Below are 144,179 nucleotides of genomic sequence, written 5' to 3' on the forward strand. Positions count from 1 at the left end.
AACCTACAGCACAATACAAGCCTTTCGGCCCACAACACTGTGCCCACATGTCCCATATTTCCACCTCCACCACCGGCACCGGCAGCCCATTCCACACACTCACCACTCTCTGCATTAAAAAACTTACCCCTGACATCTCCTCTGTACCTACTCCCAATCACCTTAAAACTAAGCCCTCTAGTGCTAGCCATTTCAGCCCTGGGAAAAAGCCTCTGACTATCCACACAATCAATGCCTCTCATCATCTTCCACACCTCTATCAGGTCACCTCTCGTCCTCTGTCACTCCAAGGAGAAAAGGCCGAGTTCACTCAATCTATTCTCATAAGGCATGCTCCCCGATCCAGGCAACATCCTTGTAAATCTCCTCTGCACCCTTTCTATGGTTTCCACGTCCTTCCTGAAGTGAGGTGACCAGAACTGAGCACAGTAATCCAAGTGGGGTCTGATCAGGGTCCTATATAGCTGCAAAATTACCTCTCGCTCCTAAACTCAATCCCACGATTGATGAAGGCCAATACACTGTACACCTTCTTCACCACAGAGTCAATCTGTGTAGCAGCTTTGAGTGTCCTATGGACTTGGACCCCAAGATCCCTCTGATCCTCCACCCTGCCAACAGTCTTGCCATTAGTGTTATATTCTGCCATCATATTTGACCTGCCAAAATGAACCACCTCACACTTATCTGGGTTGAACTCCATCTTCCACTTCTCAGCCCAGTTTGGCATTCTATCAATGTCCCGCTGTAACCTCCGACAGCCCTCCACACTATCCACAACACCCCCAACCTTTGTGTCATCAGCAAACTTACTAACCCATCCCTCCACTTCCTCATCCAGGTCATTTATAAAAATCACAAGAACAATAAACAGTGCTGGTCACTAGAAATGAGGGGTGGTCTGTCGACCATGCTGTGGTAAACTATGTGTATACCTGTCCCTCTGCTGACTGCTCCTGTGGCTCCTCCCACAGACCCCTGTATAGAGGCGATTGGAGGCACTGCTCCTCCCTCAGTCTCCAAGACGTTGTGGTCACTTTTGCAGCTAATAATAGCCTATCGTTTGCCTCCCATCTCCGAGAGTTATTGATGGTGCATCACACGCTCACCCCGGAGCGTCACATGAATCTACGAGTCTCTTAGATAGGCACATGAGTATAATAAAATTGGAGGGTTATGGGCTGTCTCAGAAGGAAGGGTTAGGTTAGCTTTATGTAAGTTGGCACATTGTGGGCCAAAGGACCCATAATGCTCTATTATTGTTCGATGTTCTGCTCTGTGTACTTTGTAGTGACAGTTGTGGCCACTAGAGGATGCTATTACATTCATGAAAGCTGTTTGGTTTGAAGCAGCAGTTACTCAGCAATTCTTCAAAACATTCTCTACAAGAAACCAAAAGTTGTAATTATACAACAATTGATGTCATAAATTTGGATGATATCACCTAAGTATTGAAGCAGGAGTACAAAATACTAATTTGGGGAAACAATCAGAAAGTCAGCTAAAATTAATCCATTTTACATTTAATGCAAATGTAAGGTTTTCAACTTCCCACAAATAAAAATAATTATATTATTGGAGATACCAAAAGCTGTAATCTGGTAGAATACTACAATATCAATATCCATATAGTTACTGTTGTTGTCATAGGAAAATAAGACATAGAAATACAATTAGGCCATTTGGCAAATAGAGTCTGCCATCCCAACAAGGCTGATTTATTATACTCCCCAATCCCATTCTGCTGCCTTCTTTCCATAACGTTTGATGACCTTACTAATCAAGAATCTATCAAACTCCTTACAAAAAAAAAGTTCTCCAATGTCTTATCCTCCACAGCCATACGTAGCAATGAATTCCGCAGATTCACAGCCCTTTGGCTAAAGAACTTCCTCTTCATCTCTGTACTTAAGGAACATTCTTCTATTCTGAGTCTGGGCCCTCTGGTCCGAGACTCCCCCACTACAGGGAACACCCACTCAACATCCAGTGAGTACATGCTCAGAGCCATCAAATGCCACTTATATGTTAACCCTTTCATTCCCAGGATCATTTTCATGAACCTTCTCCAATACTAGTACATTCTTTCTCAATAAGGGGCCCAAAATGAACAAGGGGCTTTCACATGAATGCTTACTTACACAATTTATGGCAGATATAATCTCTTTAGTCAGTCTACCTTTTTAAGACAATTCAAAATCTAGTATTTTTCTTATAAGTAACTGATTTAATGGAACATAGGGTAAATAGTAGGTCAGGTTTCTCAGTTTTCATAAGAATATGTATAGAAGTTGAGTATGTTTTGAACCAGGTAGGGTGACACATACCTGTTTGTGCTAGCTTGGTTGTTAATTAATATTGCCCTTTCATCTGTGATGTAATTCCCCATCCCTATGTTACAGACAAAAAATTCAAGAGGTCAAACCACAATCCAAGAACAGGTAGGAGCTGGGAGTGACTCAAATATCTGAAATATGTATGTTGCAATGTAATTTGCTTTACATCAATCCCACAGTAGACGACAATGCACAGGGAGGTTAGACACACACAATCAAATAAATTGATGACAGCTGTGGGACCTAAACGCAGTTAGTAATCTGGGATTATGTCGTCATTCCTAATAATGACAGTTAAACTATATTTTTGTGAAACGTGTCACCAGCCTACCCACCATATATACAGAAAGGTACCAAAGAAAGGCCAGCAATATCATGAAGGGCCCCACCCACCCCACTCATGTACTGCTGTCCCACTGCCATCAGGGAGGGGGCCATATAGCAACCACACCAAGACTGCCAGTTACTTTCCCCAAGCAGTAAGGCCGATCAACACCTCCGCACACTAAACCACCCCACCACCACTACTGTCATTTCCTGTCAAAGTCACCCTAGGTACAGACACTTATGTGCTTAAGTGTCCCTTTATGGACATGTAAACAACGTACTGTATAAGCTTTCTATGTATTTATATTTATTGTGTTCTTTATCTTATTGCGGGTTTATTGTGCTGCATCCAATCCAGAATAAAAACTATTTGATTCTCCTTTGACACTTGTGTCCTGGAAATGACACTGAACAATCTTGAATCTTGAAATCTTGAATGAAGTCAGGTTTTTCTTATAGAAGGAGGTCTACGATCCTGGTCTGGTCAAGGCTACGTGCAACTGCAGATCAGCATGTTTATTGCCTCCTAAATGCCATTTGAAATGGCCAACCAAGCCATTCAATTCAAAAGCATTTAGAAATGTTGGCCTTACCAGCAAAGCCCAGATTCTGATTTTTTTTTAAAAAGTAAGTAAAATGACACAGCTTGGGAGCTGGCCAGAGTTTAATTCCCAACAGCTATGATGGCTTCAAGTGCTTTGTTGTCATGAAAGCCAGAATTCAATAGAAGTAGGAAAGAAAACACTTTGAGGAGTCTGTGTGAGGACGATTTTGTTCTACTGGAAGTTAATATAAAATTTCTGTCTAGTGTATATACAGGCTTATTTCAAAAGATCTAAAACTTGCTGAAAAAGGCTCGTGGTTTCATGCCACTCATGATCTTCCGATGGGATGACTCAGTTATGGAATCCAAAAGCAGAGGAACAGGTCCTTCAGCTATCAAAAATACATGACGTTTCAGGCGCTTACCTTAAGTATTTCTGAAATGTTTATATAACATCCTGAGAAAATAATTTGCTCCTCACCTCAAATGAATAGTTTGTCACCTAGACAACTTTTTATCTCATGACCATGCCTCCTGGTTTCAACCTTCATGACCAGGGAATAATATATTACCTTATCAAACTGCCCCTCAGAATACATGGCCATTCTGCACAACTATTTTTCATTAGACAATTTCCAACCCTCCACCCCCATTCCGGGACTCAGTCTCGTTCATCTCTGCTGCAGTATCTTGCAGGAATCTCACCCACCTCTACTGCCTGTGGAACCAAGATCACACCGACTTCCATTATCAACTTCTGGAACTAGACGGCACTTATGTGTGTGTACACTCAGAGCCTGGCCCTCAAGCCATTTTTGAGTCCTTCAGTGAAGTGTGCAAGAAGATGGGCCCCAAACTGGATATTCAGAAATAAGAAATAATACAGAGGCCATTTGCAAGGAGGAGCAGAAAAATTTCAACAAACCCACCCTCAGGTTTGGCAACTGCGGTAGAGCCTGTAGATAGCACATCAGCCACCTCTGAATCCAGGAAATGGAGTTGAAGCAAGAGATCTTTGTTCCCATGCAACTGCTTAAAAAATAGTTCTCAAAGATAAGTGAATATCTCCTTTAAAGGTACAAGAATCACATTTCTTATTCGCACCCTTACTCACTTAAAGTTCATCTTTTGTAATTTCTTATTGAACTTGCATTACAAGTTTTAAAGTAATGCCTTTTTTGGTAAGTTCTAACAATGTAGCCCCTTCAGCTGCAATTGCATCACTTATACAAAAGTGTGATAAGCCCAATACTCACCTGTGAGGTAAGATCATCAACATTGTATTATATCCTGTCCCACTAAGATAAATGGAGATTTTGTGTTGTATCTTAAACATAACGTGCACTGCAGATGCCGTGGTCAAATCAAGACGTACAAACAAGCTGGATGAACTCAGCAGGTCGGGCAGCATCTGTTGAAAGGAGCAGTCAAGGAGCAGGACCCTGACGAAGGGTCTCGACCCGAAACGTTGACTGCTCATTTCAACGGATGCTGCCCGACCTGCTGAGTTCCTCCAGCTGTTTTGTACGTCTTGTGTTGTATCTTGCTGCCTTGTTGCACAGTAAAGGCCCTGGAGCCATTTCTTCACTAAGTCTTGGTAATAACGTTCACCTCTTGGAAATGCTGAAACGACATCTATTATGCTGATGAGTCAAGCTAACTCAGTATTAATTTCACCCTGCCTTAACTGGTATTCCTATCAGACTCCTCTTCCTCCTCCACCTATCACCTTCCAACTTCTTAACTCATCCCCACCTAGTTTCACCTGTCAGCTTATATCCTTCCCCTCCCCAATCTTTTCCAGTCCTGATGAAGGGTCACTGTCTGAAATGGCAACTGTTCATTCCTCTCCATAGTGCTGCCTGACCTGCTGAATTCATCCAGCATTTGACATGTCTCACTCTGGACTTCCAGAATCTCTTGTGTTTATAATACTCAACAGGAGCCGTGAATGTGATGGGTCCAATTCCCTTTTGTGCCGCTCAATGGCCATTTAACAAGCTTGTGCTAAGAAGTTATTACAATCCAAATTCCCTCCAGTTTCTCAGCCGCCTCCCAACGCTGTCTTAAGATGGGACTCTAACCTGGTTATCCTGCAGATAAAATTCATGTTGAATTATGAGAGTCCAGGGCCAAGGACTAGAGGGCCGACGGAGGCCTATCCTGGGGCTGGAGGTCAGTGTGCCAGGGAGTGGGAGGGTAAGAGGAAGAAGGGGTCTTCTTTTGCTGCTGTTTTCTTGTTTTGTTCTATTGTCGGTGGTGCTTGTGTTGTTCTGCCAAACATTATGGGCATGCTATGTTTTTTAAAGAAATACAACACAGTGATAGGCCCTTCTAGCCCATGTGACCAATTAACCTACTAATCCTGATGTCTTCTGAGTGTGGGAGAAAACCCATGAGGTCACGGGGAGAACGTACAAGGTCACGGGGAGAAAACCCATGAGGTCATGGGTAGCACTGGAATTAAACCTAGGCTGCTAGTGCTGTCTAGTGGAAAAGTTATTACATTATTACATTAACTGCTCCGCTACCGTGCTGGTCTGGAGTGGAGCACAGGAACGTGTGTGGTGACACTTGTGGGCTGCCCCCAGCGCATCCTAAGGTTGCATTGATTGTTAACAATGTTACATTTCACTGTATATTTTGATGTACATGTGATAAATGAATCAAAACACAGCACAGAAATAGGCCCTTCAGCCCATCTAGTCTGTGCCAAACAAGGTGGGTGGCGTTATGGATAATGAAGTAGGTTTTCAAAGCTTGCAGAGAGATTTAGGCCAGTTAGAAGAGTGGGCTGAACAATGGCAGATGGAGTTTAATGCTGATAAGTGTGAGGTGCTACATTTTGGTAGGAATAATCCAAATAGGACATACATGGTAAATGGTAGGGCATTGAAGAATGCAGTAGAACAGAGAGATCTAGGAATCTAGGCATAGTTCCCTGCAGATGGAATCTCATGTGGATAGGGTGGTGATTTATAGGAAAGATGTCAACAAAATAGAGAGAGTACAGAGAAAATTTACTAGAATGTTACCAGGGTTTCATCACCTAAGTTACAGGGAAAGGTTGAACAAGTTAGGTCTTTAATCTTTGGAGCGTAGAAGGTTGAGGGGGGACTTGATAGGGGTATTTAAAATTATGAGAGATAGAGTTGACGTGGATAGGCTTTTTCCATTGAGAGTAGGGGAGATTCAATCAAGAGGACATGAGTTGAGAGTTAGGGGGCAAAAGTTAAAGGGTAACACAAGTGGGAATTTCTTTACTCAGAGAGTGGTAGCTGTGTGGAACGAGTTTCCAGTAGAAATGGTAGAGGCAGGTTCGGTATTATCATTTAAAGTAAAATGGACAGGAAAGGAATGGAGGGTTATGGGCTGAGTGCGGGTCAGTGGGACTAGGTGAGAGTAAGCATTTGGTACAGATTAGAAGGGCAGAGATGGCCTGTTTCCATGCTGTAATTGTTATATTGAAACAGCCTTGTCCCATAAACCCGCGCTGGGACCACAGCTCTCCATATCCCTACCATCCATGTGCCCCTCCAAACTACTCTTAAACGTTGAAATAGAGCTGGAGTCAGAATCTGAAACTTAAAACAAATATTGTCAGATGCTTAGTGAGCAATGAACCAATCATGGAATGAACTGTGAGTGAGAAAGCAACCTGTCTGAGAACTTTAGAGGAGTTTAGAAACCAGATGGTCTGATCAAAAGTTAGGGCATGGACATCTGCATAAAACTATAGGGGCACTAGGCAGCCATCGATCCCAGAGGATCGGGTGGACTGTGTCATCTCCAGGGTGCAACCCTGGGCGGGAAGATTTGAAGAACCAGTTTTTGCCCAGGCAGCGGGTTCCCTTCTCCACACCACGGATGTTGTCTAAGAGAAGGGCAACCGCTGATACAGCTTGGCACCAGAGTCGATGAGATTCCCAGAATGAGGTTGTAAACAACATTAAACTGCTTTAGAGACCCCAGCTCCAGATTTCTTCCTTGGGGTTTACTCCCGGAGCCTTTCCCATGGGTGGGTCTGGCCACAGGGCAACGGAGGTTTAAAATCAGAGTTTTCCTTCTCTGAGGCAGGCTGCCGTCCAAGGCTGACAAGCCCCACCTGCCCGAAGCAACTGGTTTTGAGGCATCAGTGGTCCGCCTTTGCCCCTTCTCTTGTCAGTAGAAACAGTTCCGCTGGGCCTAGTATCTAAGCCACACCTGAAGGATATATAGAAAAAATGCCAAATTTATCAGCAGTCACCACAATACTTTTCTATGTCTCTATGACAATATACAAGTGTCAGGGACACAAAAATCAAGAGTCTAATTCACTGTTTAATCCGGGGGTTTCCAACTTGGGGTCCAGAGTATCCGTCCGTGCATAAAAAGGGTTGAGCACTCCTGGTTTAAGGCATCAGAAGCACTGAAACTAGTTGCTCTGAGCGCCCAGGGCATATCGGGCAAACGAAGCAGTACTCACATCGATTCAGGATGACATAAAGTTAACTCTTGTACTTCCTGATTATGGACGGTTTGTGTGATAAGGAGCATTTAATGCTGACGCTGTGTTTTCCCCTGCTTTGCAGTTGCTCCGTCCCTTCCTCTCAGGCGCTGCTTATCAATTCCCACATTGCAACAATGACCATTGTTGCGACCTTGGCACTTTTTTTTGCGCGACGAGGAAGCACTGCAGATTTTCGATTGCACTTTTGAATTTTAGCTTGCAATTCTGATTTTGCTTGTCAAATTATTATTATTTGTTCGGAGGAATTTTAGTTCCAGTGTCCTATTTGCTTACAAAATACTTGCCCAATTCTATCTATAAAACTTTTTGATCGGTACAACAATCACTGCTATTCGGTGTATTGCATGTATTTTTCCGATATCTTTCAGTAACTGATTCTACTGATATTTACGGTAAATTCAACGTGCCCATTTATCACGGTAATTACAGTAAACCCCGAACAGTTGAATCGATCCGACTTTGTTGTGAAAGTATGAATGTAGGAAACAGCCTGCAGGATAATTTCTGGGAAGCTCCGGGTTCGTGAAATCGTTCCAAATCTGCCGTTTTGTAAATCGGAGTGAATTCGGAGTGCGTTCCGAGAATGAATACCTCGGGAAAAGGAAAGACGACATTCCTGAAATCTTGCTTTTAAAAGGTTTGATTTGCAATCCCTCCTCCGGGGGAAAACATGAACGAGTGAATGTTATCAGTGGCGATCGCGAAAGAAAGGGGGGAGTGGGACCCGGAAGCAGATGTGGGTCTAAGCTTGCTTTGAGCTGTGCCTATGGGATTGGAGTCAGGAATGGAAGATGAATGTGTTAGAGATGGGGGAGACCTGCTTACGTCCAGCGAGGATGAGGACACGGCCGAGGTCGGCCGGGCCACGGAGCGCCCACCCCATGCAGTGGGAAGCCCTGATGCCGTCGCAGCCGAGCAGCAGCATGAGGAGGAGCACTCCACCCGGTTCGGGACCTGCCCTCCACCCGCTGACCGGCGCAACACTGAGGAGTGTCCCGCCGGGCTCGAGTCTCGCCCGCCGTCCGGAGACCTCCCGGACAATGAGAGCGGACCTCCGCCGGCCGCCCCGGGGTCGCAGCACGTCTACTGCACTGTCTACTGCGTGGAGAATGAGAACAGCAGGAACTCGGCGCTGGGAGGCGAAGGTGAACAGACGAGTAACCCTCCTGACTCGGGCCGATCCTCACCGACCGCCCTCAGTCGCCGGACGGACCGGGGCACCGCACATTCCCCGACACCAGAAGGATCCTCCATTTCGGAACCCTTTAACATCTCCCGGCACATCGACATTAATTCGCTGGGAAACCTTTACGTTGGAGAGTATAAACAGTTAGTTATTTTGACCTGTCGAGTTTGTCTGGATGACAAACCCATCCGACCACTTCCTTGTTGCAAGAAGGCTGTGTGCGAAGAGTGTTTGAAGAGATACCTCAGCAATCAGGTAATTTTCATCCGTCATACTTAATAGGAATATAAACTACAAGCGTTCGCTTTAGAGCAGAGAACCCCGCAGGATCTGATACTGAAATCCTGTCTACTGACTGGGGTATTACTCCACCAACAGCCCGGTGCCATGGCTGTCTCTTCTCCCAACAAACTTGTTAACACAACTAAAACTTCATCCTTTAGGTTTTGGGTGCACTTCTTACTGCAAATATGATGTAAATTCCTCCGAGCACTATCAAGGAAAATTATGGCACACGCGGTCCTTCGACCCAGCCTAAGCCCACCTTCCAACATTTGGTTGATAATCCGGCAGCTGGGGTCCAGGCATTCCTTGCCTGGTCTTCCCGCCTTGACCACCCAGCCAGGCAGCGAGTTTCACACTGCTGCCCGTCACTTGGAATGGAATCACCGCCAGTCCGACAAATAACTTAAAATTCAGGTTTAAAGGAGTTTATTGCCATACCAGGATGCAGTGAAATTCCTGGATGACGTGAACATCAAGAGTGAACACCATACATGATAATAAATACATCAATATATGGCGGGTGCCATAATTTTCAAGAAAGGAGGGAGAGAGAAAACAGGGAATTGTAGACCGGTTAGCCTGATGTCAGTGGTGGGAAAGATGCTGGAGTCAATTATAAAAGAGGAAATTACAACACATTGGGATAGCAGTAGAAGGATCAGTCCGAGTCAGCATGGATTTATGAAGGGAAAATCATGCTTGACTAATCTTCTGGAGTTTTTTTTGAGAATGTAACTATGAAAATGGACAAGGGAGAGCCAGTGGATGTAATGTACCTGGACTTCCAGAAAGCTTTTGATAAAGTCCCACATAGGAGATTAGTGGGCAAAATTAGGGCACATGGTATTGGGGGCAGAGTACTGACATGGATTGAAAATTGGCTGGCTGACAGGAAACAAAGAGTAGTGATTAACGGGTCCCTTTCAGAATGGCAGGCTGTGACCAGTGGGGTACCGCAAGATTCGGTGCTGGGACCACAGCTGTTTACAGTATACATTAATGATTCAGATGAAGGAATTAAAAGTAACATTAGCAAATTTGCTGATGACACAAAGCTGGGTGGCAGTGTGAAATGTTAGGAGGATGTTATGAGAATGCAGGGTGACTTGGACAGATGGGTGAGTGGGCAAATGTATGGCAAATGCAGTTTAATGTGGATAAATGTGAGGTTATCCACCGGTGGCAAGAACAGGAAGGCAGATTACTATCTAAATGGAGTCAAGTTAGGAAAAGGGGAAGTACAACGAGATCTAGGTGTTCTTGTACATCAGTCAATGAAAGCAAGCATGCAGGCAGTGAAGAAAGCTAATGGCATGCTGGCTTTTATAACAAGAGGAATTGAGTCTAGGAGTAAAGAGGTCCTTCTGCAGCTGTACAGGGCCCTGGTGAGACCCCACCTGGAGTATTGTGTGCAGTTTTGGTCTCCAAATTTGAGGAAGGACATTTTTGTTCTTGAGGGAGTGCAGTGTAGGTTCACAAGATTAATTCCTGGAATGGCGGGACTATCATATGTTGAAAGACTGGAGCGACTGGGCTTGTATACACTGGAATTTAGAAGGATGAGAGGGGATCTGATTGAAACATTTAAGATTATTAAGGGATTGGACACACTGGAGGCAAGAAGCATGTTCCTGCTGATGGGTGTGTCCAGAACTAGAGGCCACAGTTTAAGAATAAGGGGTAGGCCATTTAGAACAGAGATGTGGAAAAACTTTTTCACCCAGAAAGTGGTGGATATGTGGAATGCTCTGCCCCAAAAGGCAGTAGAGGCCAAGTCTCTGGATGCATTCAAGAGAGAGTTAGATAGAGCTCTTATAGATAGCGGGGTCAAGGGATATGGGGAGAGGGCAGGAACGGGGTATTGATTGTGTATGATCAGCCATGATCACAGTGAATGGCAGTGCTGGCTGGAAGGGCCGAATGGCCTACTCCTGCACCGACTGTCTATTGTCTATTGTAATATATAGAGCAAACATAAAATCTCTGTGAATATCAAACATGAATATTGATTTCTCCTTTTGTTTTAAAGAAATCCCTCCATCTTCTTCTATTCCCCAATCTGGCCTATTACCTCTTCTCACCTACTTATCACCTCCCCCCCCCCCCCCCCCGGGTCTCCTTGCCTCCTGTTCACAATACTCAAGGTGAGGCCTCACCAGTGCCTTATAAAGCCTCAACGAACATCCTTGCTTGGTTAACGAAAGAAAGCCCTTTTCACTGCCTTGTCTACCTGTTAAGATTAAGGCTTTATAAGCTAAGGCCTCTCATTACCTGAACATATCAATGCAAAAAGAGAAAGAAGTAGTGAGGTTCTGTTCAGGGATTTAATGTCCGTTCTGAGGTCTGATGGAAGAGGGGAAGAAGCCATTCCTGAATTGTTGATTGTGCTCCTGTGCCTCCTCCCTGATGGTAGCAATGGAAAGAGGGCATATCCCGGGTGATGGTGGTCCTTAGTGATGGATGCTGCCTTTTCTTGAAGCCTTGCTCCTTGTGAAGATATCCTGGCCACCTATATAAATGTAAATTGCTGTCTCTTTGCTCAGCCTGACCCTAATAACTGATGTCAAAAGCTTTCCACTCATTCCGGCAACTACATGCCACTTCATTACTTTAAAGTATATCAAATAAAAATGATGCCTCCTATGTAATTCCAAAAGTAAAATACTACAGAGACCAAGAAATTGAAGTAAAAGCAGCAAGTTCTAAAGTATTAAGACAGTAACACCTACATTTTTTGTTCTTACTTCCTATTTTGTTTACGTGCATTTGGGAGTGTTGCGAAATCATTTTGGTGCCATTGTAACTGTTGAAACCAGCAAATTGTTTTCTGTTTATCAGATTAAGATGAATTGAGGGAAGGTTGTTCAAAATACATGATTGATGAGGTCAGTCTACAACCAGTAGTGTGTTTGGTTTGACAATGGCAGTATAATTGTGGTATTCTCTGTTATATTTCTGACAGTGAATTTTACATTGCAGTAATTTAAGAGAATGTTTAATATTTTAAAATCAATGCTTTTGTGACTTTGCATAAATGAATATGTATGTTGATTAACAACACGAATGATTCTTCAGATGCTGGAAATCCAAAGCAACTCACGCAAAATGTTGGAGGAACTCCTCAGATCAGGCAGCATCTATGCTTTCACAGTCCTGAGTCCTGATGAAGGCCCAGAATGTCGACTGTTTATTCCTCTCCATAGATGCTGCCTGACCTGAGGAATGTTGACCACTCTGTTGAATTAATACAGAAATATAAGAATGAGCATGTTTTCCTGCAAAAACTGATTGCTCTAAGATTTGGAAGGAATTTATTTCAGAAGGAAGTTAAGGAATTAATTTAAGTTATTGGGTGGTAGGGTGGAGATGTGTCCCTACCAAACGAGGTGTAAGGCACTCCTTGCCTCTGCTAGTGTGCAGGTCACTCTTGGGCAAGGTGTAGCGCCTGCTTAGCCCTTTGATCAAGGCCATGTGAAGCCATGGGAGCAGGTGGTGGATGGTCATATGAGCAGCTGGTGCACATCACAAGCACTGGTTATGTGTCCACTGACCCTGGGCAGACAATCTCTGAAGAGTATCGATAATGGCTGGGGGTCACCCGTCTTGTAAAGACACTGCCCTGAAGAAGGCAATGGCAAACCACTTATGTAGAATTTGCCAAGGGCAGTCATGGTCGTGGGAAGACCACGACCACTCACGTCGTATGACATGGCACATAATGATGATGATAATGTAAATATGTATATATTAAAAATGGAGGAAAAGGTCGAGTTTTCCAACTAATAGCAAGTTAGTTCCAAACACACACATTCACAAAGGCAAATCCTAGACCACACATTACTTTAATTAAATTCTAATTAAACAATTATGTGAATTACATACTAAATCAAGAATGAAACTAGGTAACTAGGGCAGCACAGTAGTTTAGCGATTAGTACAATGCTATCCCTTGGCATTCAGTAGTATCACCATCACTGAATCCCCTACTATCAACAATTGACAGCAAATTGACAAATTGAGTTACAATTGACAGCAAATTGAACTGGTCTAGCCATATAAACACCAAGGCTACCAGAGCAGGTCAAAGGCTAGGAATCCTGCAGTGTGTAACTCACCTCCTGGCTCCCCAAAGCCTGTCCACCATCCACAAGGCTCAGGTCAGGAGTGTAATGGAATACTCACCACTCACCCGGATGAGTGCAGCTCCGTCAACACTCAACAAGCTTGACACCATCCAGTACAAGGCAGCCCACTTGATTGGTACCTGTACAAGCATCCAATCCCTCCACCATTGACAATCAGCCGTAGCAGTGTGTACTATCTACAAGATGCACTGCAACATCATACCAAGGTTCCTAAGGCAGCACCTTCCAGACCCACGACCACTGCCACCTGGAAGGACGAGAACAGCAGATTCCTGGGAGCACCACCACTTGGAAATCCCCCTCCAAGCCACTTACCATCCTGACTTGGAAACATATCACCATTCTTTCATTGTCGCTGGGTCAAAATCATGGGAATTCCCTTCCTAACAGCACTGTGGGTGTACCTGCACCTCGGGGACTGCAGCTCATCACCACCTTCTCAAGGGCAACTAGGGGTGAACAATAAATGCTGGCTTAGTTGGCAATTCCTACATCCCATAAATGAATAAAAAAGAGAAAAATTACGCTCGGCGTTGGAGTTCGAATTTTAATTCCAGCGCCACCTGTAAGGTGTTTGAACATTCTCACTATGGCTACTTGAGTTTCCTCTGGGTGCTCTGGTTTCCTTGTACAGTCCAAAGATGTTGTAAATTGCCCTGTGATTAGGCTAGGGTTGAATATAGGTGGGCTCCTGTGTGGAGCGACTCGTTGGGCTAGAAGGACCTGTTCCACAGAAATAAATAAAAATAATCATTCCCTGTGTATGTCTATTGCAGCTTTGGTTGGTCACGTCATCACAACAAGCGTGTAGTTATAATGTATTAAGATACTGGAAACTAGACACCGGTTTGTGAGTGGGTGATGTAAATTGGTAACTGGGAAAGTAAGTCAATCAGCCTATTCATAATTACAGTTTACATTTGATTTCTATAGATGATATCCTTTTTCACATTCCTCATCTTTTAGTTTTCATTTCAATTCATGATTAATTTGATTTCCAGACTAGTAGTCTTAAAGGTAAAGGTCTGAAAACATCAGCCTACATTAAACAAATGTCATTTGCTATGGATCACTGAAGTGATTATCTGATTGCAGTCTCATGGAAACGTTACAGCACCAGAGAAAGTGATTTGATCCATTAAATCCATTCATGCCAGTTCTATGCAATCACCTCCATTTCGCCTTGTGTTTCTGTGATCCTGCAAGTTTATCTTTTTCCAGATTCTCTATCCTTTTTTTTAAATCAATCTAATACTGACCCTCCATTAGCTTTTAACTTTATTAACCAGAATTCTTTAATTAACCAGAATTGTTAAATATCTTTAATAAACCCAGGTCAACTCCATTTTCTAGACTCCTTTCATCCAAAAAAATATGATCTAGTACCATTCCTTGTTGAATTAACCCTAAGATCTTGGAAGTCAAGATGTATTGTGTTTGACTGCAGACTGCTGCAACATTCATGGAGTCTGGAACTTAGACTATTTTTTTGTGTGACTGTTGGTACGGTGTTTTGCACCCTGGCCCCAGAGTAACACTTTTTTTTGCCTGTATTCATGGGTATTCATGTATGGTTGAATGACAATTAAACTTGAATTTGAACTAAATAACTTAAACCGTTTTGTGCATGCCTTTTCTCCCCAATCTATAGAGAAAATTAGATTAATATGCCAACACTTTGAGCTATCTGCATTCCCGCTTTCCCATGGCAAGCAGACTGACAAACCATTCAGATTATGCAATTTATACAGTCTAAATATAGCTAGCGTTTCCAGTATATCAGTAGATCCAGTTCTCACCTATCGCTCTACCTTCTCCCCTTAAGATTATATGTTGTCTGTAGCCTCTTACAAAAAAAAACTGCTCATATTTCCTCCTCTTGTGCCACATTGAGGCCACTCTCAGGATGGAGGAGCAATACCTTGTATTCCATCTGGGTTAGCCTCCAACTGAATAGCATTTCTTCTTTCCAGTTTAAAAAAAATCCTTCACCATCCCCTCCTCTTCTCCCTATTCTGGCCTCATACAAACCTCTTCTCACCTGCCTGTCACATCTCCCTGCTTCCCCTCCTCCTCCTCCCCTTTCTCTGTGGTCCACTCTCCTCTCTTATCAGATTCCTTCCTCTCCAGCACTTTACCTTTCCTACCCACCTGGCTTCACCTATCACCCTCTGGCCTTCCATCTTCCACTCCTCCACCCACTTTTTATTCTGGCATCTTCCCCGTCCTTCCCAATCTTGAGGAAGTGTCTCTGCCTGAAACATCGACCGTTTGTTCATTTCTGTGGATGTTGCCTGACCTGCTGAGTTCCTCCAGCATTTTGTGTATAATGGTTTAATTAATTTGCTAATTTATTTGTAACACTGGTTGTACTTTGCTGGAGTAATGATGTGTCTGATGCACGTTGTTGACCCTGAGAAGTACATAGGTAGGTAGGGATCATTGTTTATCTGGGTTTGAGGTCATGATTTCAGAGCATCTGTTTCCTTTGCCAATTAATTAGGTTAATGGTGCATTCAAACCTTGTTGTCTGCAATCAGTAAGAGGTGGCTCTTGAAGTATGGGAAGTGGTTCACATTTTCCAAGGTCTCTTATGTGCTTACAAATGCGCAGATATACAAGCATAATGCGTATAACATGACTTAATTGCTGAATCCTGAAATGGGTTATGTAAATTGAACAGTTTCCTATTTGTTCTGTAAGAAAGTGGAGGTGAGGTACAACATAATGGGGTAAGCTAAAAAGAAATGACAGGGCCATGACATGGCCTTGTTTGAAAACAGTCTTCACTGAAAATAAGTTTGTTATGGACTCATTGGTCTGGATAAATGACAAACAGCAGTGTATTTTTGTGTTTTTAGGACCTTTATCCCATCTCTTTCTGGTGCCTCTCTTCTTTATTCCCTTCCACAGGTGCTGCCTGACTTGCTGAGTTCCTCCAGATTTTGATGTGGGATACTCATAAAGCCATGTCCTTTGTCCGACCTGGATTCTTATGACCCTGCTATTAGTTATGTGCCAGTAAAAGATTTTCCGATTTATTTATGCACGCAGTGCCCATTTTATTAGGAACCTCCTGTACCTAATAAAGTGGCCGTTTGAGTGTACGTTAGTGGTCTTCTGCAGCTGTGGCCCATCCTCTTCAAAGCTTGTTCCTTAATAACTCCAATAACCACACCACTTGTAACACCTGGTTAATTAAGTTACTGCCGCCTTCCTGTCAACCTGACCCGGTATGGCGATTCCCCTTTGACTTCCTTCATTGACAGTGTGTTTTCATCCACAGAACTAGCCACTCACTGGTTGATTTAAAAAAAAAATTTCCACAACATTCTCTGTCAACTCCGGATGCTCGTGTGAATATCTCAGGGTATCAGCAGTTTCTGAGATACTCAAACCACACCGTCTGGCATCAGCAAACATTCCACATTCAGAGTCACTTGGATCACATTTCTTCCCCATTCTGATGTTTGGCCTGAAAGGCAACTGAACCTCATGGCCATGTATACGTGCTTTAATGGATTGAGTTGCTGGCGCATGATTGAATATTTGCATTAACGAACAGGTGTACCTCATCTAAAGTGGCCAGTGAGTATTAGCTGCTAAAACATTGTTGCGGATAAAATGGTGCAAACTTCACTTCATCTGTGGACCTGAAGGTTATGGCACTTTTTAACTACAGCATTTACATTTCTACAGAACAGTTCAAAGTACATTTTGTTATCAAAGTATGTTTGCAGTAAACAATCCTGAGATTCATCTTCTCCACAGACAGCCACAAAACGAAGAAAACCATGGAACCTGTTTATAGTAAAACATCAAAACACCCCCCCCCCGACACACAAAAAAACCAATGCGTAAGTGGCAACAAGAACATCAACACCACCCCCACTCACATGAAAAAAATAAAATTACACTTAACTTAAAAATAGTTTGAATATAAAATTCAGTGATATTTATATATTTGCCTCAAAACCATAACAAACTGATATATACTGCAATTTTCTAAATTTTAGGAAGCAATTGTGTCTCTCTTTTGTGTTTATCCTTTAAATATAATTGCACAAGTAATGTTCTTCATTGTTATCTTGTTATTGCTAAGAAAAACATTGCATCTTTCCATTCTACACCATATAATTTGTTACAGTGATATCAAGTACATAATGTCAGGTAACATACTGACCAGAACATGTTACCGGAAGCTATCAGTCATATTTCTCATGTCTGTCTGAATGAGCTTGCTTCTTTAGATTTTTAGGGATTGGCTCCTCTGTGTTTTGTTATTAAGTGAGTAGCCATTCCTAATATGGGAGTAATTTTCACATTAATAATAACTGCCAAAAAGCAAAGTAGAATAGCTTGCCCTTCAATAAAAATGTGCAAGGTTCTCTAATGAGGAATGATTGAACATGCTGGGAAAAATAAGCTTAATTTGACCTAACACAGTGTGCTGGGTCACATTGAGCTTCCATCTGGCAAAAGCTGAACTTCCCGGGGTGGCCAAACGTTTCAATTCTGATTCCCATTCCTGTTCCAGCATGTCGGTCCACAGCTTCCTCTTGTTCCAAGATGAGACCAGCCTCAGAGTGGAGGAGCAGCACCTTACATTGCCTGGCTAGCCTCCAACCTGATGGGTATGAATATCGATTTCTCCTTTTGGTAAAAGAAATTTCCCTCCCCCTTCCCTTCTTCCTATGTTCCCCACTCAGGCCTCTTACTTTTTCTCACCTGCCTATCACCTCCTCCTGGGTCCCCTCCTTCCCTTTCTCACATGGTCCACTCTCCTCCCCTATCAGATTATGTCTTTTCCAGACCTATATATTTCCCGCCTATATCTATCACCTTCTAGCTATCCTTCTTCCTCTCCTCCCACCTCTTTATTCTGGCGTCTTCCCCTCTTCCTTTCCAGTTCTGATGAAAGGTCTCGGTCGAAGTGTCAACTATTTCCATAGATGCTACCTGACCCACTGAGTTCCTCCAGCATTTTGGGAAATGTCGTGGTTACTTGAAATGACCCAGAGACGCAGACAATTCTTCGAGAAGTTTAAACCTTTATTTGCAAACAAAGGCTGAGGCAATCAATGAACTTGTCACCGAAAGCCCGCCGAGCTCCGGTGTACAGCATTCTTTATAGTAATTTCTTATCTCAGTTACATTTCGGTTTCATCAGCATACCCAATCAAGTTTTAATTGCATATCATTTATATACGAATTAATTAATCGCTCTTGCCTAGCCCGCGGTGCGCCACCGTTATTTTTCACCCATTCGCATTGGGACCTTATTCGTGGCCAGGATTATGCTTTCCAGACAACCTCCCTCACATTACATTCCTGCTCGCAGCATCCTGTCCGCCACCGTTATCTCGTACTAAACAAAGGCTGAGTGTAATACATGGGATACATCTCAGCTAATAGTGCTGCAAAACAAACAGGTGTTCTGTAAGTGCCATAATATGCAGCTAAGAGAGTACAAAGTATCTAGTGAAAACAACACATAACAAAATGTGTCTAGTAAAATAATACATACTAATATTCAGTACCTAGAAGTGATTACATAGTATAGTAAATAGCTAATACATAGTGATTATATTTCAGGTATATATAGTGGTTATGTCAGATATATTTCTCAATAGGTGCGTGTTACAGTGTACAAAGAAGGGAACAAGTTTGAAATAACAAAAATGGTAAGCATGTTTCAAACAAGGATCACATAGAAGGAATTTATTCAAGGTTATCCTCTTAAAAAAAAATCAAGAAACATTGATTTATTCCCAGGTTTCTAAGAATACCGAGCTCACGACCACAAGAAGTTGTATAGGAAAATGATCTCATTGTAATAGAGAAGGTCGATTGTCAGGAATAAAGAAATAGAAGGATATATCACTAGGATTGATTATGTTGCATTCATGTGAGTATAAAGGTCACTCAAGTCAGTTGCATCAAATGATTGGAAATTTTATGTAATTCACATTGATTTGCACAGAATTCAGAGACAAATCTTCATTAAAATGACATATCTAGAGCAGAGAGTTATGGTATTAGTGGTGAATTGCAATTAGATAACTTGATTGTTTTAGATTTTAACTTTATAGCCCCAAATTAGCAATTTGTTTGCTTTTACCATAATTCAGTGACTGATTCACTTGTCACATACTTGCAAATGTCTATGTCTTGCATGTGACTCCCATTTCCAAACCATCAATGCTTGGTGCTTTAAACTTAATTTGTTCTGGAAATTGAAGCTATGTTTAGATATGCATGTATTTGAAGCTGATTTCGTTAAAATCAAGTTGGTTACTCCGCTCTTCACTGTTTTGAGGTTGTGGGCCTGGGGCCTGCTCTACTGGGCTTCGTGTCTTGAGGACTCGATTTCATTCTAAATACTATTCACTTACTTTTATTTGTAAGCACGATTTTTTTCTCTCTCTGCACATTGGATGTTTGTCAGTCTTTTCTATGGGTTCTTCTGGGTTTCTTTGTTGCCTGTAAGGAGATGAATCTGAGGGTTGTATAATGTGTACATTCTTTGTACTTTGAACCACAAAAACAAAGGTCTGGGACTTGATGAGAGTGAATTATTATTTATATAATGTTACAGAATACTGCATTGAAATTAGAAATGACTTTGTTTTCTAGCATTAGTGTGCAGGGGTGGGGAAAATTATTGTCTTTTTATGTAACAGTGTAGATGGATAGATCTCTCACTTATTTGCCTCTGTTTGATTTTTTTCTTGGAAGAGGGCTATGTTTACAGCTTAGATTTCAGAACAATGATCCAGCAGTACACCATGCACTTCTAGTTGCATTCAAAATATGTGTGACCTCAAGATCTCACCAGCAAATGCCAGCTAATGTTATTAACTGATGTAATTTACTAAGTAGATTTTATAAGGTCTGTTGCAACAGAACTTTGAATTTTTAACAAGGCTGAACACTTATCAGAGCTCTTTGAGGGGGTCATAAAGTATTCCAAGATCCTTGACACTTGCTCCTAAGTTGTATTTAACATTCAATAATAAATGGTTTTAAAAGCTGAACCACTTGATAGCAGTTTGCCCTTGTCATTGCTGATTGAGTTCTACAATCTAACTCGTATTCTTCTGATATTTTTCTGCAGATGGTGTTAACTTATGTAGAGTTTTGCTCGCTGGTTTTTAATAACAGGAGATTTATCTAATCCCAGGAACTAGTTGAAAGAACAGTCAGTGAATGAAAAATATATTTTAAAGACTGCAGATGCTGTTATGAAATAAGAACAGATTTCCAGAAAGACAGTAGGTCAAGCCATATATATGGAAAGAGAAGCAGTCAGTATTATGGTTCTGTGATCCTTCATCAATTTATTATGAAAGAAGTTAGTTTTATTTAAAGAAACATGTAGACAGTTTACATATATTACATGTGGTGTAATAGCATCTTCAAGAAACGTCAAGGCAAGTGGTCCTGGGTTCGAATCTGACAGGATCCCTGCTGGGTTAAGCATTGAGCTAGCAACTCGGCCTCATATAAACAAATAGACAACATGCTAAAGAGGGTTGCCACCCAACGTGCCATATGGCACAGAAAGGAACAATGAAGACTGTCCAGCACGTTCAATTTGACTTTGAAATACGATAGATACAGCATCAAATGCTCTTTTAAGGAGTTCTGCACCGAAGATAAAATGGTAAACTATCTGTTCCTCTGCTATAGATATCAATTTGCACTTGCATGGTATGTGGTAACTTGAATTATGCATAATTGCTGCAGGATATCCCAGAGGCATGATCAGAAATCTGTGGCTGCCATGCAGAGATGGAAACATTCAGAGGGTTTTGTTACAGACAGATTTTGGGAGGTTGTAAACGAGGAGTATAATTGATAAGGAATAAGAGATGGTAGTACCTGCAGTCCAGTCAGATAAATGGAAAGGAAAAGCAACAATGTACACTAAAACTAAATTAATCCATAATCATGGCAGTAAATCTTTGTCAGTTGCAATTTGAGGAGCCTGTGGTTTTTGTGTATGTTGGAAAAATCTTATATATATAATATTTTTCTTTCATCTGTGAAAGAGCACACTTAGAAAGCACATGTTCCTATACGTACCAATCATGCTAAAGGAGAGATGGTTGAGAGCTCAAGTCAATGCTGACTCTTGTCTGGTGCACAAGTACATATATGCACTGGTGCAATAAAAATGTATTTTCAGCAGCATCACAGGAACGTAGCATCAGACAAGAAAAGCATAAATTATACATAATTTTCTTAACAAGAAAGAATACATTTAGACCAAAAAAAAGCAGAGTCCATTGTAGTGCAAAGTGGCACAGCACAATCATTTGCAACACACACAAAATGCAAATGAACTCAGCAGGCCCGGCAGCATCTATGGAAAAGAATGAACAGTCGCTGTTTCTGGCTGAGTCAGAGTGATGCAGGATCTTGGCCTGAAACATCGACTGTTTACTGTTTTCCATAAACGCTGCCTGACCTGCTGAGTTCCTCCAGCTCCTTGTGTATGTTGCTTGGATTTCCAGCATCTGCCGATTTTCACAGCATAACCACCTGTCCAATTCCAGTTTTACATCAGCAGTGCAACATAATTAAACAATTATTACTCAAAAAATCACACATTGCCTTGAAATTCTTGGGGCTACATTGAGATTTCTTAAAGCTGCTGGTTCCAGCTGTACTAACAAAAAACAGGTCTGGGTTGTTCCTAACCCGAGGTCTGTCTGCCAAATTTAAAATACTACATGTGAATTATGCATTAATTATGAATAATGCATAAATGACTGCATGTGGAATTGGCAGCACATCTCCCCATCTCTCACCAAGCAGCAAGCAGATCAATGAAATAGATTGTGAGATTGTTGTCTGTTTGTATTTGTGAATCAAGTAGCTGGGGAATGTCTGACGGGTTTAGGGTTTGTCGTACTTGGTGGAGCAGGGCCCCATGTGTGAACGTTGTCAAACACATTCATAGACAATGAGTCTAACTTAGCTTCTCACACTGCTGGTGTGCCAACAGAAGTGACACAGCAGAGATAACCAGTTGTTAGTAACTTAGTGAATCATAGGGCAAGCTGTATTTCTTAATCAAAGCTTTTAAATACTTCCCAATCAAACATGTTAGATCATCTGAGACAAAATCAGGAGATGGAAAGGGGAGGAGGGCATAATGGGTGAATTCTCTGTTAAGTCAGGTATGTTAAAAGAAGTCGAGATAGATTGTTTTTATTTCCCTCTCTCCCTTCATACAAAGGCACAAAAATTAAACATGTAAGATTACAGTATTTTAAAAATCTTATGTGATAAGGCATAGTCTAAAATTATAAGTTTGATTATTTCTGGGACAGAGAGACTACGTGACAATCATTAAGTATTACCACTTCATCATTAAAGCTATGTACGCTAATAGTAACAGAGTTTGGTGTTTTCGCAGATTACTGGTGATTAATTTGGGAGTTTAGTAACCATGAAATTTCTAAAATAAGGACACAATGGTATTTTGCAAACTTGAATGAAAAAAGGTGCAAATTGGCTGGCAGTGTGGTGAATCAAAGTAGTTTAATTCACATACATCTGACAGTATTTCAATCATTAACTATATTGGAGAGAACTAAACAGGCAGGGTTAATTTAAATTTGCCACTTGCTGATTGATAATTTAATCATTATTCAACAGTGTAGCACAATTGTACAATGATTATTCAGAAAATTAATGATTGTTTGATGTCAGGAGTCGGTCAGAATCTTTCAAGTGTGCTGTATTGCTTAATACAGTGGGAAGAAACGATGCAAACGGAGGCAGCAGTGGTTAGGCTTAGGAAGGTGGGTATGAGGGGGTGAAGTTGACCAAGCTCTCTGGATTCTACAAGTATGTGAAGAGCAAGAGGGTAATACGTAAGAGAATAGGACCAATCAAGTGTGACAATGGAAAAGTGTGTATGGAACTGGAGGAGATAGCAGAGGTAATTAATGAATACTTTGCTTCAGTATTCCCTACGGAAAAGGATCTTGGTGATTGTAGGGATGACTTGAAGTGGACTGAAAAGCTTGAGCATGTAGATATTAAGAAAGAGGATGTGCTGGTGCTTTTGGAAAGCATCAAATTGGAGAAGTCACTGGGACCGGACGAGATGTACCCAGGCTACCGTGGGAGGCAAGGGGGGAGATTGCTGAACCTCTGGCGATGATCTTTGCATCATCAATGGGGCTGGGAAAGGTTCTGGAGGATTGGAGGGTTGTGGATGTTGTTCTATTATTCAAGAAAGGGCGGAGAGATAGCCCAGAAAATTATAGACCAGTGAGTCTTAATTCAGTGGTTGTTAAGTTGATGGAGAAGATCCTGAGAGGCAGGATTTATGAACATTGGGAGAGGCATAATATGATTAGGAATAGTCAGCATGGCTGTGTGAAAGGCAGGTTATGCCTTTTGAGCCTGATTGAATTTTTTGAGGATTTGACTAAACATATTGATGAAGGAAGAGCAGTAGATGTAGTGTATATGGATTTCAGCAAGGCATTCGACCAGGTACCCCATGCAAGGCTTATTGAGAAAGTAAGGTGGCATGGGATCCAAGTAGATCCAGAATTGGCCTGCCCACAGAAGGCAAAAAGTGGTTGTAGATGGGTCATATTCTGCATGGAGGTCGGTCAGCAGTGAGGTGCCTCAGGGATCTGTTCTCGGATCCTTATCTTCGTGATTTTTATAAATGACCTGGATGAGGAAGTGGAGGGATGGGTTAGTAAGTTTGCTGATGACACAGAGGTTGGAAGTGTTGTGGTTAGTGGGGAGGGTTGTCGGAGTTTACAGCGGGATATCAATAGGATGCAAAACTGGGCTGGGAGGAGGCAGGTGGAGTTCAATCCAGATAATGTGAGGTGGTTCATTTTGGTAGGTCAAATATGATGGCAGAATATAGTACTAAGGGTAAGACTCTTGGCAGTGTGGAGGATCAGAGGGATCTTGGGGTCTGAGTCCATAGGACACTCAAAGCAGCTGCTCAGGTTGACTCTGGTTAAGAAAGCATACAGTGTATTGGCCTTCATTAATCGTGGAATTTAATTTAGGAGCCAAGAGATAATGTTGCAGCTATATAGGACCCTGGTCAGACCCCAGTTGGAGTAGCTCAGTTTAGGTTGCCTCACTACAGGAAGGATGTGGAAACCATAGAAAGGGTGCAGAGGAGATTTACAAGGATGTTGCCTGGATTGGGGAGCATGCCTTATGAGAATAGGTTGAGTGAACTCGGCCTTTTTTCCTTGGAGCAACGGAGGATGAGAGGTGACCTGATGGAGATGTTTAAGATGACGAGAGGCATTGATAGTGTGAATAGTCAGAGGCTTTTTCCCAGGGCTGGAATAGCTAGCTGGTGAGGGCACAGTCCTAAAGTACTTGGAAGTAGATACAGAGGAGATGTTGGGTAAGTTTTTACGCAGAGAGTGGTGTGTGCATGGAATGGAGTGGTGGTGGTGGTGGTGGAGGCGGATACGATAGGGTCTTTTGAGAGACTCCTGGACAGGTACATGCTCAGACAAATAGAGGGCTATGGGTAACTCTCAGTAATTTCTATGGTAAGGACACATTCGGCACAGCTTTGTGGGCTGTATTATGCTATAGGTTTCTATTTTTTTATGATTCTATTTCACCTAGGGTCCTAACCAACTGAAAATGCGAATGCCTGCATTTGTAACAAAAACTGTATGATGATGCCTGATAACATGCATGCTGTTGGAATAGTTATTGAAAGGCTGGTAGACCAGCAAGAAAGTTTCCAGTATCTTCAGGAGGAGAAAAATTGCTGAAAACCAGAGGTGACTAACTAGGGAAATTATAAAAATACAAGATCATTTACATGGACAATTACTATATTAGGAATGTGATTAAATGATCAAACTGAGAGGGGAGAAAATCAGTTCAAAAATTTGCTCTTGAAATATTCTACTGCTTAGAAGATAAGGCTGTTACAGCAAATAATATTTCTGAGCAGTAGAGTAGAAAATCATCTAATGTGATTTGATGTGAATTTTGTCTGGGAATAAAGTTGAAACTAAATTCACCTCAGTTTATAAGTAATCAGAATTCCTCTCTCCTCTGGTTTTGTGGGGAAGAGCTCTATTTATATTTACTTATTGAGATACAGCATGGAATAGGCCCTTCTTGCTCTTCAAGCTGTGCTGCCCTTTTTAAACCTAACATCATCATGACCAATGACCAATTAACCCACCAGTGATAGGTTTTTGAACTGTGGGAGGAAACCATTTGGTCATCGGGAGAACGTAAAAACTCCTTACAGTCAGCAACAGGAATTGAACCCAGGTCGCTGGTACTGTAAAGCATTGTGCTAACAACTCCATTACAGTGCTGCCCTCTCACTATCCACTCCATCCATACCCTCTATAATTTTTCGGATCTCTATCAGATTCTGCTCAGGCCACTCCACTCCTAGGAAAACAGAAGTCTATCTAATTTCACCTGTTAATTCTGCATTCTGTCTGAGGCAACATCCTAGTAAATCTCCTCCTCACTGCCTTCAGTGTAGTTTCATCCTTCGCACCATAGCCTGCATGTAGAATGTTGTTAAATGGTATCTAGGTTATGTAACTGTAGAGTGCCTCTCCCTGAGCTCCCTGCCAGTGAAATCCAGTCAGGCATGTTCTGTGATGGAATTCCCTACTGCCTTCTGTGTAATGCAGTATTGCTGAATCGGCATCTGTAATTGGTCCAGTTAAATGCAGTGATGTGAGATCTGCTGGTGGCAGAGAGCTCTGTTCAGTCTGATCCAGGCCATAATGTCAGCTTTACTAAATTTCTGAGCTGAAATCTGAATCCTGAGCAGAAAATTTCCTTTTTCCTAGAATGATACATCAGTAAAGAGGTATTTAAGAAGGTACAAGCAGGGACTGGAGGGACATTTGACCATCTGCAGACAGATTGGATTAGTTTAAACTGGCTTCAGGGTCAGCACACACATCAAAGACCTAAAGGCCTAATCTTGTGCTGTACTGTGTAAAGGAGACCTGTCAGCCCATCATGCCTCACTGTTTTACAAGGCCTTCCTAATTAGTCCTATTTCATTGTTTTTTTCCCAAAAGACCTGCTATTTACTGTGCTTCATGATTATTAAGCAAGAATACTTTTTACATTTTTTCCCCTATCTTCTTAACTTTTTTTGTCACATCGACTTCACAGCTTCCCTTAATTTAGCAAAATGACCCAAAGCGATTCACAGGAATGTCACTAAACAAAAATGGTGTCAAGCCACTTAAGGAGATTTCAGGGTATGTGATCAAAGATTGTTCAAACAGTATTTAAGGAGGAAAGTGAGCTGTGAAATAAACAGTCTTATAAAAAGAACATTAACATTTTGGCAGCTTAAGTAATGGCCTAGAAGAGTGGAATTCTGTAATTCAGCAATAACCAAGAACTCATGATTGAAGGGAAGCTGATATTTTAGGTTATACAGATAGAGGTTCAAAAAATAAGGAGGGAGGTATTTGTAAAAGATGATGAAAATTTTAAGATCAAGACATTGCTTAGCAATGTGGTGGAAGAGCGGGGCAGGTGAATTAGATCAGTGGCAACACAGTGTTAAACAAACTTGAGTTTACAAAGAGTAGAATGAAGAAGACTATTTTTGGAATGGAATATTGGGTCTAAAGGTGATAAAGATGTACACACAGTGTACCTTTATTAGGTACACCTGCTCGTTAATACAGTTATCTAATCAGCCAATCACGTGGCAGCAATTTAATGCATAAAAGCAAGCAGACATGGTCAAGAGGTTCAGTTGTTGTTCAGACCAAATATCAGAAAAGGAAAGAAAAGTGACTTTAATCGTGGAATGAGTATTGGGTGTCAGACAGGGTAGTTTGCTGATTTCCTGGGACTTCTAACCGTTTCTGGAGTTTTCAGAGAATGATGTGAAAAATAACAAACATTCAATCAATGGTGATTCTGAGGGAAAAAGAATGCCTTGTCAGAGGAGAATGGCCAGATTGGTTCCAGCTGATGGGAAGGTTGCACTAATACAAATAGCCATAGGTTACCGCAGTGGTGTGCAGAAGCTCATCTGTGAAGCACAACACATCCAACTTTGAAATAGATGGGCACAGCTGCAAAAGATCACACCTGTGATGGTCTGAATCTCAGACTCGGCTTTGGGTCAGTTGTGACACCAAGATGTCAATTAATCTGAGGCACCTTCTTGCAGATTGCCAGGGAAATGGATGGATTGTGAAGAGTTTGGATGATGAGTGACGTTAATCTCAATAGTAATTAGGTAGCCAATCACAAACAAGAGAAAACCTGCAGATGCTGGAAATCCAAGCAACACGCACACAGTTTTGCAATAATTAGTTCGATGAAGTTTTTCCTCATCCACTACTAAATGCGAAATAGAAATTAGAGAAATGCATTGATCAGTAGAGATGGTGATAGGTAAAGGCAGACATCATCAGCTTACTTATCTGGAGTCACTGGCAATTCGAGCATTTATTTCCCATCCTAATCAATGCAATCCTTCATCTGAAGGTACCCTTGCTCTATTCTTCAACAGTAGTGAAAGAGCAAGAGTATCTCAAGATGCTGTGCAATTTGGAGGGGGAATATACAGGTGATATTGTCCAGCTCCTTGATGTAGAGGTTCTGGATTTGGGACATTCTGTCAAAGTAGTCCGGGTAATTAATTGCGTTATATTTTATATGTATTACATAATGGAGCCATGCTGAGTTAACAGTGGAGAGGGTAAATGTTTACAGTATTGGTTAAGCAATCTGGGGCTAGCAGAGTTGCACTAATGCAGATAAGAGGATGTATTTCCTCATTTTCCTGACATGTTGCTTCTTTTAAGGATCTACAAGAAACCTATCCTCTGACTAATCCTTGTATTCATATTATTTAGGCAACTGGTCCAATTGTGCTTTTTATTGATACTGGCCCATGGCTTTCCACACCCACTCCCTCCTATCCCATCACCATACCCAATTCCCAGGCTGTGGGTGATGGGGATATCAGCAAAAGTAATGCTATTACATTTCAGAGTTAGTATGGATTCTCTCTTATTGAGTGTTCTTAGCTTAACAGTTGTTACCTGCTATTTATGTCCCCAAATTTGAATATTTTCTTTACTGTCCAAGGAAAGGCTGGTTCATTTACTGAGTGATTATATATGGTGTAAACATGACCTCATGATGGAAGGAAGAAATTTGAAGAGGAATTGCAGATCATTGGGACTAAGCCATTTCTCCAATGATCTCCAGCAAGGATGTGCTAGGTCTGGAAGTACTAATATTTGAAAAGTCCAATTAGCTTTCTTCAAGAAAGAAATATCCCCTTGTTGCCTGTGATCAATTGTTCCCAATTTTGTGTTGTGTTTATTGTCGTCTGCACAAGTACATGTCAGTACAGGTGCAAAGACAAATTTTCTTGCAGTAGCATCAGAGGCACTGCATCATATAAGCAGCATTCATAAGTAAAACATAAACATAAATGAAACACAATTTCTACAAGAAAACAGAGAACAAAAAGGAATCCATTTTGGTACAATGTAATCAAAGTGGTCATAATCTTGCTTAGTGATTAGGGTCATGCAGGAACCAAATAGTTGAAGGAAAGCAATTGTTCTTGAAGCGGGTGGTGTGGAACTTCAGGCTTCTGTACCTCCTGCCCACTGGTAGCTGCAGAGAGATGGCATCACCCAGATTGTAGCGATCTAGGATAATAGATGTCACCTGCTTGAGACAACGCCAGTGGTGGGCGGGGTGGGGTGTGCCTGTAACATTGGGCTAAATTCACTACTCAAAGGTTTCAAAGGTACATTTAATGTCAGAGAAATGTATACAATATACATCCTGAAATGCTTTTTCTTCACCCCAAAGAATGAACGACAGTTCAATGTTGGAACCCCAAAGTCCACCCCCCCCATCTCTCCTCCCTCCCACATGTAAGCAGCAGTAAGCACGATCCTCTCTTCCCCTCCAGCAAAAAAAACATCGACGCCCACCACCAAGCACTCAAGCGTGAGTAAAGCAAGAACAAATGCACCGACTTGCAGTACCCGCCCTTCGATCCGCCTGTCACCAGAGCCCCGAGATCCCAGGACTCCAAAGGCGATCTGCGTCCTTAGGCCGCACCTTTGGCCTGTCGGATAACGACCAGCCATGAAATCCCAAGAGCAGGTCACGCTCCCGCAAAGAACCAAAGTCAGCGTGTAACTCCAGGTCAGGGTCTTCAAAAGTACGCTGAAAGGGAAAAATAGAGATATTAAAGTTGGAAATAGAGCTGTTTCTGAAGATGCAAGCAAAAGAGTTGCCGATTAACACCATCTTAACTAAGCTCCGCCCTCCATTCCTGCGCAACCAGATTGCCGTACCAGAACATTATGTTGCCTATCTCCTGCAAAAATTGAAAATATGCCTTGAAAACATAAAAGTAGATTATTTGATATATTCAATAGTACAGTAGTAGCAATACTGGCCCTACTGTACAGAAAGTTGCTTACAGTATGGAAAAACAATAATTTATCTCTATTCCAGCCAACTGCATACAATTTAGGCATAACTGGTGGAAAAATATTATATGATATTTTATCAAATTTATTTTGGAAATTCACTTTTTCTATCTTTGTAACATAGTCTTGAATGCGTGAAGAAATAGTACATGTACACGAGAAAGGTGGTGCTTTATTTACAAGACAGATTATTGACTAAAAGCATTTGAGTCCTCAAGCTCTTCATTGCAATTTGCATTCCAAGTCATTGCAATAAAACAGACATATCACATGCCGGGCCTTTCCAACAGTATAGCTGCATGTCCACGCGCATTGGAGAATGTCCATGTACTTAGATAAACAACAATCTCAGATGTTATTTTACCCGTCAATGTCAGGGTAAGCAGAACACCTATTGTAATTACTGTACTGTTTTTTTTACATGAAGATTAATTTCTCACTCTCCTCCCAACTTTTGGTAGATTATTGAATAGGTGGGCATCATGGTAGCGCAGCAGTTAGCGGAACGCAATTACAGTGCTAGTGACCCGCGTTCAATCTCGCTGTTGTCTGTGAGGAGTTAGTATGTTCAGCCTGTGACAACATGGATTTTCTCTGGGAGCTCCCACATTCGAAATATATATATGGGTTAATAGGCTAATTAGTTACATAGGTGTAGGCTTGAGGGCCAGATGAACCTGTTACATAATGTATCTCTAAATAAAAAAAATCTAAAACCTGCAACATAGTAAGTCCACCATTGTTCCTTAATTCTAACCAAGCAGATTTTATTTGAATATCTGAGTACCCAACCCTTTCCTCTGGCAACAGCGTTTTGGATTCCTAGCTCCACTCTCTTAATAATGGAAAAGGCATGTCAACATCATGGGTGAGGCCCAATGGATATGGCCTTGTGCATTTACTACTCACCAAAGCTCTCCTGCTAGCATGGTGGGAGAGGAATGGGATTAAATTGCAGAACTGCGGCAATGAAAGCATTGGCAGGAGGAGAGGGGATTTCTTATTAGGCCTTTAGTTTTGGGGACACTGAGGCTTTAGAGAACAGTTCACAGTCAGCTGCTAGGAACTGAAGCTGAGCTGCCATCAAGAGGAGTTCAGATCTGAGTTTGGTCGTGTGGGGAGTGAGGTTGAAATAACTTTTGTAGTAGTAATTGGTGCATCAAAGTGATAGGGTGTCTGTGTTTAAGGATGAGATTTTGAATTTGACTTTGGGGTAATGTTCATACAACAGCTTGGTTACTTTGTCTCCACTAATAAATCTAAGCCGGAAAGCAACTTGAATTTAGCACCGTTTAGTCCCTTGCATATTGTTCTAGTTTAGCCCTGCATAGCAAGCTCCACAAATAGTTGTGCTAACAGCTAGATTATCTTTTAAGTCATCTATTAAAGCTGTCAAGATTTGCTTTGCTAACCATGGACCTGCTTCAATTATATTAGTTAGGTGACTCATTATTGAACTCCTTGTTTATGAAATTCACATATCATCCATTGATCTATTCACTTTTCATTTAGTCATTCCAATAACTTGCAGAGCAAAAGTTACTTGAGGTGAAGGTTGAGGGGAGTGTTAGAGCATTTTTTGCGGGTTAGTACATTTAGCAAATAACTTCAGCAACTGGCTTTAGCTACCAGTCTTGAAATATGAATATAAACTGTAGATTTATAACTGAATAATGTGTTGTTAAGAACTGTGAAGCTCAGAAAATTGGATGTCAGGACAATGCTGATTTAAATTCGTTATTTGGGTGTCTGTAGTGTTGATGTGAAGAGGGAGGTGTGAAGGTTGTGTGTGGTTCATTGTGGATGCATTATAAATATGGAATTGTCTTTTGATCTTTAGCATATAAAATTTTGTGCAGTGTTGGTACAAGTAGGCCTTTATCCTCCAAAATGATGCCTGCCTTGTCTCATTCTGTCAAATGAAGTGGTCTCTTTAAATCTCCTAGTACTTCCCTCTGTTGACTTCATTCACGCAACAACAGGGGGTATAAAGCTACTGCGAAGCATTCTGCAATTTTCTTGAGATGGAATTGGATTGAAGTAGATTTGACTATGTAGCTCCAGTACAAATGGCTGGATTTCTTAGCCTATCACATATAGTGTAAATATTTCTGTGGACTGAAATCATTTTAAAGCTGAATTAATGATGCTTGATGCACTAATATTAAAATAGTACTCTGTCTAAGTAGATAGAATTGCATCAATTAGCCTGATCAGTTGATAAAATTAAGTCGTTTTAAAAAAAAATTCTGTAAGCTTATTTCGAGATCGCAAGAATATTATTGCTTTTGGGCAATGGTTCATAATTGAGGAAATGTTCAGAAAACTAGGCTGGTTTTCTTCCTAATCTAATTTGCATGTTACATTATCCAGGGAATTTAAATTGATTCAATAAATAATGAAAATGGAATGTTTGTTAGATTTGTTTTACCACTGAGTTTGCAAAGCAAGTAAAAACTGCCAGGCTTCACACCACAGTACAATGTGTTTCTAGAGGAAGACAATGAAGGCGCATGATGAGGTGATGAGTGAACGTCAGTAAGACACAAGAACTGCTTGTGAAATTCAGGAAGGGTAAGACGAAGGACCACATACTAATCCTCATAGAAGGATCAGAAGTGGGGAGGGTGAGCTGCTTCAAGTTCCTGGGTGTTAAAATCTCTGAAGATCTAACCTGGTCCCAACATATCGATGTAGTTATAAAGAAGGCAAGACAAGGGCTATACTTTAATTAGGAGTTTGAAGAGATTTGGCATGTCAACAAATACACTCAAAAACTTCTATAGTTGTACCATGGAGAGCATTCTGACAGGCTGCATCACTGTTTGGTATGGAGGGACTTCTGCACAGGACCAAAAGAAGCTGCAGAAGGTTGTAAATCTAGTCAACTCCATCTTGGGCACTAGCCTACAAAGTACCCAGGAATCTTTAGAGAGCGTTGTCTCAGAAAGGTAGCATCCATTATTAAGGACCTCCAGCACCCAGGGCATGCCCTTTTCTCACTGTTACCATCAGGTAGGAGGTACAGAGGTGTGAAGGCACACACTCAGCAATTTAGGAACAGCTTCTTCCCCTCTTTCATCCGATTCCTAAATGGACATTGAAGCTTTGGACACTACTTCACTGTTTTTTTAAATATACAGTATTTCTGTTTTTGCATGTTTTTATAATCTATTCAATATATGTACTTGATTTACTTGTTTATGTATTATTATGTTTTATTAATAGCTAGATTATGCTATTTATGCATTGAACTGCTGCTGCCAAGTTAACACATTTCACGGCACATGCTGTGATAATAAAGCTGATCCTAATTCTGAAACTTGGTAATTATTTGGAGAGGTCCTATAGCGGATCTGTAGTTTATTTTGTATTTGGACTAAAAAAATGACAAAATTGGATTCTTGAAGAAATTGGTTCAAGAAACAATTATATTTGAAAAGTGAAATGTTGAACTGGAAGATAAATGAGCTAAATGGATAACCTAAAAGAACCAAGCAGGACAAGAGTTGACTGCAGGCTCTTAAGTGGTCAATAAAGCATACAAGCGCAAATTTGTGAGCAAATTTCTCTGAAGAGATAAAGCAGTAATTTTAGACATCAATCAATTTCTGTTCCAGGAGACAAAACCTTTTAAAAGATAAAGAAAGTGCTAAATGTTTAAAATACATAAAAGATAAAATTTTAGTTAGTGTTAAGAGAGGGTAAGGTTCTGGACTGAGTTCAAGGGGAGAACTTTGAAAGGGAGGATGGGGTAAATCCAGAGTAGCATATTGGAGGTGGTGAATGTAACTGAAAAGATTTACTAAACTAAAAGATGAGAAAATCTGGAAAAGCTGGAAATCAAAGTAATACACATAAAGTGCTGGAGGAACTTAGGCCAGCTGGTATCTATGGAAAAGAATAGACAGTTGACGTTTCAGGTGGAAACCCTTCATCAGGACTGGAAAAAGAAATGAGAAGTCCAAACTAAGCGAAACTAAACTTTGAAAAATGTGTACGGCAGTACAAACTTTCAAGTGCAGAGCTGTTGCTTGTATTGAGTGAACCAGTCTAGTGCCAAGAGATGGGGATAAGTAGGTGGGAGTGACGATTAGCCCAAGGAGTTCTGAAGAGAATGGTCCTTGTACAAGGCAGGTTGATTTTACAATATACCATATGCCTTTCCAATCAGTTATTGTGCCTTCATGTTGTATTTGCATTTCAATCCATCATCATTTCCCTTTCAATATTATTATTAATATTATATAGATTGCATGAATACAAATACAAAATTCATAGGAATACAAGTAATATGAACTACATTACATTTAAATCACAGTAATGTGATCACAGTATCCCATATTCCAAATCCATCAGGTAGGAAAAAAGATTGAGTTATGAAATGAAGTAAAATAGAATAATTGTATTTTATTAAAAAAATCTACCCCCACTACCAAAATGAGCTGATTGGTGGAAAAAAAAGAGAAAAAAAATACCTTACCATATAATATTATAATAATAATGGCTCAGATCCATACTTTAATAGCAGTTCAAAGATTATGAAAATAACTCAGAAAGGGACCCCATAGCAATAGAAAATCATACTTAGAACCAGAAATCGAACAATGAATCTTCTTTAGATCAAGGCACAACATAATTTCAGATAGCCATTGAACACGAGTGGGCGGGGCAGGCTCCTTCCACTTCCATCATCATTTCTAAATGTACAGCATGCTCCATTTTGTGTTCAGTTTCCATATTGTAATCCATCTACCCTGTTCTTGCCTGCTCACAACATTGCCTTATCCCCTTTAAGTTTCTTTGCATTTTTCTCCATTATCACTACCTCATAGTGAAGTCATGCTTTAGTATCAACATCAAGCTTGTAAATATGACAAAGGTTCCTTCAACAAAATGTCGATATCTAATGCTGGGGCCCAAGCACCCATTCCCATAGTGCCCCATGAATTTCACACTGTAAATTTGAAAAGGGTCAATTTTTTTTCCCCTCAATCTTTATTTCCTGCACAATTATCAGTTCTCAGTCTCCTTGGACCAAAACCTATGAGAAATAGAGAAAGATTCTTTTCTACGCACCACAAATTCTGTCCCTATTCTTTAAATGTTTTTCTTTTTGCATTGTAGTGCTTTAGATTTTAGTTCATAATAAGTCTTGTTGAGACATTGTAATACAGCCAGCTCAGACAGCGAAATATCTAGGAAGAAATACTGGCGAACAATATTTTTGCTGTATCAATATTGATTTAAGTTGCTCTGTAGATGAAGCCACAGAAGCAACTGCATTTAAAAATGTTTGAATTAAAATAGCCATTTCAAAGCATGAACTTCCTCCTATAAAATTTCCCTTTGCCACCCTGGTTCCCATCTATTCTTCCATGTTTCAGTACTTTGTCTAAAACCTGTGTTTCCAGTTTATTAATAATAGTGACCCTAAACCAGTAGTCAAGTTTGCAGTGGCACATTTCCACTTAAAGCAATGCTCTGTCCATCAGTTGGCTTTAACCAATTTGCTATGGAATAGATGACTTTCTTCCTGACCAACAAATTGTTGAACAGGCCATCAATGCTAACTGAGTTCTTTCTTTATTCACCTTCTGTCAAGAATAAGGATAAAAAATACTTCCATTTTATCTATTTCTTATTTTGAGATACTGTATGGTAGCCCAACAAGCCCACATAAGTTGGTGCAGTACAAAGCTAAAACTGTTTTGCACTCAAGGAAGCAAGCAACCAGCTTATAAAGGATGTAGGTGTCAAAGGTTACCTCCTAGATCTGTTGGGGACAGACGTGTTTTTCAACGTTTAGTTAATGACGCAAACAGTGCTGTTGATTGACATGTTTACAGTGCTGATAGTGTGCATGCAGAAAACTACTGCAGAGATATCTGGAATATGGCCTCTTATTCTGTTCTGCACCCAACAAATGGGCATGTGTTTGTACCCTTTTCTTTTCCAGCTCAATTATTACCTGAACATGAAGGATGCCTGCTTTGTAGTGTTGTCTTGCTAACAAAAGAAACTGTAACCATGAGTTTTTATTCCTCAGTAAATGTCAAATGACTTCTCTCCCTATCGACCAACTAACTAGAATAGGCCCTTGGCCCTTCGAGCTGCGTCACCCAGCAACCCCCAGTTTAACCCTAGCCTAATCACGGGACAACTTACAATAACCAATTAATGATTAAGGTTAATAAAGTTTCACTTCTTCCTCAGCAGATTTTGTTTTTTTTGATATTCAGCTACTCTTTTAGCTTTACAAACCAGAGATAGGTCGTTGTTTCTGATTATTGGTGAACATTTTAATGCATAAAATTTGGTTGTGATGGTGATTTCAGGGTAGTCTGGTGAAGGTAAAATGTCTGTGGAAAAAACTGAAATCTGAAATAAAATCTCAGTATGCCGGAAACACTCAGCAGGTTGAGAAATGTGAGGGGAAGAAAGAAACTGAATTATTGTTTCAGATTCCACGTCTTCTCTCACCTCAACACTGAAATGATCACTGAACACAACCCTTGGACTCACTTTCAAGGAATCTACAGCCCATATCGTCAGTTTTATTTCTTCATTTATTGATTTTCTCTCAGCCAGAACTGGTAAAACCTGAGATACGGGCATATTCATAATTGCTTGCAACTATGGGACTTATCTGGTGGTGTTTAGTATTGTGGCTTTCTGGAGGTTTACATAAATATTGTTGTGTAGGCCTAATTGTTTAATGCTATTGTGTAGTGACTTTGGAATGATACCAGTTATAGATATTACTATAGGGACAATCTGTACCCTGTTGATTTCAATTTCCTCTTTTAATTCAGCAAACTTCTAGTATTTTTGCTGATTAATTTCTGTATGTTAAGTGCTTGGATTGGCTATATCTTACAAGTAAGTTGCTTACTTGCTTATGTGGTAATATTATATCCAGAAAGTTATTATGGATTGCCTTATCTGTAATAATCGATCATTCATAATATAATTTGTAGGATTCTGACGCTAAAGCTGGATCAGGTTTGTATTTATAGTGAGGTATGGTGTCTGTCATGAGTGGGTATTTCAAAGCAAGGTTTTGGTGGATGATGCTTGCTACTTGATTGTGCTTATGTAAGTAATCAGATTGAGTTAAACTGCTACAGGATCCTGTGATGTGTTGGATTCTTTCTAGTTTCTCTTGGCATTTTCTGCATTTATCATCTTGAATTTGTTGGTCTTTTATTATGTATTCTTGATAATTTTTTGTGTTAATCACCTGGTCCTGAATTGCCATAAAGAACCCTTTATTATTATTATTATTATTATTATTGTAATTATTATTTGTGTTTTTTTTTGGTATTTCCATAATTTGTCAGTTTTTGTTTGTTTTTCATTGATTCTATTGTAATTCTTTGTTCTACTGTAGATGCCTGCAAGAAAATGAATCTTGGTAATATGTTGTGACATATTTTGAACTTTGAGGTCAATGAGCCTGCAGAATCAAAGTGTAACTGGTTCGTGAATAATTTTAAACCTCTGCACGAGTTGCTCGTATGAGTATAGAGGGTGTGTAATCATGGTGGAAAGATGTGATGCAATTGAAATTAGTTTAATTGTATATAAAGTTCTTGGGATGTTTTTGGATGTTGCTTTTATTTAATGTATGTAAATTTCAGTGATATATCCCATTGTCCTATCCGTGCTCTCAGCTTTACCTCATTCAAAAACAGTTGCTTTCTCCAAGCAGTAAGACTAATCAACACCTCCACCCACAAACCTCCCCCTCCACTCAACCGCTACTTTATCATTTCCTGTCAGAGTCACTTTGTGTACCGACACTCCTGAGCCTGGCATTACTTTTGGACATGCAGTCATTTTGTATATACATATAAGCTATCTTATATATTTATATTTATTATTATTTTATCATTGTACACTTTATCTTATTGTGTTTATTTTCTGCTGCATTGGATCTGGAGTAACAATTATTTTGTTCTCCTTTACACTTGAGTACTGGAAATGCCATTAAGCAAACTTGTATCTTGAATTAGCAACCAAAAGATTTCAATAAAGCGCAGTAGATCCATATGATATAACCATGACAATTGGTATAACTGTGGCGATAATTTCTATATACTACTAAAATTCTCGTGCTCTGTTTGTTTGTGGCCTCCAACTAGTGCAAACGGTGCATTACAGCGGCACTTTTTTTGACTAAATCGACTCAAAATGCGCTAACTTACAGAATGCAGGCGAAGTTCTGGGTTATATATTCGTATAAAATTGCTCACTCATCAATCAACAGGCCCCGCTTTCCACAGCCTGAGCTGATTCCAGCTTTAGTGGAAACTGCAACGTGACACCATGAAGCATGCGCACGGCCAGCCTCAGCAGCGCCTCACGGTGCTCACAGCAGCGACACCAACCACAGCAAAAGGGCAGGGCTATTATGTCCATTTAGGAGAGCGCCAACCACATCATCAAGAAAAATCAGCATCCTGGAGGCTTTGGTGTTACTTACTGCTTTGTATCTTCTGTCCAGCATTACGGTAAAAAAAATATGGACAGCCTAATTATGGCACGTGGAAAGAGAAAGGGGACATTATGGTCAAGAGATGATGCCAAATGTCGTCGGGAGTGGCAAACACCACTCATTTTCCACCAGAATTCCTTGATTTGGTCGAACGCTCTGAATTGCTGCCACATAAACTGGAATTGAAGAGGGGATCTCCCATCATTTCAATGAAGAACTTGGATCCACCAAGGCTTTGTAATGGAATGCGAATGACGGTGGAAGAACTGCATGGGAATCTCATTGTAGCAAAGATAAACATTGGTGCATTCAAAAATGACGTTGTCATGATCCCAAGAATTACTCTCAATTTATCAGAAGGGGAAGATGTCCCTCTTCAGCGAAGCAAGTTCCCGATACAGTCATGCTTTGCTATGACTATACATAAGACGCAAGGCCAAACCCTGGAGAATGTCAGTCCTGACGAAGGGTCTCGGCCCGAAACGTCAACAGTGCTTCTCCCTATAGATGCTGCCTGGCCTGCTGTCTTCCACCAGCATTTTGTGTGTGTTGCTTGAATTTCCAGCATCTGCATATTTCCTCATGTTTGCCCTGGAGAGTGTGTTGATTTATCTGGAGAAACCGGTATTTCAGCATGGTCAGCTGTATGTGGCTTTAAGCTGGGGAGAAAGAAATGAAAACATTAGTGTATTCTTGAAGGGTGGCAGATCAACCAGAAATGTTGTCATCATAAGTGTCCTTCATTAAACAAGGAGTAGCTATATTTGTCTTGCTACGCATCTTTCTTCTTTAATAAACTTTAATTTCCAAAGCATGTCACACCAGACTGCACTACCTTTCTCTCAAAGGGTGCCCCAATGTGTCACCCGGTTGTCTAGGTTAAATATGTAAATAATGTGTTTCTGTAAAGATGGTAAGTGTATACTAAAGGCACTTCTTTGTACTGATGTTTTAAAAATCCTGTTTATTAGCAAACCTGTTTTTATCTTTTTATTCTAACTTTGAAACCTCTCAAATGTTTGGCAATATTGTCATCTTCTCTTTCTTAACTGTCTCTTTATCTCTTCTTCCTTCATAGTTCAAAGTAAGTTCATTATCGAAGTACTTATATGTCACCATATACAATGCTGAGATTTATTTTCATACTCAATAAATCCATAATAGAATAATAATCATAATAGACAACAAACTGCAAGTATAAAAAGAAAGAAGTAACAATCAATAAGTAGATAAGGCAATAAATATTGAGAGCATGAGATGAAGGGTCCTTGAAAGTGAGTCCATAGGTTGTGGGAACATTTCAGTGATGGGACGAGTGAAATTAACCCCCTTGGTTCAAGAGCCTGATGGTTGAGGGGTAATAACTGTTCCTGAATCTGGTGGTGTGAGTCCTGGAGCTCCTGTACATTCTTCCTGACAGCAGCAGTGAGGATAGACCATGTCCTGGGTGGTCGGTGTCCCTGATGATGGATGCTGCTTTCCGGCGGCAGTAATCTATGTCAGTGTGTTCAGTGGTGGACTGGGCCGTATCCACTACTTTTTGCAGGATTTTCCGTTCAAGCACATTGGTGTTTCCTTACCAGGCCATTATGATGCAACCAATGAATATACTCTCCAGGGCCCAGTACAGATCCTCTGAAATGATAACACCGAGAAATAAAACAGCCAATTTATTTCCAGTCTTGCTCTCCGTCTACCTTCAAGTGAATCGAATACAAATATCAATACACAGCAAGAGAAAATGGACAGATGCTGAAAATCAAAGGAACACACACAAAATGCTGGAAGAACTCCGCAGGTCAGGCAGTGTCTATGGAAAAGAGTAATCGGTCGACATTTGAGGCCGAGACCCTTCATCAGTCCTTGTATTCCATCTGGGTAGTTTCCTCCCTAAAATAGACACCGCAATAAGCTCAGCAAAGACCAGAATTCAGATCACGGTCTGAGAGCTTGCTATTCTGCATGGCTCAGTTACTTCTTGTGGAAGTTGAGCTTATTGTATTAAATCTTCCAAATCTAAACCACAATTAATGCATCTACTGAGCACACTTGTACTACTGCAGGTGCAAGCACAGTGGACTCCATCCTCTGTGATCTATCAGCATCACAGAAAAAAGCAGAAGTTTGTAGAAGTATTTTTTTCTTCCCCTTTTAGTCTGGTGCATCAGTAATTATAGGGAATACTACAATACCCTGTTTTCCAAACGTATGCTTTATGACACCTTGCTGTTACGAAAGACCTACATTAGTACCCTGTTTTCACTAACCAAAGAGTGTCTTCACTTCTACGAAAAAAGGCAGTACACACCCCGAGCAGCCAAGCTCCTCCCCCAGAACTGCATTTTAGCCGCCATAGCTTAAACACGTGCCTGTGAGCATCTGTGCTTTATCTCAACTTATTTTGTGCATTCGTTATCAAGATGAGTTCAAAGGTATCGGAAAAGCCTAAGAGAGTTTCTAAGGGTGTAACACTTAGCGTAAAACTAGACGTAGTTAAGCTTTTCGATCGTGGTGAATGAAGTAAGAACATTGTCCACACGTTGAACTTGCCTGCGTCCACCATTCGCACTATTTACATTCAGAGAGAACTCTTGAATGCTGCCGATGTTACTGTTGGGTCTGTTCGTAGCAAAGTGGTCCCTTTTAGTCAGCATCCAATAATGGATAAAATGGGAAGTCTGTAGCCTGAGTGGATTGATGTGTGTACAAAGCGTGGTGTTCCGTTAAGTTATCCTGTGCTTCAGGAGAAATCAGTCAGTCTTTTTAATAAGCAGAAACAGAAAGCACTGGATGAGGGTGATGAAAGTGTGGCAAAAGTGGAAATTAAAGGTAGTCATGGGTGGTTTGTTCAGTTTCTGAGGCGAGGGCAGCTTCATAGCTTAAAGTGCTTCGGCTGATACTGAAGCTGCCGAAAAGTTCCCAGCAGAACTGAAGAAAACAACAGAAGGTGGTTATTTGTATAAGCAAGTGTTTAACTGTGACAAAACTGCAATTTATTGGAAAAAATAGCCAAGCAAGATATTTATTTCGATAGAAGAAAAGCAGGAACACCATTGGTGATACTGTCCTTAAACCTCTACTAGTGTACCTTTCAGAAAATCCGAGGGCACTTAAAGGTCTTGAAAAGAAAACACTTCCCGTTGTGTTCCATTCACATCCAAGTGGTTGGAATACCCAAGTGCTTTTTTCTGAGTACCAGTGGACACATTAGTCCTTTCATTGAAAAATACTGTAGAGAAATTAACCTCGATAATAGATGTCTTGTGGTTGTCAATAATTGTGCTGCTCATCAACCTGGCATTATTGAGTATGGCGGTAACATTTGTGTTGTGCTCTTACCGCCGAATATGACATCGTTGCTGCAGCCGTGTGACCAAGGCCTAATAGCCACAATTAAGGCTTACTATACGCAAAATATGATGCGTTTTATTGTAAGTACCATTGACAGAGAGGGCAACTTCGAAGCCTCTTTGCGAGAGATCTGGAAAGAGTACAATATAACATTGGCAGCCGCCAATCTTAGAGATGCTCACAATGGGCTAACAGTCTTGATGAGAAATGGAGTTTGGAGAAAACTATGTCCCGAAGCAGAGAATGATTCTAAAGGCTTTGAACCAACAACAATAAATATGGCAATAGTGACTTTGGCTAAGGGGGTTGGGTTTGTTGAAGTTGAGGAAGGTGATGTTGAAGAGGTTTTGGCATCCCATGACCAAGAACTGACAGAGGAAGAGCTGATGCAATTGCAAGAGGAAAGGATAACAATCGAAACCAAACGCAGTAGCGAATGGTCCGAAAGCGAAGTCGTCCAGGAACTGAACGTGAAGCAATTGCGTAAGATTTTCACTGCGACTGACAATGCTGCAATGATTGCAGAAAAGTATGACTCTAATTTTGAAAGGGCGTATTTGCAAGATGGTTTGAGTACTTACAAAGAACTGTATGATAGAAAAATACACGAGGCTAAGCAGTCAAGCATACTTGTCATTTTTCAAGCCTTCCACATCAGCCACAGCAGACAACGAACCTTGACCTTCAACATCGAGGCAGGCAGACATAGAAGAAGGTGACCTCGTAAACAGAAAATACTCTGCAGATGCTGGGGTCAAAGCAACACGCTGGAGGAACTCAGCAGGTCGGGAAGCATCTGTGGAAATGAATAGCCAACGTTTCTGACCGCGACCCTTCGTCAGGACTGAAGAGGGAGGGGGCAGGGGCCCTATAAAGAAGGTGACCTGCCTGCCCTGATGGAAACAGATGACGATGAGATGACACCCCAGTCTCCTCTACCTCTCACCACCCCAACCTCCGACGAGCTAGCCTAACACACCACCATCAGTGTGCTCACTGTCTTCCTGATTCCGGTAAGTGAAACTACACTGTATATACATTATTTCTACTTTATATAGGCTGTGTATTTTTATGTGTTACTTGGTATGATTTGGCAGCTTCATAGCTTAAACGTTACCGGAAAGAGTGTTTCTGCTGAGAGCGCTTACGCCGAGTCTTTCTGCTGAAGGTGCTTGCATCAGATTTTCGCTATGGTGGACAGTGCTGTAATAATTGCAGGGAAGTATTTCTATTTTATATAGGCTGTGTATTTATCATATCCTGATTTTACTATATGTTACTGTTATTTTAGGTTTTATGTGATATTTGGCATGATTTGGTAGGTTATTTTTTGGATCTGCGAACGCTCACAAATTTTTCCCATATAAATTAATGGTAATTGCTTCTTCACTTTACGACATTCTGGCTTACGAACCGTTTCAAAGGAACACTGTACCGTCGGATAGTGGGGGAAACCTGTACTTATAAATGGCATACACAAACCAGTAGTGTAGCAAGCTGGTATGGGCAAAAAATGATAAAGACCACAACAAAAATTAATTAAACGAAATTCTAGAAAACATTCTTGATTGCAGAGAGAGAAATAATGTTGGCATTTCATGTTGGTGGTAGAGAAGGCCGCAAGGTAGCATAGTGGTTAGCACAAGATTTTACAGTACCTGTGACCCAGTGATCCACTGGGTGTAGGAGTTTGTATGCTCTCCCCGTGACCGTGTGGGTTTCCTCCAGTTGCTCCAGTTTCCTCCCACAGTCCAAAGATATACTGGTTAATGGGTTAATAGGTCGTTGTAAATTGTTGCGTGATTAGGCTAGGGTTAAATCAGGATTGCTGGGCGGTGCAGTTTGAAAGGCTGGAAGGGCCTGTTCTGTGATGTATCTCAATTAATAAAAAATAAACAAATGTTTAAAAATTAAAAAATAAATAAACATTAATTCTCTCTCACCACAAATGCAGCCTATCTTACTGAATGTTCCAAGCTATGTTCTTTGACTATATTGTCAATAAAAACATAGCAAACTTATGATCTTCCACATTTTTGAGAAATTAAATGCCTATTAATTTCTATTCTTAATAAAATGTGGAATCTTTTCTCCTTTTGAGGCAAGGTGAATCAAATTTTAAAAATTGACAATACTGGTAGCTAACACAAGTTAGATTTTAGTAATCCCTGCCCTTTCAATCAACACTTCATCTGCATAGAAAACAAAACCTTGTTTTTTTTTAAATGGAACAATCCATGATTCAAATGTTTGACAATATTATCGTATGTTCTGTATAAATAAAATCTGTAATTTTATGTAATAGCTATGAGAGAGCACATTATTTAAAAAGACAATGGGATAATCCTGAAGACAATGTGGACTGAGAACAGGTAAAATGGGTAACGTGGCTCTTGAGTCAATAACTATTGGCATAGTTTTGATATATCTCTGTTCACAGAATCAAAGAATCACCGACAGGAACACAAACTTGTTCCTGATAGTAATTCTTTGATTCTGTGCACAGATAGGTAGCTACAAAGATGAAATTGCTTGTGAAAGGATGTCAGAGATATTTTGAGACCATTCATAGACTCTTGGAAACCTTTCCAGCAGGAAGTGTCGGCTATTAAAACCAACACATTGTGTTCATGTATAGCAACAAATATAACCGACAAGAAGCCCAATTTCTACAAAAACATGAACACCACGTTTTGAGAACTCTGTTTCAAATGTACGTGCTAAGGTTAGGAATGTGTAAATCACCAAACTCTTAGGTTTAAAATATTAATCCTACTTTCTAACATGGTTTATTTATGTTATGAAATTTTGATTAAAAATTACACTGTCTGATGTAAACTGGAAATGTAGGTTTCAGCAAGACACACATCACATCACAATTATTGGTATATTTTTTGCAATATTTTATGTTTACTTGCAATGAATTTACTAATGCTATATTCATATATTATGTGAATTAATTTGTAACGTGGATTCACCAGATATTTTTCCATAGTTTTCTTAATTTTGACTATGTTATCATCCAAGCCTCCCTCTTGCTTTATTTTACAGGAAATTGCAAATGCCCCTCATGTCACGGTTTTTTTCTGCGTCAACACTGCACTACTCTGGCAATTGTCAAACTTGTATTATTGTTAAGCAAGGTTTGTCAGTAATTTGTATGTAATTCTAGCATAAAAGTAATACCTTTACATAGAAACATAGAAAACCTACAGCACAATACAGGCCCTTCGGCCCACAATGCTGTGCCAAACATGTACATTCTTTAGAAATTACAGAGGGTTACACAGTGCCCTCTATTTTTCTAAGCTTCATGTACCTATCCAGGAGTCTCTTAAAAGACCCTATTGTATCCGCCTCCACCACATTTGCCAGCAGCTCATTCTATGCACTCACCACTCTCTGCGTAAAAAAAAAACTTACCCCTGACATCTCCTCTGTACCCACTCCCAAACACCTTAAAACTATGCCCTCTCGTATTAGCCATTTCAGCCCTGGGAAAAAGCCTCTGACTATCCACATGATCAATGCCTCTCATTATCTTATGTACCTCTATCAGGTCACCTCTCATCCCCCATTGCATCAAGGAGAAAAGGCCAAGTTCACTCAACCTATTCCCATAAGGCATGTGCTCCAATCCAGGCAACATCATTGTAAATCTCCTCTGCAACTTTTCTGTAGTTTTCACATAGTTCCTGGAGTGAGTTGACCAGAACTGAGCACAGTATTTCAAGTGGGGTCTGATCAGGGTCCTATATAGCTGCAACATTACCTATTGGCTCTTAAACTCAATCCCACGACTGATGAAGGCCAATGCACCGTATGCCTTCTTAACCACAGAGTCAACCTGCGCAGCTGCTTTGAGCGTCCTATGGACTCCGAACCCAAGACACTCTGATCCTCCACACTGCCAATGTCTTACCATTAATACTATATTCGCCATCATATTTGACCTGTCAAAATGAACCACTTCACACTTATCTGGGTTGAACTCCATCTGCCACTTCTCAGACCAGTTTTGCATCCTATCGATGTCCCCCAGTAACCTCTGACAGCCCTCCACACTATCTGTAACACACCCAACCTTTGTGTCATCAGCAAATTTACTAACCCATCCCTCCACTTCCTCATCCAGGTGATCTATGTATTCACAAAGAGTAAGGGTCCCAGAACAGATCCCTGAGGCACACCACTGGTGACCGACCTCCATGTAGAACATAACCTGTCTACAACCACTCTTTGCCTTCTGGGGGCAAGCCAATTCTGGATCCACAAAGCAATGTCCCCTTGGATCGCATGCCTCCTTACTTTCTCAATAAACCTTGCATGGGGTAACTTATCAATTGCCTTGCTGAAATCCATATACACTACATCTACTGCTCTTCCTTCATCAATGTGTTTTAGTCACATCCTCAAAAAATTCAATCTAATAAAAAATAAAGTTTATCTAATAGCTGTGCTTATTTACCAGATCTGGATTTCAGCACTTGATTTCCTTTATTTTTAGATCACCCAAATTTATTTGATCTGTTATACTGTCCCACATTAAATCTTGATCAGATGTAACTTTATTCTTGTTAGTACACACCTCCTTAACATGCTACTAAATATTAAAAGAAATTCTCCTCAAATCCCTCCTGGTCTTTACTCCTCTGCATTCATTTCAACCTTAAATTGCACCACAAGGCTGAGTGCTGAGCCCCTGCTCTTTGACAGGGGCTTTGACTGCAAGGCTAAGCACAGTAGCAATGCCATATTTAAGTTTGCTGATGACACCACCGTCATTGGCCAAATCGAAGGTGGTGACAAATCGGCTTGTAAGAGGGAGATTGAAAGCCGGGCTTAGTGGTGCCTCAACAACAACCTCTCATTCAATGTCAGCAAGGTCATGGAGCTGATTATTGACTTCAGAAGCAAGAAGCTGGAGATCCTTGAACCAGTCCTCATCACAGTATCAGAAGTGGAGAGGGTCAGCAATTTTCAGCTCCGCGGTGTTATCGTTTCAAAGGATCAGTTCTTGGCCCAGCACATAAGTATAATTACAAAGAAAGCACAGCAGCACCTCTATTTCATTCAAAGTTTACAAAGATTCTGCATCATCTGTAGAAGTTTGACAAACTTATAGCTGTGTGGTGGAGGGTAGAGTGACTGGCTGCGTCATGGCCTGGTATGGAGGCACCGATGCCCTTGAATGGAAAATCCTACAAACAGATGTGGATACATCCCAGTCCTTCACGGGTGAAACCCTCTCCACAGTTGAGCACCACCCCGGCCGTCCCCTCTTCTCGCTGCTGCTATCAGGAAGAAAGTAAAGGGGCATCAGGACTCACACCACCATGTTCTGGAACAGTTATTGTCCCTCTCCCATCAAGCTCTTGAACCAGTAGGGATAACTTCACTCGCCCCAAGACTGAACTGTTCCCACAACATCACTTTCAGGAAATATTCATCTTATGTTCTCAATATTTATTGCTTATTTTTTTATTATTATTACTTTTTCTTTCGTATTTGCAAAGTTTGTTGGTTTTTTTGCATATTGGTTGTGTGTCCGTCCTGTTGGGCACAATCTTTCATTGATTCTAGGTTGCTTTTTGCATTTCCTGAGTATGCCGGCAAGAAAACAAATCTCAGGGCTGTACAGGTGATACACACACACACACACACACTCACTCTCACACACACACACTCTCACACACACACACACACACTCACTCTCACACACACACACACACTCTCACACACACACACTCTCACACACACACACACACACTCACTCTCACACACACACACACTCACTCTCACACACACACACTCTCTCTCACACACACACACACACACACACACACTCACTCTCACACACACACACACACACACACACTCACTCTCACACACACACACACACACACACACTCTCACACACACACACTCACACTCACACACACACTCTTTAATAATAAATTTATTTTAAACTTTGAAAATTTTTTATTTCCTTAAAGAAGAACTTACTGAGTAGCATCTGTTTACATATCTTTCACACTGGTTTCTTTACTTCTGTGTGTGAAACAGATTTTCCTTGTTTCAGGGAACTAATTAAATGTTCACCGATTTTGCTAGTGTTTCTCCCAGAATGATCTGAAATCGTACATGTGCCCTTGAAAGTGTTCTTATTTGGAAACTTGTAGACAGTTTTTATTACTGATCTGGACAACATCCCAAAAACATCAGTTCAAATCTCTTAAAGAATTTTCAATTGAAGAACAACTGGAAAATAATAAGCTGGCACTTGGTGCAGAACATGCTGTGCAGAGCTCCTGGGGTGCTTATTAGTCTCAGAAAGTTCAGGACATTTACATAAATATGAAGTCAAGTAGTTCCATGCTCTGGTTTTCCCTGTTCTGTGCTGTCATGTTGGCACAGGAACAGTAGCCCATTTGTTCCAGCTGGGAAGTGGGACGGCAGCTATAAATGTATTTATATTTGGTTTTGTGCTCTGAGATTTCTTTAAAAAAATTAAAAATTTTTCTTTGATGCATTGACTTTAAATTGTTTTTAAATGTTGCTGAATGTCAGAGTTCTTAGATACATTTAAGGCCCTGCCAGTTTTTATAACCAACAGGTTATGGAAGCTTGGCTTAGCCAGCTGGCAAAGTCAATTTTGATCTGTTTTTTATTATTTGTTAATTATGACACAACCTAATTGTATGTAATAGAACAGTCGCTAGGCATTGACTATTAATGTCTGAATGAAAATGCATTACATAATGTATTATTTAAATAACTTTTGATTATTAATACTAAAATATTGAATATAAAAATTGTAGTCAGTTTCATGTTGATTGAAAAGATTAATGAGACCCATAATGAGAACAGTATATAGCTTTGGTGCCTAAGAGTTTTGTATATTAAGTCTTCCCAGTTACCAAATAACACTTAATACTACTGATCTAATGCAAAGCTAAGTTTCCAAATTCTATTTTCTAACCACCTTCATATTTTAACCAATATATAGTACTGTGTAAAAGTCTTAAGAACCTTAGCTATATATGTTGTTTGTGCCTAAGACTTTTGGACAGGAGTGTATCAGTGTTCAATAGATTTTTGTTTCACTTAAGTACAGAGGAATGAGACCCCCTCTACCCAGCATCTTGTCAGCAAATGTGCTGTCGCTGGAGAACAAAATTGGGGACCTGAGGGCAAAATGGAGAGATTATGAGAGATTGTTGTGTTCTGTGTTGAATCAAGACATGGCTTAACCCCAGTGTGTCAGATGCGGTGATCAGACCCAAAGGTTTTTTTGATTTACAGGATGGAGTGAACTGCTGAATTAGAAAACACAAAAGATTTAGGTGTGTGTTTCATGATCAAATGTCGGTGGTGCTCGAATATGACGATTTTGTCGAACTTGTGTTCCCCCGACCTTGAAGATCTAATGATCGAAGAGAGTTCTCCTCCATCATCCTGACTTCAGTTTGCATATCACTAGTGGCTGACTATAATCAAGTGCTTGAGATACTGCATGATGTTGCCTTTCTCCAAATAAGAAACAGCCCGTCCTGATCCATTTCAAATCAGAGTAGGTGGCCTCAACCATGCTTGTTTGAAGAAAGTCCTGCTCAATTACCATCAGCATATAATCTGTAGCGCCAGATGACCCAACACACTAGACCACTATTATACTAATATAAGGACTGCTACCATTCCACGTCCAGGGAAGTCTGATCACTTGGCTGTCCTTCTCTTACCAGCATATGGGCAGAGGCTAAAGAGCAAGGTTCCAGAGATTAAGGCAACGGAGAGGTGGTCACAAGAGGCAGAGAAGTGACTCTGGGATTTCTTTGAATTGGTGGACTGGGCCATGTTCAAGGACTCATCTGTGGATCTGAATGAATATGCCATGATTGTAATGGACCTTATTAGAACAGATTTAGGTGAGAGTGACTGCTCAAAATTACTCACAGAGACTTCCCAGCCAGAATCCCTGGATGAACCACGAGATCCATAATCTGCTGAATGCCAGGTCAAAGATATTCAAGTCCGGTGACCAAGAAAGTTACACAAGGTCCGGGTACAGTCTCCAGAAAGCCATATCATGGGCAAAGTGGCAATTCTGATCTAAACTTGAATTAATGAAGGATGCTCGACGATTGTGACGGGGCTTGAATGCTATTGCCTCTTACAAAGTAAAATCAAGCCACCTGGGTGACATCAGGGCTTCACTTTCAGACGATCTCAATGAGTTCTGTGCTGGCTTTGACCATCAAAGCATGGAAGAACCAACAGGATCTCCTGCAGCCCCTGATGATCCTGTGATTTCAGTCGCTGAGGCTGACACATGAGCATCCTTCAGGAGGGTAAACCCCCGAAAAGCTTCCTGCCCAGATGGGGTATCTAGCCAAGTACCAGAGACCTGTGCTGATCAACTGATCACTGATATTTTTAACCTCTCACTTCAGCAGTTGAGGTACCTACCTGCTTTAAGAAGACTTCACTTATACTGGTCCCTAAGAAGAATGTCGGAATCAGAATCAGGTTTAATATCACCAGCATATGTCATTAAATTAGTTAATTTAGCAGAAGCAGTACAATTCAAACAGGATAATATAGAAAAAACTGTGAATTATAGTGAGTATATATTCCGTGTATATTAAATAGTTAAATTAAATAACTAGTACAAAAAAAAGTAATGAGGTAGTGTTCATGAGTTCAATGTCCATTCAGAAATTGGATGGCAGAGGGGAAGAAGCTGTGTCTGAATCACTGAGTGGGCCTTCAGGCTTCTGTACCTCCTTCCTGACAGTAGCAATGAGAAGAGGGCTTGTCCTGGGTGATGTGAGTCCTTAATAATGGACGTTGCCTTTCTGAGGCACTGCTCCATGAAGGTGTCTAGGATACTACAGACACTAATACCCAAGCTGGAGCTGGCTAATTTTATGATGTTCTGCAACTTAACCGATCCTGTGCAGTAGCTCCCCCATACCAGACAGTGAGGCAGCTGATGCAGAACATGGTAACCTGCCTCATTGACTATCATCCAGTAGCTCTTGCATCCACAGAGATGTAGTGTTTTGAGAGGTTAGTGATGAAACCTGTCAACTCCTGTCCGAAAAGCAACTTGGATCCGCTCCAATTTGCTTCCCAGAGCAACAAGTCCACAGCAGATGCCATCTCATTGACTCTTCACTCAACCCTGGAACATCCGGATAGCAAAGGCACACACATCGGGATGCTCCTTATTGACTACAGCTTGGCATTTAATAGCATCATCACCTCAAAATTAATCAATAAGCTTCAAGATTCTTGAACCAAAGGGATAAGTTAACAACATTGAATCAATGCCCCACCATTGAAATGTTCCTACAACCTCTGGATTCACTTTTAAGGACTCTTCATCTCATGTTCTTGATATTTATTATTATTATTTCTTTCTTTTTGTATTTGCACAGTTTGTTGTCTTTTGCACACTGGTTGAAGGCTCAAGTTGGTGTGGCCGTTCATTGATACTATTATGATTACTATTCTATTATGGTCTTACTGCATATGCCCAGAAGAAAATGAATTCAGTGTCATATATGGTGACGTGTATGTACTTTGTTAATAAATATGCTTTGAACATTGAAGGTAATCAAAACAAAAGTCTGTGGGGCAATACAGGACAGTGCCTTAAGATTAAACAAAACATCTGTAACTTTATTGAAAAGTGGAGTATATGTGAGCAGATGAATGCCTTACCCTTATTTCTTTTTTGTATACTCAGTGCACATCATCATGCTATGGAATAAATCAAGTATATTCAGGAATTCGTGGTTGCATTTCAAAAGAAATCTGCAAGGGAGTCCAGAATGGACTGAAAGATTTACTAATTTAACTTGCAGCCTTGCTTTTCAATTTTGTTTGGTTTCTCTCACCCTTTCCTGAAAACTGAATTAATTTGCCAAGCCCGCTATATTTTGATGAGTGTGATGTCTAATCATATAGTTTTGAACCTGCTCAGTTTTTTCCCAGTGAGAGTCCCAGGCATTATTGTGTTCTTGTTTTCCTCATTTGCTGGCTTATCTGTTCAAGGAAGGAGAGCCTAGTTCAAACTGTGATACTTAAAAAGGTTTATAAGTGCGGTAAAAATTATCACCATCAATTTTCTGCACATTTTGTACTGGTACATGAGAACAGAAGTATAGTGCTGATCTGACATCACTTAGACACAATTATTCCATGCATTCATGATCATCATTCCATCCTCTTCGTCTCAAGACCAAGATTGCTCTTGGCAGTTTTTTCTACAGAAGTGGTTTGGCATTGCTGCCTTCTAGGCAGTGTCTTTAAAGACAGGTGACCCCAGCCATTATCAGTAGTCTACAGAGTTTGTCTGCCTGGCATCTGCATTTGCATAACCAGGACTTGTGATATACAGCAGCCACCACCTGCTCCCATAGCTTCACGTGACACTGGTCGGAGGCTAAGCAGGTACTGCACCTTGAGATAAGTCTCCACCCCGTTATCCATTCATGCGCTAGAATTCTGAAAAAGGGCTCACCACGGCCATATGGAGCTTCCAGTTTCCAACCATTTTAACTCCCCTACCCATTCCCACACCAACACGTCCGTTCTTGGCCTCCACTGCCAGGATGAGGCCAAAAGCACACTCGACACATCTCATATTCTACAAGCCAATGGCATGAACATTGAATTCCCCAATTTCAGGTAAACCCAGTTATCCCTGCACTCACCTCATCACACTGTACTCTTTCCCTCCTCTACCTACTCCATATCCCCACCACATCCCCGATTCTTTTGCTATCCCAGCTCTCTTCTCCTCCAGCTGCTTATCCTCCCTCCCCATCGCGATCTACAATCGCTTGCTGCTTCACCCCATCCCTTCACCTTTTTGTACTGGCCATCTCCCCTCTATTTTGCGTCTTCACCCAGTAAATTGCTAGTTAGAGGCTCCAGTTTCTCTTGGCCTGCGGCTTGTGTGGAGTCCAGTTTCCTTAAGAGAGGCTACTATAAACTTTCACCAGAGATCCTTTGCTTGATTTCTCCTCTCCCTCAGCTGCAGTCCTCTCCTGAACTACTTTCTCACGTCTCTGCTATAATGGGAGATGAGTTTTATTCTCGTATTTATGGTGGCTGCAATCCCTTGCACACCGTGACATAGGAACAAATCCCTCTTGAACTCTCTTTTGGCAGGCTGGCAGGAATTAACATAATTACTTTCTAGCCAATGGCATGGTCAGTTCATGTATAACAAAACTATATCCACCACAGTCCTAGTGTTCCCTGATACATGTTTAGTGATTACCGAAGCATTTGAGTTAACTTATCTCCATGATACCAGAGCAGAAAGATATTCTTCTCTGACACCATCAGTAACCATAGTAACCACAGAATAAATATTTGAATGCTACTTTCAGAATGGCACACTGTTTATTGAGTGTTGTTTTAGTATGCCCTGTGCTTACAATCATCAACCCGCTGGAAAAGTTAGTTGTGAAAGTAGATTTGTTATTTCTCTCTAAACTGAGCCAATAGAACCACAAGCTTAGAATATATCATCGACATATTTTCAAAAGTTGAGAAATGTATTTGATTGATTTGCTTCATTCAATTAAGTATTTATAAACGTAGTAAAACACTTATAACATGGTATCACTGATTATGTTTTCAAATCAATGATAATAATTTATTTTGCCATTTTACTGGAGAATAATATCTCAAATCACCTTCACTGAGCTAAGTGGTTTAAAAAAAGGCAACTGCACTGTAGCTTTGGAGAAGCAACCAGAAGCTTCTTTAAAAATTTGGTTTTATAGAAAACAGGGACCTGGGAATTGGATCTAAGAAGATAGATTGAAAATTTTAAAACTGCCCATATTGGTAAGGGAGTGATATGTAAAATATCAGGATTGAACAGCATATTTGGGAGAAAGTGAAGTGATTCAGATTCAGTTTTATTTATCACATGTCCATGGAATGTGTCATCTGCCTTAACAACATAAGGATGTGCTGGGGGCAGCCTGCAAGTACCACCACAAATTCTGGCGCCAACATAGCACGGCCACAATGTTCAACAGAACAACACAGAATGCAACAAAACAGAACACAGCAAGCAACGAAACAGCAGCAGGAAAAATAAACAAGCCCATTTCCTTCCTCTCACCTACCCCCAGACACTGATAGGCCACCAACTCCAGGACAGGATAGGTCTTCAACCCCCAGACAGGCCTCTGGACCTCCAGACTCCAGGCTTTGGCCACTGGATTATGCACTCCAGCCTCCAGAGTTCATTCTTTGATACTGACTCAAGCTCAGGGCTTGCCAACCAACTGGCCCTCATTCCCGATCCTGGGATGCACGGTTCCAGGACAGCCCAACACCCGTGGATGTCCTTGGTCACCAGTCCACATCATTGGCCTTGCAGTTTGGCAGATACAAAAATGAAGACTAGAATTCTTCTCTTTAAAGATGATTAATATAATGTATAAATGGACTGTGGGCTGGACAAGATCAAATAAGTTGAAGTGATGGAAGATCAACCATGGAAATCTGCAAGAAAAGCATTTTAATAATGATGGTGGCTTTAGGTGTTCCTTGGAAATGCAATCTGGCAGTGTGAGAGTCAGAAACAGCTGGAAAGGTAGTTGGATCTCCTGATCAGTTTGATCCTTGGCCTGGCCAAGTTGGCCATTCCTGAATCCAGAAGGCGAGGAGTCGAAGACTCTGCCTAAGCCAACAGTTGGCCACTCTTCCAGGATTACAAGGGCTTTGCCCTAGCTGTTGCCCACCGACTGCGATTACTGCAGAGATGTTCAATAATTCCATTTAATATCAGAGAATGTATACAATAGACAACCTGAAATTCTCTCTCTTCACAGGCATCCACGAAACAGAAAGAAAACCCCAAAGAATGAATGGCAGAAAAAATGTTAGAACCCCATGCCCCCTCTCCCCCCCCATGCACAAGCAGCAGCAAAGTATCAACCCTCCCCCTACCTCTTCACCCACTTGCTCCAGCACAAAACATCAGCCCACCAGCACCAACCACCTAACAATAGCAAACCCCCAAATACCATGATTTGTTGTCCATCAGAAACTACAATCCATAACACGCCACTTCAACATACACAAGCACGTGCGCCCTCTCCCCCTCCCCGCTCTCCCTCTCCCCCTCTCTCTCCCTCACTCCCTCCACGGTGAGAGGAGAGTTCAACAGTTCATTGTTTCAGTATTAGTTGTTATAGTCATTGCTAATTTTTTATAAAAGAAAAGGCACTTGGAGACGTAAGTTGTGACCGGCAGTGAAGGAAGAGACTCCAATATTAGTTCAGTTTGAAACAAGATAACATGTTCATACTTTTATGTGTGGTGCAGGAAGTCCTTAAATTAAAAATTAAAATACATGGTGTCAACCACGTAGCTTTTCATTGGACTTCTGCAATGAATTATTCCAGGAACACAGGCTTCATGAACTTTTATTTCAGTAATAATGTTCCTCCACAGAGTACGTACTGAATTATTCAAGCGAAGAACTTGGCAATATTTCTGCAAAGTTCAGTTACAGTGTTTATTTTCTGCATTTGTTTTCTGGCAAACCTGACAGAGCTGAGAGTACTTGAAAGATCATTCCCTTGCATGGAATGTAAATGGCTGCTCTTGGTGGCTTTGTCTACCCTGACAGTACAATAACTCTGAGTACAATGACTGCTCAGCTACATCTCCCAGGGAGACCATCTAACTGGAAGTTCACAGTTACAATGTTCAGTGAACTTTATTTTCATTCTGCCTCAGAGCTCAACCTGTAATGTGGAAAAATAAACAGACAGATAACCTAGCTGAGAAAAAATTAAGACACTATTGGTTTGAAGTGGTTTTATACAATATTACTCTTGACATTACTGTCTATTTAGGGTATGAATTCAAGAGTATATCATATATGTAAGGGTTTCTGCCAATGCTGGGAAACCAGAGAAACACCAAGAAAAGATTTAAACTTCTTCATGGTAGGCATACCTTGAAGAGACTTTACAGCGGAGCAAGTCAAAAGCATGACCATAAGAGATTCCAACCAGATTTGCTACCACAGTTACGTGTTCTTCCTGAGAATTTGTCTTATTTCATCTCCCCTTCCCCCACCAATTTACCGTCTCCCTCAGCCATGATAATGCCATTGAATGTGAATGGTATGTGGTGAGATTAACCTTTCTTGTTGACGGCCATCGTCTGTCACTGTTCTGATGGAAATAAGTAAAGTGGGATGAAATATCCCAAGATTTAGCATATTGCCTGTAAGGTAGATTTCTGTAATTACAACTATCAGGCTAAATACTGGGTCCCCGGGTTGCTCTGTGAACCACAGACTTTATACAGTATGACTGATCCTGTCCAGTTTCTGTACAGCGGCAATCTGGCAATCTTGGTATATTGATGGTTTGGCCTTGGCAATAGTCAAACTATTGAGCACTAAGGAAAGGAGTTTAATTGTTGGAAATTATTGCCAGCCACAGCTTAGCATGGATGTTATTTACTGCCTATCTGCCAAATCTTGGATGTTATCCAAGTATTGATGTGTGCAATATTGGACCACTGCTTTATCTCAGGAGTAATGAATGGAACTGAACTCTGTGCGATCGATGCTCAGTGAATATCACCACTTCTAACATTGATATTAAACCACAGAATCGCAGTAAGGTTATAACGTGACGGGCCATTTGGCCAAGTGAATCCATTGCTAACGATATGAGGAGAATCTATCTGGTTCCTTTTACCTGCCATAATATATTTTAAGTTCTTTCCTTTCAAATATGTATTCATTTCCTGTTTGTTGCATCTTTAAATTTGCTTCTGCTTCAACCCCTTTCAATGTGTTCCACACCATAAATATTCACAGTGTACATAGAGCTTTCCTCTCTTCACTTCTAGTTGTTTTGGTAATCATCTGTATCCTCTGGTCGTAGGAATAATTTCTCTCTTCATTTCAACTAGAGCAGGGGTTCCCAAACTGGGATCCATGGACCCCTTGCTTAATGGTATTGGTCCATGCCGTAAAAAAGGTTGGGAACTCCTGGTCTAGACCGTTATGATCTTACATGCCCCTTTATGTTCCTTGTAAGGCCTTCACAATTTTCTCAAAAGTGTAGTGCTCAGACCTGAAGCAGTTCTCCAATTGTGGTTGAGCCTGTGGTTCATGAAAGTTCAACAAGATCTCCTCGTTCTTTTGCTGTTCCATTTATAAAGCCAAAGGTACTAAATGCTTTTATTAACATTGCTCTCAAACTTCCCTGCCCCTTTCAATTATTTGTGTATATGTAACACGCTCCTTGCCCCTTTCAAAATTATGTCCTCTAATTTATGTTGTCCTTCCTTATTCTTCCCACTGAAATCATTTCATTTCTCCATAAAAATTTCATGTCTGTCCATTACACCAAATGGACATTTTTACACCACTAACTTTATGCCCCTCCATATTTGAAAATTGTGTTCTACACATCCGAGTCCAAATATTAAATAATGCAGGAGATACTAGTCCCTGGTGAACTCCACTGAACCTTCCCTTCTATCCGAGAAACATGCTTCCTTTAATGCCCTCTGTTTCCTGTTACATAGCAAGGCAATTTTCTGCCCACACCATTACTGACCCTTTTATTCCATTTGGTTCAGCCTTGTTGAGAAGCCAATGATGCAGCATTTTCTGTGATACCCTGCATCAATTGTGAATCCAATCACACTTGTTTATATTGAAAACTCTGAAATTATTTAAACATGATTTGTTTTTAATTAGTCCATGCTAGCTTTCTTGAGTTAATCAATACTTGTCCAAATGAGTGCAAATTCTGCCCTAATCATCATTTTGACAAGTTTCCCCAACAATGAGGTTAAATTAACTGGCCTCTGGTTGCTCAATTTATCCTTGCATCCTTTTTGAGCAAGACAGCAACATTCCCAAACCTTGTGGAAAAACTACACCACTCATCATTACACCCTATGTCTCCTACACAGATTCTATATCTTCACTATTTTCTGGCCTGTGGGTGAATTCCAGTAAGCTACGTGTTACTTCAATTGAATAAATTTGTTGGATGTCCTGTCTTCTAATTTGGAATTTTTTTCCCTAACCCATGCTGACACCTCCTCCTTCCAATCCTGAACACGGTATATTCCGAAATATTTACTACCAAATCCTGCCAGTTTATTTTGAAGAGATCTTTGTTTTTTGCTGCAGCACCAAAATCCCACATGGTTAATTTTGCCTGCTGCCCTTTCATGTTGCGAAGGTGCCTAAGACTTTTACACAGTACTCTATTTGTCAACGTGGAGATGGAGAGCGAGATTGTTAATCAGGTGGGAGCAAAGGGTGTTGGGAATGGTGAAAGTGGAGCTCCGCAGGGCAGGTGTGGGACAGGTGACAGAAGGATTGCCAGGGGCAGGAGTATAGCAAAGGTGCAGGCGCACCCAGCTCTGAGACTCCAGGCAAGATTATTTTATTCCAAACAGTTGGTTTATTGATCATTACAGAATAACTCTCTGGTGCTTCATGCTCCCTCTCCCTTCCACTTTTCCCAACTATGATTCCCCTCTCCCTAAGCCCCACTCTCAGTCCACAATAGACTGGCATCAGAATCAGGTTTATCATCACTCATATATGTCATGATTTTGTTTTGCAGCAGCAGTACTGTGCAATACATAAAATTACTATAGTAATGTGCAAAAGTCTTCAGTGCCCTAGCTATATATATGTGCCTAAGACTTCTGCACAGTACTGTGTTTACTGTATGTTCATTTATGCAAGTGCACTAGAAACTCAGTTTAGACTTTCTTGTATGCTCTGTAATCTGGGCCTAAAGTCATACCTTTATCTTTTCCAAAGGTCAAAGGTTCATTTATTATCGAAGTATAAAACTCTGAAATTCTTCTGATGCAGGTAAAAAGAAAAGAAAGGCAGCACAATCATCAACCAAAAATCCCTCCTCCCCACACAAAAAAATGAACAAAATGGAACAGACATATCAACCTCCAAATTCCCCTCCACTGCACAAAAAAAAAACAAGAAAGATCGGGCAAGAAACACAATATAAAAATTTATTATAATGAAAAAATTGTTCAAGTCTATAGTCCAAGTCCATATCCAAAATGCAGAAAACCTGGGTAACGTTCTGCAGGCACAGTGGCAGGCTCTCTTAACTCTTCTTATCATTTCTTCTTTCTGATATCTTATATCCCTGCCTGCCTACCTACCTCAACCATCCTGGCAAAGCTCGAATTGTACACTTGACTCCAGATTGACGTTGAGAGACAAGTGCTGGAAGCCATACTGAATTATGATAAACCAGACAATGAAGTTCAGTAGATATTACTATTAAATGTTTTCTCTGTTACTTTGATTGGCGGTATATGGATTGTGTAGGTTAATTGCATTAGATTTGCTTATCTGTTGTGGATCAGAATTGTCTTGTAAATTTTCTAACTTGTTAATTTCTAAATTGTCTAGCCTGGGTTTAGCTGACTTCGATAAGTTGGCTTGGAACATGGCTAAATCTGGATCATGGTTCTTCTGTGTTAAAGCCTTTATTTTCTGACTGGGTTTCCCCTTGTTTTCCTTCCTGCTTTGCTGGCTGTCAATGTTCACAATGTTCATCATCTTTTCTCTTCAGGATATCTCAAATAAACCAAATCCTCTCGCAGGAGAACAGTCAGGCACATTATACTATGGTTGCTTACTTAGAACTTTCTCAATCACAATTGATGCGGTTATTTTTGTCAATAAGAAGCAACGTAATAAATGGCTCAGTGCATTATAAAGCCATTTAAAATTTTCATCTTAAAATATAACACTTTGAATTGACTCATTACCCTCTTAGTTATTCAAACAAAAAGAATCTGAATTCACTGTGTAATGCTACACGTCTTGTCAAAGGTCTTTTAGCTTGTTTCCTTCCTGTTTGAGTTCCTTCAATCAGTTTTCCCTCTCTGACACAACACAACACAATCAGTCACCAGTGACATTCTGCTATTTTGACTTCTTGTTCTTTCTGGTATTTGACCTGTGCCTTACTGTTCTCCACACACTGCTCACAGCCCTTTCTGGTATCTTTATAATTATCTACACTGATTGTATATTTACAGCTGGTACCATATTGGCAATAGTTTGATTTTATGTACAGGGTTCAAGCAATTATTTACAAAAAAGAAATTAGAATTATAGTCCTTAATGACCTTTTTCTAAGTTCTTCACTTTTTTTTATTCAACTTCCTTCCTTATGTGGAATCTTCTACACACAATTGCGTTTGAGACACCTGGTTACATGCAATAAAAGAAACTTGCATTAGAATTTGTCCAGTTGCAGTTTCTTACAGAATCAGAATCAAGTTTATTATGATGCACATATGGCATGAAATTTGTTGGTTTGTGGCAACCTGTGCAGTGCAATGCATAAAAATTAATGAGCTGCAATGAATGAATAAGAAGTAAATAAATAAATTGATTAGATAGTGTGAAAGAGGAGCGACGAGGTAGTGTTCATGGATTTATAGACTGTTCAGGAATCTGATGGCACAGAGGAAGAAGCTGTTCCTGAACAGCTGTGGGTCTTCAGGCTCCAGACCAAAACATAAGTATCTCAGCATTTTACTCAGTACTTTTTGTGCTTAAATGTAGATTAATTCTCAACTCCCCTAAAAGAACAGCACATATTTGTTGGAATGATATAGTTTATTTTATTAAGATAAATTATTAAAAATCATTGTGTTTGTAATCACCTCTTAAGTGGAAGTGAGCGGATTAATAGCTGATCATTCTATCATGATCATTCGGGTGATATGAACCTGGAGCACTGCACAAAGAGCTGGAGGAACCCAGTGGGTCAGGAGGGAACTCAACAGTCAACACGTGAGGCTGAGACCCTTCATCAGGACTGGAAAGACGAAGTGCAAAACCAGAACAAAAGGGTGGTGGAGGGTGAGGGGTAAAATTTGGCAGATGATGGGTGAATCCGGGTTAGATAGGGAAGGCAAGAGGGTGGAGAAAAGGGAGAAAGGGGAATGATATGGGAAGCTAGGAGAGGATGGGTGGAAGAGTCAAAGGGCTGATAGGAGAGGACAGCAGACCATGAAATAAAGGGAAGGGGTGGGGAAACAGAGGGAGGAAGATGTAAATGATGGGCAGATCCTGAGGGCAGGGGAGGGGAAAGAGTAAGGCTTAAGGAGTCAGAATAAAGGGTCCTGCTGAAGGGTCTTGGCCCAAAACGTCTTGACTATACTCTTTTTCCATAGATTCTGTCTGGCCTGCTGAGTTCCTCCAGCATTTTGTGTGTGTTGCTTGGCTTTCCAATGTCTACAGATTTTTCTCTTGTGTGGGAATCTGAATCAGAGTCGGGTTTAATATCACGGGTTTAATATGTCATGAAATATGTTGACTAGCACCAGCAGTACAATGCAATTCATGATAATATAGAAAAAATAAATAAGTAAATCAATTATAGGAAGTATATTAAATAGTTAAGTTATCAATAGTATGAAAACAAATAATAAATACATTTTTGAATCGATGAGAGTGTGCTTTCAGACTTCTGTACCTCCTTCTTGAAGGTAGCAATGAGAAGAGGGAATGTCCTGGATGATGAGAAGCCTTAATGATAGATGTCACCTTTCTGAGGTACTGCTCCTTGAGCTGTCTTGAATACTACGGTGGCTAGGACACATGGAGCTAACCAATTCTACAAGTTTCTGTAGCTTCTTTTGATCCTGGGCAGCAGCCCTTCCCCATACCAGACAGTGATGCAGCCTGTCAGAATGCTTCTCCACAGTACGTCTGTAGAAATATTCGAGTGTTTTAGGTGACTAACTAAATCTCCTCAAACTACTAATGAAATATAGTCATTGTCTTGCCTTCTTCATAGCTGCATCAATATGTTAGGACCAGGTTACATCCTCAGAGATCTTGACACCCAGAAACTTGAAATTGCCCAGTCTCTACTTCTAATTCTTCTGTGAGGATTGGTTCCTGATCCCTCATCCTACCCTTTCTGAAGTCTACAATCAGCTCTTTGGTCTTACTGAGGTTGAGTAAAAGATTGTTGCTGTGACATCACTCAACTAGCTGGTTTAACTTGCTCCTGTATGCCATCTCATCTCCATCTGAGTTTCTGCCAACGATGGTTGTATCACCAGCAAATTTAGAAACGGTATTTGAGCTACACCTAGCCACCTAGCCAGTCATGGGTATGGAGAGAATAGAGCAGTGGGCTAAGCACACACCCCTGAGGTGCACCCGTGTAGTTCGTCAGTGAAGAGGAGGTATTATCACCAATCCGTACAGATTGTGGTCTGCCAGTTCAGAAGTCAAGGATCCAGTTGCAGACGGAGTTCTGCAGCTTTTTGATCAGGATTGTGGGAATGATGGTGTTAGGCACTGAGCTACAGTAAATGAGCAGCATCCTGACATAGGTGTGTGTATTGTCTAGGACCGTGTGAAGAGACATTTCCCGTAGACCTATTGTGGTGATATGCGAATTGCAAATGTGTCTGAGACCGGAGTTGATTTTGGCCAAGACCAACCTCTCAAAGCATTTCATTACCACAGATGTGAATGCTACTTGATGATGGTCTTTAAGGCAGCTCACACTACTCTTCTTGGGCACTGGTATAATCATTGCCCTTTTGAAGCAGGTGGGAACTTCTGACTATAGCAGTGAGGAGTTGAAAGTGGCCTTGAATGCACCCACCAGTTGATTGGCACAAGTTTTCAGAGCCTTACCAAGTATTCCATCGGGGCCTGCTACCTTGCGAGGGTTCACCCTCCTGATAGACAGCCTGACATCAGCCTCTAAAACAGAGATCACGGAGTCACTGGGTGCAGCAAGGATCTTCACAGCTGTAGTTATAGTCTTCCTTTCAAATCGGGTATACAAGGCGTTGAGCTCGTCTGACAGTCAAGCATCGCTGCCATATTGGGTTTGGCTCTGTAGGAAATAATGTCCTACGAACCCTGCTAGAGTTGACGTGTATCCGATGTCATCTCCAACCTCACTCGAAATTGTTTCTTCACTCTTGAAATAGCTCTCCACAAGTCTATCCTGGTTTTCTTGTATAGGCCTGGATTGCCAGACTGAAATGCCACAGATCCCGCCCTCAGCAGACAGCGAACCTCCTGGTTCATCAATGGCTTTTGGTTTGGGAATGCACAACAAGCTCTCATAGGCACGCGCTCATCCACAAGGGTTTTAATGAAGTCAGTAACAATCGCGACAAGCTCATCCAGATTCGAAGATGATTCCCTGAATACAGTCCAGTCCGATTCAAAGCAGTCCTGTAGGCGCTCCTGGGTTCCCTTGTCCATACCTTCCTGGTCCTCACTACCGGTGCTGCAGTCTTTAGTCTCTGCCTATACTCAGAGTAGAAGTGCAGCCATGTGATCAGATATTCCGAAGTGAGGGTGTGGAATAGCACGGTAGGCACTCCTGATGGTGGTGTAACAGTGGTCCAGTGTGCCTATTCTTCTGGTTCTACAAGTGATTTCTTGATGGTAATTATTCAGTGACTTGTTCAAGCTGGCCTGATTAAAATCCCCCAAAATGATGGTGAAGGTGTGCTGTTTTGTGCATGTTGATCTCATTGCTCAGATTACCTGGAGCCTGTTCGACGCTGGCTTGAGGTGGAATGTACACCTGCCAAATTGATCGCTGAAATCCTCCACACCAAGCAAAATGGACAACACTTTGTTGCGAGATCTTCCAGTTCTGGTGAGCAGAAGTGGGACAACTCTGATGCATTTGTGCTCCAAGAGCTGTTGATCATGAGGCAAACACCTCTGCCTCTGCTTTAGAGAAATTGGGTAGTCCTATCCTGACACTGTATAGTGAACCCATCAAGCTGAATCACTGCTTCCGGTATGGAAAGAGTTAACCAGGATTCTGGCAGAGGACACACACTGCCCTAATGCACCCCCGCTCTGAGATAATCAATCTTATTTATCAGAGACTGTACGTTTGCCGGCAATGTAGTCGGTACTGGGAGTCAAAAACTTCATTTTTTAAACTCACTTGTTGTCCCAAGCAACAGCTACATTTCCAACAAGAAGTATGGCCACAATCAGCTTTATTTCCGTTAGTTTTACATGGTGATAGATTGTTCACGCACATTGAAACATCTTTATTAAATGTACAGGCCTTGGATGCAGTTGTGTGTCTCAGCTGCAGCAGGCTGAAACATGAATATTTAATTGTATCCATCGAGTTGGTCCGCATCGAGTTCACCTTATGGTGCTCCAGAGTCCGAGGGTTAAAGCAGAACTGTGTGGAGCGTAACCGAGGGGAATGGTTGATGTAAGTTAGAGAAATTTAAATTGTTGCCGTCAGGTTGGAGATACGAAGATAGGAAATGAGGTATTGTTCCTCTAATTTGCATCCAGCGTTAATTTGGGAATAGAGGAGGTTGTGGACAGTCATGTCAATGTGGGAATGGGAAATGTCTGGTCACCGAGAGATCCTGGCTTTATGGTAAATAGATCACTACAGTTCCTTTGCAAGTCCATTGACCATTTAAAGAATTATGTGAGAAAAGATCAAGTAAGCATCAGGTGATTTAACAAATTTAAGTGAACTAGTAATATCTTCTCTTAATCATTTTTAACACATTCAGCATTTCAACTACATCTTTCTGAGATTGCATCAGCACCTTCTCAATAAAGTTTGATGTTATCTACTTATTTAGGACCTCAGTTGTGCCTTCTCCCTCCACGAAAAATGTCAAACCGGAAGTTAATTAAGTTAAATAATTGAAAGTTTCAAAACTTAATTTAATGTTAAAATATTTCAATTGATTTCTCAATTTAAGTATAGAAGAAGGCGATCTATTTAATTTGATCTTTATCCTTCTACTTTCACAGATCCTCTCCCAGCCTGTTTGTAACCATAAACAATGATTGTTTTCCTTAAAAACACTCAAATATATTTTGGAAATAGTTTAACATGATCATTCCTTCACATTCTTACTTCTTCCCTCTTCCTTACCAGTTCTGATGAAGGGTCTCGGCCCAGAACATCAACCGTTTACTCTTTTATATAGATGCTATTGGGTTCCTCCAGTATTCTGTGTGTGTGTGTTATTGACAGAAGTATTTGTTTCATTTGTGCTTAAGCAGTTTTGAATGAGCTTGGAAAGGTTAGACAAGAGAGAGGACCAAGTTCAAAAAATTATTTTCCGAAAAATTTCAAAAATTAATTTTGGTTTCTTGTGGAATAATGAGGTCATTCCCCGTCTGAAAGAAATATTTTTGCTTGTAAACATTTACTGCACTGGGAAAGAGAGTTCAAGCTGCTGAGGCACATAATAAGCTTTTTACCCCTGAGGATTTTCCTTCATTTATTTCTGTGCTCCAGAATTTTAATAAAACTCTCAAATGATTTTAAATAAAGGAAGTATTTCTGATGTTTGACATTAAGATGTTGAGTGTTTTAACATATACATTCAGTATTCACTGCATTGATTCTGTATTTTTGCCTTCAAGGAAAAGAGAAACTGTTAATGACGAACACTGAACAAGAGAAGCAGTTTTTATCTTGTCCTCACAAAAGACATTATCATAGTTGCTTACAACACACAAAATGCTGCAGGAACTCAGTATGTCAGGTAGCATCTATGGAAATGAATAAAAAGTTGGTGTTTTGGGTCATGACACTTCAGGACTGGAAAGGAAGTTGGGGGAGGGGAGAAGGCAGAATCTGGGGGACAGGAAGGAGTATAAGCTGCTTCTTATTCTGTTCTTTCTCCTTCCTTTCCAGTCCTGATGAAGGGTCTTGGCCCGAAACTTCAACTGTGTATTCATTTCAATAATTGCTGTCTGACCCACTGAGTTAAGATCATAAGAGGTAGAAGCAGAGTTAGCCCATTGAGTCTGCCCAGCCATTCCAGCATGCCTGATCCCGGATCCCACACAACCCCAGACACCTCCCTTCTCGCCATAATATTTGATTGCTCTGACCAATCAGGAAACTTATCAATTTTCGCTTTAAATATACCCCTGGTCTTGGCCTCCACAGCTGTTTGTGGCAGAGCATTCCACAGATTCACTACTCTGGCTAAAAAAGCATTCCTGCTTACCTCTGTTGTAAAGGGTTGTCCTCAATTTTGAGGCTGTGCCCTCTAGTTCTGGGCACACCCACCATAGGAATCATCTTCTCCACATCCACCTTATCTAGTCCTTTCAACATTTGGAAGGTGTCAATGAGATCCCCCTGCATTCTTCTAAATTCCAGTGAGTACAAGCCCAAAGCTGCCAAATGCTCCTATATGTTAACCCCTTCATTTCCGGAATCATCCTCGTGAACCTCCTCTGGGCTCTCTCCAATGACAACACATCCTTTGAGAAATGGGGCCCAGAACTGTTGACAATATTCCAAGTGCGGCCTGACTAGTGTCTTGAGGACCCTGTCCACAAAGCAAATTTCCTCCAACATTTTGTGTGCATTGCACCAGGTTTACAACATCTGCAACACCTCTTCGGTTGATAATAATTTTTTAACGTTATTATCTTTTCTGTGATGAGGCATTCACACCTTAACCTGCTCATCTTTAGTTAATTCTAACAAGTGCTCAAAAAAGGTGTCAAGTCACAATTACCATTGATAGACTTACCAATGATGTACTTGGGCAGGTGTTTGAATTGAACTGGGTACAGTTGAACAGTTGCAGGTTTCATTCTACCTGCCTTTATTCAAGTTGTCAAACCTAACCACATATGTGCTATTGCAAAAAGAAAGCCATGTGAGTGGACTGCAGTTTTGACTCGTTATGTATGCTACGTACCTAACTTTTCCAAACCGTGTCTTCCATGAATGCAGGTACAGCTGGGAAGAGCAGAGATAAAATGCCCTATTACTGAGTGCAGCAAATATATGGATGAAAGCACTGTCATCTCCAATTTGCCTCGTGATGACATTGTCAAGTACAGTTACTTCCTAGAGCTGAGCAGGGTGGATTCCAGCACAAAGCCCTGTCCTCAATGCAAGCATTTTACAACTTATAGACGGAAGAGCAACATTCCAACCCCTACAAAGTCAGAGAGCAAGTTCAAAGTGAGTAGTGTTCTGTCAAATTCTCATAGCATTAATTTAGTGATTATGTGTAAATTCCTGCTGTGTGTGGTTAAAATACTTGAACGAAATATTACTTAGAACAGAATTGTCGTAAAGCGTGGCATGGGGAAGTGTACTGCATGCAATAAGAGTTTGAATTTATTGGGTTTTTTTTTCCTTCACATTTCTAAGTAAATTTATTATCAAAGTACATATATATTCAAGGAGGATGTGAGGGGTAAGTTTTTTACTCAGAGAGTGGTGGATGCCTGGAATACACTGCCTGGTGTGGTGGTAGAGGTAACTATGTTAGAGGCTTTCAAGAGATGTTTGGATAGGCACGTGGATGTGAGGAAGATGGAGGGATATGGACATGGTGTGGGTAGGAGGGTTTAGTGTTTGGGTGTTTTTGATTTGCTTTTCAGCTAGTTTGGCACAACATTGTTCCTGTGCTGTGCTGTTCTATGTCAGCATATACTACCCTGAGATTAATTTTCTTGTGGGTTTTCACAGTGTTACGAAATCCAGTAACTGGATCACTTACCAGCAAAGACAGAGAGGTCCGTTGAAGTCTGATGGTACTATTTTTAAAAGTATTTATTGATAAAGGGGCACAAAAATAAGATTAATGCAAACATACAGATAATATACGTCGTCAATGCTAAATCTAAAGCGCAGGTATGATCATAACCAATAAAACGTAACTCTATCATTGTCTAGGGGATAATGTAATGTCCGATGGAAATATAAAAGTCATTAGCTCGTTCAGGCTGCGGCGTTTTGGGTTTAAGAGAGGGAGGCGTTTAAACTTGCCCAAGTCTTTTACGATGCCAATCCGTTGAGTCAGGGGAGCAGGTTTCCCTGTTGTTAGCTAAGGAGCTGTTTTCCATGGTTTCCGATGACCGTCTGCTGTTACGAGGTCGCTTAACGTTTCTTCTGATGCGTCTGATGCGTCCCTACAGCCCCTCTTTTATTCTGACTCGCAGGGTTGTAGATATCAATCAGGTTGGGGGTGATGCAATCTCTCCCTCAACCAGCCCACTTTGCCCGAGGGCATTCAGGTAGCAGAGCATCTCAATCCACAAATCTGTCTCCAAGAGACAATGGTCATGTCCCGTAGCTTTACATCGCTATGGGGGTTGGGGGGGGGGAAACGTGACATCCTGCACGTCTCCCCCTCATGTCTTGGGCCCCCTTTTGATTCAACCCAACAGTGATCTGGCGATTCTCACAAAGGAGGGGGCCATGGACGTAACACCCCCTTTCGTCAGGGCGTTTTTTACCATCGGAAAAAAAACGAATTCATACAGAGTCTTACAGGGTGTTAGCATCTAACACAACACCAAAGTTTTTTTTTACAGAGTAATGCAGTTATACACTCAATTCAGCATCTAGACAGTTAACGATTAGTGTCACTTTCTTTAATATCTTAACATCTTGTACCGTACTAACGTCTTGTAGCATCAGACTTCAATTTAATAACCACCTATTTTTTCAGCAACAAAACTAAGGAGGTGTGCTCTTAGCTTACATGCATCTACAAAAGTTTATGTAAATACTAGTCTTTTGGTCGTTTTCAATCTGAACAGGCAGGCTTCCAAGGGGGCTGTCTTTATTATTCACAGGCTTTGTCGAAATCCCGAACAACCGGCTTAGCTATTTAAAAATGGCGTCCTCATTAACCGTCGCCTCTTTTCCGGGGAATTTGAGTAAGGTGGCGATAAACCCTCGCCCGCCTGTTCCATAGGAATTATTTTATCAACACCGTGTCCCAAACTTAGCCCATCTTCTGAGTTTCCACCCCCCTCTGTAATTTTACACAGCTGGCTAACCCTCTCGTCAGGCCCCTTCAGACTATGTGGTTTCAGTTCGACTTCCTTGCTCAAGCAGCATTTCAAATTCTGCCCTTTTACACCACACGCTGGAATAACAATAGCGTGGGCGGCCCAGTCATAGTCCGGCTTAAGCTGTAAGCGTTCTTCAAGGCTTAAAATTTCTTCATTCGATTTGGGAACTACAGATTTCCCGTTTCCTTCAATGATAATTCTTATCCCCCCATTCTTAAACTCTGCATTAACTTTGAACACACCTTCGAGCACAAACACCTGGGAACTCTCACTTCCCACTGTTACCAAGGTTAACCCTTTTTTCACTGAACCAAATCTATCTGACCCACAAGGACGGCCGCCCCGTTCCACTGAATCAAATACCTCAGACTTTTTCTGAGCTCCGTTACTAGGTTCAGTGCCACGTGCATCCCCATCTTGGACACACTCAAACGGGACATTGGCCTCTTCCAGGCTTTCAATACCTGTACCCTTTTCAAATTATAAGTTCTCCCGATCCTCCCAGGTACTCTCTGGGCAACTCCCTTCCGGAGTAAACTCAACCCCGCGGGCTGAAACAACCTCATCTGCCAACCCAGCAGACTTCTTCGAGGTAATGGCATCCTTTTCCTTTAGGACTGCCCTCATTTCATTATCGGGAACACCTTTAGAATTTTCAACTTCTTCAAACAGTTCTGCCAAACCAGACAGATCATCCTTGTCCAACTCTGGACCTCTTAACCACTCCAGCGGTTCCTCATCTTTATTTCCGACCTCTAGGACCTTTCCCCTCGCTAAGGGCAGATCTACCTCCGCTTCCTTACCCTCTTTTACTTTACTACTCTTCGTTTTACCACCCTCTAAACCCTCGTGGTACAAGGTCGGTAGAAACGTCTTGGCCAAATCGAAACTGGCCAGGTTTAAACTGCTCTTGTTCTCAACTGCATCTCTCGACAGGCTGCGAGTGACCGCACATGCGGGGTAGATCTTGGAATCTAGGGGCGGGGCCGCAACACTCACCGGTCGGCTGGCCATCGTCATGGCTGCCCAAACCTTACCACCTGCTAAATCCTTACTGAGAAGGACGTCCGCGTCCTTCCTCGGGAATTCTGATCGCACCCCTATTACAACTGGTCCAGATACCAGCTCACAATCCATAATGACTTTATGTAAGGACACCATTTCTGTCCCTTTTCTTATCCCCTTTACAGCTACCATTCTCGTCTTTTGACCAAACTCTAGTACCTTACTGCTGATCAACGACAGCTCAGCCCCCGTGTCTCTCCAGATCCATATGGGAACTGGTGTGTCTCCCTCCCTCACAGACACGGTTCCGTTTGCCAGACAAGTCTCCAACCCTTCTCGTACTCTGCCTACCCGGGACTCTCTTGTCGATCTACTGATTACCACGGCACATCCGAAAGGGACTGCTGCTTTCCCCTTTCCTGTTTCTTTCCTCGGAGCAAAGCACCGCAATGCAATATGTCCCACTTTTCCACAATTGAAACAGGTCAAGCCCGGAAATCTCTGGCCGTCTGGCCTTTCCCACTCGACCTTACCACTAGCTCCCGGCGGGACCTCTGCCTCAGCCGGCGGACTTTCTCAATCGTTCCCACGGTCTCTCTGGGTACTTCTATTCGAGGGAAACTTTGTCTTGTGGGTTAGGGCATATTCATCTGCGAACCTAGCAAATTCTGAGATGGACTTATCCGGCTTCTCATTCAGATATGTCCGGATATCCTCCGAAACACACCCTTTAAATTCCTCAGTCAGAATTAACTCCCTGAGACACCCATAATCTTCTCCCACTCTCTCTGCGGTGCACCACCGGTCCAAGAGCACACCCTTCTCATAGGCAAACTCGGTATGCGTCTGATTCCACCCTTTCTTTAAACTTCTAAACTTTTGTCTATAACCCTCAGGTACTAGCTCATAACCCCAGAGAATGGCCGCCTTTACTTTGTCATAACTCTCCTCCCCTCCCTCCTCTATGGCCAACGCCGTATATGCCTGCTGTGCCTTCCCCTTTAACATACTTTGTAACAGCTCAACCCACTGACCTCTGGGCCCCTTCTGATTCATGGCCACCTTTTCAAAAAGCAAGAAATAACTATCCACATCCGTCTCCTCGAACGGAGGTACTAGCCCAGGCATGGGCAAACTACGGCCACCCCTGTACTAGCCTCAACTCTCGACTAACATTGAACCGCTCCTCTCGGTCTGACCCCAGAGCTCATAGCTCCTGCCGTAACTTCTCCATCTCCAAGTCATGTTTCCTCTGTTTCTCTTTTTCCTCTGCCTCCTGCTGTTTTAACCTCATTTCATGCTCTCTCTCTCTCTCTCTCTCCCTCCTCCTCCTCATCCTCATCCTCCTCCTCCTCCTCCTTCTTCTTCTTTAATTTCTCCAACTCTAACTGAGCCGTCCCACTAGCGGGTGCCTCTTCAGGGATATTTTCCAATACCTCAGCTGTAAACACATTCTTCCCAATATAATACTGAGTTATTGCCCTTCGCACCTCCCGCTTTTTCATTGACAACCTCACCCCTGCGAGGTTTAACTCCTTCACCAATTTTATCAAGTCCGATTTGGAGGCCACCTCCAGCGCCTCCAGAGTCGGGTTTTCTTTAAATTCACCCACGTCCATCTTTGCTGGTTTCCCGTCTGGCTACCCGCGTAACCAGATCCAAGTTTTGGACCTACAAGCCCGATTCACTGGCCCTCCAATTTGGTGTCAAATCCCGAGACGAGAACCCCAACTATTACGAAATCCCGTAACTGGATCACTTACCAGCAAAGATAGAGAGGTCTGTTGAAGTCTGATTATACTTTTTTAAAAGTATTTATTGATAAAGGGGCACAAAAATAAGATTAATGCAAACATACAGATAATATATGTCGTCAATACTAAATCTAAAGCGCAGGTATGATCATAACCAATAAAACGTAACTCTATCGTTGTCTAAGGGATAATGTAATGTCCGATGGAAATATAAAAGTCATTAGCTCGTTCAGGCTGCAGCGTTTTGGGTTTAAGAGAGGGAGGCGTTTAAACTTGCCCAAGTCTTTTACGATGCCAATCCGTTGAGTCAGGGGAGCGGGTTTCCCCATTGTTAGCTAAAGAGCCGTTTTCTGTGGTTTCAGCCACCAATTCCAGCCACGGAATTGAACGCACGTGGCTTGGTTTCCGATGACCGTCTGCTGTTACGTGGTCGCTTAACGTTTCTTCTGATGCGTCTGAGGGGTTGTCCCTACAGCCCCTCTTTTATTCTGACTCGCAGGGTCGTAGATGTCAATCAGGTTGGGGGTGATGCAATCTCTCCCTCAACCAGCTCACTTTGCCCGAGGGCATTCACGTAACAGAGCATCTCAATCCACAAATCTGTCTCCAAGGGAGAAACGTGACATCCTGCATGTCTCCCCCGTATCCCCTTGTGTCTTGGGCCCCTTTTTGACTCAACCCAACAGTGATCTGGCGATTCTCACAAAGGAGGGGGCCACGGACATAACAACAGTAAGTAAAAAGAAATGGTAGAATCATTGGAAAAAAAGAGCAAATAACAAAGATTGACAATAACCAATGTGCAAAAGACAACAAACTGTGGAAATACAGAAAGAGAAAGAAATAGGAATTTGATCAATGTGCTTGAGACATTTTGTAATGATCCTAATGTGCCTCTTGGGTCAATGAAGCAATAGCAATGCAGTGATGTTGTTTATAGACAGATTTTGTTCTAGGGCAGGCAGGCAATTTGCCTCACCCAGGCAATTTGTTTATTTGAGGGAATAAAGAAGACAACATTGCAGAGGATGGCCTGAGCCATTTCATGAGTGCAACGTGGACAGAAGGACTATTTTAAAGTAGCATTTGAGCTACTTGGGTATGTGACTCTTGACTGAGTGCCACATGTTACCAGTTTAAACAGGATTGCAAGTTTATCTATAGCTAAATCAGCAGCGCGAATCTGAGTGTCTTCAGCACTCAGCTGTCCGTTGCCCTCCTCCTTGATAGTGAAGTTTGGATACAGGAGGCAATGGTATTTTGGATAGTATCCAGGACATCTTCAAAAAGTGATGCCTCGAAAAGGCGGCATCCATCATTAAGGACCCACATCACTAAGTCGTGCCTTGTTTTCATTACTACCATTAAGGGAGGAGATACTGAAGCCTGATGGCAATCGTTCAATGATTCAGGATCAGTTTCTTCCCCTCTGCCATCTGATTTCTGAATGACCATTGAACCCACCTCGTTACTTTTTTATTTCTGTTTTTGCACCATAGATTTCCAACTCTGAGTTTATGTGCTACTGATAAGCAGTCGTTGTCTTACACTTGATCATCACACTTATGTACAGTAAAAATTACCATGTAGCATTAATATAATGAAAATATAATATGTGCTAGGTAACAAAAACAACACAGTAGCCTGGTGAGAGTACCTGAATCAGCTGTTAAACAGCAATAAACAACGGCAAGCTTTCAGCTTCGCCTACAAGGTCATGTTTTGATTAAAAGTTTACAGTACACTGTATTTGTATTTTGTTGTTTTTAGATTTATGTAAGGTATATGAACAACTAGCATTGTAGACTTGTTCTGTTGTTAGATGTTCACCAACAATTATCTTGGCAAACCCATCAATTAATTTCTCTGCTGCTTTGTGATCAGCAGAAGCTTTAATAATTTAAAGTCCTGCCTTTTCTTAAATTTCTGCAACCAGCCTGCTGAATATTCACAAGTAGCTTCAATTTTCCATTCATTGTGATAGATCTTTGCTTGTTTCATGATCAGCATACTGTTAAGCAGAATATGTTCACTCCGACGCTGACAAATCCACTCTTTCAATACGCAATCAAGATCTTCATTTTTGCTTTACGCAGTGTTTTTTTTTCTTTCATTAACTTCTGTTCATTACGTATGGGAGGTCACAGGACCGTCTGGGGTGCATAAAGACTTGTACATCACCTGGGAACCTTCCTGGCGTCCTGTGGAATTTTCCGTTTGTGACGTCATGTCAGTGCTCAAAAAAACTTTTAGATTTCGGAGGTTTTTCCAGATTAGAAGTGCTCAAACTGTATTACGGTAGATGGTATGCTGTTCGTAACTGGTCAGTGGTAAATTAACAGATAGGAACCCCTTCCTGTTCTAGATTTCAAGGCCATTGAAGTATACCTACTTACGATGCTTTTTTTATATTTTTTTATATTTGGAAATATAGCAAAACTGTAAAAATTGAACAGTCCTTCACACTGTTTCATATGAAAAGGAAAAACAAATAGCAATATCAGAGGAAGGAATCAAAATTGGGTTTTGTGCTGGCTGGGCCACCCCACTGTGGTGATAGGTCCATATCTCTCTCTCTACTAGGTTGTACATCACCATAACTGCTTGCTTGCTGAAACAAAGCCTGAAGTGATGCTGCTTCTAGAATCACTTACTCAACTGACTCACCTATTCCCAGTTTCTTGTTTCCTTCATTTACCTTTATAACCATTTTTTCAGCTGCTGACAGATCGCTCAGCCCTCAACTCCACAAGTGCATTTCACGGACTGCCTGTGCCAACTTTCTACCGTTGACTTTATACTGATGTTCACCCATTCTCCTCCCCTTCCTGCCGCCTCATTCTGAAATCTTAGTGTTTGGAAGCAAGCTCCCAGTGTCACCCTTTAAGACAGCTTTAATATTGCTGACAAATGCTCCCTCCGTACATGGGTGGCACAGTAGTGTAATGACTTGCACAACCCAGTGACCTGGGTTCAGTTCCCATTCACACTTGACCACCTGGGTTTCCTCCAGGTGCTCCATTTTCCACCCACAGCCCAAAGACATAACAGTTGGTAAGTTAATTGTAAATTGCCCCATGATTAAGCTAGAACTAAATTGAGGGATTGTTGGGCAGCACAGCTTGAAGGGCCAGAATGACCTATTCCCCGCTGTATCTCAATTTTAAAAAAAGTAGTTTTCCCTGTTCTAATAAGAACATTGCCAAAGAAAACATCACATGTTTATATGGTGCTGACCACATAGTCCCTTCCTGTAGACTTCGTCAAGGCAGATTTAGTCGCAGGCTGCTGGGAGCACGATATTTTTAACTGAGCAGATGCATGTTTATCTAAAGTGTTCTACTTTTAGATCTGGCTCTTCTTTTGCAGACTTCTGAAGAATTTCCCTTCCCCTTCATTCCCCTAATGCACTAATTTTATTTTTTCCCGTTCTTTGATTCTACAGATTCAGTGTTCCGTGTGCCAATTTGTTTGGTGCTTTAAGTGTCACTCTCCTTGGCATGAAGGTTTAAACTGCAAAGAATACAGAAAAGGTGATAAGCTGTTACGCCACTGGGCCAGTGAGATTGAGCATGGACAAAGAAATGCTCAGAAATGCCCAAAGTGCAAGGTGGGTTCAGACATGTTTAATCATTCACGCTTTCTAACTTCAGCACGGAGAACAGGTGTATTTTCATCTCGCATATTGCTCTTTAATGGAGCCTTCCATAATCTGTGCTGTGCTTCTTACAAGATACATTTTATTGTCAAGGTATGCATGTATGATACAATTCTGATATTTACTTCTCCAGATAGCCATGAAACACAGAAAGATCATGGGGGTTGTTGAAAGAAAAGACCAACCCTGCACCCCCCCCCCCCCGCACGAAAACGAAAAAAAGAAACTAAACTCACAAAGCCAAACTCCCCAACCCCTCCGTCGCACAGAAAACTGACAGATCACCCACAGGGAAAAACAACAGCTAGAATATGAAACGCTAGGCCCCCCGTGCCCTCCCTCGCACAACAACTAACAGATTGCCCACCCGAGAAACAGCAGTTAGAACATCAAAAACACAAACCCCCAACAAAAACCTCCCTCACAAAAAAATCAAGCCCCAACCCCCTCCCTTGCAGAGAAAAGAATAGTGACAATAGCATCAAACCCCAAACCCCCTCTCTCTCACACAAAAAATTAACAGGTCACCCACGCAACAAGGCATCAACAAGGATATCAGACCCCTAATCCACAACTCCTCCCTCACACAAAGCATTGAAACTGCAGATTGCTACAGTAGACTGAGGTCTGGGATCCATTTAATGGTGTCAGGAGTTGCTACATGTAGATCACTAAACCCTATGGATAGGTGGTTCACATAGCAAGATCAGCTGTTTGAGTTTAATATTTACAATTGCACATGGGGGCATTTTTGTTCTCTTACGGGGAACTACATCTTGCTGTTGTTATGTGCATACATTCAAGTTTAATTACATGTCAAATGTCAAGTTAAAATACCACACATTTTAATTTCACTCCCCAATCCCATTTCAGCATGTTAGCCCATGGCCTCGTCTACTGCCACGATGAGGTCATCTCAGGTTGAGAAGCAACATCTGTAAGACCTTCAACCTGATGACATGACAGGCATTTCTCTAACCACTGGTAGTTTATCCCCCTCCCCGGTCTCCTATTTTCCATTCCCCATTCTGGCTCTCTTACCCTTTCACTTCTCAACACCAGCCTCCTCCCCCTTCCCTTTCTCCCATGGTCCACTCTCCTCTCCTATGAGATTCCTGCTTCTTCTTCAGCCCTTTATCTTTTCCAGCTAACACTTCTCAACTTGTACTCCTTTTCCTCCCCCACCACCTTTTTCTGTCTTCTGATGAAGGTTCCTCTCCATAGATGCTGCATGTTCTGCATCTTTGTGCGTGTCACCCTGGATTTCAGCATCTGCAGAATCTCTTGCGTTTATCAAATGTCAGGAACTCTTTTGCTGCAGTACCAGGGTTTGAAACACAAGAAATTTGTCAAATGCTGTAAACCTTGAGCAACGCATACAAAATGATGGAGGAACTCAGCAAGCCAGACAGCATCTTTGGGTGGGAATAAACAGATAATGTTTTGGACTAAGATCCTTCATCAGAACTTGAAAGGAAGGAGGCATATGCCAGAATAAGAAGGTGCTTTCTGGTCCTGATGAAGGGTCTTCAAAGTTAGAAGTAAACTTATTGCCAAAGTACAATTACGTCACTGTATACAACCGTGTGATTTATTTTGTGGGCATACTCAATAAATTCAATAATCATAACGAAGGACTGTTCCAATAGAGTGGGCTACCAGTGTACAAAAGACAACAAACTGCAAATACGAAAAAAAAGTAATAAATACCAATAAATATCAAGAACATGAGCTGAAGAGTCCTTGAAGCAGTCCATAGGTTGGGTGATGGGATGAGTGAAATTATCCCTTCTGGTTCAAGAGCCTATTGGTTGAGGGGTGATAATTATTCCTGAACCTGGTGGAGTACAACCTGAGATTCCTGTATCTTCTTCCTGATGGCAGCAGTGAGAAGAGAGCATGACCTGAGTGGTAGTGGTCCCTGATGATGGATGCTGCTTTCCTGAAACAACAGTCCATGCGGATGTGCTCAGTGGTTAGGAGGGTTTTACCCGTGATGGACTGGACTGTATACCCCTACTTTTAGAAGGATTTTCATTCTAGGGCGTTGGTGCTTCCATACCAGGCTGTGATGCAGCCAGTCTATAAACTCTCCACCACATATCTTTAGAAATCTTTCGAAGTCTTAGACAGCATGTCAAATCTTCACAAACTCCTAAGGAGGTAGAGGGACTGATGTGCTTTCTTCGTAATTGCACTTACTTGCTGGGTTCTGGGCATGTCCTCTGAATTGATAATGAATTTAATGTTGCTGATTCTCTCCACCTCTGACCTCCCAATGAAGACCTGGCTCATGACCTCCTGAAGTCAGTCATCAGCTCCCTGGTCTTGCTGGCACTGAGTGAGAGGTGGCACCACTCAGCCAGATTTTCAATCTCCTCCAATATGCTGCTTTGCCATTGCCTTTGATTCATCCTGTGACAGTGGCGTCATCAGGAAATCTGAATGTGGCATTGGAGCTCTGCTTGGCCACACAGTCATAACTGTAAAGTGAGTAGAGCAGGGGCCTAAGCACACAGCCTTGTGGTGTACCTTTGTTGATAGAGATTGTGAAGGAGATGTTGTTGCCAATCCAAACTGACTGGGGTCTGCAAGTGAGGAAATTGAGGATCCATTTCTACAAGCAGGTACTGAGGCCAAGGTTCTGAAGCTTATTGATTAGTTTTGAGGGGATGCCAGGCTGTAGTTGATAAGGAGCATCCTGATATATGAATATTTGCTGTCCAGATGCTCCATGGTTGAACGAAGAACCAAAGAGACGGCATCTGCTGTGGACCTGGTTAGGCAAGTTGCTATGTTTCATCACCAGCCTCTCAAAGCACTTCTTCACAGCGGGTGTAAGTGCTTCTGAATGAAAGTCATTGAGGCAAGTTACCATGTTATTCTTTGGCACTGGTATAATTGAAGCCTGTTGATGCTGGTGGATACCTCAGACTGCTGAAGCAAAAAGTTAAAGACCTCAGTGAACACTCCAGGCAGTTGATCAGAACAGATCTTTAGTACTTGGCCAGATATTCCATCTGAGCTGCAAGCTTTCTGTAGGTTCACACTCCTGAAGGATGCTCGCATCTGCCCTCAGAGGCTGAAATCACAGTGTCATCAGGGGATGTGGGAGTTTGTGATGGTTGCTCCATGTTTTGCCAGTAATAATGGTCATAGAAGGCATTGAACTCATCTGGAAGTGAAGCCCTGCTGTCCCCTACGTCGCTTGTTTTAACTTCAGGTCGTCAATTTCATCCTCCAGCGGTTGCGCACTTAGAAGGGGGTCTCATTTCTTTGTGTTTCACCCTGGCTTGGAGTGGGCTCCTCCTGCCTTGTTTCCATCCATAGCGATGTACCTTTATCCACATCAAGGTGCTTGCATGAGAGTTAAGTTCGCCAAGTCCTTAGAAGTCATGAAATCTGTAGTTCATTAAGTCAATTTAAAAGTACATCGCTTAAAGGGAAATTGCGTGCTACAGATGGCAGCAAGAGTAATTCACATGTGGTCTGTTTAGAAGTATTGTATGTAGCCTGAAGAACGTCACCGTGGTTCACTTGTGCCACGTTATTCACATCTTCTTCTTGGCCTGAGATGTTGACTGTTTATTCCCTTCCATAGCCATTGCCTGACTTCCTGAGTTCCTCCAGCATTTTGTCTGTGTGTGTCGCTCAAGTATCGACCTCTTATTTCATTGTGGGCTGCAATTCCTTCCAATAAGTTGTCAGTGAATGACTCTGTGATCTAAGGCTTTTTATAGTAGACCAGTGGAGCCAGGAGAATTGCCATCTGCAATAGAAAGAAGCTTGAATGTAATCATCAATTGGCAACAGATGATTGGCTGTACAGTTCGTTAATGTTCTGCTCATTATAAAAGTAATGGCAGATCAATATGCACAAAGACAGGGAGCACTTAATCGGGACCAATTTTAATGCTTCAGTCATAACTTAGTTAATCTCAAATGGTCATCAGTGATTCGTGTGTATCATTGTTTGCCCACATCAAGCACCAATGCTGCTGGATTAACTAATAAATGTGCAGTAGCTTGCATAGTGTTTGCTTCACTCCTCCATGTAGTATCAACTGGTTGCTATATGACAAGGGACAGTGATATCTTGGTCAGTCAGTTTTTTTGTTGTAATGACAAAATCCTGTGTTACCAGTTCAAAAGATAGTGGATTTTTTTTCTTTTCGTAAATTGTGTTTGGCTCAGATGATATTTTTTGGTACCGGTTAAAACTAGTTTGGGTCCAAAATTGTACTTGTTCCCAGAATGAATCAATCGCCATTCAGAGTTTACACCAATTGTGTTTGTCTACAGGATTTTATAGAGCTTATAAAATAAAGTTAGTTAAGCAGGAATTGAGAACTGTTAACCGGTGTAGTATAAAATAATTTTATACTATAAAATAAATTATTTTAAATAAACACTCACTTTGATTAAAAGTGCAAATGTTTTTGAATTTATTTTCATCCACATTAGTAAAATGCTCCTTATTAGTATCCTTAGTTAGATTAATAATTTTGGTTAAATTAAAACATTTATAAGAAGATATTTTATAAAGCTTTCCAATTGTAATGGGTCACAGGAGATTTAGTTTTCCCTCCTGGTGATTAAATAATTAAAATGATCTAAATGAGTGCTTTATTTGTAGATATGAAATTCAGTAGAAGGTGCCCCACCACATCTATTCATTTTAATGAACTCACCAAACTGGAGAAGAACATGATTAAATGCTGTGTATTTACAGCCTTAAAATTTTCAAATTCAAGTTTATTGTCATGGGCATGCATATGTGTGATAAAAATGCCATGAAAATTAGGTTTCAGCGGCAATAGCACAGTATATCGCAAACATGAATTATATTAACATAAATTATAAATAACTTGCGCAACAAAATAAACAAAAATAATTCTCTGAAATATACTTTTAAAAATATGGAGTCTGTGATTTATTTTATGTTTACTATTTAAAAAATAAAACTCTTGAGTTATACCTCTGCTAAAATTCTTTATTTTTAAAATAACATACTTTTTTTCCCCTTACAATTCAAGATTCATATCCAGAGGACAGAAGGCTGCGATCACATGAATTGTTCACAATGCAACACTAACTTTTGCTACCGCTGTGGGGAGACGTACCGGCACTTTCGATTCTTTGGTGACCATACTTCCAATTTAAGCATTTTTGGATGTAAATATCGCTACCTCCCTAACAGACCACATTTACGAAGATTAGTCCGTGGTTCTGTCTGTGGTAAGCAAAGCATTTCAATATGCAGATTATGTTGGGAAATAGAGAAATATTTTCATTGTGCCGTTTTTAAAGAAGGTTTTATTTTATTTAGAGATACAGATCACCATCACCATCAGAGTGTCATGATTCCTTACATAAACAAAATTTTAAGGGAAATTTTGAAAAAAAAAATAGGTTAGGTACATTTTCTGATTCCTAAGTCTTTACTGGTGCTCCCACAGATCGTGCAGTTGGCAAGGATGTAAAGCATTGATAGAAACAATCAAAGAATAAATATAAAATTGGGGACAAACCTGTCTGTCAGTTCTTGGACCTCACCATTTTCCTGCAGCATGGTTCTGACTTCCAGTACCCTGCCAATGAGGCCCCAGATATCCCAGGGCGGTAGAGATATGGCTCTTTGCATCGATCTTCTGATTTTTGTGTCTACGAAATGGATGACCTCAAGGAAAGTGGCCGGTAAGGTTGCCCAATAGTGTTGCCTCTCAAGCAAGATTACATTTCTGTTGCCAGAAAATGGTATATATTTGCAAGAAGAGTCTTCAGATGAGTATGCGAAGAAAGCCTTAAAGAAATATTAACCACTTTGTGATCTGAACAAATTGATATTGAAATGCAAAGAGCAAGGTTACCAAACCTTTAGATTAGTTACTGTTTTTGAATGTAGTGTGTTTGTTCTCCCACCCTCCCAGCTGAACTGTGACCTTCATCGAGCAAACGTTGATGTCAGGAAGAAAGTGAAAAAAGACTGGGCAACACAATCTAGTTATCTCAGGTTCTTTTTGAATATGGTCTTAAATTCAAAAATTATTGTGTACAAGTTAAAGGTGGCACCTCATTACTTCACAATATATCGACTAAATTTTGCTGCCATGCACATTCAAACCTAATCTCTTGATAAAGGAAGATAAATAATACAAGATTTATTTGTGGCGTAACTTAATATAAAACATTGCCATTAATATTTGATTATTGCTTCATGGCCTAGCACAATTAATTTTAAACTATGTGTAAACAGAACAAGGTGCACACTGTAATTAAACGCCTGGTTCTAATCTTGATTTCAGTATTGGATTACTTGAAATCAGGTTTTTGAAATTCTGCGGACTTGAGTTACAAGTTATTAATATTTATGAATTTCTTTTTGCTTGTTCTATTTCTGATTAGTTGCGCAGTTCAGTAATTAGTTAGACCTGAAAGTGTAACCTGTGTCAAGTTTTAGTTGCTTACTGCCAATTTACATCGCTGGCGATTAAGGCAGCAATGAAGCTCTTCCATCTCCGGTGGTTCTGAGGGCTTCCTTCTTCATGTCAGTAGCTTCCTCTCGGTTTTCACTATGACAGTCATACAAGTCCCGGTTGTTTTATATTAACCCTGGGTGGAGTCTCAGGAAGACTATCACACTCAGATGTAGACGGTTTGTTCATTGCTGTTCCCTTAACAATTTTGTTTTACCAGTGAGGGTTGTTAGCCCTGAGCTGTACTCCTGGAGGTATGGTGGTCCACTCTTATACTAGCCTCTACTCTTTGACCTGTTTGGCTTAGGTGACCCTACCAAGATGCAAAGCATAAAACCCTGACTCCAGCCAACAAAGCTCTCTGGGTCGTTGAAGCACTGAAGCTTCCAAGGTTATGGTCCTCTTGTTTGTAATTTCCATTATATATCATCAACCCACCAATTTTGCTTTGATTTTATTTGCACATGTTCACGATAGTCAGGAGTTGGATCAATATAATAAGTTGATTTATGACATTTACTGACCTCATAGGCAAATGCATCAATGAATCAGCAGAACTGCAGCACATCCCAGTGAATATTGGATGTTAGAAACATGATTTTCTTATTTAATCATTTTCTCATTACTTTTGGCACATTTGCACATAAGGTTGAAGAGTACAGAGAAAATTTACAAGGATATTGCTGGGCCTAGAAGACCTGAGTTATAAGGAAAGATTGAATAGGTTAAGATTTTATTCCTTATAATGTAGATGATTGAGAGGAAATTTGACAGAGGTATAAAAAAATTTAGAGTGGTAAAGATAAATACAAGCTGGCTTTTTCCTCTGAGGTTGGGTGGGACTTCAATCAGAGGTCATGGGTTAACAGCGAAAGGTGAAAAGTTTAAGGGGAAACTTCTTTGCTCAGAGGGTCACGAGAGCGTGGAACGAGCTGCCAGTGCAAGTGGTACATGCGAGCTCGATGTCATTTAAGTGAAGTTTAGATAGGTGCATGGTTTGTAGGGGTTTGGAGGGCTGTAGTTCCAGTGAAGGTCGATGGGGGTAGGCAGTTTAAATGGTTTGTCACAGACTGGATGGGCTGAAGGTCTTGTTTCTGTGCTGTACCTCCTCATGACTCTATGTATCTCTGAAACAGAATCTTTAGACCAACCATGTCCATCTGGTATCTGTCCATAGTAATCCCTTTTGCCAGTGCTTTATCCATAGTCTTTAGCTATTCAAGGTGTCCTCGACACTCAGTAGCCACTCTTTTAGGTACACCTGTACACCTACTCATTACTGCAAATATCTAATCAGGTAATGATGTGGCAGCAGCTCAATGCATAAAAGCATGCAGACACGGCCAGGAGGTTCAGTTGTTCTGACCAAACATCAGATTGGGGAAGAAATGTGATCTAAGTGACTTTGACCATGGAGTGATTGTTGGTGTCAGACAGGGTGGTTTGAGTGGCTCAGAGACAGCTGATCTTCTGGAATTTTCATGCACAACAGTCTCAGCTTACAGAGGATAGTGTGAAAAACAGAAAAGATCCCATGAGCACCAGTTCTGTAGGCGAAAATGCCTTGTTAATGAGAGAGGTGAGAGAAGAAGGTACAGGAGCCTTAGGACTCTCACCACCAGGTTCAGGAACAGTTATTACCCCTCAACTATCAGGCCCTTGAACCAGTGGGGATAACTTCACTCAACTTCATTTACCTCATCACTGAACTGTTTCCACAACCTCTGGACTCACTTTCATGGACTCTTCATCTCACACTCTCAGTATTTATTGCTTTTTTTTTCTTATTGCTTTTTTTTTCTTTTGTATTTGCACAGTTTGTTGTCTTTTACACATCTGGTTGTTTGCTTGTCATGTTGGGTGCAGTCTTCCATTGATTCGTTTATGGATCTTGGATTTACTGAGCAAGTCCACAAGAAAGCGAATCTCAGGGTTGTATAGGGTGACATATATGTACTTTGATAATAAATTTACTTCGAACTTTGAGAATGGCCAGACCGGTTCCAGCTGACAGGAAAGTGACAGTAACTCAAATAACAACATTAGTGTGCAGAAGAATGTCACTGAACACACAACACATCGAACCTTGAAGTGGATTGGCTACAGCAGCAGACAACTTCAGACATACACTACGTGTAGATACTTGTTAAACGTTGCTCTCACCACCCAGTCAGGCTGCGTGTTCCAGATTCTCACCACATTCTGTATGGTTTGTGGATTGCAGTTCATGTTGTATGCGTGTCTGGTTTCTGTTTACTTCTTTTATTGCTATTTTGTGCGATTTTGATCTGTACTGGCTTTGCAGCCTACCGTCAACAAGTGACATGGAGTTAAATTAGACTGGAGTGAGCTAAACTGAACATTCCTAGACTGTTTCAATGTGTCTTTTATATTGTGTTCTTCACTTGTTCTTTGCCGCTTGCATGAATTGTTATTTCTTTTTACACATTGGGTGTTTGATGTTTTCTTGAGCAGGTTCTAAAGTGTTTCTTTGTTTCGTGGCTGTCTGTGAAAAGACCAATCTCAGGGTTATATACTACATACATACTTTGATAATAAATGTACTTTGAATCATTAAGTGCTCAACACTCTCTCTGTGTCCTACATAATTGTATGCATGTCTATCAGGCACCCCCTGCCCCCCACTCACGTGCTCCATCTCAACCTCAAGAAGACCAAATCCAGCCTTCCTCGTAACGCACACAAAATGCTGGAGCAACTCAGCACATCTCTGGAAAAAAAGTACGGTTGCAGTTTCGAGTCGAGATATTTCATCACTTCTCAGCCCGAAACGTCGACTGTACTCTTTCCCATAGATGCTGCCTGGCCTGCTGAGTTCCTCCAGCAATTTGTTTGTGTTGCTTGGATTTCCAGCATCTGCAGATTTTTCTTGTTTGTGTCCAACCTTTCTTGTTCATCCTTGTAACTGAAGGGCTCCATTCCATGCAAATCCTGGTAAATCTCCCCCGCAGTTTGTCCAGTGTAATCATGTCCTTCCTATAAAGGTAACCAAAACATAGTACAGTGGATTCAGGTTAATTGGAAGTAGTGAAAAAGACAAGATGAGTAACAAATATCATGTATTAAATAAAATACAAAACAAATTAGGACACTACCAATACCACTACAGTACTATAAAACCAGTGTGACCCTTGCTGCAGAGAAGCTTCTAATAAAATAAAGAATCAGCTATACAATAGTTTCTGAACAACTACACGTACTATACATACATGATTATATGAAATTACAGGCATGCTTAGGAAAAGTTGAAATCTTGGAATACTGTATACAACCTTGAGATTTCTCTCCTTACAGACAGCCAGAATACAAAGAAACCCAATAGAAACCATTGAGAAAAAGGTCATCAAACACCCAGTGTGCAGAAAATAAAAACAAATCGTGCAAACAATAAAAATAAGCAAATGACATTCAGAACTGAAGTTCATGAAAGTGAGTCCACAGCCACGAAGCCAGTCATCACCGCAGCTGAAAATCTAAAATCTGGGCGTTCCCGGAAAGGTGAGAGCACTTGCTGCCCACCTGTAATTGCTCATAGAAAGGCAGCAGTATATCTCACCATTGCAGTTGTTCTGGTGAAGATGCTAGTGGGTTGGGGCTTCAGGATTTGGACTCATCAGTAAGGAGGTCTCGCAGCATGAGTCAGTGTCGAAGATGATTAATGGAGGTGCGAATCCCCTCAGCTGCCTTAAACGGAGCTTCTTGAGAGTAGTTGATGTTGCTGTCATCCAGACAGGAAGAAAGTATTTCATCATGCTCCTGACTTGTGCCTTGTGAAAGGTGAAAAGGCTTTTTTGTGTCGGGAGGTGAATAACTTGCTGCAGGATACCCAGTTTCCGATCTGCTATTGTCATATTGGCTGGTCCAGTCACTGGTCACTGTGACCTCAGGACTATTGATTGTGAGAGTCTCAGTAATAGTAAGGTCATTGAATGTCACGGACAGCTGGTTAGATTTTCTCCTCCATCTGCCTAGCACTGTTATGGTGCAAATGTTACCATGACAGTGGCTAATCAGGCCATTAGCTAAAAGTTGTCCTGTTCAAACATATCAGATAATAAGAGGCTTGACAGAATAGATCTGGAGATGTTGAAATGCTTTGAGAACTAGTTGTTAAACTAAAGGGAGAGTCACCAACAAGGGGGCATTGTGACAAAATAAAGGGCTGGTCATTTAAAACTAAGATGTGTAGTTTTTTATGGAGGGCAGTGAATCTCTGGAATTCTTTGCCTGAGAAAGGTGTGGAGGCTGCCTGTGAGAACTTGTAGATTCTCGCCATGAATGAGTGGGCTTCCTAAGGTGCTCTGGTTTCTGCCCATATTCTGAAGTCATACCAGTTGGTAGGTTAATTGTTCGATGTAAGTTAACCTATGATTAGGCTAGGATTAAATTAGGGGATTGCTGGATTGTGTGGTTCAAGGGGGACTTATTCCGTGCTGTATCCCAATAAATAAATAAATGCGAACTTAAAGTGGAGATAGAAAAAAATATTTGTAAGATTGAGGAACTGAAGATTAAGGGGAATTCTATCAGTTATGATCATATTGAATGGTAGGACAGGTTTTTGAGGGACCTAGTGGCTTACCACGTCTGGTTTCCTGGCATTCTTTTTTATGTCTTGGGGCATGCAGACATGGGCTGGTTTATTTGTATGGATTTGGGAATTAAATTGAACATTGTGCAATCATGTAGCACCATGGTCCTGAAAAATGTCTTGTTTTTACTGTGTACTGTACCAGCAGTTAATGTCGAAATGACAATAAAAAGTGACTTGACTTGAATCGTTGGGTGAATGTTCCCACCTTTGACCGTCCTTGTGATGGAAAGGATAAAGCAGCTTAAAATAGCTGTGCTTAGGCTGCCACAGGGACACAGATAATTGGCCTCTTGACAACCACAACCATATACAAGTTTGCTGGTGACACAATGACACCACTGTTGTGGGCTGTATCAAAAGTGGTGATGAAAAGGAGACTGAAAATTTGGCCGAGTGGTGTAATAACAACAACCTTTCACTCAATGTCAATAAGACCGAGGAACTGATTGTGGACTTCAGAAGAGGGAAACCAAAGGTCCATGAGCAAGTAATCATCAGAGGATCAGAGGTGGAGAGAGTCACTAACTTTCAATTCCTGGGTGTCACTATCTCAGAGGATCTTTCCAGCACCCATCAGATAAATTTAATTCCAAAGAAAGCACAACAGCATCTCTACTTCCTCAGGAGTCTGTGGAGATTGGGCAGGTCATCAAAAATCTAGGCAAACTTCTAGAGATTTGTGGTGGAAAGTGTGCTGACTGGCTGCATTATGGCTTGGTATGGAAACACCGATGCCTTTGAGCAGAAAATCCTACAAACAGTAGTGGATTCTACCTAGTACATCACAGGTAAAGCCCTCCGAACCATTGAGCACGTCTACATGTAACGTTGCTGAAGAAAAGCAGCATCCATCATCAAGATCCTCACACCCAGGCCCTGCTCTTTTCTCACTGCTGCCATCAGGTAGAAGGTACGAGGGTCTCACGATTTGCGTCACCAGGTTCAGGAATAGTTACTGCCCCTTAACCATCAGGCTCTTAAACAAAAGGGAATAACTACACTCATTTAAGGACTCTTCTTGTTTCATGTTCACTATTTATTTATATCTGCATTTGCACAGTTTGTTGTCCATTGATCTTGTTTACAGTTACTGTTCTATAGATTTGCTGAGTATGCGTCAGAAAAAGAATCTTGGGGTTGTAAGTGGTGACATGTATGTACTCTGACAATAAATTTCACTTTGAACTTTGGACAACCATCTTCCTTCCTGCAAGATATGATTCCAGCCACTGGAATTCTCCACCCTCTAACGCCATTGTCTTTATTTTTACCAGAGTATCTTGATGCCACACTCAGTCAAATGTTGTTTTAAGACCATAAGATATAGGAGCAGAAGTAGGCCATTCAACCCATTGAGTCTGCTCCGCCATTCCATCATGGGCTGATCCAATTCTTCAGGTCATCCCCACTCCTCTGTTTTCACCCCATACCCTCTGATGCCCTGGTTAATCAAGAACCTATCTATCTCTGCCTGAAATACACCCAATGACTTGGCCTCCGCAGCCGACAGCCACTCATGGCAACAAATTCCACAGATTTAGCACCTCTGACTAAAGTAATTTCTCCACATCTCAGTTCTAAAAGGACGTCCTTCAATCCTGAAGTCGTGCCCACTTGTCCTAGACTCCCCTACCATGGGAAATAGCTTTGCTATAACTAATCTGTTCAGGCCTTTTAACATTCAGAATGTTTCTATGAGATTCCCCCCCCCCCCCCCATTCTCCTGAACTCCAGGGAATACAGCCCAAGACCTGCCAGCCGTTCCTCATTCAGTAACCCTTTCACTCCTGAAATCATTCTCGTGAATCTTCTCTGAACCCTCTCCAATGTCAGTATATCCTTTCTAAAATAAGGAGCCCTAAACTGCACACAATACTCCAAGTGTGGTCTCACAAGTTCCTTATAGAGCCTCAACATCACATCCCTGCTCTTATATTCTTTACCTGTAGAAATGAATGCCAACATTGTATTCACCTTCTTCACAACCGATTCAACCTGGAGCTTAACCTTTAGGGTATCTTTGCACAAGGACTCCCAAATTCCCCCAAAGTGCATGACCATACACTTTCCAACATTGTATTTCACTTGCCACTTCGTTGTCCATTCCTCTAAACTATCTAAGTCTCTCTGCAGGCTCTCTGTTTTCTCAACATTACCCGCTCCTCCACCTGTCTTTGTATCATCGGCAAATTTAGCCCCAAATCCATTAATACCATAGTCCAAATCATTGATATACATCATATAAAGCAGCGGTCCCAACCCCTGTGGAACTCCACTGGTAAGCGGCAGCCAGACAGAATAGGATCCCTTTAATCCCACTCTCTGTTTTCTGCTGATCAGCCAATGCTCCACCCATGCTAGCAACTTCACTGTAATTCCAGGGGCTCTTGTCTTGCTAAGCAGCCTTATGTACGGCACCTTGTCAAAGGCCTTCTGAAAATCCACGTCTACTGCATCTCCTTTGTCTACCCTGCTTGTAATTTCCTCAAAGAATTGCAGTAGGTTCGTCAGGCAGGATTTTCCTTTCAAGAAACCATGCGGGCTTTGGCCTATCTTGTCATGTGTCTCCAGGTACTCCGTAATCTCATCCCTAACAATTGATTCCAACAACTTCCCAACCACTGATGTCAGGCTAACAGGTCTATAGTTTCCTTTCTGCTGTCTCCCACCCTTCTTAAATAGTGAAGTAACATTTGCAATTTTCCAGTCATCCGGTACAATGCCAGAATCTATTAATTCTTGAAAGATTATTGTTAATGCCTCCACAATCTCTCCTGCTACTTCCTTCAGAACCTGGGGTGCATTGCATCAGGTCCAGGAGATTTATCCGCCCTCAGATCATTAGGCTTCCTGAGCACCTTCTCAGATGTAATTTTCACTGCACGTACTTCACTTCCCTGACACTCTTGAATATCCGGTATTCTGTAGACATCTCCCACTGTGAAGACTGATGCAAAATACACATTCAGTTCCTCTGCCATCTCTGCATCTCTCATTACAATATCTGCAGCATCATTTTGTATTGGTCCTACATCTACCCTCAACTCACTTTTACTCTTTCTAAGTTTTTAGTATCTTCTTTGATGTTAGTCGCCAGCTTCCTCTCATAATTCATCTTTTCCTTCTGAATGACCTTCTTAGTTTCCTTCTGCAAGTTTTTAAAAGCTCCCCAATCCTTTATCTTCCATCTAGCTTTGGCTTCCTTGTATGCCCTCTCTTTTGCTTTTACTTTGGTTCTGACTTCACTTGTCAGCCAGGGTAGTGGCCTTCTTCCCTTTGAAAATTTCTTCTGATTTGGAATATCTCTGTCTTGCACTTCCCTCATTTTTTGCAGAAACTCCAGCTGTTGCTGCTCTTCTGTCCTTCCTGCCCCTTTCCAGTCAACTCCGGCCAGTTCCCCTCTCATGCCACTGAAATACCGACAAACTGGATTTTATTTTTCCCTCTTAAATTTCAGTGTGAACTCAATCACATTGTGATTACTGTTCCCTAAGGGAACACTGTTTTGATGCCAAAGACAGTGACTTTCACCTCACCTTCAGAAATCAGCCATTTGGTCCATTTTGAACCAAAATTTAGATGAGATTGGAGCTAAAAATCCAAGCTGGGAGCTAGCGAGCAGATTATTGGTGAGTACTGCTGCATGATAACATCGCTGATGCTGATAATGGAGGGTAGGTTGATTGAGTGGCAATTTGCTAGATTGTATTTCTGTTGCTCGTCATGAAAAACAATATATCTGGGTAGGTTTCCATTACAGTTCCTGAGTATAGGCCTTCAATATTGCAACTTGGCATGCGTTCTGATCCCATAGGCTTTGTTGTATCAAGTGCTCCTAACCATTTCTTAATATCACGCAGATTTAATCAAAGCACTTACTTACGGCCTGTTATGCCGCTGGCATTTAGGGCAGCGATGAGCTCCTTCTCTGGAGGTCTTCAGGGTTTCCTTCATCATGTCAACAGTTTTCTTCTTGGTTTTCACTACTGTCAGTCATGCAAGTCCTGGGTGAAGACTCAGGAATACCGGCGCACTCGGATGTAGAAGGATTCTTCATTGCTGTTTCCATAACAATTTTGTTTGACCAATCAGGATTGTTAGCCCTGAGCTGAACCCTCAACCAGTGGACCACTCCTAGTCTGACCTCTAACCTTTGACCTGTTTGGCACAAGTGACCATACCAAGAGCCAAAGCATAAAGCCCTGACTCCACTGAACATAGCTCTCCATGTCATTGAGGCATGCAAGCCTCCATACCACGACAAGGTGTGACCCATGTGAAGGTTATAGATTTAATCAGATTGAGTCAAAAATGGTTTCTGAGATAAGACTTTAAGACATAAGAGAAGAATTGGGTCTTTTGGCCTATCAAATTTTCTCCACCATTCTATCATGGCTGATTTATATTCCCTCTCAATCCCATTCTCCTGCCTTCTCCCTATAATGTCTGACACCCTTACTAATCAAGAACCTTTCAACCTCCACTTTAAACATACCCAGTGTATGACTTGGGCAAAGAATTCCACAGATTCACCACCCTCTGTCGAAAGAAATTCCTTTCTGTTCAGAAGTGACATTGTTTTATTCTGAGCCTTTGACCTCTGGTCCTAGACTCTCCCACTATTACATATATCTCCTCTGCATCCACTTTAACTTAACCTTTCAATCTACAGAGTAGTAACTATAACAGGATCAGTGAAAGATCAACCAGAGTGCAGAAGAGAACAAACTGTGCAAATGCAAATATAAATGAATAGCAATAAATAATGAAAACATGAAATAAGAAGATAAAGAGTCCTTGAAGTGAGATCATTGGTTGTGGGAACATTTCAATGGATGGGCAATTGAGTGCAGTTAACCCTTTTTGTTAAAAAACTTGATGTTTGAGGGGTAGTAGCTGCTCTTGAACACGGTGGTGTGAGTCCCGAGGCTCTTGTACCTTCTACCCAATGGCAGCAGCAAAATAAGTGCGTGGCCCTGGTGGTAAGGGTCTCTGATGATGGATGCTGCTTTCTTAAGTTAGCGGTTCATGTAGATGTGCTCAATGGTGGGGGGAGGTACTGGGCCATTCAAAAGGATTGGTGTTTCCAGACCAAGTCATGATGCAGCCTGTCAAAACACTCTCCACTGTACATCTGCAGAAGTTTGTCAAAGTTTTTGATGTCGTGCCGAATCTCCCCAGACTCCTTAGGAAGTAGAGGTGCTGTCTTTATCTTTCCAGCCCACCTGGCTTCATCTGTGACCTAATGGCCTCTTCCCATTAGCCTCTTTATTGTCACCCCTGTCCATAACTAGATGCAATAGGATTGCTGAGTTTTGAACTTATCGACTGGTTGTGACATTACTTACGGTTAATCCCTAAACTATTTCCATATCTAAAGAGCAGCACTGAGATCTGCAGTGGCTTCTGGGCTGCATGTCCAATGCACACAGAGTTCCCTCAATCTACCATTGGTCTATCACCACTGGATGTTGCAGGCATTAGGGTTTTTTTCATCTCTAGGTTCTGGGTGGGTTCGTGGATCAATTTGGTAAGTGCATATTTCAGTGCTGCATCACTGACATGATTTTCCACAGCAGTGTTCCAGTTTTACAGGTTATATAACGTCAGTGCAGTGAGAGACATGGTCACGTGACCATCATGCACCTGCAATCAGTAACCTCCCTTCTATCAACAGAGCACTTTTGTTCTTTTAGCATTCAGTAGCATGTGACCTGCAGTTAAAAAAAAAGGAATAAGTGTTACCGCAATCTAGGGGGGAGGGTATCACTGAAAGATTAAGGGAATCAAGGATCATTTAAATGTCAAGCATGGCTGATAGGCACTTTGCTTATACAGGTTTAAGTACATGTTCTATCTGCATGTGATAGAACTATTTATGAAACTGTTCAGAATGGGCCTACAATGAAGCATACTTGCAAGGCAAAACAAGACCAGAACAGCATTTTAAGATAATTTAAAATTAAGATGATTTTTCTAAGATAGTTATATTTAGAATGTGTTGCAACATATTGCAGCATAAGAAAACAAAACATTAAAAGATGATCTTGCTTCAAAAGTGCTTCATTGGTTTAAAAGTTGTTTGGGACATCAAAAGCAATGCATACAAAATGCCAGAGTAACTGAGCAGGTCAGGCAGTACCTCTGGAAATGAATATAATATAACCATATAACAATTACAGCACGGAAACAGGCCATCTCGGCCCTCCTAGTCTGTGCCGAATGCTTACTCTCACCTAGTCGCACCTACCTGCACTCAGCCCATAACTCTCCATTCCTTTCCTGCCCATATACCTATCCAACTTTTTTTTAAATGACAAAATCGAACCTGCCTCTACCACTTCTACTGGAAGCTCGTTCCACACAGCTACCACTCTCTGAGTAAAGAAGTTCCCCCTCGTGTTACCCCTAAACTTTTGCCCCTTAACTCTCAACTCAGATATAGTCAGTGCTTTGGGCTGAAACCCTTCATTGGGACGGTGGGAGTAGGAGGAGGAGGGTAGCTCGAAGGTGCTCGGTGAAGCCAGGTGGGTTGGAAAGATAAAGGGTTGGAGAGGAAAGTGGACCACAGGGGAAAGAGGATGAGGAGGGGCAGCAGAGGGCGGACATAGACAGGTGAGAAGAGGTAAGAGGCCTGAGTGGAAAATAAAAGAAGTGGGGGGCGGGGGATGGAATTTTTTTTTGGCTGAGGAAGAAATCAATATTCGTGCCATCAGGGTGGAAGCTAAGCAGACAGCATATAAGGTGTGGCTCCTCCTCCCTCGCATTTAAGAAAGGTGCAAGTCTTTTATTAACTTGAGCAAGAGAAGAATTCTCTTTTAAAATCCAAAGCAGGATCTTATTTATATTAACTTATGCTTCCAGCACGCTGATTTTCCAATACCTGATTAATTTGGTGAAAGAAAATAGTTGAAAGATTGAATGAATGGAGAAAGCTAAAGAACAGTCAAAGTAATTCAGTGTGGGTGCTTCTCTCATTTTCTCAGAGCTATCCTTAAGGCAGTGGTTTCCATCTGGATTTGGTGCTGATAGGTCCTCAACAAACAAGGGGCTGCTTCTCAGTCAAGTCATCTGCTGAAGTGTGGCACCTGATGGAAGCAGCTACCGTAGATTCCGGACTACAGAGCGCACCGGATTAAAAGCCGCACGCTCTAATTTTAGAAAGAAAATCCATTTTGTACTTGTACAAGCCGCACCAGATTTTAAGCCGCAGGTGTCCCATGTTGTAATACGAGATATTTACACAGAAAGATATTACACGTGAGGATTTTTTAACTTTTAATTAAATCCGTATGGTAACATAAACAAATATATATTGCAAATGCTTTTTTTCGAACAGTGCCTGTAACACAGCTACTTTTAAATATACATACGTATCGGTAACACACAAATTACGTTGCGTATACTTTTTTACTGAACAGTGCACGAACAACATTCCAATATCTCCTAACGACTGGTAAAAAATATATATATACTGCAGCCTACCAGGAAAAGTTATTGATCGCCTTCTTCATCTTCCTCCTGCGCACTAAAACCATCAAAGTCCTTCAGTGTCCAAATTGAATAAAACCTCAGGATCTCGTCACTCACTTCAGTCTCTTTGTTGTCGCTCTCACTTGAGCGCACGCGGTCCTCTTCATCACGCAGCAGTCCAGCCTTTCGAAACCCGCTGGTGATGGTGGATGTTGTGACACAGCTCCACGCATTTAGGATCCACTGGCAGACTTGAGTTAAAGATGCTCTTCGCATGCGTCCTGTTTTGGTAAAGGATTTCTCGCCGCTCGTCATCCAAGCCTCCCACTCAACGCGCAGCGCCACTTTAAATGCCCGGTTCATGCTGATGTCCAGTGGCTGCAAATACTTCGTGGTGCCCCCAGGAATCACAGCTGGAATTGAGTTTGTACTCTTGATGGCAGCTTCCACTGAACTTTCATTGTCAGTCGCTTAAAAAATCACCATCAGTGGAAGCTTTAGTCCGGATGCTGTGCAGCTCAGAACACAAGTAAAATGCGTTCTCTCATGGCCACTTGTTTTCAGTGTGATGGACGAGTCACCTTTTTTATTAAAAAAGTCCGAGTGAGAGGCAGGTCAAACGTCAAAGGTACTTCATCCATATTTATGATATCATCTGGCCTGATGGAATTCTCCGCTATCATTGTTTGAGTGAATGTGCGGAAGTTAGCAAGCTTTTCCTCGTGGTCGGGAGGGAGCTGCTGACACAGAGTCGTGCGTACCCTGACGGACAGGCCTTTTCGACTCATAAATCTAAAACACCACAATGGCCCACCTCTAAAATCTTCGATTTTCATTTTGGTGGCGATTGCTTTAGCCTTCAGTCTGATCTGCACGGTGGAAACACCGCGGCCGCCTGCTCTCTGTGTGTTAACCCAGTCTTCAAGAAAGTTTTCAAGTTCGGGCCATCTGCTATGATTACCTCTGAAAGCTTTTGTCGTCTTTTTGCATTGATTCAGTTCTTCACGCTGGCGTCTCCACCGTCTCAACATCGATTTATTTATGCCTAGATTATGTGCAGCAGCTCGATTTCCTTCTTCAACCACCAGATTGATCGCCTTTAACTTAAAAGCTGCATCATATGCTTTTCTTCGAGTGTTTTCCATGTTGATGAGGGTGAGTACAAATGACTGATTTACAATAATTTAATTGTGAAAGTGCGCTTGATTTATCGTACAATTTCATTGGACCTCTGTGAACTACTCATCAATTTTATTGGTCTACTGTTACGAGGCAAAATGTTTTTGGCGGCATGAAAAAAAACATGCATTAGCCGCACCGTAGTATAGGCCGCAGTGTTGCCGCAGTATTCAAAGCGTGGGAAAAAAGCTTATAGTCCAGAATTTACGGTAATTGAGAAGCTGTAAGATTTAAGATGAGCTTTATTTGTCACATGCACGTTGAAGTGTACAGTGAAATGCATTGTTCGCGTCAACAACCAGCACAGTCTGAGGATGTGCTGGGGGCAAGTGTCAACATACTTCCAGCGCCAACAAAGCATGCCCAGAACTTTCTAACCCTAACCTGCACATCTCTGGAGTGTGGGAGTACACCACAGAACTCAGAGAAAACCCATGTGGTCACAGGAGAAAATACAAACTCCTTGCAAACAGTGGCGGAATTGAATCCACCGCAATTCCCCTAACCACTGCACAGCTGTGCCGCACCAACCTTGCAGATCCAACCTTCATATTTCAGTACTTTAATGTAAGTGCATTTAAAATCAAGGCCTGTAATTTCCTAATCCCAATTTACCAACCAACAGTCACTAACAGTAGTGACGTACACAAAATGGTGGAGGAACTCAGCAGGCCAGGCAGCATTTATGGAAAAGAGTACAGTTGACATTTCAAGCCGAAACCCTTCAGCAGGACCTGCTGAGTTCCTCCAGCATTTTGTGTTCACTGCTTGGATTTCCAGCATTTGCAGTTTATCTCTTGTTTGTCACTATCAGTAGTACTTATTATGAGAACTACAAGCTAGTTTTCTAGTCTCCCTGGAATTTGTATTATCTGCATCTTAAAAAGGTGAAAACGAGGGACCACGCTCTTTACACAAGTACATAACAGTAATCATGGACCATTCTGATCTTGTATTGAATGAGACACTCTTATGGTGACCTAACTAATCCTGGGCAGATGGTAGCAATTTCCATTGAAGATAGTACAAGAAAACAGAAATCACATACAGGCAGTCCCCGGGTTACGTATGAGTTCTGTTCCTGAGTCCGTCCTTAAGTCAGATTTGTACGTAAGTCAGAACAAGTACATCCGGTATTATTTAGTGTCAGTTCGTCAAACGTTTGTCTTAGTATATAGTATATATTTTACATTTCTATGCATATAAAACACTTAAGAAATGTATGTATTCCAATAATTAAACCACTGCGTTGCTTAGTAATAATTGTAGCTTTCATCGGGGCAGGGCGTTTCACATGCTCCATTATTCTCACTTTATCTGTTATCCTTTAAAATTGTTCCAATCATTGACCAACTGTAGCCTAACGCTTTTCCAATGACCGATGCCGTTTCACCTCTTTCCAAACGCTTTATTATTTCCACTTTATTTTCAATCGCGATTGCTTCCCGTCAATGGAACAGAAACACTGCGGGCAGCGGGTCCTGACCTCTGCCGGCTCCCGAGGTCCGCTGGGTCCTAAGGACCACCACACTGAGTCTAAATGGGACAAGTGGGGGCTGTGCTGGGTTTTGGTATCTGATCCTCCACAATATTCCTCGTGGGTATTTAAAACCGGAGGTGGCAGGGTTTTTTTTATGAGGTCGTGTTGTGAGCTCGACAACAACCCGGCATGGATGGTACGGGAGTCACTGGATCGACATCAACCCGGCACGGGAGCAGTCTGTCACTGGATCGAACTCACTGATCTCACTGCACCACCAGCCGACCAGAATGGAGTTGGGGGGGCCGGGGTCAGAGTGAATCTCACTAAGAAAAATTTATAGAGCTCTATTTGTGGAAAAGAAACCCATCTGATTTAGGCTCTCTGAATCTGTGAATTAATGAGTCAAAAGAGTCAGCTCAGCTAAATGCTCATTACAGAGTGATAGCAGATTGATCTTTGTTCTGTGAAATTTCTGGTCCATTGAAGTCAATAAAGCTGAACATTACAAGTGACCATGATAAATTTATCCCTCCGAATTTTAGAAGTGGGGTATGTTCTTTAGCATGGTTCAGTAAAAATGGAAATACTAAGAGCAACATGAACAGTTTTTGTGCTCTATATGGGTGGAGAGAGCTGAGCAGCCAACTAAAGAGGGGAGAAACAGCTTATGACGCATCCGGTAGGAAATGTTGTGCCAGACAGTAGGTACTGACAAGCTGTGAACACGTGGGTGGGAGGGACCCGTGGATCATACTCACTGTACCAAGGTGTAGCCCAGAGATCCAGCACTGCAACCCCGAGACTCTGGTGAGAAACGAGAAAACCTGCATTTGCTGGAAATCCAAGCAACACACACAAGATGCTGGAGGAACTCAGGAGCTCAGCAGGCCAGGCAGCATCTATGGAAAAGAGTAAACAGTTGACACTTCAGGCCAAGACCCTTCATCAGATTTCAGTCAGATTCAGGTGAGAACGGAAGCTGATAGTATTCAATGATTTATTTGAAGACTGTTATAAAGTTATTATTGAACTACATAATTATTATTGAGCTACATAATTAACAGGATATCAGGAGTCAAACTAAATGGCATGTTTTTATTATTAACCAGTATTCTTACAATTCATTTAAAAATGTATTTCATTTTTTGTAACTGCTTCACCATGTATGGAGATTTTCGCTATCCAACTAAGAAATCCCCAACTTCAAACCTAAGACACACTGAATCATTTACTGCCAGTAACCGTGGTAAATGACTCCTAATTCCTGTCCTGCCGGATGTTGGAAATGGTGAGTGTGGAATGAGCAGCACAGAAGGAGTGACAGGTGGGAAGGTGACGCAGATGCCAGCATACCCAGCCCTGAGGCACCAGGGAAGGTCGTTTGATTCCAAACAATTAGTTTAGTGATCGTTACAGAATGTCTGTCCAGTGTTTTCTGCTTCCTCCTCTCTCCCTTCCCCTTTTCCCAACCACGATTCCCCTCTCCCTGCCCCCTTCCCACTCTCAATCCGCAATAGAGACCCATGTCAGAATCGGGTTTATCATCACTCACATACCATGCCTATAAAAAGTATTTCTCCCCCTCCCCCAGAAGTTTTCATGTTTTATTGTATTAGACCATTGAATCATAGTGGATTTAAATAGGCTTTTTTGAGACTGATCAACAGAAAAAGACTTTTTCATATCAAAGTGAAAACAGATCTCTACCAAGGAATCTAAAGTAATTACAAATATAAAACAAAATAATTGAGTCTATATGTATTCACCACCTTTAATATGACACACCAAATCATCGCAGGTGTAGCCAATTCGTTTTAGAAGTAGCTATTAGTAATGGAGATATGTTTTTGGAAACGTGTGTACAGTCAAGGTGTTTCAATTGATCATGATAAAAATACACCTCTATCTGGAAGGTCTAACCACTGGTGAGTCACTAACCTGCCAAAAACTACACCATGAAGACACTCCAAGCAAATCTGTGAAAAGGTCATTGAAAAGCACGTCAGGAGATGGATACAGGAAAACATCCCAGTCACTGAATATCCAAGAGTCCCTTGGAGTACAGTGGTCAGTCATCAAGAAACGGAAAGAATATGGCACAGCTGCAAATCTGCCTAAAGCAGGCCATCCTCAAAAACTGAGAAAGAAGGGGACTAGTGAGGGAGGCCACCAAGAGACCTATGACAACTCGGGAGGAGTTGCAAGCTTCAGTGGCTGAGATGGGAGAGACTCTGCTGACAATAACTGTTGCCCGGGTGCTTCACCAGTCACGGCTTTATGGTAGAGGGGCAAAGAGAAAGCCACTGTTGAAAAAAACTCACATGAAACCTTGGCAGTTTGGCAGAAGGCATGCAGGAGACTCTGAAGACAGCTGGGAAAGGTTCTATGGTCTGATAAAACCAAAACTGAGCATTTTGGCCATTAGACTAAATGCTCCATTTGGCATGAGCCAAACACTGCACATATTCAAAACACACCATCCCTACCGTGAAGCACAGTGGTGGTTACATCATGTTATGGGGATACTTCACTGCAGCAGGCCCTGGAAGGTTTGTAAAGGTAGAGGGTAAAATGAATGCAGCAAAATAAAGGGAAATCTTGGAGGAAAACCTGTTGCAGTCTGCAAGAGAACTGCAACTTGGGAGGAGATTTGTTTTCCACCAAGACAATGAACCCAAGCATAAAGCCAAAACTACACAGGAATGGCTTAAAAACAACAATGTTAATGTAATGTCCTGGAGTGGGGTAGCCAAGTCAGAGTCCAGCCCTCAATCCAGTTGAGAATTTGTGGCAGGACTTGGAAAGGGCTCTTCCCACTCCTGATCCCCATGCAATCTGACAGAGCTTAAGCAGTTTTGTACAGGAAAATGGGGAAAAATTGCAGTGCCCTGATGTGCAAAGCAGACAGAGATCTACCCACACAGACTCAAGGCTATAATTGTTGCCAAACGTTGCTACTATTGCTAAAGGTTGCTAAATATATAAAAAAATTAAAAATATAAAAAATTGCTACTAAATATAATTGCTACTAAATACTGACTTGAAAGGTCATGATTGGTTTTTTTTGGCAACAGTAGAGTGCAATACATAAAATTACTGCACAATTGTTTGTCAGTATGTGGCAGCGCTAGCAGGCAAGTAGGGAAAATGACTGCCAGGGATTAAAAAAGGAAAGTTTGGCTCATGTAGAAGCCTTGTAAGAATACTTGTAAACAATTGTGTAAAGAGGTCATGCTGGTAGTTCTCCTCCAACTCACTTCGCAAGATCTAGATTGATGATAGTGTTATTTTTAAGCAGGCAAGTTTGCTTTCATTGGCAACAATTCACATTGTTGTTGGAACTGTTTAGACGGTCATTATCTTTGACTCTTACACTGAACTGAAATATAATGCAAGGAATACTTGGGGCGCCACGGTTTCGCAGTGGTTAGCACAGCGCTGTTATAACTCAGGGCATCGGAGTTCAGTTCCAGCGTCCACTGTAAGAAGGTTTGTACATTCTTCCCGTGAGCACATGGGTTTCCTCCAGGTGCTCTGGTTCCCTCCCACAGTTCAAAGACATGGCCGTTGGTAGGTTAATTGGTAATTGTAAATTGTCCTGTAATTAGGCTAGAGTAAAATCAGATTACTGGGTGTTGGAGCTCATTGGGCTGGAGGGGCCTATTCCAGGCTGTATCTCTAAATAAATAAATACTGACTGCTTTTTCCTCTGTGTGCACCTACTGTCTACTCTCAAAGTGCACACCCACTGATAGGCAGATTTGCACCTCACCACAAATGATCTAGGAAAGGAAGAATGTGTCTTTATATATAATTATTCTAACAGGTTTTTTTTTCATCTTATAGCTGGGAAGTTACTGATTGCTCCTTTGATGCTGGTTTTGGTTGTGGTGGTTGGAGCCATAGCATTTGTAGTAGGTAAGAAATAATGGGCTCTCTGATTTAAATTTTCCAGTTAATTATGAACTAATTATTTAGTAAAATTGTCAACTTTACATGAAATTATTCCAGCAAATATCTTTATGTCACCAATTGTACAATTTTCCATGCAAATTGTTTTCCTTTCAAATTATTTTACATAATGGCATCTTATTTTGGTTGTTATAAAACTGATATATGCAAATACAGCTATTTCACATTAAGCTATCAGAACTGAAAATTCAGAAACACTTGTATTTCTTGATAGCTTTGACAAGCAGCTAAGCCAATGAATGTTGCTTGGCTGTCTGTTCAGCCTCTCAGCAATCCTTGGCCGAGATGTCAGCCTACCCATCTCCCCATGCCTGCACAAGATTTTCTCATCATAGCCAGCTGTCTGAGCTTAGTGTTCGTCATTCAGCAAGATGCCCTCCAGTGAATCAACAAAGTAAGTGCAGACTTTAGTTTTTAATCCACATACCGGAAACTGTACAGACATGTGGCTGGGACAATCATTGCCTCACAGCACCGCAGGCTATCCACTCCTAACCCTGGACACTGTCTGTGATTTGTTTGTACATTCTCCCTGTGGCTGCATCCAAGTGCTCCAGTGTCCTCCAGCATCTCAAGAATGTCCAGTTGCTGAAGAGATTGCAGAGGCATTGATAACGATCTTTCAAGAATCAATGGATTCTGACATGGTTCCGGAGAACTGGAAAATTGCAAATGTTACTCCACTCTTCAAGAAAGGAGGGAGGCAGAAGAAAGGAAATTATAGACCAGCTAGCCTGACCTCAGTGGTTGGGAAGAGGTTGGAGTCAATTGTTAAGGATGAGGTCTCAGGGTACTTGGAGGCACCTGATAAAATAGGCCAAAGCTAGCATTGTTTCCTTTGGGGAAAATCTTGCCAGACAAACCTGTTGGAATTCTTTGAGGAAATAACAAGCAAGATGGACAAAGAAGAATTGGTGGATGCTTTGTACTTGGATTTTCAGAACACCTTTGATAAGGTGCTACATATGAGGCTGCCAAACAAGATAAGGGCCCATGGTGTTACAGGAAATATCCCAGCATAGGTTAGAGCATTGACTGATTGGCAGGAGGAAAGAGTGTGAGTAAAAGGAGCCTTTTCTGGTTAACTGCTGGTGACTAGTGGTGTTCCTCAGGGGTCGCTGTTCAGACTGCTTTTTCTACTGTATATCAGTGATCTGGATGGTAGAATTGACAGCTTTGTGCCCAAGTTTGCAGACAATATGAAGATAGGTGAAGGAGCAGGTGGTGTTCAGGAAGTAGGGAGGCTGCAGAAGGGTTTAGACAGATTAGGAGAATGGGCAAAGAAGTGGCAGGTGGAAAACAATGTTGGGAAGAGTATGGTCATGCACTTTGTTAGAAGGAAGAAAAGCTTAGATTATTTTCTAAGCAGGGATAAATTTCTGGGGTGCAAAGGAAGTCCTTGGGTAGGATTTCCTAACTATTAATTTGCAGGTTGAGTTGGTGGTGAGGAAGGCAAATGCAATGCTAGCATTCATTTTGAGAGGACTAGAATAGAAAAGGGGGGATATAATGCTGAGGCTTTATATGCCACTGGTGAGGCCTCACTTGGAGTAGTGTGAGCAGTTTTGGCCCCCTTATTAAGAGAAGATGTACTGGCATTCATTGGGATTCCGATGAGATGCAGGAGAATGATTCTGGGAATGAACAGGTAATCATATGAGGAGCATTTGATGGCTTTAGGCCTGTACTTGCTGGAATTTGGATGAATGGGGGTGGGGGGGGGGAACCTCACTGAAACCTATCAAATGTTGAAATGCCTAGATAGAGTGGATGTGGAGTAGATGTTTCCCATTAGGGGGAGGTCTTGGATCAGCGAGAACAACCTCAGAATAGAGGGACATCCATTTAGAATGGCGATGAGGTGGAATTTCTTTAGCCAGAGTCAAGTCAAGTTTATTGTCATTTAACTATATACATGTATACCGTCAAATGAGACAACATTTCTCCACACCGAGGTGTAAAGCACAGTAGTACATATTACATAATACAACTCAGGAAGATGAGAATTAAATATATAAATGAATTCCACATAAATATAATAGTAAAGTGCATACATTAAACATTGTAGGGTACAGAACAAATTAACCAGTGACACTTCGAATGCGATGCGGCAGAGAGTTCAGAAGCCTAAGGTTCCTGAGGGAAGAAGCTGTTTCCCATCCTCACAGTTCCGACTGTATGCATCGGAGTCTCCTGCCTGATGATAGAAAGTCAAAGAAGATGCTGGATGGATGGGTGTGATCTTTGGTAATCCAAGAGCCCCGCGTACTCAGTGCTCCTGATAAACTTCCCTGATGGATTGTAGGGAGATGCCTATGATCTTCCCAGCCGTTCTGACAGTCCTTTGTTGGCGCTCTCATTCTGATGCTCTTCTGCTGTCGTACCAGATGAAGATGCAGGTTGTCAGGATGCTCTCAAAGGTGCTCCTGTAAAATTCAGTTTCGGTCGCGGGGCAGGGCGAAGGATGGGATCTCACTTGCCTCGGACTGTGGAAATTCATCGTCATGGGCAGCTGAGGAGTCCAGGTCACTGGGTGTATTCAAGATGGAAGTTGATAGGTTATTAATTAGTCAGGATGTAAAAGGTTACGGGTGGAAGGCAGGAGAATTGGATTGAGAGGGAAAAGGGATCAGCTGTAATGAAATGGTGGAGCAGTCTCAATGTGCTGAATGGCCTAATTCTGCTCCTATGTGTATGATCCTATGGTTACCTCACAAGCAAAGTTACATGAAAGTCTCCCTACTTTTATACTCATTACTGCATGCAATAAAACACTGAATTCCATTAGCTTCCCTCACTAATTTATGAAACTACAGACTAACAATTAATCTGTCATTTCCTGTATAATGAACTCTTAACCTGGTTTACAACAGCCTTTTGTAGGGCAACTTTATTTATGTACTTGTTTCCCATTCTTCCATCCAAAGTGGATAACCTCACATCTTCTCACAGTATATTCCACTTGTCAACTTCTTCCCCAGTCAGTTAACCTATCGAAAGCAACACAGACAGACAGAAACACACAATGCAGGAAGAACTCAGTAGGCCAGGCAGCTTTTATGGAAAAGAGTAAACAGTGGATGTTTTGGGACAACACCTTTCATCAGGACTGGAAAGGAAAGGGAGAAGTCAGAGGAAGAAGGTAGTAGGAGGGAGGAAGGAGTACAAGGTGGCAGGTCATAGGTGGAACTAGCAGAGTTGGGAGTGAAAGGTTTCAGCCTGAAAAGTTGACTGTTCATTCTTTTCGATAGATGCTGCCTAACCTGCTGAGTATCTCCAACATTTTGAGTGTGTTACTTTGGGTATCCATCATCTACAGTAGTGGTCACCAACCTTTTTAAGCCCCAGATCGACTCCAGGCCAGTAGCGAGGGCACTTCCTGCCGGCAGCCTGAGGCCAACCAGTGATCCCTGGCGCGAGGGTGCCACTGCGGTTAGACGACTGATGACCTCGCATGGGTTCGAGTTCAACAGTGGCCGTGACAGGGAATGAGGAAAGGTGCAGCTGGCTCATATCGTTTCCTCACGGCCCGGTGGTTGGGGATCACTGAATTACACTGTGTAGTGCGGGGGGACCTACACACGTGCGCACTGGGCAGAAAGAACGGAACTAAAACCCCGCAACCCAGAAACAATCTCTCAACAGTGTGTGTGCGTGTGCGTGTGTATTTATCTATCCATTTATTTATTTATTTATTTTTCCGGGATCTACTGGGAATGTCTCAAAGATAGACTAGTCGATCGTGATCGACGGGTTGGCGACCACTGATCTACAGTACCTCTGGTGTTTTAATTAACCTTTCTATATTCTTCTATGAGCTCTTTGCTTCCTCTTCACAAATATGTTCCAATTAGCAATTTTAACTACAATGCTGTTAGCTCCTTTAGCCAAGCTAACAATGTGAATTATGAGCTATCGGGATCCCACAACTGATCACTATGGTGCCCCCCTTTAAATACTTATTGCCAATCCAATTATCCATCGACTCATTGTCTCTGTTTTCCATTAGTGAGTCACTCTCTTATCCATACTAAGATATTAGTCAAGCCTCATACTATCTTCTGCAGTAACCTGCAATATAGCACTTCATTAAATACCTTCAGGAAATTCAAATACACTACATCTAGAATTTTGCCATTTTGTGTTTGTTGTTCAGTATTTGCAGCAGCTGCAGAATCTCTTGTGTTTGATTTATCTTTATCCTCCTTTTTGCTATTTCCACAAAGGATTCCACCAAATTTGTCAATGAAGATTTCCCTTTCATAGAACAATGTTGATTCTCTTCTGATTGACCAAGTTTCCAGAATCTAACACCTTTTACGTTAACAAATCTAACAAATTTTATATTTACAAATGTTAGACTCATTGACCCATAGTTTCTTGTTTTTTTATAGTCTTTTTGAACTTGCTCTATCTTGGTATATGGCACACCGAGTCCTGATGTCCTCTTCTCATTAGACTAACATCTTCCACAAAATTAGGAAGATGGCGTCTTTAACGTATTTTACCTGGTGCTGAATTTCACCTTCCTGTCATTGCTGCATTTGCTGTACTGTGCAGGTTGCAAGTTCATGGTAATGCTGTTAGAGAAAATGTTAGTTTAAAGGTCAGAATAAATTGATTATCAAAGTACATTTATGTTATCATATACAACCCTGAGATTCATTTTTGTGGGCATACTCAATAAATCCATATTAGAATAATAACCATAATAGAATCAACGAAAGACTGTACCAACTTGGTGTTCAACCAGTGTGCAAAAGACTAAAGCAGTTCAAATACAAGAAGAATTAATTAATTAATTGATTGATCGATTGATTGATTAATAGATAAGTTGATAAATATATAAATAAATAGATAAATATATATATATATTTATCTATTTATTTATATTGCGCGCGAGAGAGAGAGAGAGAGAGAGAGAGATCTATATATATAGATATATATATCAAGGAAATGAGATAAAGAGTCCTTGAAAGTGAGTCCATAGATTGTGGGAACATTTCAATGATAAAGGTGAAGTTGAGTGAAGAAACAAACACAAAATGCTGGAGGAACTCAGCAGGCCAGGCAGCATCCATGGAAGGGAGTAAACAATCAGTGTTTCAGGCCGAGACCCTTCACCAGAACTTCATCCTGATGATGGATCTCTGCCCGAAACATCAACTGCTTACTCTTTTCCACGGATACTGCCTGACCTGCTGAGTTCTTCCAGCTTTTGCTGTGTGTTACTTTGGATTTCCAGTATCTGCAGATTTTCTCAGGTTTGTTGAATGAAGTTATCCCCTTTGGTTCAAGAGCCTGATAGCTGAGAGCTAGTAACCGTTCCTAAACCTGGTGGTCAAAGTCCTGTCTTGATGGCAGCAGCGAGAAGGGAGCATGTCCTGAGTGGTGGGGTGCCCCGTTGATGGGTGCTGTTTTCCAGGGACAGTGTTTCATGTTGATGTGCTCAATGGTGAGGAGGAAGTAGTTGCCATGTGGCAAGACACTGATAACCATTTCAGCAAGAGGACCACAGCTGACAAGCACACAGCATGTTAAGGCTACCCCAAGTCTCTGACCATAAATTCAGCAGGATTAACTGCAAATAAAAAGACAAAATGCCTTAAAAATACAACAGCTCAAGCCAGCATTTTGGAAAAGAGAAGAAAGAGCACCTATAACATCATCACATCATTTTCTATGAAGTGCAACAAAAATTATATTCATTTACACATTGAAAGAGTATAATTATTATTAAAGACTATCATTATTAACCCTCAACCATCAAGCTCCTGAATCAAATGGGATAACTTCACTCAACTTCACTTACCCCATCACTGAATAGCTTTCGTCGCTGATAATTATTCTTAGAATTAAACTGCTGAATAATAATTCCATGTTTTAACCATTTTATAATGAAACTATCTTCATTTCTGAACTGGATGTTAAACTTGCTGACCTTGGAGCTATCAGTAAAAGGATTGTTGTATTAGTTTCAAAAGAAGCAGTAAATCTTTCCATCATGTTGCTAATTCTAACTAGCCTCCTTTTCATTACTTGGTACGAAGGTCGGCTAATCAAATAGTTTTGTTTATGAAAGTACAGTTTTTACCATCATACTGAAATGTTTCTTCTGAATTCATTCAAGTCTCTGGCAGTCTGTTACCTATCCTTAATTACATTGCAAATTGTGTGACTTTCCTCGCAATTAAAGGTGAACCACACTTCATTACCCTGGAGACTCAAATCAGTTACAGGCGTCAAGTTTTCGTGCCTAAACAACACAAATGGATAGCTTTATAGGACAGCCTAGTACGTTTGTAGGTTAAAGATACCACGGTCAACGCATGCTTTTAATTCCATACTTAATTAATTAATTTAAATTACCACACCACCACCCCCCCACCTTCCAGCTGCAATGAAGTGATTTGAACTCCTGTTTCCAGATTATTCATTTCTAGGTTGCTGATTGAGTGAAAAATGTTAAAACGACAGTACTGGGTACAAAAGTCTTGGGCACATGTATTTAGCTAGGTTATCTAAGACATTTGCACAGTACTGTATTTCTCAATGTGGAGTGGAGAGCACGTTTATAAATAGAACCATAGAACACCACAGCACAGAAAACAGGCCATTTGGCCCTTCTAGTCTGTGCCGAAACTTGATTCCGCTAGTCCCATTGACCTACACCCAGTCCATAACCCTCCAAACCTCTCCTATCCATGTATCTATCTAATTAATTCTTAAAACTTAAGAGTGAGCCCACATTTACCACGTCGTTTCACACCCACACCACTCTCTGAGTGAAGAAGTTCCCCCAAACCTTTCCCCTTTCACCCTCTCATATTTATCTCTCCTAATCTAAGTGGAAAGAGCCTACTCACATTTACTCTGTCTATACCCCTCGTAATTTTATATACCTCTATCAAATCCCCCCTCAATCTTCTACGCTCCAAGGAATAAAGTCCTAACCTGTTCAATCTTTCCCTGTAACTCAACTCCTGAAGACCCAGCAACATCCTAGTAAATCTTCTCTGCACTCTTTCAATCTTACTGATATCCTTCCTATAGTTAGGTGACCAGAACTGCAGTCAATACTCTATATTTGGCCTCACCAATGTCTTATACAACCTCACCATAACATCCCAACTCTTATACTCAATAAGTTGATTTATGAATGCCAGGATGCCAAAAGCCTATTTTACAACCCTATCTACCTGTGACGCCACTTTCAGGGAATTATGTATCCGAACTCCCAGATCCCTTTGTTCCTCCACACTCCTCAGTACCCTACCATTTACTGTGTATGCCCTACTTTGATTTGTTCTTCCAAATTGCAACGCCTCACACTTGTCTGCATTAAATTCCATCTGCCATTTTCTGGCCCATTTTTCCAGTTGGTCCAGATCCCTCTGCAAGCTTTGAAAGCCTTCCTTGCTGTCCACAACACCTCCAATCTTAGTGTCATCAGCAAATTTGCTGATCCAATTTACCACATTATCATCTAGATCATTGATATAGACAACAAACAACAATGGTCCCAGCACAGATCCCTGAGGCACACCACTAGTCACAGGCCTCCAGTCTGAGAAGCAATCATCCACTACCACTCTCTGTCTTCTCCCACACAGTCAATTTTGAATCCAGTTTACAACCTCTCCATGAATACCTAGTGTCTGAACCTTCTGAACTAACATCCTATGTGAGACCTTGTCAAAGGCCTTACTAAAGTCCATATATACAACATCCACAGCCTTTCCGTCATGTATTTTCTTGGTAACCTCCTCGAAAAACTCTACAAGATTCGTTAAACACAATCTACAACGCACAAAGCCACGCTGACTATCCTTAATCAGCCCTTGACTGTCCAAATACTTGTATATCCGATCTCTCAGAACACCTTCCAATAATTTACCTACTACTGATGTCAGGCTCACCTGCCTGTAATTAACTGGTTTACTTTTGGAGCTCTTTTTAAACAACAGAACAACATGAGCTACCCTCCAATCCTCTGGCACTGCACCTATGGCTAAGGACATTTTAAATATTTCTGCCAGGACCCCTGCAATTTCTACACTAGTCTCTCTCAAGGTTCAAGGTAATATCATGTCAGGCCCGGGGGATTTATCTACCTTTATTCACTGTAAGGCAGCAAGCACCTCTTCCTCTTTAATCTCTGTATGTTCCAAGACACCACTGCTTGTTTCCCTTCCTTACATATACACTATGCCAGTTTCCTGAGTAAATACTGATGCAAAAAAACTGTTTAAGATCTCCCCCATTTCGTGAGGCTCCACACATAGACGACCATTCTGATCTTCTTGAGGACCAATTTTGTCCCTTACTATCCTTTTGCTCTTAATATACTTGTAGAAACCCTTCGGGTTTACCTTCACACTATCTGCCAAAGCAACTTCGTGTCTTCTTTTTGCCTTCCTGATTTCCTTCTTTAGTATTTTCTATGCTCTTCAGGTACCTCATTTGTTCCATGTTGCCTATACCTGCTATACACCTCTCTTTTTCTTAACCCGATCACCAATATCTCTTGAAAACCAAGGTTCCCTATGCTTGTTAACTTTGCCTTTAATCCTGGCAGGAACATGCAAACTCTGCACTCTCAAAATTTCACCCTTGAAGACTTTCCATTTACTGAACACATCCTTGCCAGAAAACAACTTAGTTGTCTTCCTAGTTCCTTTCTCATTTCCACAAAATTGGCCCTTCTCCAATTTAGAACCTCAACTTGAGGACCAGACCTATCCTTATCCATAATTAACTTGAAACTAATGACATTATGGTCACTGGACCAAAAATATTTGCCTACACATAGTTCTGTTATCTGGCCTGTCTGGTTCCCGAATAGGAAATCAGGTATTGCATCCTCTCTTGTTGGTACCTCTATATATTGATTTAGAAAACTTTTCTGAACACATTTGACACACTCCAAACCCTCTAGCCCTTTCACAGTGTGGGATTCCCAGTCAATATGAAGGAAGTTAAAATCCCCTGCCATTACAACTTCCTGTTTCTTACATCGGTCTGCTATCTCTCTGCAGATTTGCTCCTCCAATTCTCTCCAACTATTGGGTGGTCTATAATACAAACCTATTAGTGTGATCACACCTTTCCCATTCCTCAGCTCCACCCATATGGCCTCTGTAGACAAGCCCTCCGGGCTGTCCTGTCTGCGCATAGCTGTGATATTTTCCCTGACTAGTAATGCCACTCCTCCCACTTTAATCCGTCCCCCATCACGTCTGAAACAACGGAACCCTGGAACATTAAGCTGCCAGTCCTGCCCCTCCTGCAACCAAGTCTCACTAATAACAATAATGTTGTAATCCCACATGCCAATCCATGACCTAAACTCATTTGCCTTACTTACAATACCCCTTGTGTTGAAATAGATGCACCTGAGAACATTTCTATCATGTACAAATCTTTGATTTCTGTCTATGCATGCAGTCGTCACATGACCTTTATCTTCCTCCACCTCACTATCTGCTCTAACACTCGGGTTCCCTTCCCCCTGCAAATCTAGTTTAAACCCCCACCACCGGAGCAGCACTAGCAAACCTTCCCACAAGGATGTTAGTCCCCCTCCAGTTCAGGTGCAAACCATCCAGAATAGGTCCCACCTTCCCTGGAACAAAGCCTTATTGTCCAGAAACATGAAGCCCTCCTTCCTGTACCACGTATTTAGCTGCATTATCTTCCTATTTCCAGCCTCACTAGCGCATGACATGGGTAGGAATCCTGGAGGTCCTATCCTTCAGCTTTGCACCTAACTCTCTAAACTCTCTTTGCAGGACCTCCTCCTCCTTCTTATCCACATCATTGGTCCCTACGTGGACCACGACATCTGGCAGCACACCCTCCCTCCTGAGAATTCCGAGATCTCAATCTGAGATATCGCGGACACTGGCACCAAGGAGGCAACAGACCATCTGGGATTCTCGATCTCTCCCACAGAACCTCTTATCTGTCCCCCTAACCCGACTGCCCTAACTGCTGCCTCCATTACCTACTCCTAAGCTAATTAGATTAATTAAAGCAACTTACCCAGCCTTACCTCACTGGGAGCAAAATCTGGCAGGAGAAGAAGATGTTGGGAATGGAGAGGGTGAAAGGCTGTGGAAGGGGTGTGGGACAGGTGGGGGAAAAGAAATGCCAGGGACAGGGTGGTGGGGGGTGGGGGGAGGGTTGCAGTTACACCCCACAGCCCCAAGACACCAGGCAAGGACATTTGATTCCAAACATTTGGTTTATTGATCATTACAGAATGTCTGTCTGGTGCTTCCCTCTCCCTCCTCTCTCCCTTTCCCTTTCCCCAACCATTATTTCCCTCTCCCTGAACCGTTTTCACTCTCGGTCCACAAAAGAGATCCATATCAGAATCAGCAAACACGAGGAAATCTGCAGATGCTGGAAATTCAAGCAACACACACAAAATGCTGGTGGAACACAGCAGGCCAGGCAGCATCTATAAGGAGAAGCACTGTCGACGTTTCGGGCTGAGACCCTTCGTCAGGACTAACTGAAGGGAAAGATACTAAGACATATCAGAATCAAGTTTATCATCGCTCATATGTCATAATTTTTTTTTTTTGCGGCAGTACAGTGCAATATATAAATTTACTGCAGTACTGTGCAAAAATCTTAAGCACACTACCTATTTGGTCTTGTATATTTAACAAAGTTAACAAATTTCACCACACATTCCGGTGATGCTAAACCTGATTCTGATACATGTGCCTAAAACTTCAGCACAGTACTGTGCTTCATATCCCAATGAAGTATACCAGAAAATACTCTTCTCGGTTTAGTCAGTGTGAGGAATTGAAATGGGTAATTGGGATGAGGAGTAGGAAAATTCCTGGTTTTTACCATCTTAGGGCAAACTTACTGCTTCTGCTGACTGAATTATTTTCAAACTACAATACTGCCAACATGCGTAAGATGACGTGATAGGATTTCACCTTTTATTTAGCTTAGATATTATAAAATGGCAATATTGGAAATCTGCAGACATTACTGGAGAGAAGTACAAAGATCAAAAATGAAACAACATTTTAATTTTGTCCATGTTTTGCCAGTTCTTATGAAGCACTATGCCCAAAGATGCTAGCATCTGCAGTTCTCGTGCTTTCTGACCCTGCTCTTGTTAAGGTCATGGGTTAATTTGACTTAAACGGGCATTTTTCAGTCTCATATATCAAGCAAGTGAACCCGAAAGAAGTAGAGATCAAAAATTAATACCGAAGCACTGATTTCAACTTACAATATGGTTCCATCCTCAGTCTATAGAGTCAGGAAAAAATATTTCATAATGCTTTTAGAAGTTCAGTCCTGTTAAATATATGTATGTGGTACATAAAAATTTATTACTTTTGGAGCACAATTGTTTCAGAAGTTTGAAAGTACTTCAGTAGCTTTTAAAATTCAGCATATGACTCCATCCCATGGTAAATTGCAAATTATTGGAAATTTTGCATTTTCATATGACAAATACAATCTCAATTATTCATAAACTATCCTTAAAGAGGTGGTGTAATGGTTGCACTTATTATATATTAATCTTTGAAAAGATTACTGGAATCATTATGCAAAACATAAGACTAAGTTATTGGAGCAGAATTAGGCCATTTGGCCCATCAATTCTGCTCTACCATTTCATCATGGCTGATACATCTTTACACCCCAGTCCCAATTTTCTGCCTCCCCACCCCTGTATCCCTTCATGCCTTGCCTAATCAAGAATCTATTAACCTCTGCCTTAAATATACATAAAGACTTGGCCTCCGCATTTGCCAGTGGTAAAGAATTTCACTGATTCACCACTCTGACTTAAATTCCTTCTCGTTAACTTCCTTTTCCCATCATATATCACAAATGAAAAGTAATTATTTTATATTTTTTCTTTTACTATGAGGTGCTAGCCTGTATACATTAAATAGCAATATAGAATAAAATTGGATGTATGTTGGATTATTGTAAATGAGTGCATGAAGAGTCCACTTAGACTCTGCGGGTGAAAAGACCTGCTTCCTTGCTATATGATTGTATGACTCTAAGAAAAAGTGGTCTATATCACTTTTAATTAAATAGCATAATAGCAGGATTCACGTCCTACCTAATCACATAGTGCTACTTTGTGTAATTGTAGGAGCAAATTTTAGTATACTATTCAAATTATTTAACAAAAGCAATTTTGTGAACCAATGTAACTACCTAATGCCAAACATTTTTTTTGTACTTCACTACAATCTGCACTTTAATGTTTCGTCAATTTACAATCATTTAGTAATACATTTATCTTCAACCAGTTAAATGTTTATCACTACTTAGTGTGTTCTTATCAGAGTTAGGTTTAATATCGCTGGCATATGTCTTGAAATTTGTTAACTCTGCAGCAGCAGTACAATGCAAAACGTGATAAATGTAGAAAAAATGGGAATTACAGTATGTATTTTAATTAGTTAAATTAAATAAGTAGTGCAAAACCAGAAATAAAAATGTGAGTGAGGTAGTGTTCATGAGTTCGATGCCCACATAGAAATCAGATGGCAGAAATGAAGAAGTTGTTCCTGAATTGCTGAGCGTGCGGCTTCAGGCTTCTGTACCTCCTTCCTGATGGTAACAATGAGAAGAGAGCATGCCCTGGACGATGGGCATCCTCAATGATGGACACCACCTTTCTGAAGCACTGCTCTTTGAACATGTCTTGGATACCATGGAGACTAATACCGATGATGGAGCTGACTTATCATGGGACTTTATTAGCAAGGGGTTTACAAATAGCTTTTTTTAAAAAGTAAATTCCAAAAATATGTTAATAAATGAATTCTAATGCAGGTTTTCTTATTCTTTTTTTCATAGGTTTGTTTGTCTTTCCTATCTATTACATTTGTAAAAAGCAGAGGAAACGATCGCAGACTGGTATGTTTACATAAACAGAAGTCTCACTTACACGGGTAACGACGGATGTGTCAGGGTCTTCACAGAACTCCGCAGTGAGAAGCAATAGCACGTAACTAACAACTAGATATCGAACAAATGTGAAACTGGGAATGTTGCCATGAATTTTATTTTTTTTTTTGGCCATATTACCAAGCAGTACACCATCCTCAGAATACTTCCAAAGATCTGGCTACAAGCACTGTGATGTACAACTCAAAGAAAGAAGAAAATAATCAATTTGTTGCGAAGTGGCTGCATCAGGAGTAAAACATAAGCGTGCTAATGAAGGGGCTGTTTTACCATTTTGCACATGTTAGTTATGATCATGGATGGTGCGAGCCTGTAGTAACGTTTGCACTTCCTGTATTGTTCTAACACAGTCTTAATATCTTAATTTCTGAAGAATACTTTTTTCTGCACTATATGACACTTCTGTTCCTTTTGTAATGGAAAAATATCATCTCAAGGAATAGTCACATGTTACATGCTCCACTGCATTTGGCCCTCATCTATATCATCCAGTTGTTAACAGCCATCATTTTTAGAATTGCAATTATAATTCAGCTGATCCATGAAGAATTAAACTGGGGAGTTTTAGAAGGGAACTCAAGTTAACTCTTCTATTTAGTCCAAAGAGCAAGCAATCCTTATCATTATAATACTCAAGGAGCTTAAATTGTAGCCAACGTAATGTACATAGTCTGTTTTTTACCCCCAGATGAAGAACTGCCCTTTATTTTAGTAGTGGGAATTATTAGAATCTGGTTGAAGTTAACAGTTTGCTGAAATATGAATGGCAGAGATCTTGCAAAAAGCGAACATTTGATTGTTGTTATTGAATCAATGATTGGTGTCATCAATATTTAAAAGTAAGCTGTTGGGGACCAGAAGCAGTAGGTGTAAATAATTTAAAATGCTGAAGGAATTTTTATTTTGGGTTTTAACAATCCACTTCTGTAGCTCTGATCACTGGTCACAGATGGACTCAAGTGTGTCAGTGAGCACTACCTGCTTCTCAACAGGAAGAGCTGTGGAAGAGAGCCGGGGTGCCAGGTGGGCTCTCCCCATCCGGGATCTGTGAGGAGCCACAGTGCATTCAATGAAAGTATGAGTTCTTGGCAGCCTGGGATTTTCCCACTTCGCTAAATTGCCTCATGCAACTTGCGACTAATTGCCGGGAGAGCAGAAGAGAAGAAAGTTCTTCCTTCAGCAGCTTGCATTCCATCTAACATCATCAACTGATGCCATATAAGGTAACTTTTTGTGCCTTAAGAGGAGGAGATCCCTCTGCTGCTGATAGCCATGCTCTATGTAAGATATATATTAACTCTATACTGCAATAAGATGAGTCTCATGGTTGTCATTATCATAATTTGAAAATAAGAAAAACTTAATGTCGACTTTTGCAGAGAACTGCAGAAAAATGTTGTAAGTTTGGGAAGATGTGGTTTTGCTAGAAATGTTTCTTCATAGGTACCTCCTTTCACTAGCTGATCCAATAATATGAGAAAAATAGTTCAGATATTGTAGTATCTCACAGTTATTATCTATTTTGGACTTCTCCTTTTAAACCGATTCAAAGTTCAGTACTTTATCAAAACTCTGCTGAAATATTTAAAAAAGAATGTTTTATAAATTCTTTATTTAAATATTAATTTGTAGCAAGTTATTTTTCAATTAAAGTAATAAGAAACTCAGTATTAATATAACCAGTCATATCCTGCACACCTGGCAAAGTTGGCATTTTATTTTACTGGATAGCAAAAAGTGGTTTGAGATTACTGACTTTCAGTTTTATAACTTCTAAAAGCCCAATAAAATACTTAGTTGAAAATGTTGATAGATACAATATAACTCCAGCAAAACTTGACATCCAGTTGTGTTTTTTGAGTGTAAAACGATGTTTTCATGATTGGCTGAATATTATGATAAAATTATACAAATTGAGCATGATTTATTGTTATAGTTTCTGTGAGTTTAAGACCATAAAATAGTAACTAGTGCGAAAAGTTTAAGTTCCAAACACGTCTTTGCAAACAAAGCTTAGAAAATATTGAGCAATGAATTAGATCCATGAAGAAACCAAACTTGCACAGAACACGGTCAGCACAATTAAAACTTCCTCTGGCACTGAGCTCACAACAAGGAAGTGCAGGTCATGGAATTAACCTATAACCTGTGTATAATTAAAAGCAACATTTTTTTGGTCGATTTGTTTTTATTAACCACTGGACCTTTATCAGTTTTGACCTGATTACATTTGCAAACTTTAATTCAGAACAAAAAGGACTTCTTTGGATATGCAGAATTTTTGTTATCATACAATATGGACTTTACTAAAACCAAAGATATTTTACTTAGTTCCATCAAGTCATATATAATAAAAGATGATCGTGGGGTTTCACATCTCTTCATCCCTAAATTAAAAAAAACTGCCCTTGCTTTATTTTGAATTATTGAAACTGATTGAAGCTAACAGGTTGTTGAAATGTGAATGGCAGAGATCTTGCAAAAGGCAAGGTTAATTTATTGTTGATTAAGTGACCTAAACAAGAGACAATTAAGTTCATCACTTATTCAGAGATATTTTGTATTCTTTATCAGTAATATGGTTGTATAAATTGTGCACTTCCAGTTTGCACAATAATCTCCTAAAAACAGCAGGCTTCTTTTTAAAGCAACTTTCTGGCCAAGTCTGGTTTGTCTAAGCTGGTACACGACTGGCATGAGAAATGAAACAAAATTTGAAATTGCTAATAATTTGAGAGTAATATTTTTAAATCTATTAAGGGGCTAATTTAGCAAAACCACAACCCACAATGAAATTTTGTACAATATACTTCACTTTTGCAATCGGTAATATCCACTCAGGTCACCCTTTTGTTCTGTTTCCTTTCGTGTGCCCTTTATAACAAGACAGTTAATTTTCCTCAAAATGTTACGAAGTTAACTGCAAGAGCAAATGGATAACTAAACAGCTACAGATTTTCTTATGTAAGTGATTTTTGATGTAGGCAGTGTATTTCTGTTTCCAAATAGCTACAGAATTAATGAAAACTGCATAGTGCCCTTAAATGTCTGTATTAATAGACAATTCATTACCAAAGGATGTGCCTTTTTTATTTGACATGATTTCATCATCTTTTCACGAGCAAACTGCATAAAATTTAGCTAATTAGCAATGATCCAGAGTGCAAACACAAAGAAGTTCATATTTTAATGCCAAATTAAATTTCCTTTATTTCCTCACCACCACCACATCCACGTATAAGAATGCAGAGAAAAACTTGAAACTAGAGGTACTTTGCACTTGTTTATTCGTCTTCTGTCAATTTTAAGATCCTGCTGGCCAGGGTCAGGGAAATAATCAAATATGTTACTTTTACAAGCTTTTTCTGTGGATTATGCTGTGAAAGTATATTTAAGCTTATTCATGTTCATTTTCTTTTGTTTTTTAAAAAAGGAAAATGTAGTTGTTAAGCCATTTTCATATTAACCACTACATGAGTCAGATGATGGAAGTTACTGTGCATAAATTCTATGTAAATGTGTCTGATTAATGGTTCATCTGCATCCAACAACTAGAAATAACTGCTTGGGTAATTCATTGTGACTGGAGCAGAAACAACTACCAGTACTACTTCTGAGAGCTTTCTTTGTGCAAAACAGTAGCTGAAATAATGTGATTAAGTATATCAAATGTACTATTCTATAGAGAAAAAAAATAAAATGGAATTACATTGTGTTGTGTTTTTAATTTTAAGTCAAAACTTGTGTTTTCTCATTGAGTTTGAATTTTTTTTGGTGCTTTAATTAAAAGTACTTTGAGAACATAAACTTCATTTCATGCATGTGACAGAAATTGCAATCAATATGCTTAATTTCTTTACATTCAGTCTATTTTACAAATATAAATTTAAAAAAATTAACATACCTACAGTGGTGACTTTGAGGTTCCCCCTGTACCTAATAAAGTAGTCACGGAATGTACGTTAGTGATCTTCTACTTCTGTAGCCCATCCGCTTCAAGGTTTGACATGTTGTACATTCATATATGCTCTTCTACACACCACTGTTGTAACGCATGGTCAGGTCAGTTTCTGTCACCTTCCTGTCTGGGTGAACCAGTCTGGCCTTTCTCCTCTGACCTCTCCCATTAGCAAGATGCTTTTGCCCTCAGAACTGCTGCTCACTGGATATCCTTTGTTTTCCTCATCATTCTCTGTAAACTACAGAGACTTGAGCATGAGCATCTCAAATCAGCAGTTTCTGAGAATTCAAACCACCCTGTCTGGCTCCAACGTTCATTCCACAGTCAAAATCACTTCAGTCACGATTCTCCCCCATTCTGATGTTTGGTCTGAATGGCAACTGAACCCCTTGACCATAAACACGAGTAAGTCTGCAGATGCTAGAAATCCAAGAAGGCTGAAGGATGGTTATAGTTAGGAGTGTTACGATCCAGCAACAATGAATATATAAATGAGACAGGTTTTTTTTTTTTTTTAGAACAAATAAAACATTTATTAAACACTGCTTAAAAAAAAACCCAAAAGTAAACAAATGACCAACTTAACCGGAAGCCGGCTGCTATATGGCAGCTCGAACAGTTCTTAAAGCGATAATGCGAAAACAGTTCTTTAAAGTAATATTGCAAAAAGTTCAAAATGATTTACAGTTAGTTAAGGGAGAGACTTACCTTGAAGTAATTAAATCCTCTTTCGCGACGTTACTGCTGATCCCAGCCAAAGTATGCTTTGCCAAGGGATTTATGATTGAAGGAAATAAAATGGTTTAAAGGCACTGACTTTTCCTTGACAAAACTCTGCATCCAACTCTTTCTGCTCTTTTTTGGCAAAGCAGGAGTTATCATGGACACAGATTACTAATTCCTCATATGAAAATTAAATAAAGGTCGAACCTGCTTTACAGCCAACAACACCAACTTTCCTCGATTCTCCAGCCTCCCGAACTTCGATAAATCTTCACTCTCCGACTGAACTGGCAGTAGTGTAGAAAAACTGCTAGCAATAACCTTTGAGACTTAAGGCAGAAAGTAAAACTCCACTTTAAAACAAAACTGTGTCATAACATCGAATACGCAGCAGAACGGAGTCACTGGCGAATTCAACCACGAACTGCCCCACGTCACAGGGAGGGGTTCTCCTTTTATATCCTGTTGGGAAAAAAAAACTATCACATGACCTCTCACTGGCGGGAAAATGACATCACTCCACCATCACAAGACCATTACCTCATGCCCAGCATAGCCTCAGTTACATCATGGTCATATGACAGGCACAAGATACCCACGGGTACGTAACACCTCCCTCCAAAAAAAAAATTGGTCTGTCATGAACAAAATTTTAACAATTAATTATTTACAAAAAAAACAGATGTATTTAAATTTACAACATACACAGTGTACATAGTTATTATCATACAGCACCTTACAAATTATTACCCAGGAGTGTTACAAATGTTAAAATATCACTATCACTCCATAAAAAAAATTACATTGCACATTCAACATTGAGATAGACAATCAGCAATCACATTATCTTTACCTTTAATATGAGTTATCAAAATATTGTACTTCTGTAACATTAAATTCCAATTTAATAACCTATTTTTATTTTTCATCTTACTCAGAAACACATGGTCGGTGTAGACGATGAGTGGCTTTTGAGTTGTACCAACATACACATCAAAATGTTCTAAGGCCAAAACAAGAGATAACAATTCCTTTTCTATTGTCAAATAGTTTCTTTGATGCTTATTAAATTTCTTAGAAAAGTAAGCTACGGGATGATCAACCTCATCATCCTCATTCCTTTGCATTAATACTGTTCCTGCAGCCTCATCACCAGCATCTGCAGCTAATGAAAAAGGTTTTTCAAAGTCAGGTGCCTTGAGCACAGGTTGGTGACATATCATAGTTCTCAATTTTTCAAATGCTTCTTGATAAGGCACTGGCCACACAAACTTTTCATTCTTCTTCAAGACTTTTTTCCCCCAATTGGAGTGGGAATCTCTAAAATTGCCTGAACAGGAGCTACCTTACCTGGACCCACGACGTACCCAAGGTAAGTTACGGTGGCATGTCCGAATTCACTTTTAGTTAAGTTAGCTTTTGAAAGCCTTTCAAGTAATTTCTCCACCGCAGTAATGTGTGCTTCCTAAGTATCATTTCCTGTCACTAAATTGTCAATGTAAGCATCTGTATCTTTCAATCCCTGAATCACAGAGTTAATCATCCGCTGGAAAGTACCTGGGGCATTCTTCATCCCAAATGGAAAAACATTATATTCATATAACCCAGATGGAGTTACAAATGCAGAAATCTCTCTACCTCTGTCCATTAATGGAACACATCAATACCCTTTCAATAAATCAATCTTTGTAAGGAATTTTGCTTTTCTAACTTTATCTACACAATCGTCTACTCTAAGAATCGGATAGACATCTGTTTTCATCACAGCATTCACCTTCCTGTAGTTCATACAAAACCTAATACTACCGTCTGATTTAGGCACCATAACACAAGGTGAACTCCAATTCGAGTTAGAGGGTCTAATAATATTAATATTATTCTCTAGCATATATTTAATTTCTTTCTCAGCAAGCTCACATTTTTCCATGTTCATCCTATATGGATGTTGTTTAATGGGTTTGGCATCTCCAACATCTACATCACGTAAAGCTACTGTGGTTCTTCTAAGAACATCTAGAAACAAATCCTTATATTTAAAAATAATTGCTTCATCTGTTGCTTCTGTTCTGGCTGTAAATGTGCTAATTTTTCATCAATATTTTCCAGAATGGTTGAGTTTGGTAACCTGACAGAAACAATGTTGGGTTTAGAATGAGTTTCAGATGAATTATCTATTATGTCCCTAATGAGATCAGATTCATTATTATTGACCACAACAGTCATAGTAGCAGACTGTTTCTCATAAAATGGTTTTATCATATTTATATGGCAAAGTTGAGTTGGCCTTCTACGATCTGGAGGTTTTATCACATAATCCACTTCATTGATTTTAGATACAATTTCATAAGGACCATGAAATTTAGCTTGTAAAGGATTCGTTTCCACTGGGAAAAGAACCAGCACCTTATCTCCAACCTTAAACGCCCTCATCCTAGCTTCTTTATCGTACCAGGTTTTCATTTTCTCCTGAGCCAGTTTTAAATTTTCCCTTGCTAAGCTACAAGCTTTATGTAATCTGTCTTTAAATTTTAAAACATAGTCCAACAAATTAGTGTGTACCTCTTTATTGATCCATTGTTCTTTCAATAAGGCTAAAAGTCCTCTAACTCTATGCCCAAATACAAGTTCAAATGGACTGAAACCTAAGAGTTCCTGTACCGACTCCCTTCCTGCAAATAGAAGTAAATGTATACCCTCATCCCAATCACTTTCGTTTTCCACGCAATACGTCCTAATCATAGTCTTGAGGGTAGAATGAAACCTCTCCAAGGCACCTTGTGATTCTGGATGGTATGCAGACAAAGTGATTTGCTTAGCTCCCAATTTATAAACTATCTGTTGAAACAATCCAGACATAAAATTACTGCCTTGATCAGATTGTATTTCCTTAGGTAACCCAAAATACGTAAAAAAAATATAGACAGAAAGACATTTTATTACTGTTTATTACCGTTTATTAGCCTTTATTACCGTTTTAGTTGTTATATTCCTAAGTGGTACTGCCTCTGGAAACATAGATGCAGTGCACATGATAGCAAGTACTGATAACCAGTTCTTGTTTTTGGTAATGGACCTACACAATCTATAATAATTTTAGAAAATGGTTCACTGAATGCTGGAATAGGTTGCAATGGAGCCACTGGCGAAACTTGATTTGGTTTACCCACAATTTCGTAAGTATGGCACATTCTACAAAACGTCGCCACATCTTTTCTTAAACCAGGCCAGTAGAAATGTTTTAAAGTCTTGTCCGCAGTTTTCCTTACCCCTTGATGTCCACCTAAGGGCACACTGTGGGCTAAAGTTAAAATCTCATTTCGATAAACTTTAGGAACAACTACCTGGTGAACAACATTCCATTCATCACTTGCAGGAACTTAGGCGGTCTCCACATCCTCATCAACATTCCTTTCTCAAAGTAATATCCTACTGGCACCTTATCAATTTCACTATCTGGAAGAGCTTGTTCTTTTAATTTGATACTCTCAAAATCTCTACTCTGCTCTGCTATGATCTCCTTCTGAGACAGAGACAAATCTTCATGGTCAGACTTACTCCAAGTATCTTGTTTAAACGACGAAGGTAAGAAAGTTTCTGACACATTCTCAAAACTCAAATCCTGAGTTGAACAGTCATGGGTAACAACCTCATTCTGCTCATCAATCTTTTTAGCCATAGCTCAAGTTACAACACAGGAAGAATCTGTGTTAGAATCCATCTGAGGTTTCTCTGATTCTATTGTCAAATGCACTTCAGAGAAAACTTGTCCACCTGCCAAATCATTTTCTAACAATAAAGAAATATCATTCACAGCTAAGCTAGGTTGTAGTCCTACTTTAACAAGTCCTGTAACTAACCCTGACCTTAAATTTACTTTATGTAAATGTACAGACATAGGGGCACTCCCAACACCTCGTATATAATTTACCTCACCAATGTCAGACACATCATTAAACTTTAACACACTGTCTAACATTAGTGATTGAGAAGCTCCAGTATTCCTAAGGGTTTTTATTGGCACCAGAGTAGATCCTTCTTTCAAGGATACAAACCCTTCAGTTATAAAATGATCATATCCCTTCCTAACTTGGTCAGACTCTAACAAAGCTTCATTTGTGTTTATCAAACCCTGTGGATTTACAGGTTTTTCAGTATGTTGCACACAACCACCTGGGACTGCTTCCTTCTCCTTTTCAATTGGAAACAGCTATTACATGACCAGGTTTCTTACAATAATTACAAATAGGACCAAACTGTCTTTCCTTCACGGGTTTTCCTTCCTCCTTACCTTTCTCACCAACTTCTGATTAAATTTCTGGTTTACCTTGAGTCTCTGTGTTATTTTTCCTTTTAAAAGTTCTGCCCTGAGGAAATTTATTCTTATGGATTAAAGCATATTCATCAGCTAATTTAGCAGAGTCCTGCAATGTAGCAGTATCTCATTTAAGTATGTCTTTACTTCAACAGGGATGCTCCTTTTAAATTCTTCCATTAAAATCAGTTCTTTCAATTTATTATAGTCCCCATTTACATTTTTAGAAGAAATCCATCTCTCAAAACACACAGCTTTATCATAGGCAAATTCCACATAATTTTTTTTTCCCCACAGATTTCTTCAAATTTCTAAATCTTTCTCTATAAGCTTCTGGGACTAACTCATACGCCTTCAATATGTGCATTTTCACAATATCATAAGTGCTTGCTCAACAGTTAAAGCTGTATAAACCTATTGTGCTTTGCCTGTAATTACACTCTGTAACAACACTGACCATTTCCCTTTCAGCCATTCTGAAATCAGAGCAACAGTTTCAAGATGTTGAAAATATTTTTCTACTTCTGTTTCATTAAAAGGAGGGACCAATTTAATTTCCTGGCTAACAACATATGTTTTTCAAGAACCAGGAGACTGATACTCAGACTTTAGTTCCACCAAGGCAAATTCAAATTCCCTCTTTTTATTTTCAGCTTCTAGCTGACAAAGTTCCAAATCAGTTTCCAACTGTTTATTTTTATTTTCAGCTTCTAATTGACTTAGTTCCAAATCAGCTTCCAATTGTTTCTTTTTATTTTCAGCTTCCAATCAACTTAATTCCAAGTTAGCTTCCAATTCCTTTTGTTTTAATTCAGCTTCTACTTTAAGCTTTTCTAACGCTACTTGTTCCATGTGTAACTGAATCGCTGCTTTACTCACAGGAAACTTATCTAAAACCGATCCATCGAAAACACCCGATGTATAAGGTGTTTCACGATTTTTCTCTGAATTACAGGCTTTGTTGTATCTTTCGAAATACCGTTAAGTTCCAACCTGCTAGTAATCTCAAAACATCACTCTTTTTCGCCTCCGCTTTACTCTGGAATTGGCGATTCCAGGAAGTCATCAATATTCATTGTTGCCGAATACCATTCACAAGCCAATCAAACAAAAGAATCGAGTATTCCCCTTTTCCAAAACACTGATCAAAAATCAAACAAGCATTTAAACTCAAAAATGAATTCAGATCCCGGACGAGCCCCCAAATGTTACGATCCAGCAACAATGAATATATAAATGAGACAGTTTTTTTAAAATAACAAATAAAACATTTATTAAACACTGCTTAAAAAAACCCAAAAGTAAACAAACAACTAAGTCGGCTGCGATACGGCAGCTTGAACAGTTCTTAAAGCAATAATGCGAAAACAGTTTTTTAAAGTGGTATTGCAAAAAGTCCAAAATGATTTACACAGTCAGTTAAGGGAGAGACTTCCCTTGAAGTAATTAAATCCTCTTCGCGATGTTACTGCTGATCCTAGCCGAAGTATGCTTTGCCAAAAGAGCAGAAAGAGGTGGATGCAGAGTTTTGCCAAGGACTGCCTTTAAGCCGTTTTATTTCCTTCAATCGTAAATACTTCGGCTGGGATCAGCAGTAACGTCACGAAAGAGGAAGCTATTACTCTAAGGGAAGTCTCTCCTAACAGACTGTGTAAATATTTGGACTTTCGCAGTACTACTTGTAAGATCAATTCCCGCATTAGTGCTTTAAGAACTATTTTTGCATTGTCGCTTTAAGAACTGTTCAAGCTGCCGCATAGCAGCCAACTTCCGGTTAAGTTAGTCGTTTGTTTACTTTTGGGTTTTTTTTTAAGCAGTGTTTAATAAATGTTTTATTTGTCATAAAAGCCTGTCTCAATTATATATTTATTGTTGCTGGATCGTAACAGGAGCTGAATGTCCAAGGTTACACGTTATATTGGAGGGATTAGAAGGGAAGCAGAGGGGGTGGCATGGCTCTGCTGGTAAAGAAGGGCATCAAATCAGTAGAAAGATACGACATGGAATGAGAAAATGCTGAATCCTTGTGGGTTGAGTTAAGAAACTGCAAGGGTAAAGGGACCCTGATGGCAGTTATATATACAGGCCTCTCAACAGTAGCTGGGATGTAGACCACAGAATCCAACGGGAAATAGAAAAGGTGTGTCAAAAGGGCAGTGTTATGATAGTCATGGGAGATTTCAACATGCAGGTTGAATGGAAAAGTCAGGTTGGTAAAGGATCTCAAAGGAGTGATTTTGTTGAATGCCTATGAGATTGTTTTTTAAAGCAGTTTGTTGTTGAGGTTAAGGTAAAAGAACTCATAGGAGGTAGTGATCACAATATGATTGAACTCAACTTGAAATTTGATAGGGAGAAAGTAAAGCCTGACATAGCAGTATTTCAGTGTAGAAAAAAATCACAGTGATGAGAGGGGAGTTGGCCAAAGTAAATTGGAAGGAGATGCAGACAGGGATGACTAAAGGGCAGCAGTGGTGTGAGTTTCAGGGGGAAAAAATGAGGAAGGTGCAGGATAGATGTATTCCAAAAAAAAAACTCAAATGGTAAAATAGTAAAACCATGGAGGACAAGGAAGTCAAAGTAAATGTAATTGCAAAAGAGGACATACAGCAAAACAAAAATTAGTGGGAAGACAGAGAATTGTGAAGCATTTAAAAACCTACAGAGAACAACTAAAGAATCATTCGGAGGGAAAAGATGAAATAGGATAGTAATCAAGCAAACAATATCAAAGTGGATAGTAAAAAATTTTTTAAGTATGTAAAAAGTGAACGAGAGATGAGAGTCAATATACAACTGCTAGAAAATGAGGCCAGAGAAATAATAACAGAGGACAAGGAGATGGCAGATGAACTAATTGAGTATTTTGCATCACTGTGGAAGACACTAGCAGTATGCCTGATGTTGTAGTGTGTGAAGGAAGAGAAGTGAGTGCACTTACTATTACTAGGGAGAACATGCTCAAAAGGCTGAAAGACTTTAGGGTATGTAAGTCACCAGATGAACTGCACGTGGGAGTTCTAAAAGAGGTATCAGTAGGGATTGTGGAGGCATTAGTAATAATATTGCAAAAATCATTGGACGCTGGCATGGTGCCAAGGGACTGGAAAATTGCCAATGTCACTCCACTCTTTAAGAAAGGAGGAAGGCAGCAGAAAGAATAGACCAGTTAATGTGACCTCAGTGGCTGCGAAGATGTTGGAATCAACTGTTAAGGATGAGGTTGATGACATAAGACAAGATAGGACAAAGTCAGCATTTTTCCTTAAGGGAAAATTTTGCCTGACAAACCTTGAAATTCTTTGAGGGGATGATAAGTAGGAGATGCAGTGGATGTTGCATATTTGGACTTTCAGAAGGCCTTTGACACGGTGCCACACACGAGGCTGCTTACCAAGTTAGGAGTCATGGTATCACAGGATAGTTACTGGCATGGTTGGAGCATTGACTAATTGGTAGGAGGCAGTGAGTGGGAATGAAGGGATCCTTTTCTGGTTGGCTGCCAGTGACTAGTGGTGTTCCTCAGGGGTTGGTGTGGGACCATTTCTTTTTATGCTAATTATAAATGATTTAGATGATGGAATAGATGGCTTTGTTGTCAAGTTTGCAGATGATACCTGGATTGGTGGAGAGGCAGGAAATGTTGAGGAAACAGGAAAGCTGCAGAAGGAGGAGAATGGGCAAGAAAGTGTCAAATAAAATACAATGTTGGAAAATGCATGGTCATGCACTTTGGTAGTAGAAATAAACATGCAGAGTATTTTCTAAATGGGGAGAAAATCCAAAACTCTAAGATGCAAAGGGACTTAGAAGTCCTTGTGCAGAACACCCTAAAGGTTAACATGCAGGTGGTGAGGAAGGCAAATGCAATGTTAGCATTCATTTCAAGAGGTCTAGAAAACAAGAGCAGGGATGTGATGCTGAGGCTTTTTAAGGCTCTGGTGAGGCCTCACCTTTAGTATTGTGAACAGTTTTGAGCCCCTCATCTTAGAAAAGATGTGCTAGCATTGGAGAGGGTCCAGAGCAGGTTCACAAAGATGATTCTGGGAGTAAGAGGGTTATCATACGAGGAACATTTGATAGTTCTGGGTATGTATTTGTAGGCATTTAGAAGGATGAGGGGGGATCTCATTGAAATCTTTCAAATGTTGGAAGGCTTAGATAGAGTAGCTGGGGAAATGATGCTTCCCATGGTGGGTGAGTCTAGGACAAGAGGGCACAGCCTCAGGATAATTGGGCGAATATTTAAAAGACAGCTGCAGAGAAATTTCTTCAGCCAGTGGGTGGTGAATTTGTGGAATTTTTTTTAACCACAGGAAGCTGTGGAGGCCAGGTTAGTGGGTATATTTAAGGCAGAGGTTGATAGGTTATTGATTGGACACAGCATCAAAGATTACAGGGAGAAGGAATGGTGGGGCTGAAGAGGGGGAAAAGGATCAGCCATGATCGAATGGCGGAGCAGACTTCATGGGCCAATTTGCCTAATTATGCTCCTTGAGCTGAACCCCCGAACCGAGAGGACCTGTGGACCACTGTCAGTTTGGCCTCTACCCTTTGACCTGTTTGGCATGGGTGATCCTAGCAAGATCCAACATAATCATTCTAGGTCATTGAGGCATAAAAGCCTCCAAAAGCTGTGACAAGCTTGTGGTTTTCTTGGAGGATAAGACATTAATTAGACCACTGAAGTTCAGCAATCCATTCGCATGGAAAGAAGACGACACTGATAAGGGTGGATACACTAACTAAGAGTATGTTTTGACTCTGAGAAACTATTAAATGGTGCTGATATTTGGCGGCAGCATTGCTACCTGCCAAGTTCATTAGGTCTCCTTGCGAAAGTCAGTTGCCTTATAAAGTAATTAATATTTTATTGAAGATCAGACACATGGGAATGTTGCAAAGGTCATTTTGACAGCAGCTTCACTGGGATTAATATATAAATGGGTTTTCATAATTAGCTTTTTTTAAATTGTATTGAAAGAAATACATAGCATTGGTGAAAAAATATATAATTTGCATAATTATATTGTATTCAAACAGCTTGGCATCAAGGAGCTTGAGATCTTGAAAAATTTGCAACCAAGAGAGTGGATTGTGATATTTTATACTGAGGGATGAGAATCTGGCTGTATATAATCTGTGCAGTTTGAAGAGGGTGATATGCAGACTGGATAGTCCCAACTGAATATGTCGTTTGGGAGGCTGGACACCAAAGTATTGTGACAATGGAACTATTCTTCTTAATTTCTAGCCTTTCAGTTTGCTTTACAGATATGGGTCTTTCACAATTATCAACAACTGCTTTTGTCTGCTTTCTCAGTCTTTATAATTTCAATTAATTATTTTGTAACCAGTTCAAATCCAGCTCTCATAAGTAACCAGAATACATTTACAAAGTAAAATGGGATATTTTGTCTCATTGTATCCATCAGAAATACTGTATATTAAAAAAAGTGAGGTAGTGTCTATTTAGGAACCGGATGGCAGAGGGGAAGAAGCTGTTCCTGAATCACTGAGTGTGTGCCTTCAGGCTTCTGTATCTCCTGCCTGATGGTAACAGTGAGAAAAGGGCGTGCCCTGGGTGCTGGAGGTCTTTAATAATGGATGCTACCTTTCTGAGACACCACTCTGTCCTGGGTACTTTGTAGGCTAGTGCCCAAGATTGAGCTGACTAGATTGACAAGCTTCTGCAGCTTCTTTCGGTCCTGTGCAGTAGCCCCTCCATACCAGACAGTGATGCAGCCTGTCAGAATGCTCACCACAGTACAACTATAAGTTTTTCAGTGTATTTGTTGACATGCCAAATCTCTTCAAACTCCTAATAAAGTATAGCCACTGTCTTGCCTTCTTTATAACTACATCGATATGTTGGGACCAGCTTAGATCCTCAGAGATCTTGGCACCCAGGAACTTGAAGCTGCTCACTCTCTCCACTTCTGATCCCTCTACCAGGAGTGGTATGTGTTCCTTTGTCTTACCCTTCCTGAAATCCACAATTAGCTCTTATGTCTTACTGTAGTTGAGTGCCAGGTTGTTGCTGTGACACCACTCCACTAGTTGGCATATCTCACTCCTGTATGCCCTCTAGAAACCTGAGATTCTACCAACGATGGTTGTATCATCAGCAAATTTGTAGATGGTATTTGAGCTATGCCTAGGCACACAGTCATGGGTATAGAGAGAGTAGAGTAGTGGGCTAAGCACACACAACTGAGGTGCGCCAGTGCGCATCAAATATTCCAATTTTGTATCAATTATTTGTCTAAGTGAATTAAATGTTGTATTTCAAAATTTGCTGATGAAACAAAAATGTAGGCCTCCGTTAGTCTCGATAGACCATCGATTTGCACCTTGGAAAGTCTCCAGCGCAAGCCTGGGCAAGGTTTTTTTTTTATGGAAGACCAGCAGTTGCCCAAGCTGCAAGTCTCCCCTCTCCATGCCACCGATGTTGTCCAAGGGAAGGGTATTGGGACCCATACAGGTTGGCACCAGTGTTGTCACAGAGCAATGTGTGATTAAGTGCCTTGCTAAAGGACTCACACACAAGCCTCAGCCAGGGCTCGAACTAGCGACCTTCAGATAACTAGACAAACACCTTAACCACTTGGCCACATGCCAACAAAACAAAAATAGCTTCGCATCAAATCCACAGCTGAGGATGTTGGCTCAGCAAAAAGAAGCCAAATGTCAACTTGTGGCACCAAAGTTAGTTGTAAGTTACAGAAACAGGCTCCTTGGCTCACTAACTCCTTGCTGATCATTAAGCAGCCATTCACATCCATCCAGCATTCTCTCCACATCCTCATCGACTCTGCCTCCCCCCAGTTTCTGTTACTCATTTACACACTAGGAACAATTAATGAATTAGCATTCCAAGAGGTTTATTCTTTCTTCCACAGCATTGCTTGCTCTCTACTTCCTATTCAACCACAGGAGATGGAGTTTTAAATAAATACTTCCTACCATTCAGGGAGCCAAGCAACTTTCTATATAGAACACAAATTACTTGTATTTTTTCCCAGTCTCATGTACTGCATTCGGAAGTCACAATATGCTATTCTCAAGATTGGAGAAGCTAGGTGTAGATTGGGACACTGCAGGAAACCTCTACTTGGTTATCACATTTTCAGTGGCCTCTCAATTTGATTCTCCTTCACAGTCCACCTGTTTCTCTTTAGTATTTTACACTCTTCTTACAAAAACAAAGTTGAAAATGAAGCACAGCAAATTATTTCCCACCGCGACACATTGCAGCCCCCATGATATGAATGTGTTCAAACAATAACCGTTCTTTCTAGGGTGTATTATGCACAGTCCTGATGTAAGACATCTTATTAACCTGTCGCACTAACTCAACTTTTCTTTCTCCACAGACGCTGCCAGTCCGGCTGGTTATTTTCAATATTCTGTTATTTGTTTACCATCATTTGTTGTGTATTGAATCTCACTTTTCAGCATTTTTCTTCTTCTTCTTCTTCTTCTTCTGACTTTAAATGGTGATTGGCAGTCCAACCTAAAAGGTACATTACAGCCACCAAATGGAGTGGAGTGTGGTGTTGAGAGCTACAAACCAAAGAGGAATCTGAACAAGTTACAACTTTGCAAGGACAAATTTCCTCCACTTAGAGCATAGATCAATACATGGAACTATGACATTGAGGCCATTACAGAGATTTGTATGTCTCAGGGGCAGGAATGGCGGCTGAGTGTGCCAGGCTTTAGGTGTTCCAAAAAGGACAGGGAGGAAGGCAAAAGAGGTGGGAGTGTAGTATTATTTATTAAGTATAGTGGCACAGCTGCAGAAAAGAGTGGGTGGGGGTCAGAAACAGGAAGGAGACAACAACTCTAATGGATGCTTTATAGGCCCCACCCCCCAACAGTAACAGGGATATCGAGGAGCAGATAGGGAGGCAGATTCTCGAATGATGCAATAATAATGGGGTTGTTCTGACGGGAGATTTTAACTTTCCTGATATTGATTGGCATCTCCTTAAAGCAAGGGGTTCAGATAGGGTGGAGTTATTCAGGATTGTTTCCTGAACAATATATAGACAGCAGAAGGAGGAGAGGCTGTACTTGATCTGGTATTGGGAAATAAACTGGTCAGATGTCAGATCTCTTGGTGGGAGAGCATTTTAGACGTAGTGATCACAGCTCTTTCTCCTTTACCATAGTGCTGGAGAGGGGTAAGAACAGACAATTTGGGAAAACATTTAATTGGGGTAGGGGAAAATATGATACTATTAGGCAGGAACTTGGGAGTAGACATTCTCGGCGAAATGCATGGCAGAAATGCAGCAAACGTTCAGGGGGCATTAGCATGGGGGTGGTCTGCATAGGTATGTTCCATTGAGGCAGGGAAAGGATGGTAGGGAGAAAAACCATGGTGTACAAAGGATGTGGAAAATGTAGTTAAGGAAAAAAGAAAGGTTCATGAAAGGTTCAAGAAACTAGGTACAGATAGAATTCTAAAAAATTACAAGGTTGCCAGGAAGGAGCTTAAGAATGAAATTAGGAGAGCTAGAAGCCGCCATGAGAAGGCCTTGGTGAGCAGGATTAAGGACAACTCCAAGGCCTTTACAAGTCTGTAAGAGCAAGAAGATGAGCCATGCGAGAATAGGAGTCAGAGGAGGTAGCAGAGGTACTTAATGAATACTTTGCTTCAGTAATCACAAGTGAAAAGGACCTTGGTAATCGTGGGGATGACTTACAGTGGACTGAAAAGCTTGACCATATAGATATTAGGAAAGAGGATGTGCTGGAGCTTTTAAAAAACATTAAGTCAGATAGTCACTGGGACCTGACGAGTTATACCCCAGGCTACTGTGGGAAGTGAGGGAGGAGATTGCTGAGCCTCTGGCAAAGATCTTTGCATCATCAATGGGGGCAAGAAAAGTACCAGAGGATTAGAGGGTTGCAAATGTTGTTCCCTTGTTCAAAAGAGTAGCGATAACCCAGGAAATTATAAACCTATGATTCTGACTTCAATGGTGGACAAGTTGTTGGAGAAGATCCTGAGAGGCAGGATTTCTGAGAATTTGGAGAGATATAATCTGATTAAGGATAGTCAGCAAGGCTTTGTCAAGGCCAGGTTGTGCCTTACAAGCCTGATTGAATTGTTTGAGGACGTAACAAAACAGATTGATGAAGGTAGAGCAGTAGATGTAGTGTATATGGATTTCAGTAAGGTATTTGATAAGGTACCCCAAGCAAGGCTCATTCAGAAAGTAAGTAGGCATGGGATCCAAGGAAACCTTGCTTTGTGGATCCAGGAATGGCTTGCCCACAGAAAGCAAAGGGTAGTTGTAGATGGTTCGCATTCTGCATGGAGGTCGGTGACCAGTGGTGTTCCACAGGATCTGTTCTGGGACCCCTCCTCTTTGTGATTTTTATAAATGACTTGGATGAAGAAGTAGAAGGTGGGTTAGTAAGTTTACTGATGACACAAAGGTTGGGGGTGTTGTGGATCGTCTGAAAAGTTGTCAGAGGTTACAGCGTGACATCAATAGGATGCAGAACTGGGCTGAGAAGTGGCAGATGGTCTTCAACCCAGGTAAGTTTGAAGTGGTACATTTTGGTCGGTCAAATTTGAAGGCAGAACATAGGATTAAAGGTAAGACTCTTGGCAGTATGGAGGATCAGAGGGATCTTGGGGTCTCAGGTCGATGGTGTTGTTAAGAAGGCATATAGTGTTTTGGCATTCATCAACTGTGGGATTGAGTCAAAGAGCCGAGAGGTAATGTTACAGCTAGATAGGACCTTGGTCAGACCCCACTTGGAGTATTGTGTTCACTTCTGGTCACCTCATTACGGGAAGGATGTGGATACTATAGAGAGAGTGCAGAGGAGATTTACGAGGATGTTGCCTGGATTGGAGAGTGTGCCTTATCAGAATAGGTTGAGTGAACTCGGCCTTTTCTCCTTGGAGCGATGGAGGATGAGAGGTGACCTGATAGAGGTGTACAAGATGATGAGAGGCATTGATCGTGCGGATAGTCAGAGGCTTTTTCCCAGGGCTGAAATGGCTAGCACAAGGGGACACAGTTTTAAGGTGCTTGGAAGTGAGGTACAGAGGGGATGTGAGGGGTAAGTTTTTCACACAGAGTTGTGGGTGCATAGAATGTTCTGCCGGTGATGGTGATGGAGGCAGATACAATAGGGTCTTTCAAGAGACTCTTGGATAAGTGGAGTTTAGAAAAATAGAGGGCAATACAGTGGGGTAGTGCCTTGCAGTTTCTAGAGTAGGTTACATGGTTGGCACAACATTGTGGGCCGAAAGGCCTGTAACATGCTGTAGACTTTTCTTTATTGTTACCTGTAATTCAGACACAAAAACAGCCACATCAACATTCCCAGTTAAATTATCTTTTGATTCATCAGTAAAAATGTTTAACACATCACAATAATTTTCCTTAACATATTGATGAACCAACAGACTCTCAAGCATATCAGGATCCTTGGACTTCATTAAATTGTGTAACCCAAAATCATCTAAAGTCATTGGAAAAAATAAGGTGGCGTTACCAAGAAAGGTACAGTGGGACATATCACATAACACAACAAAACCATATCCCTAGCGTGATAAGAACCCAGCCACCCAAAACAAAAAACACACTTCTTGTGAGTCTTCCAACACATTTGACAGGGTGATCATTCCTTTTCCCCCTTAAATAATCTCATACTATATGTTACCAACAACTTCAACCTTCGGGTAAAATTCCATTTCAACCAGTAAAGCCGAAACAGCAGACAACTTTACTGCACCAGAAAGCAGTCTTAAAGCCTGTGCTTGTATCACATCCAAACATTTTAAATTTGAAGATGAAGCTGATCCATAAGCCACACAGCCATAATCAAGTGCAGTTCTAATTAAACAAATATAAATGGTCAGAGATTTTCATCTAGCACCCTAAGGATACCCACATAGACACCTAAGGATGTTTAATGCTCCTTTACATTTATCAATTATTTTACTGATATGGTGCTTCCCTGTCAGCTTATTATCCAGCCACATGCCAAGAAACCTCACCACTGACACTTCTTCAAGAGTTTGACCATATAATTTCAAATCAAGTCTGGGTCTATTGATCCTTTTCGTAAAACACACAACCTGTGTCTTAGCTGCTGAAAACTTAAAACCCCATCTATTTGCCCGCTGTTCAACCTTATTAATTGCTACATGCATCCTATATACAGTTAAATTGAAATTTCTTCATCTAGTCCATAAAGCTCCATCATCTGCAGCAAGTGGTTTACCCAACCTAGTATCCATCTCACAGAAAATATCATTAATCATAATATGAAATGTTGAAGGGCTACAAATTCTGCCTTGTGGGGTCCCATTTTCTCTCTTATAGAAGCCCTAATATACTGCACCTTTACTTCCCCTACCTACATAGACCGTCCAAATAAAAAACAAAAAAATTATATGGCTTTCCTCTCACTCCTAATTTCCAGAAGGTAATCAAAAGACCTGCCCTCCATAACATATCAATCTTTCAATATCAAAAAAAACTGCTGTTACACCTTTAGTTACTTGTGCTTTCCTAATATCATCTTACAAACATAAAACTGAATCCAATGTCATTCTACTCTTCCAAAATCTGATAGCACACTGTATCACCTTTTTCCAAAAGATAATTCAACTGCGCTATTACCATACATTCCGTAAGTTTACACAAATGGGATGTTAATGATAATGGTCAATAACTAGAAGGATCCAACAGAGGTTTCCAGGTTTTAGAATAGGCACTACTACTGCCATTTTCCATGAGGTGGGAAGATGGCCTAATCTCCAAATAAGATTCAAAAATTTTAATATTATTTCAAGGAAGTTGTCAGCCATATGTCTAAACTTACAATAACATATACCATCCTTTCATTGAGCTGCCTGCCTGACCTGTACAATTAATAGCTTTCTTAAATTCACATGAACAAAACTCTGCATCTCTAATGCTACATCTGGCTTCCAACACATCAGGGTATTCAGATAAAGCATTGTCCCTACATTTTTTTAGCCTCTTTACTTACATTATCTTGATTATGAATTGCATTAAATGATTTAGCTAGTAACTCAACCTGCTCCATTTCAGGAGCAATCATGACCTGTTATCGATACTGGAGTGTTATTAGCCCTATGAATCTCCCCTCTGCTAAGTCATTCCCCAAACATCTCCAGGTTTAATATCCCTCCAGTAAACCTTTTTCACAACCTTTACCACTTTCCTCACCATGGCCCATGCCCTTTTATACTTAATGAGGTAACTCAAAGAGTGATACTACTTAATTTCCCTAAATGCCTTATCTCTCTCCCTAATTGTCTCTGCACACTCCTCAGTACACCTTGGCACAGCCTCTCTTCTAATAGTACCCTTTTTAATAGGAATTACTTCCATCACAGTTCGATGAATAATGTGACATAACCCTTTCATTGCAGAAATCCACATCATCCTCACTATTCAGCCCAGACAGATGCTCATCACATAAAACCATAAACTTCTCCCAATTTGCTTTACCAAAACTCTGCCTCCTAAAAGTGGTCTCCTGTCCGTATTTAAATCCAATCCCAAGCTTATAAATATAGGAAATTATCACTCCCCAATGCTTCAGCTCTCATGACATCCCACTCATTCACTCCAGCCAGAATGTTCGAAACCAATGAACATTAAATCTCAAACACCTCCCATTATTAAGACACACAAGATGGGAAATATCTAAAAATTCTTCTACACCAAACAATGTGCATTAAAATCCCCACACCATACAACCCTTAGTGAGCTAGAGCTACATATACTTCCCAACAAATCAATTGGAAGCTTTCCACAAGGATTGTAAAACTTATCGCTTTAATACCCCTACCTGTTGAATCAAGTACTTCTACAACAAATGCCTCATACACTTTATTCACATCCACAACTTTATACCCTATCCCTTTCCTTATAAAACTTGCAACACCACTCCCTCTACCAACTAACTGAAAACACCTGATTACAATATAATCCTGCAAAGAAATACTTAAGTGTAGTAACAATCAGGTTTCCCAAATACATCTAATATCGGGTAGATTTGATAAATCAGAAATAAACTTCTTGAAGTCTTGACCATTAGAGATCAGACTTCTTGCATTCCACTGCAATTTTCATAATCCTATTAGGTACCTTCACAAGGAGACTGAAATACAGATACCCCACCCATCAGAACTTCATTTACAGCTTCCCATATAGCATCAGTTAGACTAAGAAACTTTTCAGCAGCTTTCACAATAATCTTGTTTTTCTCAGTACAACTAGATGTCTGAGCAGTACAATTCACCACATCCATTATAAATATCACAAACTTCATTTTATCATATCACTAAGGTACCTTTCATAACAGAACTGTGATGCAACTTATGGCCACAGACTTCACATTCTGTTTTCTGACTGGTAATACTTTATCAACATTTGGTTTAACTCTTTGCAAGGCCTCTGAATAAGACACACCTAATTGTACTTTTACCTGTTGAACTTCAGCTGCCTTCTTAAGCACTTCACATCCTCTGTAAGCTGCACTATGTTCTCCTCCGCAGTTACAACGATTAAACATTACTGTGGTGAACTACATATACCTATCTGGACAGGCCCCCCCCCACCCCCCCGCTGACTGCTCCTGTGGCTCCTCCCACAGACCCCGATATAAAGGCGATTGGAGCCTGGGCCCGGCCCTCATTCTCCAGGATGTAGTGTGGTGGTCAATTGCTGCTTGTTCTTTCTTCCAGCCAATAAAAGCCTATATCTCGCCTCTCATCACCGAGTGTTATTGATGGTGCATCAATTACACCTTCACAATCTTCATATTTATGTTCTCCACCTCACTTACTACTCCTTAGTTTCCCAAGACTTTCTGCTGCAACATGCCCAAACCTCTCACATTTGTAGCATCTAAGTGGAGGTGGAGTATAACTAGCATAGCCAAACTAACCTTATCAGGGAACTTCACCTCATCAAAACATATCAATACAGATAAACTATCCATCTTTTCCCCCATTTCTGACTGCTTGCAATCTCTTTACCGCCATAACCTTGCCTCCCAATAAATGAGACTTAACTTCTTCTATCGAGATCTCCACTGGAACACCTTTTATAACACCCCTAATAACATTAAGCAACATAGATACTATCTTTTTGCCAAGTAAAGTCTTCCAACATAATGCTTTCTCACACTGTTCCTTATCCTTACAAACAATTAACACATTACCTCCTCTTAAAGTACGAGCACAACCTATAGCAGATTTCAACTCTGTAGTTAACTTCACGGGATTGATAGAAAGTGACTGCTCCAGGTCAAATTTTAAAAATACCTTGAAGTCCTCTCTTTTTTTTTCAAAATATCGCACCCTTCCTCTCCGTCACTGGAAATCATTCCAGTATTACGTTTCTTCTTCCGTTTTCCAGATATAGATTCATCTTCATTCTAACCTCCTCTGCCAACCCACAACCTTCCCCCCACGCACCCTCCTCCATTTCCAGTTTCCTTTCCAGGTCCTCCCCCCTCCCTGAACCTACATTATTTCCCTAACATTCATGGCCAGTGCCACCAGCCACCACTGCTGTCCAAGCCAAGCTAGGACGCTTTCCAGCATTTCCCCTCTTTTCTATCTTTATAGAATCTTTCTTCTTGCATCTCCACTGGACAGAACAACGACAATTAATAAGCCTTCCTTCACCAGCTGGCATCAATACCATTTGTGTTATTCATTTTCAAATTTCAAAGTAAATATATTATCAAAGTACATGTATGTCACCAAATACAGCCCTGAAATTCATTTTCTTGTTGGCTTACTCAATAAATCCATAATACAAACAATGAAAGACCTCATCAGCTTGGGCATTAACCAGTATGCAAAGACAACAAGCTGAGCAAATACAAAAAGAAAGGAATAGTAATAAGAAATAAATAAATAAACAAACAAACGTTGAGGCCTAAGATGCAGACTCCTTGAAAGTGAGTTCATAGGTTATGGGAACATTTCAATAATGGGGCAAGTGAAGTTGAGTTGTTATCCCCTTTGATTCAACAGCCTGATGGTTGAGGGGTAGTAACTGTTCCTGAACCAGGTGGTGTGAGTCCTGAGTCTCTAGCATATCACAGTCTCTCTCTTTATTCTCTCCAGTCCTCCCCCTTCTCTGATACTTAATACACATTTGCTTTCTATATTTGTCAGGCTTTAGTGAAAAGTCATTGACTGTAAGTGCTAGTTGTTTCTACATAGATTCCAAGGTTGTCAAGCCGAGGAGTAGTAGTGGGGACAAGCTCCCACTACCGAAAAGTGCTCCTCACGGCGTGCGCCTCAAATAGCCTCTGACAACCAAGCCCAACTCCTGGCCTTCTCATGTGGCTTAGCCTCTAAGCCCAGTGGAGCTGTTTCTACTGACAGGAGAAGGGGCGAAGGCGGGTCCTGGTGCCTTAAAACCAGTGTTTTGGGTAGATGGAGCTCATCAGCCTGGGAAGGCAGTCCATCTAAGAGTGGAAAAACTCTGATTTCAAACCTCCGCTGCCTTGTGACCATATCCACTCACGGGAAAGGCTTCGGGAGTAAACCCTGAGGACAAATCCGGAGCTGGGGTCCCTAAGACAGTCCGATGTTGCCTTCAAACTCGTTCTGGCAACTCCTGCGATAACAATGATGGCAAGCTGTATCAGTTTTTGCTTTCCCTTGGACAACATCGGTGTTATGGAGAGGGAAGACTTGCAGTATGGGCGACTGCCGGTCTCCCATACAACCCTGCCCAGGCCTGTTCCCTGGAGAGGACATTCCAAGACTTTCCAGGCAAGACTAACGGATACCATACATTCTACATTGATGCTATCTGAACTGGTCCATATTTTAAGTATTTCCAATATTTCTCTGAGATCTCACCGTAACATAGAAGTAAGCAGAATACTTTTGCCAGATGTAACATCAGAGTTCGATTCTTGCCACTGTCAGGAGTTTGTACTTTCTCCCCGAGACCACATGGATTTCCTCCAAGTGATCCGGTTTCTTCCCATATTCCAAAGATGTACAATTAAGGTTAAGGAGTTGCAAGTGTCCTGTGTTGGCCGCAGAACCATGACAACACTTTCAAGCTGTCTCGTACAATCCTCACTGGTTTGATTTGACACAAATGATGCATTTTACTATATGTTTTGATTATAAAGTAAAGTTAATCTTTGCTTCTTTGTTCTACCACACCTCTTGGTTTCCTTTTGTTTTATTTGGTGTATCTTACAGTGTTTGCCCTCTTCTTATGCTTGGACTGGATTTCATTTAAGTAAGGCAAGGCAAGTTTATTTGTATAGTACTTTTCAAACACACGGCAGTTCAAAGAGCTTTTACATAAAACAAGATATAAAAATCAAATATCAAGTTTCAAACAACATAAAGAGAATATAATCACACGTAAAAAATAAAGAAATAAAAGTTATAGTACATAAGGTTCTAATTAAAAGTTATAGCGAAACAAAAGCTTTAAGCCTCGAATTGTGTCATCTTAACTAAATTAGTTCTCAGTGAGTGAAAGGATGACACTGACTTCTATCCTGACAGCATATCTAATCTTCTGAATTTTATCTGTAAAGAAGTAGGCAAGGTCACTACATGAGTTTGTGGATAGAAGTTCAGGTGCTACTGATACAGGACGATGTGTGAGCCTATCAGCTGTAGCAAATAAGACACGTGCATTATTGCTGTTTTTGTTTATAATAACAAAGATCTGCCTAGCATGTCTCAACTCTAAGTTATAGATGTGAAGAGTTTCATTATAAATGTTGTAGTGGACCTGGAGCTTTGTTTTCTGCCACCTGATTTCAGCTTTTCAACACTTTTTTGGAGTTTAACCAGCGAGGTGTTTCTCCATGGTGTTTTTCTCTTTCCAAAAATTACTTTTATTTTTGTGGGGTGATTACATCAATGTCATCTGTAATTTTGGAGTTGAGGTGGTCTACAAGATCATTGACAGAGGCTGGAGAGAAGGCAGGTGTGGGACAAAGGCCTGTGTGAATATTATCATGGAGTTTTCACTGATAAACCATTCTGTGATAACCTCAGTTTGAGTGCTAGTGAATAGAGACATTGTAATTTCAAAGAAAACACAGAAATGATCAGAAAGAGCAACATCAGTTACCACAACCTCAGAAGTGGTAAGACCTTTAGAAATGATTAGGTCAAGGATGTGGCTTTAATGCCCCTCCCCCACCCCACACACAGATTACTGGTACCTTTTTCAGGTAAGAACTCTCTCTCTCACTCTCAGCCAATGTGATGTCATGGGTAAACTTCTTAATTGTGACCACTGCATTATTACCTTAGATCTAATCATCTCTTCTGTAGCACACACCTATCTGGTCACTAAAATTCACATTGTCCATTAACTTCTGCCTTTTTTCTATTAAGTCAGATTTTAATTCAACTTGCCAGTTTCCTTTAATTGGGATTTACTTACCTGGGGCAATCTGCCATGTGGAACTTGGACTACTACCTTGCTAAAAAGCCATATAAGATATACTACATCCTTATTTACCTATCAAACCTCCTTTTATGTTTATCCTGATAAAGCAACCATCTTTCCATCAGGGAAATTCCAGGATATAGCATTTGATCCAGGATTATTGCTGCAATCACAGAAATACCATAACTCTCCTTTTAACCTTGAAGTTATTTTGCCGGCATTAGGGTCTCAAGTTTATTTTTTTTAATTCTTATTTTATTTAGAGATTTTAAAAAAGCACAGCAGCCCACGACAACCACGATTTAACCCTAACCTAATCATGGGACGATTTGCAATGACCAATTAACCGAGCCAGTACATCTTTGGACTGTGGGAGGAAACTGGAGCACCTGGAGAAAACCACAGGAAGGACATACAGGGACTCCTTACAGAGGATGCCAGGACTGAACTCCCAATTTTCGAACACACGAGCTGTATTAACGTTGTGCTAAACGCTATGCTACTATGGTGACATTAAATGGATTAAAAAAAAACAAGAATTTGGTTTGAAGATAAATCTTGTGCCTATTATGTACGAAACCACCACATTACAATCAGTTATCTTTTTCAATAATTGTGTTGACAATTATTTTCTGATATCCATTAAGACTCAAGGATAACATTATTGAATTAAATGTAATATATTTAAAATATTCTACTTAATAAACAAGTCTTATATGTCTGTATTGATCATACTTCCTTTAACATTTTTAAGGAATGTGATCAGCAGTTTTCAAAATAGATACAAATGTTAACTGCTTTTCTGTGTCAATAACTTTATGCAGGTCTCATAATTATAGTCAGGGGAGGGGTGGGATGCAGGGCAAAGAAGTGAACACATCTATTGTGATCCTGCTCAGAGCTTCATAAAAGTTCTGACTCATGGTCACTTGTAAAGGTTCAAAGCTACATCAATAAAATGGTGAACAAGAGAATAAACACAAGATGCTGGAAATCCAGAGCAACACACACACAAAGTGCTGGGGGAACTCAGCAGGTCAGGCAGCATCTTTGGAAACAAATGAATTGTAAACATTTCAAACCGAGACCCTCAGACAGAGTAGACGTGGAAAGGATGTTTCCCATGGTGGGGGAGTCCAGAAAAGAGGGCACAAAATCCAATTAAAACAGAGATGCAGAGAAATATTTTTAGCCAGAGGGTGGTGAATTTGTGAAATTTATTACCACAGGCAGCTGTGGAGGCCAGAGCTTAAAGCAGAGATTGATAGTCTCTTGATTGAGCACGGCATTAAAGGTTCTGGGGAGAAGGCCGGGGAGTGGGATGAGGAAGGAAGACAAAAGGTTCAGCCATGATTGAATGATGGAGTAGAATCAATGGGCCAAATGGCCTAATTCTGCTCCTATCTCTTATGGTCTTCATCAGGACTGGAAAGGAAGGGGGTAAAATGGCAGAATAAAATGATGGGGAGGGAAAGGGGGACATGATAGAAGGTGATAGGTGAAGCCAAGTGGGTGGGTAAGGTAAAGGGCTGCAGAAGAAGGAATCTGACAGGAGAGGAGAGTGGGCCATGGAAGAAAGGGAAGAAGGAAGGGTACCATGGAAATGATAGGCAGGTGAAGAGCAGAGGCCAGAGTGAGAATAGAAGATGACAGAAGGGGGAGGGAGAAAAATTACCAGCAAGAGAAATCGATGTTCATGCCATCATGTTGGAGGCTACCCACGTGAAATATCAGGTGTTGCTCCACCTCCCTGTAGGTGGCCTCATCGTGGCAGAAAAGGAGGCCATGGACCAACATGTCGGAATAGGAATTAACATGGTTCGCCAGTGGGAAATTCAGCTCTTACCGGATGGGACAGAGGTGCTCGACAAGTCAGAACACCATGCTTCTGTCTATATCAACTCTAACTCAAGATATACGTGATTAAATCAGGAATAAAAGAAGCAATTGAGGAAATCCAAATTATGCACCACTGACAGAGTAAATTATTTGCATTTCAAAGTAAGGGAGCATGACTTTTTTTAATCTTTTCCCCTAATATTGACCATTTTAATGATAAAGGAGGGGAGAGACTTGAATTGGAGCTACGGTTTTCAGTAGGACACAGAATGCAACCTAAACAGAGTCAAAATCTGCAAAGCCATTGAAAACCATTTGAATACAATTCATAGAAAATAGTGATATAACTATCCATTTTTCTGCTCAAAGGATACCTTTGATGTGCTGGGAAATTCCTAATTGCTAAGGAACATGAACAACAATTGAATAATTTGAGCCAGTACAGAGAAATACATTGTGTAAATAATGTGCAATCTACCTACAGTGAGGTGGAGTGATGCTGGTATACCACCAGTTAACCAGCAGGGGGTGTTGAGAGGAGAAAAAGTAAAATGAGTCTCTGCAGATAGGATTTTGCCTCCTCCCATTTTCTATTATTATAATTAAAGTTATTAGAGAGATGAGATAAAACTGGCTTAGACTAGGTATTGCAAGCATTTGGTACATTGTTTGGAATGAGCGTATAAGATTTAATTGCTACAATTAAAACTCATGAGAAACAAATTCTGCAGATCAATAAAATGGCAACAATTGTGCAGGTACCACAGAAAAGGGGTGAAAAGGGGACTTCGATTCTTCTTTGGAATGTTTTGGATTATGCTTAGTCTTAAATGATCCTGGAGACATCCGCAAACACCCTGTCTTCCGGAGCACGTGTCTCAAATAAGCGCCACGAAACACAAGCAAAGACACTGCTTCTTTGATGGAAACCACAAATAAGTTTTGAGTCATTTTGCCAGAAAGTCATAGTCCAAAGTAAATTTATTATCAAAATACATATATGTCACCATATACAACCCTGAGATTCATTTTCTTGTGGGCATACTCAATAAATCCACAGAATAATGACCATAATAGAATCATTGAAAGACTGCACTAACTTGGGCATTCAACCAGTGCACAAGAGACAACAAATTATGCAAATAGAAAAAGAAATCAGTAATAATAAATAAACAATGAATATTGAAAACATGAGATGCATCCTTGAAAGTGAGTCCAAATGCTGTGCCAACAATTGTGGGAAAACACTATGCAAACGTTCAAAACAAAGTCTTGATGCAGGGCTTCGGCCTTAAAGGTTGACAATTCCTTTCCTCCCATAGACATTGCTCAACCCACTGAGTTCCTCCAGCGTATTATTTCTTGCCTGTCCACAATACGTGACTGACACGAAAGGGAATATTGAACTGAAGGAACAGCAATCTGGGTCTCACAGCTCAAGGGAGAGGAAATATTTATCTCAAGATGGACCCAGTGAGAACACCAGTGAGCATGCAGCTGGACACCCACACATCTGTATCACTTTTGCCAGAGCATATATACTGCAAAAGGAGTATTAACTGACCATACTAAATTAACCTTGTATCACTGAACATGTATTGAAGACATAATTCTATTTGTGGGAGTGATTCAAGTGAAGCACAAAGATGATAGCCGGATCATTTCCCTGGTGGTAATGCAGGGCTCAGAACTGGTTTGGTAAGAACTCAGTGAAGATTTGCAGCTCACAAATCTAAGGCAGTGTTCTGCAGGAAGTGTAGGATAGATATGTGTTAGTCTGTTTACAGGCTATGGAAACAAGTTGTCCACCTGGAAACCATTGATGCATGCCAAATTTTCATCAGCCCTAACTTTTGCACTAAGCCTTGAACAAAGTACTTGAGAATGAGCTGGATAATCAAACAAGACATTCAGTCGCACTTAGAGAGCAATGACTCGGCAGCTCCTATTATTATTCATTATTAATTAAGGGCCTGTAGGTGAAGAAGGTCAGAAACTATAAATTTCTTGGCACTATCATATCAAAAGATCCATCGTGGGACCAGAACATAAGTGCCACCACAAAAAGGACACAACAGCATCTCTACTTTCCTAGAAGTGTGTGTAGATTTGGCTTATCAATTAAAACTTCGATAAATTTCTATCGGTGCACAGTGGAGAATATTCTAACTGGTCGCATCACATCCTAGACATAAAACACAACAGCACAGAAACAGGCCCTTCGCCCCATCTAGTCTGTACTGAACCATTAATCTGCCCTAATCCCATTATCCTGCAATGGGACCAGAGCCCTCGATACCCGTCTCATCTGTACACCTATTGAAATTTCTCTTAAATTTTGAAATTGAACCACATTCACCAGTTGTGCTGTTAGTTTGTTCCACACTCTCAGTGAAGTTCACCCTCATGTTCTCCCTAAACATTTCACTTTCACCCTTAACCCACAACCTCCAGTTGTAGACTCACAGAACCTCTGTGGAAATAGTATGCTTGCATTTGCTCTATCTATACTCCTCATAATTTTATATACCTCTATCAAATCTTCTCTCAATCTTCTACATTCTAGGAAATAAAGTCCAAACCTATTCAATTTTTCCTATAACTCAGGTCCTCAAGACCTTGTAAATTTTCTCTCTGTACTCTTACAATCTTACTTACAACTTTCCTGTAGGTAGACGATCAAAACTGCACACAA

General features: G+C 40.8%; 1 protein-coding gene across 1 annotated transcript; it reads left to right on the top strand.

Moving 5' to 3' along the window:
• Positions 1 to 8,174: 8,174 nt before the first annotated feature.
• On the top strand, positions 8,175 to 116,392 carry rnf217 (ring finger protein 217). Its single transcript, XM_059981494.1, has 6 exons — positions 8,175 to 9,158; positions 66,511 to 66,744; positions 74,796 to 74,960; positions 80,045 to 80,246; positions 100,081 to 100,152; positions 113,068 to 116,392. The coding sequence occupies exons 1-6, from the start codon at positions 8,484 to 8,486 to the stop codon at positions 113,139 to 113,141; spliced, it is 1,422 nt and encodes a 473-aa protein (XP_059837477.1). The 5' UTR covers positions 8,175 to 8,483; the 3' UTR covers positions 113,142 to 116,392.
• The last annotated feature ends 27,787 nt before the right edge of the window (positions 116,393 to 144,179 follow it).

This window comes from Hypanus sabinus, chromosome 10 (assembly GCF_030144855.1).
Source record: "Hypanus sabinus isolate sHypSab1 chromosome 10, sHypSab1.hap1, whole genome shotgun sequence".
NCBI classification, from domain to species: domain Eukaryota; kingdom Metazoa; phylum Chordata; class Chondrichthyes; order Myliobatiformes; family Dasyatidae; genus Hypanus; species Hypanus sabinus.

Coding starts and splice junctions, on each gene's coding strand:
- rnf217 (XM_059981494.1), top strand. CDS start 8,484: ATGGGATTGGAGTCAGGAATGGAAGATGAATGTGTTAGAGATGGGGGA. Junction 66,745..74,795: donor AGTCAGAGAGCAAGTTCAAA/GTGAGTAGTGTT, acceptor TTGATTCTACAG/ATTCAGTGTTCCGTGTGCCA. Junction 80,247..100,080: donor AGTCCGTGGTTCTGTCTGTG/GTAAGCAAAGCA, acceptor TTCATCTTATAG/CTGGGAAGTTACTGATTGCT.